The 144179-nt window shown below is 42.5% G+C and overlaps 2 protein-coding genes and 1 long non-coding RNA gene across 3 annotated transcripts; 2 read left to right on the forward strand and 1 right to left on the reverse strand.

The window, feature by feature from the left end:
* Positions 1-6461: 6461 nt before the first annotated feature.
* SGPL1 (sphingosine-1-phosphate lyase 1) lies at positions 6462-71113 on the forward strand. Its single transcript, XM_032232095.1, has 14 exons — positions 6462-6634; positions 24652-24817; positions 32305-32372; positions 36124-36271; positions 37718-37797; positions 40213-40341; positions 49944-50032; positions 54119-54224; positions 54419-54517; positions 60145-60294; positions 61144-61382; positions 65276-65422; positions 68094-68214; positions 70067-71113. The coding sequence occupies exons 1-14, from the start codon at positions 6632-6634 to the stop codon at positions 70211-70213; spliced, it is 1692 nt and encodes a 563-aa protein (XP_032087986.1). The 5' UTR covers positions 6462-6631; the 3' UTR covers positions 70214-71113.
* A 2761-nt stretch (positions 71114-73874) lies between these two features.
* PCBD1 (pterin-4 alpha-carbinolamine dehydratase 1) lies at positions 73875-86128 on the reverse strand. The gene is made up of 4 exons (XM_032231929.1): positions 85870-86128; positions 78462-78593; positions 75779-75859; positions 73875-74309 (listed from the first exon to the last, which is right to left on the reverse strand). Exons 1-4 carry the CDS (start codon positions 85870-85872, stop codon positions 74211-74213), a joined length of 315 nt encoding a protein of 104 aa, XP_032087820.1. The 5' UTR covers positions 85873-86128; the 3' UTR covers positions 73875-74210.
* Positions 82638-109006, forward strand: LOC116518491. Its single transcript, XR_004256561.1, has 3 exons — positions 82638-83618; positions 108133-108287; positions 108783-109006. It is a non-coding gene; the product is annotated as an uncharacterized LOC116518491 (long non-coding RNA).
* Positions 109007-144179: the final 35173 nt, after the last annotated feature.

Consider the following 144179-nt stretch of genomic DNA (forward strand, 5'->3'; position numbering starts at 1 on the left):
ATGTGTATGTATCACCATTCATTCATCATGTATACATGCACACATATATATGCATGCATATACACAAACACACTGTATGCACACCCACACCCAACCTACATATTAAACATGAGACTCAGATAAACTGCTGAATAGATAGAAGGAATGAAAGAAAATAAGAAAAGGGCTTATGGTGGTTTAATAACTTTTGTGTGCTTTTTAACAAGTTCAAAAACTGTTTTGCCTGCTGCTGCTTTATAATCAAACGCTTTCCACCTGTAGTTTTAGAAAATGTTTAAACCAGGAGATGCAAGTTCTAATTCTGCCTTAGGCACAAAAGCCAGCTGGGTGATTTTGGGCGAGTCACTCCCTCAGCCCAATCCATCTCTCAAAGTTTTATGGAAAATAGGAGGAGACAGGAATGTTTAGGCATGGTTGCTGCCTTGAGGTATTTATAAAATAATAAAGGGTGGGATAAAAATCTAATAATTCAATTATAATCTAAATGAAAAAAGGGAAGAAATTATTGTGTTTGATATTTTTAATGCCACAATCATTAGCCACAAAAAATGCATGTCATGGTGGAGGTTGATTACTTGTATACATCAGCTTTGCATAAGTCGATTTTGTTGTATTATGTACAACAAAAATTATGTCTAGCATTTCCCTTATTAAAATAATGCAATTATCTTATGACACACTCAGCAAAATTTGTGTCTTCTACCCATGAAGAGTTGAAACTCCGGCTTTGTTTTAGCATAATATGTGTGTGTCTGTGTCTGTGTGTGTGTCTGTCTGTCTGTCTGTCTGTCTGTCTGTCTATCTGTCTATCTATCTATCTATCTATCTATCTATCTATCTATCTATCTATCTATCTATCATCTATCTATTTAGTGTCACAACCCCTGGTATGCCCCAATTATGGGAGGAAGATAATTGCTTCCATTATCTGTCAATCAGCTCGTCACAAGAGTCCATCACGACAGAAACCCAATATTTTTACTGTTGCCTTTGTTATATTTGTGTGGTATTTGTGCTGATAAATAAATAAAGGGAGACTAGTATAGATCTATTTAGCTTAGCTTAATGGCTAAGACGTCTGCCTAAGATGTAATATAGCCCAGGTTCGAATCCCAGGAAGGGTATGATGGCTAGCTGATGAGAGCTAAATAGCTTGAAATAGATCTATACTAGTCTCCCTTTATTTATCAGCACAAATACCATATATATATATATATATATATATATATATATATATATATATATATGTATGTATGTATGTATGTATGTATGTAAGTATGTATATATGTATATATATATATATACATACATATATACATATACATACATACACACACACACACACACATACCTTTATTTATCAGCACAAATACAACACACACACACACACACACACACACACACACACACATATAGTCTCTGCCATGCATACATGGGGGCATGGGGGAGCACAGGGGGATGCAGTGCCCACCCACCGTTTTTGGTCTCAGGAGGCTTCAAGGAGGCCTGCTAGGCCCAAAAAGAGGCACAGGGGGTTTGCCCGCAAGTGCGGGGGGAACACAAGGGTTGCACACATGCATAGAGGTAGGGGGAGAGTGGGGGGGGGGTCATGCGCGCATGTGCAGGGTGCATTGCATTATGGGTGTGGGCACCCACATGCATGCAATCACGCAGATGTGCACAATTTCAGCATGTGAGGACAAAAAGGTTAGCCACTGTTGCTCTATAGCAGTGTCCTGAGGGGAAGAGTTGATTATCTCCAGGATGTGAAGGGTTTGTAGATATTTTCTCAGCCCTCTTTCTGGTTTGTGCAGTACACCGATCTTCAACGGAAGACAGCTGATTGTTTCAACTATCCGTTGAAGTTTGTACCTGTTCTGTTTAGACGCTGTGCCAAACCAGAGTTACTGAGGTACAAATAACAGACTCAATCATTCCTCTGTAGAACTGCATCAGCAGATCCGTGGGCAATCTGAGCTTTCTGAGCTGACGCAAGGAGAACATTCTTCGTTGCGTCTTTTTAAAGATGGTTCTAATGTTAGGTGTCCATTTCAAGATCTTGGAGATAATGGAACCTAGAAACCTGAAGATCCTGTGTGTTGCTTAATAATGTAAGAGGTGGTAGAATAGGAGAGCTTCTTCTAAAATCTACTATCCTAAAACTATATGCACTTTAAAACATTTAACATTTCAACCAGAATATATTAAAGCCATGCTGAGGTGCACCTCACAATAAAGTTTCACATTAATAAAAAAAGATAATAAAACAAAACAATAGCAGAGTTGGAAGGGACCTTGGAGGTCTTCTAGTCCAACCCTCTGCCTAGGCAGGAAACCCTACACCGTTTCAGACAAATGGCTATCCAACATCTTCTTAAAGACTTCCAGTGTTGGGGCATTCACAACTTCTGGAGGCAACTTCTGTTCCACTGATTAATTGTTCTAATTTCTCCTCAGTTCTAAGTTGCTTCTCTCCTGGATTAGTTTCCACCCATTGCTTCTTGTTCTACCCTCAAGTGCCTTGGAGTAAATAGGAATAAAATAATAAAAAAAGATAAGATTTTAAAAAAACCACTCACTTCCCTGTGATCCATTTCATTCTCTATCACAATTTTTTAACTCAGATTTCAGGATGTTTATTCTAAGGTTCCATAAATAAACCTTTTGGATGGATCCAGTTTTTTCCCAACGGACATTGTTTTTGTCTTAATACATTGTGTACTCTGTGACTGTTGAATAAATATTAGTGATTCTTCTCATCTTTTCATATCTTAAGGCCTCTTTAGACAGTCTATGTGCTGTTACTAAAAAAGGTAAAGGTAAAGGTTACGCTCGCACAGATGCACTAGTTGTTCCCGGCTCTAGGGGGAGGTGCTCATCTCCGTTTGATGAACATTTGTGTTGCTGCAGAGAGTCTTCCCCTTTGGGGTCTTTCTGTTGGAGGGGGGAGAAATTCCGACTTGGGGTCTCCTTCAGCCTCCTGGTGCTGGACTCTGGGGAAGGTTGGAGGGAAGTGCTGTTGGTGGCGAACAGCTGGAGGGCCTTGTTCCAGTGGGACTGCAACATGGCCTGGAGCTGGCTGACCAACTCAGCCCGCTGAGCCTCCAGGAGCTGGTACCTGGCCTTGCCCTCCTGCAGGTCTTCCCTCTGCTTGGAAAGCCTATGCTTGTAGCCCTCAGTGAGGTGCTTCTGCTGAGCCTCCTTCTCAGTCAGATTCGATTTGAATTGAGTCAGCTGTTTTGCCAACTCTTTCTCTTGATGGCTGCTTAGCTCCAACAACTGCTTCCTGTTGGGACCCTAAGGAGTTTGGGCGGGCAGGCAAAGAGTAGCTGGGAGGGGAAGGGCAAGTAGAGGTTGGCGAGGCGCCCCTTGACATGAGTGACATCAAATTGGCCATGCCCACTCAGTCTTGTGACCAGCTAGCCACGCCCACCCAGCCAGTCATTAGGCAGATCATATTAGTGGTCCATGGGATTTAAAATTATGAATTTAGTGGTCCCTGAGGTCTGAAAGGTTGCTGACTTAATGGTCTATTAGAAGACCATTAAGGACAGATGTCATGAGGAAATTCATCCCTATGGTTACTAAGAATCAGCCATGCCTTGATGGCACATAATCCATGCATCTTATTTACTAAATTTATATGCCCATGTAAATCCACCCATCAATGTAATCCATCCACCCATCTGTAATTATACCTACCATTTAAGTAGGCTGCAGTCAAGCTAAAAGTGATGCAAATCAGCCAGGTAAAAACAGGAAGTGTGGGATTTTTTTTCAAAAGCCAGGAGTTCAAGTGACCATCCCAAGAGAAACAGTGGCCTCAGCCATTGAAACTTGGGTGGGTGGGTGGGTGGGAATCATGATCTTGCGAAATCCAGCTTTCTGTTTGCAGGACTGGGCAGTTCTACTTCCAGATCAGGCAGGAGGACAATGCTTGTCATTCATCCCAGGATACACAGCTAGCCAACTTTTATGCAAGGCTTCAAAGGCTTCACTGAAATTGCAGTGACTTATCTAGATTATTTCTTAGCCTCCTGGTATTAGCGGTAGTTCTCAATTTACAACTGCAACTGAGCCCAAGATTTCTGTTGTTAAGTGAGACATTTGTAAAGAGAGCTTTGGCCCATTTTACAACCTTTCTTGCTACAGTTGTTAAGTGAATCACCGCAGTGGATCCGTTAGTAACCCAATTGTTAAATGAATCCGGCTTCCCCAGTGACTTTGCTTGTTCAGAAGGTCACAAAACATGACCTTGGGACACAGCAACGGTCATAAATATGAGTCAGTTGCCAAGCATTCCAGTTTTGATCTGGTGATCATGGGGCTGCTGCAGAGGTCGCAATTGCAAAAAGCGATCGCAAGTCCCTTTCCCCAGTGTCATGGTAACTTTGAATGGTCACTTCAATGAACTGTTGTAAATTGAGGACTATCTGTATTGGAAAGAGGGGGGCAGGGAATTAACCTGAAAAAGAAAAAGCAGTATCAATTACTTACACATTGGCAAAAAAAATCAGAACACAAAATATAAGCTGGCCGGATACGACCTCGTAGATGATCCTTACTCTGTCAGGGACCTTGTGGCAATGTTCCTTCTAAGCTGCGCGCCTGTGCGGCCGTGCACATAACAATAAAACACCGCGCAGAAGTTTCAAACTTTCTCTTTTCCTTTCCTTCTTTCCCATTTCCTTTCCTTTCCTTCCCCTTCCTTCCTTCCTGGAGGTCTGAGGGAGAGGGAGGGGACCCTTTTCCTCCTTGCCCCCCTCCCCAACATCTGCTCTGATGGCAATTATGGCTTTAAAAAAATTCAGGTGCTCAAGCATGAAAATGTGTTGCTCAAACACTATACTTTTCCGCACACACTGAAAAAAAATTAGAGGGAACATTGCCTCAGAGTACTCATCTCAAACAATCTAAGCCCCAGAGCTGACTGTAACAACATTGCCAAAAGGCATTAAGTCTTATTAACCTAATCATGCGAAGCTTCTTCTCTTGTAACACTGTACTACTAACCAGAGCATACAAAACCTTTGCCAGACCAATTCTCGAATATAGCTCGCCTGCCTGGAATCCACACTGTATATCTGACATTAATACAATTGAATGGATCCAGAGGTATTTCACGAGAAGAGTCCTCCACTCTTCTACTCCCAATAAAATCCCTTATGCCACCAGACTTGAAATATTGGTCTTAGACAATTTAGAATTACGCCACCTTCTACCTGACCTAAATGTAGTACATAAAATAATCTGCTACAATGTCCTACCTGTCAATGACTACTTCAGCTTCAACCACAACAATACACAAGCACACAATAGATACAAACTTAAGGCAAACTGCTCCAAACTCGATTGCAGAAAATACGACTTTAGCAACAGAGCGGTCAATGCCTGGAATGCGTTACCTGATTCAGTGGTTTCTTCCCCAAACCCCCAAAACTTTAACCTTAGACCAGTGGCTCCCAACTTGGGGCTCACGCCCCATAGGGGAGCAATTTGATTTTTAATGGGGGCAATTTGAACCTTGTTTAAACCAAGTTAATGGCTTTATAGGTGTCCTCCGCATGAGTAGAGTTCGTGTTTTTGAGTAAAGTAAGAATTATATGTTACCCGGGTGGGGGGTGAATATCAAGATTTTAGAGATGCTTAGGTGGGGCATGGCCAAAAAAGGTTGGGAACCACTGCCTTAGACTGTCTACTGTGGACCTCATCTCGTTCCTAAGAGGTCTGTAAGGGATGTGCATAAGCGCACCAGTGTGCCTACCGTCCCTGTCCTACTGTCCCCACTTATTCGTATCCATTTCATGCATTCATAATCATGTTTATACTTATATCTGTTATCTTATACATGCTTGACAAAACAAATCAATGAAACAAAATAATACAGAGATCCAGGCTAGACTGCATTCGGAGAGATAGAGAAAAAAAAGAAAAGGAGACCACGGGGTGATTTCACCCCACGCTTCACACTCCTATGAGGGCAGGACGACCTAACCGTGACTCCTGCTCTTCTGCAAACGGGGACTCCCGGGAGGCTTCTCCCGTTCGCCCCAGAGTCTCTCGGGAGCGCAGAAATCCTCTCCGGAGTCTAGCAGAGCCTCGGTCCTCTCCCACCGAACGGCTGACCAAGCAGCCTCGAATGCAGACCGCGAGGTCTGCACTAGGGGGCGCTGCCAGTCCCCAACCTCGGCGCGCGTGTGAGGGAAGGGGGAGGAGGAGGAGGAGAGGCGCATGCGCCTGCCCCGCAGCCGGCGGCCGCAATCGTCAATCACTGCATGGCTGAGGGGAAGGGCTTTTCGCTCGGGGCCCGCCCCCTATGCACCCCTTCCATGTACCCCTTATGTACCCCTTAAAGCGCGCGCGCGGCTTTAAGAGGGGCGGAGCCGTCCGCGGGAGACTTTTTTTCTCTCTCCCCTTCTAGCCCCGCCCCCCAACACCACTCCACTCCGCCCCCCCCCCGCCCCCCCGCCCTACTCAGGGACCAGACTCTCGCAGCGAGGGAGAGGGAAGAAGCCGGGCAGGCCGGGACGACGAGTCAGACGAGGCTGAGCCGCCATCGACCGTCGACCCCGCTCGGGCCACGCCACGGAAGGAGGAGGAGAAGAAGGACGGGTGGGAAATCTGGGGCGCCATGGTGAGTCCTTACCCCCCCCCCCAAATCCCAGACTTTGATCTCGAGTTTGCAGCTTCTTGTGCCCGCCCGGATGGGATTTGCAAGCCACCCGCGCCCCTTTTTCGCAACTTCCCCGAGAGAGTTCCGCAGCCTCCCGGCCGGCTCCTCTCAATCGGTGTCTCGGTCTCGTCTCGTCTCGTCTCCGTCCGATGCTGGCCGTCCATCCGCCAGCGGCGATACGGAGCCGGGTTTTTTTGCACTGCGTGGGGTTTGCGCGGAGCTTGCACTCCGGCACGCGAGGATGAATGGTGGGGTTTGATGAACCCAACGCCTAATCGGTTCCCAGATCTCTGTGGTCCCCCCCCCCCCAAGCAAAAAAATAAAGGATGCAAAGCAAAAGAGTCGCTCTTCCTGGGTCAAAATAGCGACCGGGTGTGGAAGGAATCCTGTTGCTTTTCCTAAAGAACAGAATAGAAGAATAAGAACATAAGAATAAGAGTAGAATGAAGAAGAATAAGAAGAAAATAAGAATAGAATAGAGAAGAAGAAAATAAGAAAATGTGAATTAGAATAGAATAGAATTCTTTATTGGCCAAGTGTGATTGGACACACATGAAATTTGTCTTTGGTACATATGCTCTCTGTACATAAAGAAAAATAAAATACCTTCATCAAGAATCATAAGATACAACACAGTGATAGTCACGAATAAGCAATTAAATTATACTAGGAAACAAAACAATATAAATTGTGAAGATACAAGCAACATGGTTATAGCCATAAGTGGGAGGAGATAGGTAGTAGGAGAGCGATAGGTACTAGGAAGAAGAGAAAAATAATAGTAATACAGTCAGTAGGTAATATGACAGTGTTGTGGGTATTAGTTGTTAAGCAGAGTGATGGCGTTTGGGAAAAAACTGTTTATGTCCAGGATGTGAGGGGTCTGTAGATATTTTCACAGCCCTCTTTTTGTCTAGTTCAGTATACCGCAATGGAAGTCAGGTTGGTAGCAATTGTTTTTTAAAATGTGGATATTAAGCACAATCCTTTTGGCTTTGGTTGATGGTTCAGGATGCAGCTCAGGATTTCTCTTCTATCATAAATGTTTTCCCTCTTTGCCTTACTTTCTGCAGTTTAATTCAAGGCGGTTCATTGAGAGGCTGTTCAAATAACAAGGTCACTAAAAAAGTGACTTTGTGGACAGTTTTTCACACTTTAGACGACCATGAACAGCATCCCCAATGAATGTGTGATTAAAATTTGGATGCTGGGCAACTGGTTTGTATTTAGAATAGAATTCTTTATTATCCAAGTGTGATTGGACACACAATGAATGTGTCTTTGGTGCATAAGCTCTCAGTGTACATAAAAAAATAGAATACATTCATCAAGAATAATAAAATACAACCCTTAGTGATAGTCATAGGTTACTAATAAGCAATCAAATTATACTAGGAAAAAATCAATATAAACAAAGGATACAAGCAACAAAGTTACAGTCATACAGTCATAAGTGGGAGGAGACGGGTGACAGGAACGATGAGAAGATTGATAGTAATGCAGCCTTAGTGAATAGTTTGACAGAGGTGAGGGTTATTTCTTTTGCAGTGTGATGGCATTTGGGAAAAAACTATTCTTGTGTCTAGTTGTCTTGGTGTACAGTGCTTGATAGCGACGTTTTGAGGGTAGGAGTTGAAACCATTTATTCCAGGATGTGAGGGGTCTGTAAATACTTTCACTATCCTCTTTTTGACTTGTGCAGTATACAGGTCCTCAATGGACAGTTGCATATATCCTGGAGTCATGTGATCACTTTTTGTGATTTTTTGTTTTTGTTTTTGGACAAGAAAAGTCAACGGGAAAGCCAGATTCACTTAACAGCCCTGTTACTAATTTAACAACAACTGCAGTGATTTACTTAACAACTATGGCAAGAACGGTCATAAATTGGGGCAAAATTCACTAAACAACTGTCTCGCTTAGCAACAGAATTTTGGCGTCAATGTTGGTTGTCAAAGTCAAAGACTGTATTTTTTCCCCTTTATAATTATGTCATTAAACACTATATGTTTTCAAAGCCAGATTTCCCCAAGGGAAATTCACTAATAATCTTTAGTAACATTGAAAGGCGAACAGACTTAGGGAAAGCTCCATTGTTTCTGGCTCCGGATGCCATTAGATATGTTGTTACTCCTGCCAGGTATCTTGGCCAGTTGGAGTCGGCAAATCATTGGAAAGCATTTTCCCTCGCATGGTGTCATGCGCTTCCATCGGCCGTCCTATACGGCAAATATAAAAAGATACCACTGAGTGAAAGACTCTGTTCCTGTGGCTTAGGAGAGGTGGAATCGTTGGTCACATACTCCTTCGATGTTCCTTTTACAGAGAGATTCGGGAAAAAACATATTCTGCCAATAACTGCTAGGTATTCTGGCTGTTCCAATGCTACTTATCTCCAGTGGCTGTTTAAGAATGCACAGTCCATAACTACAGCACAGGTGGCTAGATTCTGCGCAGCAGCACTGGGGATTCGTCACAAACACGTGTCTAATCCACCATAGCTATTTTATACAGCAAATGTGGCAAATCCTTTGCACTGCTTATACCTTTCCCTTTCAGTATTAAACTGACTATGGGCCACACAGTTTATGGATTGTAATTTTACCCTGTTTCCCCCAAAATAAGATCTCCCCAGATAATAATCCCAATCGGGCTTTTGAATACATGCGCTAAAATAAGCCCTCCCTGAAAATATTGCAACACAGCAGCAACCTCCTGCACCTCAAAAATAATAAGATCTCCCCAAAAATAAGGCCAAGCGCTTATTTCGGGGGTCAAAAGAAAATAAGACCCTCTCTTATTTTCGGGGAAACACGGTAATATAGTAGACTGAGTAATTGACGGACTGGATTTTATGATGGATTTTATCTGTTCTTTATTATTTTATTCCAGAATTTTTAAATGTATATTTTTTTGTTTTTATTTGCTCTGGTCTATGACTGTTATAAACTGAATTGAATTGAATCCCACTAATAATCTAAAATCTCAATATTGGAAAGTTGTCCAGATTCATTTCTGTGTTTAAAAATATTGGACTTACACAAGTGCTCCTCCTCCAGCCTGAGATAATGCAGCTTTTGCTGTGCCTGAGGAGCAACCTGGTGTTTCCTGTTTTGTGTTTCACTTTTTGTGAAACAAGAAACAGAGGGCTTTCACTAACCACTAAATGAGAGATTGAGAAAAATCCTTGAAATACACTCATTTCTGTTAAAAGTTGTGGTGAATGTGATGTCAGCAAAGAATTGCAGTACTGTAATTGAGATTCCTCCCTCTAGAAGTTTAGTTATAAAGTTGAGAAGATCATCACGGGGAGATTCCAAGCCGATGGGGTGGAACATTTTTTCAGTGCAGAAGACTTCCGAGTTCAGAAGTTCTTTCGTAACTAATGGATGCTAATTACAAATACATTATTGTGCACCTTTGGCAGTTTTGTCTAATGGTATTGAGATGCATATTTTTCCTGTGCATACTGAATAATACCTACATCCTTAGATTAATTTGCCTGGGAAAAAATACGAGTTTATATGAAAGTGCTCTTTACACGGTTAGAAAACTGTTCTGACTAGCTTAATAATTGTGGATCTATCTTTTGGTATATTTCTTTTTCTATAGTGATGTGAAAAATATAGAAACTGGCCTCATACAGGTGTCTTATTTCTTCCTTTATTCTTAGATTTACTCCCCATATTATAGTTCAGTGTTGGTGAACCTTTTCACCAACGAGGCGAGGTGGCGCAGTGGTTAAATGCAGCACTGCAGGCTACTGCTAGATCAGCAGTTCAGCGGTTCAAATCTCACCGGCTCAGGGTTGACTCAGCCTTCCATCCTTCTGAGGTGGGTAAAATGAGGACCCGGATTGTTGGGGGCAATATGCTGACTCTCTGTAAACCACTTAGAGAGGGCTGAAAGCCCTATGAAGCGGTATATAAGTCTACTGCTATATTGCTATATTCAGCTCCAAGTGCTGAAACAGGAGAGTGTGCACGCGCCAGAAACCAGAAGGGCATCTGCCCGGTGCGCATGCACATGCCAGGAAGATGATCTTCCGGTTTCCTGCGCGCTCATGTGCACTGGCCACCTAGTTTTCATGCACACATGCATGCCATAAACCAGAAGACCAAGTGGTTGGTGCACATGCATGTGCTGGAAACCGGAAGATTATCTTCCTGACTTGTGCATGCACACAAGGTGGCTGCTTTTCTGATTTCTGATGCTCCCACGTGCATGAAGACCAGCTGGCCGGCATGCCGGAACCTGGAAGAGCAACGAGCGACAACTCTCGTGCCCAGAGAGATGGCTTTGTGTGCCACTTCCGGCACGCATGGCATAGGTTCACCATCACGATTATAGATATTCAAGTTAGAACCATTCCTTTTGTGACCATTTGAAGTTACAATGGCATTGAAAAAAATGACTTTTTCACACTTAGCACTGTTGCAGTATCCCCATGGTCACATGATCAAAATATGGACACTGGGCAACTGGTTCATATTTACAATGGTTCTAGTGTCCTGAGGTTACGTGATCGCCTTTTGTGTCCCTTTGACAAGCAAAGTCAATGGGGAAACCAGATTCACTTAACCATCGTGTTATTAACTTAACAATTGGAGTTAAGAACTCTGGCAAGAAAGGTCGCAAAATGTGGCAAAGCTCACTTAACTGTCTCATTTAGCAACAGAAATGTTGGCCTCAATTGTGGTTCTTACGTTGAAGACTACCTGTATCCGCTTTTTGAAATCCCAGTGAAAAGTACTTTAATACAGGTGTTTTATGCCACACCGCTGTTTCTCCAAGCGAGTAATAAGCCTTGTAAATGCTTAATGTTGATAGAATACAGAGAGCACAGTTGAACCTGAGTTCCTGGAGAGAAGCTGATACATTAGGGGAGGTATTTAATACAGATTTGGGTTAAGGTTTTGGTTCTTGTTAATGCTTCTGTGGGGAACTATCAGGAAATCATGTATAACTTCCTCGAGATCCATGATGAATAGGTTAGATATAGGTGGATCAAAGTACATGTTTTGAGATGTGCGCTTGGTCTGTTGCACTTTCCCACCAAATTGGCATGTGCATTCAGGTTTAGCTTGGTGATTAAAGAGGTGCAGATAGTCCTCAACTTAGGAATGTAATAGAGCCTGCCCATTCCATTTGTAACCTGAGGATTTGTGGGCGTGAATCCCGTACCTTGAACGGGATCACTCCCTCCTTTCTACCACGCATTCGCTAATTGAATGTGAGGTTTGTTAAATGCACATGAGCTATTTCAGGGTATGGAAGGCCATTGGGGGGGGTAGTGATGGAACAGGCCACCTGCCTAAGACGGCCCAAAGCCTCCCCGCCCCACTGAAATACCTCATGCTCCCCACAATTGCTTCTCCCCCTTTAACCTGCCACGCCGGGTCAGTGCTAGTCGTAACTTATAAAGCCCTTCATGGTATTGGACCTGGGTACTTGAGAGACTGCCTGCTGCCAATTACCTCCCGAAGACCCGTTAGATCTCACAGGGTCGGCCTCCTCCGGGTTCCGTCTGCCAGCCAATGCCATTTGGCTACTACCCGGGGGAGGGCCTTCTCTGTAGCAGCTCCGGCCCTTTGGAATGAACTCCCCGCGGAGATCCGGACCCTCACCTCTCTCCAGGCCTTCCGGAAAGCCGTCAAAACCTGGCTGTGCCAGCAGGCCTGGGGTTGATGAGTCCCCCTCCCCTCTCGACTGGTATGGCTGTGTGATTTTCGTGTATTTTAATTATGTGTATTGTGTTTATGTCCCCCTCCCCCCCTGAGTTGTTCGCCGCCCTGAGTCCCTCCTGGAGAAGGGTGGCATACAAATAAACCAAATACAATACAATACAATACTTAACTTGTGAAGATCTAGCAAGCAGTCTCCTCTCCAGTCTCTCATCCGCCTGCACTCTTACAGTCTGTTTGGGCCTCCACAGGCCTCGCCTGGCATGTTGCTGGCTGAAATGGAGCTTCTGAGGAGTCGATTTGCCCCTCAGAACTTCCATTCAGGCTTCCAGAGGCCTCGCCCGGCATGTTGCCCAAATGGATCCGCCCCTCAGAAGCTCTATTTTGGCCAGCAGCATGCAGGACGAATGTTGCAGAGCCTCTGCGGTTGTTCAGGTGCTCCAAGGTTTGTTGTTGTGGGACTTCTTTGTAAACTTTAGGGGGTGCTTATTACATCACTTTGAATGTTTGCCAAGGGAACGCTTGAAGCCGGAGATTACCCGTATAACAATTAATAGATTGTATTGTAAACTGCCCAAAGTTGCCTCGCAGCAAGATGGGTGGCAAATCAAATAAATAAATAAACAAATGCCCTGTTTTCCCCAAAATAAGACCTCCCCAGATAATAAGCCCAATTGGGTTTTTGAGTTCATGCGCTAATATAAGCCCTCCCCCAAAAATAAGCCCTCCTCAAAATTATTGCAACACAGCAGCAGCCATGAGGTGACCATGCTCGCCGTCTCCTGCACCTCAAAAATAATAAGACCTCCCTGAAAATAAGGCCAAGTGCTTATTTCGGGGGGGGGGGTCAAAAGAAAATAAGACCCTGTCTTATTTTCAGGGAAACACGGTAACAAATAACACTTGATGGTAGACAAAACCATTGATAAATTCTCCATAGCACTCTTATAGGGAAGTGGCCATCACTGCAACTGCAGAACAGTTCTCAGAAATAGGCTGAAGAAAGTGAATCGATTGCACTGTTGAAGGTTCAGATTCTTTCAGTCTGTTGCGCAGAAAAACATAAGTGTTGCCCAATCCTGTTGTGTTCCTGATACTTGTTGAACATCTTCGGCAGTAAAGCTGCCCTAAGCGATTTAGAGGGGACACAGGCTGAATAAGGCTGCTCCCAAGAAAATGTGATATACTTTGCTAATTAGCTATGTACCGTATATACTCGAGTATAGGCCGACCCGAATATAAGCCGAGGCACCCAATTTTACCACAAAAAACTGGAAAAGTTATTGACTCGAGTATAAGCCTAGGGTGGGAAATGCAGCAGCTACCGGTAAATTTCAAAAATAAAAATAGATACCAATAATGTTTTTGAATATTTATTTCAAAGAAAAACAGTAAACTAGCGGTGTATTCAATGAAATACTTCACTCAGCTCATGATGCTGATGTCCCGCTGTGATGATGATGTCCCGTGCAGCCGCGGGAGCGATGTCCCGCCTCCTATGACACACGGCACAGTGATTCCTATCATTGGATCACTGTACCAGAGGAGGTGGGACATCGCTATGTGGCTGCTTGCCATAACAAGGAGGAGGTGGGACATCGTTGCAGAGCGGCAGGAGGGGGAGGAAGGGGAATCGTAAGAAGCCCTGCATTACATTAGAACGTGAGGAGGGGGGATGGTGCGGTGCGCGCTGCGCAGCAAACTGACACAGAGGGAGGGGAAACTCACAGGGGCACTGGGCCATTCACGAGTGTCACCCAGCGGCATGGCCCCGCCCCTTTTTCTCCTCCATTTCGGGCAAATTTTTCACTGACTCGAGAGTAAGCCGAGGCGGCTTTTTTCAGCCCAAAAAGTGGGCTGAAAAGCTAGGCTTATACTCGAGTATATACAGTAAACATTGCCTTTCAGTTGCACAATTATGCTTCTCATCATAATTTTTTTCTAAAAGTGCTGAAAAATGAAATGATATGGGACAGTTTTTTGTTAAGGTCTGCGTGACTGGCCATCATATGAATCTGATTTTATTTTTTTAAAAAAACAGCTTAAACTGTTAGCGCAAGGATAATTAAACCTTTCAAAATATTTTGGGGTAGTGAAATGAAGCATGCATGAGCATCAGGATATAAACCAAAGATGTACTTTTTTTTTTCATTTTTTATTTATGAGTTTTTTTTAATTAGTAAAAGAAAAATACAACAGCCAATAGATTGCAAAAGACAATACAACATCCGCCACTGTTTTGCTTTACAGTTGACTACTTTTCGAGGCATTTCCATAATAACAAAATCGTTATAGACATCAAAATTTAGGCATCTTCTTCCCTCCCTCCCTCTTTCCTTCCCTCGTTTCTTCTCTGCCATTCCCCTTCCTTCCCTCCCTCCTTCTCTCCTTCCCTCCTTCCTTCCCTCCTTTCTTTTCTCCTTTTCTCCTTCCCTTCCCCCTCCCTTTCCTCTCTCCTTCCCCCTTCTTTCTCTCATACATTCCCTCCTTCCTTCCCTCCTTCCCTCCTTCCTTTCTTTCTTTTCTCTTAGATTCCCTCCTTTCTTCCCTCCTTCCTTCCTTCCTTTCTTCTCTCCTTCTCTCCTTCCTTCCCTCCCTCCTTCCCTCCTTGCTTCCCTCCCTCCTTGCCTCCCTCCCTCCTTCCTACTTTTTTGATTAATTGTTAATTGTTTACTTTTTTATATAAAATGAGAAAAGAAATAAAAAGAAAAATATAGAAAAATGTGTTGTCCCTCTGTAATAATAGTCTTACATCCATTTTAATGTCTCATTTTACAGTCAAAGTCACTTTAACACTGAAGTTCCTTTATGCATCAATAGGAAATTGAATTTATAATCTAGTGTATGCAGTCCAGATTTCTAAAAAAATCTGCAGTGATATACTTATGTGAATGATAATTGGAATACATGTTATTCATAGCATTAACTGAGGACAATAGAAATCCTTCTACAGTGTAGTATCGGTATTCTACATCATAAAAGCATGTAGGTCCCAACTTCTTCCCAATTGTACATTCTTCAAAAGAGCATGAGTAACATTTCTGAGTCTACTCTCTAATTAGTGTTTTTTGCAGAGTTTATCCGTGCATACAATTGATACTTAGGATTTTTTTAAAAAAAAATGGGAATATCTTTTGCTCAAGCGCTCTCTTTCACTAGAGTTTGTTGTAAATGTGTAGACAGAGATTATTCAGGCAGTGGGGTGGGGAATCATGGCCCTTGTATGATTTTGTGGACTTCAACTCCCAGAATTCCATGCTGGCTCAGGAATTCTGGGAGTTGAAGTCCACAAGTCATAAAGAGGGCCATGGTTCCGCATCTCTGCTTTAGACCAAGAATTTTACAAAATTCACAGAACTGTCTAGCTTTAATTTGTTTGACTGACTATGCACAGTAAGGTTTGTTTCTTGGAATGACAGATTTTTGACATTCTCTTTCTGCAGACTTGACCAATCTTGTGAATCTGGAGGGATTAGTTCAATAATGCAGCAAGACTTTTGAAATGTATGTTGTAAGGAAGCAAACTAAAATAGGACTTCATTTACATTTAGCAGTTTCTCACTGTGAGGATAAACTGTCAGTCACGTGGTGTACAGAGACTTTTATCTCTACATAAAAAATAATATTCTGGAAAACATTGCAAACCACAGTGATGTTAAAATAATCACATCTACGAAACAAACAAAATATTAAAAAGTTATGATATTTGTGTACTTACTTAACAAGAACATGTAACACTCACATTTGTGAACCGGTAGGGAAAGTAAGTAAATGATGATGATGCTACCCACCTTTAACATGAATTTTCTCTTATGTTTCTTAATCATCAACCATCATTGTTATTTGTAAAGAAGATACACTCCCAAATTTGGTATTTGGATGTTGGCACAAAAGAATATTTCATTTGTACCGAATTTTGGAATTTCTGCTACTTTTCGGACTTTCTACCAGTGATTATTCAGCAGTCAGTGAATATTAGCCCCATTTCCCAGGTGAAGCATAGAATCTTATTAATGGTCATAAACATGTTTTTTACACCTTTTGTGGCCTGCCAGCAGCCAGCAGAGCTGGCAGCAGATTCAGACAGTGAGGAGGTTGGGGAGGAACATGAGCCAGTTCTGGAGTCTGGGGAAGGCTCTGATGAGGGTTCTGTTCCGGAGGCAGAGATGGGGCCAAGGCCATCTGACAGTTATCAGTTGCCTTCAAAGTGACGCATCGATGAGACAGACAGCAGCTGAAACCTGTTCCCTTGCCCTTGCACAGAGTTGCTGGATGAAGGGAACAGCTAAGGAACAAAGGTTGACTTGGGAGTAAGGCCACAGGTGGATGGTGAATGGCCCCTCCCATGGGGAATAAAAGAGGAGAGAAAGGGGAGGGGTGTTTGCAGGAGACAATTACTTCATTCCTGCATTCTTGCAGCATCTGAAAGATATCGGCCTGGCCATCTTCAAGCCTGATAAATTGTGAGCTATCTTGAAAGACCGTGGGAGAGGAAAGACTTTGCTGGAGAGGAATTCGTGTAAATTAAATAAAAGGAGTTTATCGGGACGAGGACTCGGCTTTGTGCTGCTGGGGAAGCCTAGGTCAGAATAACAACATTAAACCCAATCTTTCAACTGTAGCATGTTGGGTCTAATGTTTTGGGTCACAAGAAGACAAGAATAGGTAGGTAGGTAGATAAATACACAGGTAGATAGATAGACAGACAGACAGAATTATGATGTCCTCTGAGTCAGGCCAAAGGGACTCATCCAAGAAGTAGTCTGTTTCAGATCCAGCAGGCAATCAACTAGTATGAACCAAGAAGACACAAGCAGACGCTGTGCACTGAGATTCAAATAATGAGAGTTCAGATGTTCTCAGCACACCACAGGGTTGCACTAGCAACTTTGAAGGCTATAGCTATCTACTTAGCTGCTTGTCTCATGGGATCACACCCTGGATTTAGGTGGAAGGCTGTCAAAACCTTGTTTCCAGTGGAAAGACTCTCCCGTGTTAGATCTGTGTTCTTGTATGGTTCCTCTGCCCTTGGACTCAAAACGGCTTGTAAAATTTTCCCCTGTTTGAATAGTAATGTGGCACAAGACACACTAGTTTTCTTCCGTTGTTTTGTTCTATTTTCCTAGCCCTGTGCCATTGGCTATCCATCTTCTAGCTCCACCTCTTTTAGTTCCACCTCTTGTTTAGATTGTGTGGACCATTGGTTCTCTGAACTCTTTATGCTGTATTCTGGGCTGCCTAGGCAAAATCTCACCATCCATGTATTTCTCCCGAAGCTTGTAGGCTTGATTGAGTATTGTACCTGTCTTCCCAGTTGTTTGAATCACATTCCTATGATTAAACCAGTTACAACTTATTAACTTTCTGATGGCTCAGCCTAGACCGGGATGGACAACATAGCTTGGTGTGTTGCATGTGAGTCAAGCTTATTAAGTCTATAGCAGAGATGGGAGCTTGAAGCTGCATTTCTGTTCTGACCTAGGCTTCCCCAAAAAGCATGAAGCAGAGTCCTGGTCCCAACAAAACCCCTTTTATTCAACGACTGTGAATTCCTCGCATTCACATTCAGCAAGGCCTGGCAAACAGTCTTTCAAAGAAATATTTATGATGACAGACCTTATCTATATTGGAAAGCTGCCATGTAAATATTTCCCAAATGAGGTACTGTGCAAGGAAAGATCGGGCACAGAGTCTCTGAGATTCACAGACAGATCTTCACACTCCTGAAATGAATCTAACAACCGAATGAACAAATTGTTTCCTGCAAAAGCCAATTTCCCTTTCAATCCTCTTTTATTTTCTATACGAAGGGCCAATCACTTTCCACCTGTTACTTTACTCCCAAGTCTACCCTCATTTCTGAGTTCTTCTTCTCTTCTGGCAGCTCTGCACATGCACACACTGGAAACATGCTCTAGCTGTTCCTCTGCCTCACTGCTGTCTAGTTCCAAAGGCGGCCCTCCTCCTAGCCTTCCCCAGCCTCCAGGACTGGTCCATGCTCCTCTCCAACCTCCTCACTGTCCGACTCTGCTGTCAGCTCTGCTGGCAGGCCACAACTATTTCTTAAAGCCATTGTATAGCTCAGTTCTTTACATGTTGAGACAAACTGATTCTCCAAGGTGCACTAATGAATAAAACATATTCTTTCGGTGAAGAGTAAATAAGATCTATCGGGTAGAATCCAGTTCAACCTGACTATAGTCGTTATTAGAATGATTGCTTGTTAAAATGTGCAAGAAGACAGATTAGAAGGTTAAATCAGGGCAGATGGAATCCTTGCCTTTTTGTATCTGTTCTATATTGTGCAAAATTGCTGTACAAAGATTTGGCAATATAATATACGCGGGGCTAATTATGGAGCCATAGTGCAAGTCAGAGATTTGCTATCTTAGGTAATCTGGTTGAAGGTATGACCTTAGCATGATTTACTGATTAGATCTGTGTAAACAGCCTAATAAGCAGCAGATGGGACATTGAACCTCTCTAAAAGAAAAAAAAAAAAGCTTTTTTAGATAAAAGGTGCCTGGGCAGAAAACAGACAGATTTACCAGTTGGCTTTCTTGGGAATTCTGTTGAAATGTTCTTTTAAGGAACATCATAGATGTACAGTTTGTTTACTGCTGCAGACGAAGCAGATTGGTCCACAGGTGTTGCTAGAAAAAAACATAGAAATGTGGAAGAAATATAAATGTACTCAAGCCAAATTTGGAAGGCAAGAAAATGAATGGCTTGGGGACAAACCAAGGGATGCACGGTGGGTTGTAGAAGTTCCAGATAGCCCTAGGAATGTTATTGCTTTTAGATCGTTTCGATACAGGTAGTCCTCAACATACAACCATTAATTCAGTGACCATTTAAAGTTAACAATGGCACTGATAATAAGTGCCATGACCATTTTCACCCTTATGAACATTGCAGCATCCCTATTGTCATGTGATCAAAATTTGGATGATTGACAACCGACTCATTTGGATGATTGACAACCGACTCATTTATTACAGTTGCAGTGTCCCGGGGCCATGTGATCCGTTTTGAGACCTTCTGACTAGCAAAGTCAATAGGGAAGCGAGATTCACTTAACAAATATATTAATAACTTAAGAACTGCAGTGATTCACTTAACAAAAGTGGTAAGAAAAGTGCTAAAATGGAGTGCAATTCACTTAACAACTACCTTGCTTAGCAACATTGGCCTCAATTGTGGTTGTAAGTCAAAGACTTTCTGCACTGTGCCTTTTTCCTTAAGTAATTTGGACCACAGTCTTAATAGAACAAGCAAATATCAAGTCAATCTGTCTAATTTAGTCTTGTCCACTGATTGGATTGACCATGTCAGTGTAGGGTTTTGATTGACTGATGATTCTGCTTTTAAGGTGGCACAGACCAAGTCTTTAGTCTTCTTGCTCTCTCTTCCTAATTGTCTTGATTCATCAAGGTAAAAGAGTTTTAAATTATATTTTTCATAGCTTTAAAATAAGCAATAAAAATCTAGAAACTCGTGAGACTATGGGAAAAGCAATGTGTATTAATGAATTAAATAAATAGAATGAATAAAGAGGGCTATAAACCTCAAGGTGACTTTAAATTCAACTAAACAAATTGCTAAATGGGATTTCAGAGGAGTTGAGAGTCAGACGGTGTACAAGTTTAAATTAGAATTATTATATGATGAGCAACACTACATCAGTAAAACAAAATTGAATGAAGCCTCATTAATGTAAATATAAATACCAACATCAATAGCCCTTTCCCTAATGAGAAATATTTGTCCACTGTCTCATCAAATTTAATTGCTAGCTGATGAATTCTGGGAGTTGAAGTGCACAAATCTTAAAATTGCCAAGGTTGGACACTCCTAGTCTACAGGTTTAAATTTTAATAATTGACATGGAATATCCATAATACAGGGATTAAGCTTGAAGCTGCATTGAGTAGAACTCTGGACACCATCCTACTTTTGATTCCTTCTAGATCAGGGGTGTCAAACTCAATTCCATTGAGGGCCACCTCAGAGTTGTGTTTGACTTTGGGGGGGGGGAGTTTGATGTCACTTGTGTCGGGGGGCCCTGTGGTGGCCCAAGCGCTCTGCCAGCGAAAACAGAGCCAAGGTAGCACAGTGGTTAAATGCAGCACTGCAAGCTACTTCAGCTGACTGCAGTTCAGCAGTTCAGCTGTTCAAATCCCACCAGGCTCAAGGTTGACTCAGCCTTCCATCCTTCCGAGGTGGGTAAAATGAGGACCCGGATTGTTGTTGGGGGCAATATGCTGACTCTGTAAACTGCTTAGAGAGGGCTGAAAGCCCTATGAAGCGGTATATAAGTCTAACTATTGCTATTGCTATTAGTTCTTAACTGTTTTCCCTGTGGGCCAAATTTAAGCACCCCGTGGGCCGGATCCATCCCGCAGGTCTTGAGTTTGACACCCCTGTTGTAGATGCCTTGTATTACAGTTCCTATCATTTTCAATTGCCGGCCATGTTGTGTGGAAATGATGCAAATCCTCGTTCAACATATTTGAAGAGCATGCATTTGGAAAAAGGTTGTTTATGCATTTCCTTGTGCAGATTCCAATTAAAGCAAAATACCACACCTTGGTAAGACCTGCTTTAAAATGAGCATAAGTCAGCTGGAAGTTGAAGAACAGGTTTGAAGAGTGGAAAGCGCCAACACTAATGTATGTTTCTGGAGCAAAGCTTTCCCGAGAGCCGGATAAAATAGACTTCATTGACAAAGCTTGGGGAATCCTGTGTAATCATAAAAGGTCATAGAAATAGAAAATTATGGATCTGCTTTTATTGCAGCTCATGATGTTCTTAAAATGATTTTTAAAATAATTTTCTTTTAGCACAGGTCTTGCAGCAGAGTTTCATTTTGCTTTTAGGGTATAATGAAAGTAAGTCAGAAACTAAATTGCTGTGTTTGATCTCAAGGTCATCACGGAAAACATCTTGAATTGCATAATGATGTTATCTAGATTGAAGTCATTTGTAAAGCATTTATGAAAACTGCAGGCATATTTCCACGGGGAAAGTTCACTTCTTTTTTTAAACAATGTTTTATTTATTTTATTTATATTACTTTTCATCTCCATCAAACTGTGTGAACTGGGTACAATTATTTGAAAGTTCATAGTCCACATATTTGTTGTTATATTGATTACAATATCATTGATAATATAACTATATCAAGATAATTGCAATAATACATAATATCATCATAAATTTCTCTCCAAAGTAACATTTTGAGGTGGCGCAGTGGTTAAATGCAGCACTGCAGGCTACTTCAGCTGACTGCAGTTCTGCAGTTTGGCGGTTCAAATCTCACCGGCTCAAGGTTGACTCAGCCTTCCATCCTTCCGAGGTGGGTAAAATGAGGACCCAGATTGTTGTTGGGGGCAATATGCTGACTCTGTAAACCGCTTAGAGAGGGCTGAAAGCCCTATGAAGCGGTATATAAGTCTAACTGCTATTGCTATTGCTATTTTCTCTTCTTGTTTTTCCTCCTTCCTAACTTCTGTTTCTATTCTCTAGCCATTGATAAAACCTCCCACGTCAGAAAATATTCAGCTTCTTCTCTGTCCTTGATAATAAGCATTCATCTGTCCATTTCTGCACATTCCATTATTTTCTGAATCACCCTCTCATCTCTCATCTGACGGGGTCTCCTCACTCTTCCACTGTTGCGCAAATATAATCCTAGCCGCAGTCGATACATGTAAAATCAAATATCTTTTTGTTATATTTTTCCAGTAGGATGTCCAACAAAAATGTCTCTGTCTCAGTTCAATATGCTTCTTTGTCATTTTTTCCAACCAGATATGTATTTTCGACCAATATTTTTTAGTTTTGGGACATGTCTACCACTTATGGTAATACGAACCTGGTGTTTGGTTACAACACTGAGAAAGTCCATTCTTATACAGCTTTAAATATATAAAAAATTGAAGGGCTGATGCAGCCACTTTCTGCTAAGAACATTAAGGCTGTTTAGTTTAGATTAATGCTCATTTTGGTGACCAACTACACTTTTTGATAGCCTGCTTATATTGTCACACAAAAAAAGTATTTCTAGCTGTCTCCAACTATCTGCCTTCCACGTGTATTGAGGCTCCATGCTTATCATTTTCACTTAAATAGGCTTGTACGTCTATATGTCTGGAAAGTACCCAGTTAAGGAAAGTTGTAGCGTGTTTAATATTTTCCAGAGGCTTGTGCCAGGTGGCACTTAAATCCGGAACATAATAAAATTGATGACTTAATGCCCTCCGATGCTTTTCAAAGCTTGTTTGCGGGTAGGATGAATTATTCAAGGGTTTGAAATCCTCAAACCAGCTTTTCAAGGAGAACTGATGCAGCAAATTGCTTTGTAGTGAATGTGCCTCTGCTTGACAATCATAATTGGAAACCTTTGCAAATCTTTCGTATCTAAAGAGGGTAGGTTGATGGGTACACAAGGCACCTTTTAAGTAGCAACAGCCCAATTGAAGTCCTTTCCAAGAGAGCTGATGCAATCTCCCCGTTCGTTTCAACTCTAATCCAAGACTGTTTGGTTCCCTCAATACATCCTACACAAAGACATGTTAAAACCACTTCCATATTCTCAAGAAAATTACATGGATGGATATATAGTATCCTTGAAGTTATCAGAAAGTAACTTAAACTTGAAGAAGACACTTTTAAGTTTATCTTTAGCTGAATGGTACAACTTTTGCTTATCTCTATCATGATAGTTTTATTGCCTTGATAAATACATTTATTTTCCGATGCTTCAATGAGCTGCTTTTGATTTTATATGCCTACTTATGAAGGCAGTGTTTCTCAACCTAAGCAACTTTAAGATCTGTAGACTTCAATTCCCATAATTCCTATCTCTAAGGTAGGAGTGCCAAACTTGCATCATCATGGTATCGTCACATGATGTATCGTGACTTTTCCCCCGTTTGCTAATCCGGGCGTGGCAGTGGCCAGTGCTATTCCCACCTTCTTCCATTCTCCGTGCTCAGGGATCAGGAGGGGGCGGTCCTTGCTCATCACCTGAGAGAGCAAAGCAGCCTCTGGCTGTGTCCAGTCCAGCAAAGCAAGAATGGGAGAATGGGTCCAGGAACCAAGGAACAAACAATGAGTGCACAAAGTAAGGAATAAGGTATTGAGTCCACGAAGTCAGGAAGAAGCCAGCAGTCCTGCACACTCCAAATGTCTGTACCGACACACCAGACTTTACCAATTCAGCGTTTGTTCCCAACAAACGCCCCTCCTCACAGCATCTCCTTAAATATCAGTCCCTAAATGTGCCTTGTGAAGAGGAGCGGGGCACTCTCCTCCCGAGTTGTTGTGTTAGCTGCGCTATTCCTGCCTTCTCTGCACTCTCCCTGCTCGGGGATCAGGAAGGAGAAGTCCTTGCTCATCACCTGAGCTCCATTGTTCTCATGTCCACTGTTTACTTTTCTTGGCCATCCTTCCCGCCCCCCCCCCCCCCGTTCCTCCCTGCTAACAAGCTGTCTCAATCCTGAGGGAGTCCTGGGCTGCCTCAGCTGCTCCTCCCCACATTCTTCTGAAGCCAGTGAAGCCGCCCCCTCCATCTCCATTGGCCCCAGCTGTGGCTCGTCGTCATCCTCAGATTCAGGCTCCGACAGAGGCATGACATTAATGCTAACCACAGTACTGTAATGCCTAAGCCAGACCTGCAAACCTGCTTTGAGTCCTGGCTTGGTGACACTAGAAACCTTTGACAAAGTCAAGTGGGATTCTTATTAATATCATTACAAGACTGAATGAGAGAAAATTAGGTTAAAAGAGGGGAAGTAGAAGGAGTGCGCACTCAAAGTTGGGGTTTGAACAATAAATTGTATTTCTGAGACCAGAAGACTGAACTTATTTTGTCATGTTAAGTTTAACTTGAGGGCCTTGCTTTATAAGGGCAAAAGCAAGCATATATCCCATTATGAAAATTCTTTTAAAGGGATGTGATACCAAGATTCTTAAAGCTTTGCAGGCTTTTGCTGCAATTCCAACTCCACACAAATTTTAGTTAATAGTTTGGAACCAAAGTATTTAAGGTATTTTAGTTCCTCAGAAGTTCCCCAGTATAACCACTATGTCAGCTTCATTTGTTTGAAGTGTCTTTTGTCTGGGACATATTGTTACTCTCACCAGATCACCTTCTGTTTTTGTGCAGTCTTTTTTTTTTTTAAACTTCTCTAGGGAAGTCAGATAAAAATATTGTAAAAAAAAAAAGTAAGTTTATTCATTGATGTTTGGTTTCATTCTTTTTTGTGGTTTGTCTTCTCTCTTCTCCAGGAGACTGTTACTCTCTACCATAATATCTTCCTGCAATACTTAAACCAAACAAGAATTGTGGTGAATGAAAAATGCTCTGGGATGGAACCATGGCAAGTCATCGCATCAACAGCCGCTGCTACCTTGCTGATTGTGAAGCTATACATGTTTCTTTTCCAGGCAGAAAGTAAGGGTCACATATTCTTCATGTGAGGAATCTAACAATTGGCAATGTTTTGGAGTATCGTAGTAGTGTACTGTTTTTAATCTTCATGCACGGTTTCTGCACCCCAATAATTCCTTGATTGCAATCCAATCCCAGAATTAAAAGATATGAAATAGCAAGAGAGGAACACCTGGATATATGTTTACACACATATACATGCCATATTTTATTGAAGTGTGATCAGATCAGTTTCAAATAATACATTTGCTAGCCCTTGTTATAAATAAGATACCGTATTTTTCGGAGTATAAGACACACTCCCCCCCTAAAAGTAGGTGAAAATGTGTGTCTTATACACCAAATGTAGCCCTGCCAATTGGATCGACCTCCCAGCAATCAGCTGTTTCAGGCTGCAGGGATTGCCTATTGCAGCCTCCACTTGCCCCATTTTCAGCCTCTTCACCCATTTTTGGGTTCTGTGCTCTCTGTTTTCAGCCTCCCTGTACCCCATTTTCCACCATTCTGATCCCCACCGCCTGGAACGGGCAGAAAATGGGCCACACAGAGGTGGCAATATGCTATGGCAATCCCTGCAGTCTGAAACAGCTGATGGTTGGGAGGCCCGACAATCAGTTGCTTGTGCTAATCAGACTGTGCTGAAACTGAAACGGGCTGTTTGTTGCAAGGAGGCAAATTGCTGGCAGGCAGATTTTTTTCCCCTTGTACTAATCAGGCTGTGCTAAAATTGAAACTGAAACAGGCTGCTTGCTATTTGTTGCAAGGAGGCAAATTGCTGGGAGGCAGAGGCAGATTTTTTTTCTTGTTTTCCTCCCCAAAAGCTAAGTGCATCTTATATTTTGGAGCATCTTATACTCAAAAAAATACAATAATTAGAGAGCATTGTTGCAGATAAATTAAGTTGTAGAAAAAAAAAGACTTAAATTTCCATCAGACATTTTTAAATGATTAATTTAATTAATTTAATTTACTTATTATTAGTCTTTGACCATAAGGTGAAGCACAGAACAAGTGAAGGCTAGCTTTGGGCTCCCTACAGCCTCTTTTTCAATTAATAGCAGTTTTGATGTACTGCAACCTTATAATGCGGCCAGTTTGAATTATAGTTTGTAAAAATAACCACCTTTATAAATAACATCTGACTTATTTCCACTAGTGTGCCCTCCCTCCCTCCCTCCCTTCCTATTAATTTATATGGACATCCATCTCACCAAGGGAACTCTGGGTACTATATACAATAGGTGGTTGGTGTGTATGTGTGTGTGTGTAATGGTTGCTCTTTGTCTATTTGTTATCTTTTCTCCTTTCACACTACAGATGATTTTTCAGTGACTATTTGGAGATACTTTGGGGCTCAAATGTTTTCAGGTTGTGTGCCTTTCATTTATGTTTTTTAATTAACAGCAGTTTTCATCTGCTGCAAACCTTATAACATGTAATTTGAACTCTGGCTAGAGAAAATAATCCATGTTTATAAATAACATCTTGAGCCTCAGTGGCGCAGTGGTTAGAGTGCAGTATTGCAGGTTACTTCTGCTATCGGCTGCCTGCAATTTGGCAGTTCAAATTCCACCAGGCTCAAGATTGACTCAGCCTTCCATCTTTCCGAGATGGGTAAAATGAGGACCCAGATTGTTGGGGGCAATAGGCTAACTCTGTAAACTGCTTACAGGGGGCTGGAAAGGACTGTGAAGCGGTATATAAGTGCTATTGCTAATGAAATTGACTTATGTCCATTGATTATAGCTTTTCTTTGCAATTACTCTGGAGGAAAAAAAAAGCCATGAACCAAACATTCAAATCAGTCTTTGTATTGGGTATCTTCAACTGTTGATGTAAATTTTAAAATTTTATATTACTGCATTGTACTGAATAAATATACTTACTTTAACATCAACAGTGTACATAAGGACAGAATACATTGTATATCATTCATTGAGAGAAATTAGCAGCGTTCATTCCCATTTATATATGACATAACTTTAAATATTAATTATTTGTACTGTCTTTTTTGTTGTATTAAAATGGAATTCTTTCATAATGCTTCTACAGCCCTCTCTAAGTGGTTTACAGAGTCAGCCTATTGCCCCCAACAATCTGTGTCCTCATTTTACCTATCTCGGAATGATGGAAGGCTGAGTCAACCTTGAGCTAGTGAGATTTGATCTGCCAAACTGCAAATAGCTGAAGTAGCCTGCAGTACTGCACTCTAACCACTGTGCCACCTTGGCCCTATAGAAAGTGGTGAACTGTTGAATGAACTTAAAAGAAATGGTTAAGGATGAATTTTGAAAGACACTGCCAAAGATGAGAAACAGAAGAAAGGAAACTGGATGTCACTCCAAACTATGAAGATTGTCAAGGAGAGAAAAGTAACTAAAACCCAGAAAGTCAACATTCTTCAGAAGGAACTTAACAAAGAGCTTCGGAGAGCTATTGAAAAAGACAAGAAGCTGTATTACAACAACATCTGTAAAGACAATGAGGATAGAAACAGACAAAATTAAGGAAGGTCTTTAAAAAAATAAATCTTTGATCTTAGGGAGTTGCAACCTCAAATTGGCATTCTAAAGGTCAACTTGTTCCAACCTAGGCTCCCCCAAAAGCATGAAGCAGATTTCTGGTCCCGAAAAACGGATTTTGAATTCCTCTCATTCACATTCAGCAAGGCCTGACAAACAGTCTTTCAAAGAAATAATTATGACTACAGGCCTTATCTATTGTGGAAAGCTGCCATGTAAATATTTCCCAAATGAGGTGCTTTGCAAGGAAAGGCTGGGCATAGTGTCTCTGAGATTCACGGACAGATCTTCACACTCCTCAAATGAATCTAATGACTGAACGAATGAATTGTTTCCTGCAAAAGCCCACTCCCTTTTCGCTCCTCTTTTATTTCCTATGGAGGGGTCAATCACCTTCCACCTGTGACTTGCTCACAAGTCTACCCTGATTTTTGAGTTGTTCTTCTGGCAGCTCTGCAAATGCACACACTGGGAACAGGCTCTAACTGTTCCTCTGCCTCGTTGCTGTCTAGCTCTGTAGGTACCTGATCACTGCCAGATGGCCTCGGCCCCGTCTCTGCCTGCAGAGCCCTCGTCCAAGCCTTCCCCAGCCTCCAGGACTGGCCCATGTTCTTCCCAACCTCCTCACTGTCCGACTCTGCTGCCAGCTCTGCCGGCTGCTGGTGGGTCACAACAAAAATATGCACAGACAGTAACTGACTCAAAGATCATGGAATCAGTCAAGGTTCTCTAACCAAGCTGTGCCAACAAATATATGGAATGATACAGGGGACAACAGATTGGAAAACTTTAATATCAAAAATAATTTACTACATGCTTCAAATGGGTCAGTCATGTCAAGCCGCAAAACGTACTTAGAAAAGTGGGAATCCAAGTTCATCTCATTGTCCTCATGAGACAGACATATTCATAAAAAGAGTGAGACTACTATATACTATCCCCTTACTTATTCAACTTGCAAAGACTTATGGGGGTCCCTTGGACTGCAAGACGGTCCAGCCGGTCAGTCCTAGAGGAGATAAACCCTGACTGCTCTTTAGAAGGTCAGATCCTGAAGATGAAACTCATTACTTTGGTAATGAGAAGGAAGGACTCACTGGAGAAGAGTCTAATGCTGGGAAAGATTGGGAGGAAAAGAAGAAGAGGATGACAGAGAATGAGGTGACTGGATGGAGTCACCGAAGCAGTAAGTGTGAACTTAAATGGACTCCAAAGGATGGTAGAAGACAGGATTGCCTGGAGGAATGTTGTCCATGGAGTTGGACATGACCTCACAGCTAACAACTTATTCAACCTATATGTTGAATATATATTAAGGAAAACTGGATTGGAAGAAGAGGAAATGTGGTTTTGAAATTAGAAGAATAAAGGTCAATAATCTTTGCTATGTTAATGACCGAAGTCTTATAGCTGAAAATGCAATGCATCTGCAACATCCAGTAATAAAAGTTAAAGAACATAGTGAAAAAATGAAATGATGAAAATATATTGGACTATTTTGTCAGTCGGTTTTCCTTTATAACAATCAACCTTAATTGATAATAGCAATAGCACTTAGACATATATACTGCTTCATAGAGCTTTACAGACCCATTGTCAGAATTCCAAGTAACACCTCCAACGAAAGATGACTCCGAGGCTTGAAGTTCCTCAAAGTTCCATTTTATTAGAGATGTCATATTGGCACATATGGGAAAACCCGAATCTGAAAGCTTCCAGGTTTTCCCCATCCAAATGAAAGTCCAAGCCCCTGCCCAGCTCCCACACGTCCCACACAAAGGAAGTGGAAGTTTGAAGAAGCCACATAGGAAGAATATTGGCCTTTTTGAACTTTGCTATTGGAGAAGACTTCTGAGAATACTGTGGAGAGTCAAAAAAATGATCATTGAACAAATCAATCCAGAGTTCTCACTGAGGGCACAAATGAGGAGACTCAAGTTACCTTATCTTGGGCACATTTTGTGCTGGACTACCTCTCCGGAGAAGGCTTTAAATGCTGGGAAAGGTGGAAAGAAAAAGAGGATGACTAACAAGAGGGTGGATGGACTCCGTGTCAGTGACCACACCATCAGAAGATCTGGAATATCAGGTTAGGTACAGAACCTCACAGAGAAAATCCATCTATGTGATTGCTAAAGAATTGACACTGGCTTGATGGTGCTCAATAAACATTGGTCAAGAGAGAACAGTGAGCATAAAAGCATAGCAATTAAGGTACTGAAGCGGGCAAGAGATGATTTCTTTTATGTTGTTCTGATTTGCTTCTCCTTTCTCTTTTCTTTTGTCTTTTTTTATAAGTAGGTGACATGATTAGAAATTAGAAAGGAAAGAAAGGAAAAAGTCTTTTAATAAAGGGTGATGAGATTAAAAAATAGAATAGGTGATAAAAATAAGAGAAGGGTATATCAATGAATACATTTTTATATAATAAAATGAAAGAATAACGAGAAAACGTGGAACAACTGGACAATGATAGAGTGCAACCTAAGATAAATGTGTATTTACTAGAAATATACGTGGCACGACAAAACCACGCTCCACTAAAGCGCGCCCGATTAAACTGCGTAGCTGACGTCATCAGCAGGGCGACAACAGCGAGCGCGGAGAAAAAAGGGCGCTTTAAATAGCGCTTTGAAAGCAAGCCGATTCAAGTTAAGGTAAGGGTTAGGTTTAGGGTTAGGTTTAGGGTTAGGTTAAGGGTTAGGATTAGGTTTAGCGTTAGGTTAAGGGTTAGGTTAAGGGTTAGGTTTAGGGTTAGGTTTAGGGTTAGGTTTAGGGGGGTTAGGTTTAGGTTTAGAGGTTAATTTTAGCTTTAGCGTTTACAGCGTGCTTTTCTCTCCGCGCTGTTGTCACGCTGTGATGACGTCAGCTACGTGGTTTCGTCAAGCGCGCTTTAGTCGAATGCGGTTTTGTGATGGAACCGAAATATATAAGTTGATTGAATGTAATAATTATGGTTAACTTTGGTGGTTTTTATTTGTATTAGAATGTATGACACCCAGGTGTCACACTGTTCACGCATTGATTTGGTTTATTTATAAAAAATAAAAAACTTGAAAAAGAGAGAGAGAGAACAGTGAGCTTGTTGCTTAAAAAAATTAAATCATGGACTTATTTGCAGTACTTCGGGAGCATTTATCAAACAAACCTATTCTTTTAGAATCTGGATGGATGTATATTGGTTTTGCTGAAAATATTTTCTAGAAAATAATTTTGCCATACCTGCTCTGGTTCATTATTTTTATGGCTAATGTTCAGCTGTTGTTGTTTTTTTAAATGTTAAATTGGGTTAATTGTTCCATTGCTGCTGTTGTTTGTTTCTGCTAATTGGAATTTGAAAGCCTGCAAAGAATCCCTTTGGTAAATAGAGTTTTGCAGGGTAGATAATGTAAATGCAAAAGTACATGTGTCAGCCTCTATCTCGTTTGCTTGCTATCGGCTGCCATGGTAACGGGGAGGGAGAAGGCGCATGGTATTTGGGAGGGGAAGCATGCTGGTGGAGACATCTCAAAAAAGGGAACGTTGTTCTCACCATCTTCTGCACATGCTGAAGGTCCTGCATACCAGCTGAATGAGGCTACCTGAAGATGAGCCCCACGTGATACTTTTGAGGGTTGGTGGTTGGACATTGGGCTGGGGTAATTGAGGGGAGGGAGTTGGGTAACTTTTGATATGTACAAGTTTGCGCCTTTTTGCCTCAGATCTTGCTTCACTTTTGCTGTTTTCACTTCATATCCAATAAAATACCTTTTCTCTAACTAATCGGAGTTAAGGGTTTCCTTTCTTGGATCTTGAATGAGGCAGGCCTGACAACGTGTGTGAGCACATGGAAGTCTTTGGTTAATTTCCCTCTTCTCCAAGAGGTTGTGATGGAGCTACATATTAAAAAGAGTCAGAAAGTAGCCCCAATCTGATTGTTTTAAGTTAAAAAGAAGTTTTGCACTTAGCAACATAGTTCTTTGGCATAAATGGCAGATTCCATTAATTGCCTTCAGCTCCCTTGACATCATCTTAAAGCTCTTTCAATCTCATGGCTGAGCCACGGAAATTTGGAGACTCCTAAACTCGTATCATTTTCTTGGAGAATCTTTTTTTTTTTTTTTAAAGCTTTTTATTTTGAAAAACGATAGAAGGGTTTGTAGGCTTACAGGATGTACCAAAGGCAGTCCTCAACCTACAACCATAATTGGGACTAGAATTTCCGTTGCTAAATAAGGTGGCTTGCTAAGTATGTCCCATATGATTTAACAACCTTGTTTTCCATTGTTAACTGGATCACGGCAGTTGTTAAATGAATCATGTCATTAAGTGAATCTGGCTTCCCTATAGACTTTGCTTATCGGAAGCCAGCTGGAAAGGTCACACATAGCGACCTCGGAGGTGCTGTAATGGACGAAAATAAATGCCATTTTCCAAATTTTGACCCATGACTGGGGAGGCTGCAAGTGCAAGGACTGGTCATGAGTCAGTTTTTTCAATAACTTTGGTTGCTAAGCAAATGGTTATAAGTAGAGGACTACCTATATATCAGTTTACAAGATTATCCCAAAGGTGTTTTTTCAAGAGGCAACTAAACTTTCTTGTTTTTCTTCGAAGACTTAGTCAGAACTGAAGAAGCTTCTTGGATGAGAAGTGAAATGTCTTTAAGCAAAAACAAGAAAGCCCAGTTGCCTCTTGAAAAAGCACCTTTGGGACAACCATGACTGGATGACTAAGAATCTCTACAGACATTAATACAATAGTGGAATATTCTTGTCTGCTCTTACCAATCTGATAGTATCCACTATTTAATAGTATCCACAAAAGATTTAAAATGTAAGCCTGATTTGTAGATACCTACAAATCTGACTTTCTACCTTTTCTGTGAAAGTTTTACATATTTTGTAAATGTGTGTGTTGTGTGTCTCTGAGTTGGTTTTAGATAATTTTTCCTTTAAAAAAAATCTTCTTGTTTTTCTTTTCCCTTAGGTTTAACATCACGATTTAAAAAATGGTTCTTCAGATTTATACGCAAGCTGCCCATCATTGGTCCCATCGTAAGTTTTAAGCTGCTTAATAAATTTAAGATATTTTGAGAATGGCTTGGACATGAGTTGATTTATCAATGCTGAATGAAGTAAAATAACAATATTGAAAACATAATATATGAATGCTTAGCTCAAATGCGATAGCATTCCACTTCAAGACCAAATTTGTGGCCTGTTGAAAACCAAGCAAAATTCAATTCACCATTGATTCTTTTCTTTCTCCTTAATAGCCTTACTAAAAAATGGATTATTTAGCAAGTGTCTGTATCTTCATATGCTTTGTTTCATTGGTAAATGATTCAGAGGGATCCTTGAAGATCCCAGAACATTTAATACAGAAGATGGGAAAAGAAGGAACACATATTTGCTTATTGGATTGAGTGTTGAATTTATACCATATTGAATATTGAAAAACACTGAACTTCATCAATGTCAATTACATCAGATAAAACAAGAGAACATTACTTAATTGCAGTGAAAAACATATGGAGAACTCCAAAATATCTATTCTATATTAATCTTAATGCAATTTTCGAAGAAGGAATACTTGCCCTATAACATAGAGTATGTCTTTAAAATCACACCTGGGAAGGTGATTTCTACCATTCCATTAAGGTACCCAAGACACAAGCCATAAAGGAATCTATGCATTAAATCAATTTAAATTTGGCCTTCAAAACTTGTGAAGCCAGTGGAGCTGAGCCAGAACAAGTATCACAAGGATACACCCATCAGAAACCTGACCGCAGCATTCTGGACCCATTGCAATGCTCTGGTTTCCCCCAGTGACATCTTCACAGAAAGTGGACTACAACAATCTTTTTTTAGAAAGCAATTGTAGTATGAATTGTGGAGGGCAAAGCACTCCGAACCAGGAAAGGGGAATACAATTCAGCTAAAAGAAGATGTCGCTCATCCTTAGGAACCACGTGAACTTTCAGAGATAATGCATAATTGAGAAAGACTCCCAAGAGGTGAATCTGCTTTTTCAGAGGGGTGGGGGGGCGATCCTATCTAGAGCTGGTAACTCTCCTTTCCAATTGGATAAAATTATCTTCAATCAAAGTGCTCTGACCTGCCTGAATTCAGCTTGAAACTATTATACCTCAGCCTGACCACAATCAAGCCAAGCAGAAGCTGACTATGAAGGCTGACCCACAGAAAGAAGATAGGGAAAAAACTCCAAAATACCTGTGTATCATTCATGTAAAGTTGGAACTGGTTCTTTCTCCATAGTGAGGGGGGGAGGAGTATCCAGAATGGGTTGACCTTATCCTCTTGTGATTGGATTGAGTCAGATAAGAACGGTGCCTCCCACACCCACCTCCCGCAACCATCGCAGAAGGATACCATGGTTGATGGTATCGAAGGCCTCTGAGAGGTCAAGAAGCACAAGGATAGAGGAGTGACCCCTATCCCTGGCTCGCCAGAGATCATCGATCAGCGCGACCAAAGCAGTTTCCGTGCTGTAACCAGGCCTGAAACCGGACTGAAAGGAATCCAGATAATCGGTTTCATCCAAGGACCGTCAGAGTTGAAAGGCCACCACTTTCTCAACAACCTTCCCAACAAAGGGGAGGTTGGAGACTGGACGATAGTTACTCAAAATGGCTGGATCCAGAGAAGATTTCTTCAGGAGGGGTCTCACCACCGCATCCTTTAGGAGGTGCAGGAAGGACCCCTCCCGGAGAGAGGTGTTAACTATCGTCTGGATCCAGCCACGTGTCACCTCCCTGCTGGTCGAGACCAGCCACTCCTGAAACCCCTGGTCACTCATGCTCTTGTCACCTCTAGGCTTGATTACTGTAATGCGCTTTACTTGGGGCTTCCCCTGAAGAGTGCTCGGAGACTACAATTGGTCCAGAATGCAGCTGCGCAAGTGATATTGGGTGTACCTAGGTATACCCATGTTACACCTATCCTCCGCGAGCTGCACTGGCTTCTCATCAGTCTCCGAATGCGCTTCAAGGTGCTGGTCGTTACCTTTAAAGCTCTACATGGCTTAGGACCTGGATACCTATGGGACCGCCGACCGGGCAATGCCGATTGGCGACTACTCGAGGGAGGTCTTTCTCTGTAGCTACTCCGGCCCTGTGGAATGATCTTGCCGCAGAGATCTGAACCCTTCCCATTCTCTCGGCCTTCCGTAAGGCCACTAAAACCTGGCAGCAGGTTCCAGCAGGCCTGGGGCTGTTGACCCCAAAATATGGTTCAGCCCCACTTGGAATGGAGTGCATGGTGTGTTTTTTAAAAATCTATCTTTTCTTTCCTCTTATTCCCTTTTGATTTATTTGTATTGTTAGCCGCCCGGAGTCCTACGGGATTGGGCAGCATACAAATGCTTTGAAACTTTGAAACTCAATTGAATTTTCTTTGTTTTTTCTTTGAAGATGCTTAGCTTCTCATACAGGAAACTTCATTCAGAACTGAATACGTTTCTTTCTTTCTTTCTTTCTTTCTTTCTTTCTTTCTTTCTTTCTTTCTATCTATCTATCTATCTATCTATCTATCTATCTATCTATCTATCATCTATCTATCTTATCTATATCTATATCTATATCATCTATCTATCATCTATCTATCTATCTGTCTGTCTGTCTGTCTGTCTGTCTATCTATCTATCTATCTATCTATCTATCTATCTATCTATCTATCTATCTATCTATCTATCTATCTATCTATCTATCTATCTATCTTTAGAGTCACAACCCCTGGTAAGCCCCAATTATGGGAGGAAGCTAACTGCTTCCATCATCTGTCAATCGACTCATCACAAGAGTCCATCACGACAGAAACCCAATATTTTTACTGTTGCCTTTGTTATATTTGTGTTTTTTATTTGTGCTGATAAATAAATAAAGGGAGAAATAGTATAGATCTATTTCAAGCTATTTATCTCTCATCAGCTAGTTTGAATCCCAGTAAGGGTATGGCTAGCTGATGAGAGCTAAATAGCTTGAAATAGATCTATACTAGTCTCCCTTTATTTATTTATCAGCACAAATAAAAACCACACACATATATACACACACACACACTTGTGACTTATATATTTGACTTGTAGGCCACTGATCGGCTAATAGAGCAAATACCGTATTTTTGGAGTATAAGACGCACCTTTTTCCCTCAAAAAAGAGGCTGAAAATCTGGGTGCGTCTTATGCACTGAATACAGCATTTTTTACCTCCTGAAACCCCTCTCCTTCACTAAAATGGCCATGCAGAGCTTGTAGGAGGCTTTCAGAGAACTCCTGGGGGCTGGGGAGGGCAGAAATTAGCAAAAAATGGGCCTTTTTTTGCCCAATTTTGACCCCCCCAGCCCCCAGGAGCACTCTATAAGCTTCCTAATGCCCTTTTTTGATGAAAATGGGCCCATTTTTGCGAAAAACAATTTTTTGTCCCCCCCCCCCCCCCAAACACTCTACAAGCTGGCTAAGAGCTATTTTGGGGGAAAAAAACGGGAGGTTTTCGGGAGGTTTGCAGAGTGCAAAGACTTTTAAAAAAAAATTTGCCTCTTCAAAAACTTGGTGCGTCTTATACTCCGGTGCGTCTTATACTTTGTTTGTCTGTAAGCCGCCCAGAGTCTCCTGGGAGTGGGTGGCATACAAATACCAAGAAACTGAAACTGAAACTGAAATTCCGAAAAATTTGGTAACCTTGGGATTGTTGTTTTTAACAAAAGATCTGCAGCTAAAGGGTATCTTTAATTTAAAAAGATCCACTTTATTAATAGTTTTACATGTGCTCTTTGTCATTTATAGATCCAGCAACAGATAGACAAGACTTTGGATGAGATGTCTGCCAAATTGCCCTTTTTGCAAGACAAGAAAAATTATATCAGGAGCCTGCCAGCAATAGGTCTCAGCAAGCCAGAATTATTGAAGAAGATGAAGGAATACAGCACTATGGGTATGACTTTGAGGATCTACTGGGATGTGAAGAAAAAATCTGTTCCTTAGCCAATTCTAAGACTATAGATCTGAATATGAGGAAAGATATGGTCTTTGCTATCTAATAACTGATATAGAGGTCTTTAAAGAGGTAAAAAAAATTAAGATCTGATCTGCTGCCATTGTGCCGCTGACTACCATCTCTGATTCTCCCAACTTATAGGAAATCTCCTTGGTTGGATAAACCTTTAGTTGTGTCTGATACCTTCTTTTAAAATGATCTATCATTGTTTTAAGGGCTCCAGAATGTAAAAATGGATTCCCTTTCCTTGCCTTTCCCCAATGCCACTTGCAAAAATTAACCCTATTAGTTGCATGATGAAGATGTACGTAGCTGTTAGGTGTGTCTTGCAGAAATTTGCTCCCAAAGTTATGAATTCCATCTTCCAGCTCTAAACACGGCTGGGCATTCTGTGCTTAACTCCACTACCACAATTGAACCCAAGATTTCTGTTGTTAAGTGAGACATATGTTAAGTGAGCTTTTCCCCATTTTACTACATTACTTAACCACCATTGTTAAGTGAATTCGGCTTCCCCATTGACTTCGCTTGCCAGAAGGTTGCAAAAGGGGATCTTATGACTGCAGAACACTGTGACTGCTGTAAGTATGACCCAGTTGCCAAGCATCTGAATTTTGATCACCTGACCATTGGGGATGCTGTCAAGGTCGTAACTGTGAAAAACGGTCAAAAGTCACTTTTTCAGTGCTGTTGTAACTTTGAACAGTCACTAAATGAATTGTTGTAATTCGACTACCTGTAATTAGTTAACTAACTAACTAACTAACTAACTAACTAACTAATCTAATTAATTAGAATATATGGTGTCAACTCGTAAAAGCATTTCTAGTCTGCTCTCGAGTTGCCATGGGCAGAAAAAGGGGAGCACATTCCATGCATATCTTCTTCCAGGGTCGGATCTCAGTTTACCAAAGCCAGCTTGTGAGGTGTGGACTTCTACAGCCCATGGGAGTGCCTCGTTGGAGAATGTGATTTATGACACAGACTGTGAGGAGGGGGGAAACAGGGTCAAAGTTTAGCCATAAACTACATGTGACAAGAGTTGAGCTCACTCGACCTACTAAATAACTGGTTTCCTTTTGAAACTTGGCTCGATACTCATGAATTAATTAGGACATCTGTCGGAACCTTGACATATGGAAGACCAGCCTAATGTTTCAACCAGTAATTGGCAACACTTTCCGAAATGCATATGTGTTAAATTGGTTCATCTAGGATTAAGCTGCTTCATTTGCAAATATAGGAAGCATCAGCATGACAAACTGACTGGCAGTGACAAACTAAGATAATGTGAACCAGAAACAAAGTATGGCTTTGGTTTCCAAAAGAGCTTTCATGTAATGAGTCAACATTCCCCCCCCCCCTCCCGCTTTGTATTCTTAGGTAACGTAAATTGGAAAGACCGCAAAGTATCTGGCACAGTGTACAGTGGGGAGGAGAAACTCGTTAATCTGCTTGTTAAGGTAATATAGCATGAAACTCTTAGAGAATTGCCTTTTGTAATGTGTGTGTATAATTAAAAACTGTACCAGTGCATTCCAGGTGAGATTGGTTGATTGCAATTACCGTGTTTCCCTGAAAATAAGACAGGGTCTTATTTTCTTTTGACCCCCTAAATAAGCGCTTGGCCTTATTTTCGGGGAGGTCTTATTTTTGAGGTGCAGGAGGTGGCGAGCGTGGTCATCTCATGGCTGCTGCTGTGTTGCAATTTGGGGGGGGCTTATTTTCGGAGGAGGGCTTATTTTAGCATATGCACACTTATTATCCGGAGAGGTCTTATTTTCAGGAAACAGGGTATATTCCATTGCAATCCAATAACTCTCAATGGCTTTTTTGGTACCTAAAGTAGAAAAATAGTAACACTTCCACGGTATGGCTAAAAATGCTGACAAAATAACAGTCATAAAACTCCAAGCCAGGAGGTACAAAATAACTGAAAGGAAACACCAGAAAAGTAAAAGAAAATAGAAATCATAGTGTATAGAGTTTCTAGTGTTAGTTCCTTTCTAAGATTTGTTCAAAGACTTAGTTTATTTTCATTAAAGCCAACAATAGATGTAAATACAGTAATAGTGCTGAATATTTAAATACCTTATATATTTAGTGACATGAGTATAAACTGTATTCTCTTATTTGAAGTAGGATTAGGATACCAAAAAAATCCACATTCCCTTATCCTGAAAAGCCGTATGATAACAAGAAAGGGACCTTCATATATTTTTGTGCCGTTTACATTTTTTAAATTAATCTTTCATATCCTCAGGTTGCTTAAAATAATGATACTTGCATAAAATCGAGGGTTAGGGATGATGAACTGCAGCCCTCCAGATGCTGTTGGACTCCATCAACCCTATCAGATGAGTGTTATTGTCTAACAATCATTCAAGGACTGCAGTTTTCCCTCATCCTAAAATGCTTAAGTAATAATGTATTACATAACGTGTTGGCTCAGTGGCTAAGACGCTGAGCCTGTCGATCAGAAAGGTCGGCAGTTCAAATCCCTAGCACCACATAACGGAGTGAGCTCCCGTTACTTGTCCCAGCTTCTGCCAACCTAGTAGTTCAAAAGCATGTAAAAATGCAAGTAGAAAAATAGGAACAAACTTTGGTGGGAAGGTAACAGCATTCTGTGCACCTTCGGCGTTTAGTCATGCCGGCCACATGACCATGGAGATGTCTTCGGACAATGCTGGCTCTTCGGCTTTGAAACCAAGATGAGCACCGCTCCCTAGAGTCGGGAATAACTAGCACATATGTGCAAGGGGAACCTTTATCTTTGCCTTAATAGTGTATTATTTCAGCTTTGTAAAAGCAGGTAGAATCTGAGAAAGGAAGTTTACATCACAGTTGTGATGTAAAGATCCAGATAATAATAAATGACCATTTTATTAAGATTCAGGTTCATGTCAACAAAATGTTGGTGGATTTTAAAAATTTCAGGAGGAAGACATTGGGAACTGGTTGGGAACTGGTTCTTTAAGTGGTGAAGGGTCAAGAAAAGGGTCAGTTTTTCTGCTAGTACAGGGGTGTCAAACTCGATTTCATTGAGGGTCACATCAGGGTTGTGTTTGATCTGGTGGGCTGGAGTGGGCATGGCAAGGGTGGGCGTGGCCAGCTCGATGTCACTTGTCTCGGGGGCGTCTGTGGTGGCCCGAGTGCTCTGCCAGCGAAAACAGGCTTCTGAGTTCCGTTTTCAGCTGCGACTGCCTCCTGCAGCCCTCTGCCAGCAAAAACGGAGCTCACGGCCCTACCAAGCTCCATTTTCGCTGACAGAGGCACTGCGGGCCAGTCCTTCTCTGTTTCCAGGGCGGCCACACTGGCCATATCTAAGCACCATATGGGCCGGATCTGGCCGCTAGGCCTTGAGTTTGACATCCCTGTCTGTGGTAGTTGATTCAAGGTCCTCTTAAAATACTTCTTCCCTGAGAGTGCTTGGGACATGCTAGCAAGGGCAGCATCCCCATGGACATGCGATCAAAATTTGGATACTTGGCAACTGGCTTATTTATGACAGCTGCAGTGTCCTGGAGTCATGTGATCACCTTTCGTGAAATTCTGACAGGCAAAGCCAATGGGGAAGTCAACAACCATGTTACTAACTTAACAACTGCAATGATTCACTTAACTGTGGAACTAAAGGTTGCAGAATGAGACAAAACTCATTAAACAACTGTCTTGCTTAGCAGCAGAAATGTTCGGCTGCATTGTGGTTGCAAGATGAGGACTACCTGCTAATTCTTTGTGAACTAAAAATAGAAAGAGGTGGCTGCATTCTATATATGTGGACAATAACAGCTTTATGAAGGAAAAGGAGTTACAGAAGGAAAGAACATAGGTGGAAGCATAGTTTCAAGGGAGTATTTTTCTTTTCCTTCAAGGTTTATGAGGAATTTGCATGGACTAATCCACTTCATCCAGATGTATTCCCAGGTGTGAGGAAGATGGAAGCAGAGGTTGTGAGAATGGCTTGCACACTTTTTCATGGTGGACCTAAATCATGTGGAACAGTAAGTAAGAGGACAAATGTTACCTTGGTAGCCTTGTCCACTTATCTTTAAGGCAGCTACAGCTTTTATTTACATTTACATGTTAAACAATCCATAGACATTTGCATTGTTTCCAGGATTTGTTTTCAAAGTATCCTGAAAAAATTCCGGCTTTTGTATCCTGAGTTGGTTTAGCTACATGGTGCTCTGACCCAGGCTTCCCGAGAGCATGAAGCAGACTCCTTGACAAAAATCCCTTTTATTAATTTACCATGAATTCTGCTCATTCACATACAGCAAAGTCTTTCAAGGGAGGATTTACAGTCACAGACCTTATCTGGCTTGGAGAGCTGACAGGCCGATATCTGCAAAAGAACCAATTAAGCAAACTAACTCCTGCAAACTCCACTCTCCTTTCGCTCCTCTTTTATTCCCTCTGGGAGAGGCCTTTTGTCGTCCACCTGTGGCCGTACTCCCAAATTGACCTCTGTTCTTTAGCTGTTCCCTTCCTCTGGCAACTCTGTGCATGCGTACACAGGGAACAGGCTCCAGCTGTTCATCTGCCTCACTGATGTCTGACTCTGAAGGCAGCTGATAACTGGCATATGGCTCTGCCCCCCTCTTTGTCTCTGACACAGAGCCCTCATCAGAGACTTCCCCAGAATCTGTTAGAGACTTGCTAGTCATTACAGAAACCTGCTTTTGGAAACATTCTCTAACAAACTGGTTGTGCACCATATTTCTGTGGAGTCTCTATTCCTGCAACTAAAGAACTGGCAAAAAGAATGCCAAAACATAAAGGTAACTTGATTCCTGTGGATACGCAGGAATGTTATTTGTTGTCTCTTCTGAGCTGCAAAATGCTGACCTAGTTAGTGTCCTTTTTTCAGGAATGTGTGTGCTTTCTAGACAGAATTGGCAGCTGAAGTTTCTTTGCTGGTGTTTTCAGAAATGGTTTGTCCTTGACTTCTTCCTACGGCTGAGAGAAAGTGTCCGCCCAAGGTCAATCAACTGAATTTTGACTAAAGCAGGACTAGAATTAGAACTGAGTGGTGGCTCAGTGGCTAAGATGCTGAGTTTGTCGATCAGAAAGTTCAGTGGTTCGAATCCCTAGTGCCACATAATGGAGTGAGCTCCCATTACTTGTCCCAGCTTCTGCCAACCTAGCAGTTCGAAAGCATGTAAAAATGCAAGTAGAAAAATAGGAACCACCTTTGGTGGGAAGGTAACAGTGTTCCATCACATGATCACGGAGACGACATTGGACAGCGCTGGCTCTTCGGCTTTGAAATGGAGATGTGCACTGCCCCCTAGAGTCAGGAACAACTAGCACATATGTGTATGGGAAACCTTTAGAATTCACAGTTGCCTGGTTTTTAGACAGTTTCCTGGTCTTTGCCTTAACCACGATAACAAATAATATAATTTAAAATGTAATGCTCAAAATGAGTATGATATTCTTTCATTGAAATTCCCATTGATGCATTGATTCTGCATCTATTTAATCATGCACTCATTGACTTGTTCGGATTCTTCATTTGAAGTTTATAAATCTTACCTAACAAATGATCTTTATTGCATGTTAAAGGGTTTTCAAATTTGGTCAAATGTCTCAGTACAGTATTTCTTTATGTTTTGTAATCTTTTATTGCTGCATTGGTTATCTCAAGATTCTGAAACCAATTAAATCTAAAAGAGAACTATGTAGTAAGGGACCCAAGAGATGTTATCTTTGTCCTGTTATTAATAACATCTTGCAATCAAATAACATTATCTTTCACTGATCAAATTTCCTTGTTCTTTCATGTTCATAAATGAGCTCAGATTGAGCAGGCAAAGATTAAGAACATTCATTCCCAGCAGAACTCTCATTCAAATTCTCATCCCACAGATATATAGTTTCAATGTAAAATATCTTGGAGTAAGCAAAATAGTGAGTTAAAAAATAAAAGCTTACCGGTGCCAAAAGGCACACCTTTCCCCTCCAAAAGAGGGTGAAAATTTGAGTGCATCTTATACATCGAATGTCGCCCCACCCACTCCCACCAGAGCCCAAAACGGCGAGGCATGGAGGCAGCGATGGGCTGTGGCAATCCCTGCAGCCTGGAATAACTGATTGGGGGTATTCCGCTCATCCACCCGCCAATCAGCTGTGCTCAATCAGGCTGCAATAAGTGCTGAAGCTGACCTGGCAGCAATCAGATTCAGAAAGCACACACAAGTAAGCAGGACTCGAAATAATAATAATATCCAATGCAATACCAAAAGCAGGTTTTCCAAGGTAGCAGTAAATACAAGCAAAACACAAGCAGTTTCACTTTCAGTTCTCAGCTAAGGCAGGCTCCTTCCTGTCTCCTTGTTGCTCACATAGCAAATACTGTTTCAGAGTTCAAATAGCCCTCATTGGCTGACTTAGTTTCTATGCCTATTCATTGGCTAACCTTGTTACCACATGTCAGCTGAATACCATGGATACTGCTAGTCAGAAGCAGAATTTTTCTTCTTATTTTCCTCTGAAAAAACTAAGGTGCGTCTTATACTCCGCAACGTCTTATACACCGAAAAATATGGTATATGCTATTGAACTTGCCTGTCTCAATAACTGGACAGCTCACAACTATTAAACAAAGCAATTGCAATAAAATCAATAGATCATAGAGATAAACACGTAAGGCTTCAGGAGACTTATTTGCTTATGCTGCAGTTATCTGATTTCAAACAATATTAGCTTTCATAAGTGCAAGAACAGCTGCTTACAATTTTTTACTTATAGAAGAGAAGAAGCCATTCTGTGTATCTGAGAGCAGATCTAACTCATGGCAGAGGGGAAAGGGTAGGACATGTTTCTCCACTCTAGACACATCTGCTTTCTAGTTTATCATTTCTTCCTGTTCTCAGGAAGTATACATGTTCTTGATTTCCAAAAGATGTTAATTTTTTACAGTGGTAAATAACATCGTGGTTCCTTATAGCCCAAATCTTGTTGCCCAAACTTTTGTTGGTCAAGATCAACACCATTTGCCTTGCTCCTTGTAGATCTTCCCATATGAACACTCATCTTTTGCTTTTCACTGTCTCCCCTTGCCCTATAGTTGCAGTTTGAACATTCTATTTTTCTGTACTTGCTTCTTCCCAAATTGTTTTCCAGAGGAATTTTGCAGGATTAGCCAGGATTGGGTATTATTATGTCCCAATCCTGGCTAATCCTGCAAAACCTTCTAAAACAACAGTTCAGATAAGACCGTCATTTTCCACCAAAGTGAGTTAAAAAGCTGGTCCATCAACTTCTGTTCTTTTCATTGTCTTTTCCTCTCATTGCTCAATTTTCCATTAACTTATCTTCCTAGCTGGGTTGGAGTGGAGAGGAGAGGAGAGGAAAGGAGAAGATAATTCTTTATTGGACACAATAAATTAAATGTGATTGGACACACAAGGAATTTGTCTTTGGTGCATATGCTCGGTATACATAAGGAGAATAAATATATTCATCAAGAAGAAAAAGATACAACGCTTAGTGATAGTGATAGGTTACTAATAAGTTATTAAATCATGCTAGGAAACAAAAACAATATAAATTTTAAAGATACAAGCAACATGGCTATAGTCATAAGTGGGAAGAGAAAGATACTAGGAAGAAAGAGAAAAATAGTAATACAGTCTTAGTAGGTAATATGACAGTGTTGTGGGAAATAGTTGTTAAGCAGAGTGAATGGCATTCAGGAAAAAACTGTCCTTGTGTCTAGTTGTTCTGGTGTGCAGTGCCCTGTAGTGTTGTTTTGAGGGCAGAAGTTGAAACAATTTATATCCAGAATGTGAGGAGTCTGTAGATATTTTCACAGCCCTCTTTTTGACTCGTGCATTGTACAGGTCCTCAATGGAAGGCAGATTGGTAGCAACTATTTTTTTCTGCAATTCTGATTATCTTCTGAAGTCTGTGTCTGTCTTGTTGGGTTGCAGAGCCAAATCAGACAGTTATGGAGGTACAGATGATGGACTCAATAATTCCTCTGTAGAACTGAATCAGCAGCTCTTTGGGCAGTTTGAGTTTTCTGAGTTAGCGCAGAAAGAACATTCTTTGTTGTGCTTTTTTGATGACGTTTTTGATGTTAGGTGTCTATTTTCAGTCTTGAGATATGATAGAACCTAGAAGGTCTTCACTGTTGATACTGCTGATACTTTAAAAAAGATGCTAAAAAGGAAGAGTTCAAAATAATCTGACCAAGAATAATGCCGAGGAACGAAATGAAAAAGATGCAGTATTTTTCCTCCTGCCAGTGGTTCTTGGACTTACCTTTTCCCTATGTTCAATTCTATCTTTATACAAGAACTTGTCTTGGGTAATGGCTCAAGATAACTGGAGCTGTGGTCTAAAACCACAGCTTACTCTTTTGTGACAAATTTCCTCTAACAAGAGTTCTGCTCCAACAAAAGTTAAGTTCTGTCATCTTCAGTCATCAGTTATGTCCAGCGGGAACGATGGGAACGATAGTACCAATCATCTGAGGCTGGTATAGAGATTACAGATCAAGTTGTTTTCTTAAACCCAACAAAGCAACAAAACAGAATTCCATTGTACATAAAATGATAACTACGCTGTAGGAGGGAAATGCCTTGCATTTTTTTTCTCCTTTCAAAGAAAGACTGCCTTTATCTTTTAACAAGCACGCAATACTGTAATGATCCAACATTTTACTCCATTGTTAGGAGAAGAATGTGAGCATTGGGTTGATGAGATGCTGACTTTAGCAACATATTGTTTTCTGTCAGTATTTTCACAATGGTTGGAATTCTTCTGCTAACAGTGAGTTAGGTAACATCAAAACATAGTTGTGTAAGATGATAACTTCTTAAGACTGGGAATGACATGTTATTGTCTTATTTCAACCACGCCAAAAAAGAAAAGAAAGAGAGTCAGAAAAGAAGGGGAACAAAATAGTGTGATTTTCATCTGAGTTTCATGGGAAATAAAGCTTCCTAAAATTATTTATATATGGAAATGGATCAATATAATTTTATTCTTTTGTGCTTACTGAATAATATTTGCAGAACTTAACTCATAACGCCTGAAATCCAAAATTCATAAGAATTTTGTAATATAAGTGACCATTCTTGGTTATGTTTTGCTTATATACTGTATACAGCTGTGATGGCAAATCTATGACGCGCAGAGCCATTTCTCTGGGCACGCGAACTGTCGCCCATTGCTCTGATGCACCAACTAGCTGGTCTTCACGTGCGTGGGAGTGCCGGAAACCAGAAGAGCAGCAGCCCAGTGCACATGCGCACACCGGGAAGATGATCTTCTGATTTCCGGCATGCACATGCACGCCGGCCAGCTGGTCTTCTGGTTTCTGACATGTATGTGCACCGGCCAGCTGATCTTCGTTCACGCATGTATGTCGGAAACCAGAAGATCGTCTTCCTGGCGCGCGCATGCACACCGGGCAGCTGCTCTTCTGGTTTCCAGCAGGTGCCCGAAAAGGTTCACCAACACTGGTATATAGTATAATTATGTAGCTGCTCCCCATAAAAGTTAGGTGAGTTTTTGGTTTATATATATATAATATATTCAATTTAAATCTTTATATCAATAAGTAACTAGCATAAAATACAAGCAAGAAAAATAACACCCTTTTCAATAACACCACTGAAACTTACCAGAGGTAAATGATAACTAAAAGCTAGGGTTACTGACACAATATTATAAAATGTTTAAATTTTAAAATATATCTGTTTTAGATATACTGTAAATCTAAAGGTCCTTCTCAGAGCCAAGCATAATGTTCTGACATTTTTAATGGCAGATTTACCAAAGTTCTCAAGTATACTGTGTGAGAGCTTTTAGATTAAAATATATATATTTTTTAATATTTATACTAAGAATACTAAGAAACTGAAGCCACAAAGAAGGATGTAAAAATGGGAGATGCTTGTCCATAGTCCCAAAGAGCTGCCACCTGAAGCTACATATGGAGCAAAACCTCTTCTTGTAGGCAAACTTTTCAATAAGGTATCTTAGGACCAAAACATAGTCCTAGCGATGGGGACAAAAACTGTCCTGATCATTGTAGTTACCAAGATTTCCCCTATTGTTTTTTTTTTAATATGGGCATTATAAAAGTAAACAACAACATGCAACTTGGGGCTCCCTTTATGTTTTTGTCTGGAAGCTGCAAGGAAGTGGCCAAGTTGCAGAGTATGGTGTATGTAGCCATGATTGTGTCGCATTTTGTTGGAATAGCTGCCACTTGAAACTCACAAGTGAGTTTCAAGCTTCTAGTTTTGTTCATACAGTGGAACCTTGGGTCACAAATGTTTCTGACCACAACCAAATCAGGTGCCAACCAAAAAATCCGCTAAATGTTTCACTCTGTTCACGGACACATCCTCGGATGACGATCACAGCTGCAACGGTTTTCCCTGCCGCAGCAATTTCCCCTTCTGCGTCTTTTATTTTTGTGCTTGCCTGCGCAGTCAGTGTTACTTTCGGTCACGACCAAATTGGGTGCCGACCGAAGTCCTGGAATGAATTACGGTTGTGACCAGAGATTCCACTGTATCAGGGATTCAAATTTGATTTCTCCCAGGTGTCTCCTTCCCTCCAGCACTCCTGTCCAATTGCAGGCCTACTGCTGGCCTCAGGATTTTTCCTCTCCGAGGACCAAAAGTCAGCCCTTCCCCAAAAGAGAATCCAGAATTGTTTCAAAACACAATGCTTCACCTTGAAGTTCCTCATGATTTCCAATTGAGCATTCAGACTGAACTTCTCCTGATCTCCAAGCCATGTGTCTGCCACCAGCATCAACAACAATTGGTCCTTTCCCAAAAGAGAATCAGGAACCATTTCTGAACATAAAATTCCACCCTGAACATCCTGCCTTCCCCTTTTTTTTTTGCAGGCAGAAGGAGCTCTCACTTTCCCCTCATGTTCCAAATATATAAATAAGTGCTGAATAATGTTTAGAATCAAGTGGTTTGACAGCCAAGAGAGTTACAAAACTCTGAGAAAGTTTCATGATTTCTTCCGGATAGATAGTAGTTGTATTGTTGCTGTTAGGTCCGAAGTCGTGTCCAACCCATCGCGACCCCATGGACAACGTTCCTCCAGGCCTTCCTGTCCTCTATCATCCCCCGGAGTCCATTTAAGCTCACACCTACTGCTTTGGTGACTCCATCCAGCCACCTCATTTTCTGTCGCCCCCTTCGTCTTTTGCCCTCAGTCTTTCCCAGCATTAGGCTCTTCTCCAGTGAGTCCTTCCTTCTCATCATCTCATGGTGGCCAAAGTATTTGAGTTTCATCTTCAGGATCTGTCCTTCTAAAAGTCAGGGTTGATCTCTAGGACTGACCGGTTTGATCGCCTTGCATTTCAAGGGACGTGCATGAGCCTTTTCCAGCACCATAATTCAAAGGCCTCAATTCTTTGGCGCTCAGCCTTTCTTAGGATCCAACTTTCACAGCCATACATTGCAACTGGGAAAACCATAGCAATAGCAATAGCAATAGTTAGGCTTATATACCGCTTCATAGGGCTTTCAGCCCTCTCTAAGCGGTTTACAGAGTCAGCATATTGCCCCCAACAACAATCTGGGTCCTCATTTTACCCACCTCGGAAGGATGGAAGGCTGAGTCAACCTTGAGCCTGGTGGGATTTGAACAGCCAAACTGCTGAACTGCAATGCTGCATTTAACCACTGCGCCACCTCGGCTCATAGCCTTGACTATATGCACTTTTGTTGGCAGGGTGTAGTTGTATTAGTAGCAGAATAATTAATATGATGTCGCAGTGCCTCAAGAATTGGAAATTTGTACCACCAGTGGGAAAAAGAAAAAAGTAAGGTTCATGGATTTTGTGTATGATGTCGAATGTAACTCAACCAGAGAAAGAGAGAGAAAAGAGACAAAAGGGAGTTTTGTTCTCTATGCCTGTTTATTCCTCTTTTTAAGGATATATGGTACCATTTCCTTTATTCAGTTTTAAGACAGACCTACTACGTATCACTTCTCTCTTTAGGTTTCTCACTGGTTTTTGATGTGCTGTGTTAAAACAACTTCCCTTGTCTGTCTTTTTCGCTTATACGATGGATTTTCCTTTTAATCTGGGTATTAGTTGAAAGAATCAGACATCTGCTTTTGAAAAAAAAAAAACCTGTAAGCTACTCATGAGTCAACCGGCGTTGGCTGGATGCCCGTGTCCTGCAATAATCAGCAAAAAAAAAGTCTTGTGAGAATGATTTATGTGCTTCCAAGTAGGTGACAAGTCATTTGGAAAACAAAAGGCTTTTAGCAGGCGTTAGAAAGAGTCTTAACTCTTGTTTTATATGGAGCCTTAATTTCCTTGGCGTAATAATGTGCCTATCTTGATGCCCAGCAAAGGAGGTGGTTTAAGAAAAAAAAATCAGATGCTTTAATAAAGTAACTAATGGACTTTTCTTTCCTGCTTCAGTAATGACTCAAGATGAATATTCTGAGCTTTAAAATACTAAAACTTGCCCTTTGCCCATTTATAGGATTTATGCCTAAACCAGATAGCTGCAATATTGTCTTGATTATGATACATACCCATCCATCCATTTCTTCAGGAATTCAGGGAAAAATAAGAACGCTTTCTGTTCTTGTTTTTCCTCCAAATCAACAGCCGTGTGAGGCAGAATGGCCGAGGGTCTTGTTAAAACGGAGCCTCTTGAATGCTAGCCCAATTCCTTTATTATTATAATTCACTGGCTGTCAGTATTTGTCTATTGTATCAATCCAGCAACAAGAACAAAACATTGCTTAAAATGTTTGCTATTCAGTATTTATATGCATTTAAATGTAGAGGTGGCTCAGTGGCTAAGATGCTGAGCTTGTCGATCAGAAAGGTCAGCAGTTCAGCGGTTCGAATCCCTAGTGCCGCGTAACAGAGGGAGCTCTGTTACTTGTCCCAGCTTCGGCCATGTAAAAATGCAAGTAGAAAAATAGGAACCACGTTTGGTGGGAAGGTAACAATGTTCTCTGTGCCTTCGGCGTTTAGTCATGCTGGCCACATGACCACAGAGACGTCTTCAGACAGTGCTGGCTCTTCAGGTTTGAAATGGAGATGAGCACCGCCCCCTAGAGTTGGAAATGACTAGCGCATATGTGTGAGGGGTACCTTTACCTATCTAAATGCATCTTCAGTTTGAATTAGAAGAGATCTTAGACACAAAGTGGTCATTTGTTGAGATTTATTAAGATTGCTAATGTAAAGATCCAAGATTTCCATAGATATACTCTACAATGGTGCTAACTACTTAGTTAGAAGTGTTTGACAACTTTAAGGGGTGTGGACTTCCAGTTCTCAGAATTCCCTAGCCAACATGCTGGGAGTTGAAGTCCATACCTTTTAAAGTTGCCAAGTGTGAAAAGCACTGGTGAGAAGGTTTTATGAATGAAAGGAAGTATATGCATCCCAGGGTAATATTGCTGGATTCAATCTGTGTCAGTCAGTTTGATTTTTTTAAGTTTAAAAAATGTTTTTTTTATTTTTCAACAATTTTAAATTTTAAAAGTTTTTTTAAAATAGAGACTAGCTAAGTGTACATTCTATTAGGGCTTTCCCATGATCATTTGGTTATCTGATGTGTTTTTATTTCTTTTGTGATAGATGACATCTGGAGGAACAGAGAGCATCCTGATGGCCTGTAAAGCCTACAGAGATTTGGCTTATGAAAAAGGAATAAAACATCCAGAAATGTATGTACCTCTTGTCTCTCTGGCTGTCACAGTGGGTTTATTATTATGGGAACCAGGGGTGTTATTCACTTACCTTCCCTACCTGTTTGGAAATGTGAGCGAGCATGCGTGCATGTGCTCTTCACTCGCACACATCACATCCGCACATGCACTCCGCCTTTCGTGCATGCACTTTGCCTTAAAAAAGGGCCTAAATGAGATGCCATAGAACGGGGCAAGTGGGTGGGGCCACCTGCGATTTCCGCTACTGGTCCAGGCAAACCGATCAGAACAAGCAAAATACCACCTCCAATGGGAACTAGTTTTGGTTTTTTTTAATTGAAAATTTTGAAAAAAAAAACCTTTTACAAATATTTACCTCCCTCCCCCTACTCTCCCCCCTCAACCTCCTCCCCCCAGCTTCCCAGAACCCATACAGGGTATAAATCTTTAACAAAGATATTCTAAGATAAACTTAAAAAAAAGTTAGTATCATCTTTCATTTGAGCTTTAACTCCTCTTTGCTAGGCTAGCTCTAAACAGATTATATCATTCCTTGTTTCTTCAGTCATAAACTATCTGGAATTTCTTAGTCCCATATTTATTTTGAGTATAGTCAATCCATCTTCTCCACTCCAGTTTATATCTCTCATTTGAATGGTCCTTGAGATATGCTGATATTTTAGCCATCTCTGCTAGGTTTGTTACTTTTAATGTCCATTCTTGAATAGTAGGCAAATCTTCCTTCTGCCAGTATTGCGCCACCAACAGTCTTGCTGCGGTTATTAAATGCAAAATTAGGTTAGTCTCTATAACTGTACAATCAGTAATTATACCTAACAAAAATAACGGAGGGGTAAACTTTATCCTTTTTTAAAGAACATTTTGCATAATCCACCATATTTTTATTCAAAATGCTTTAACCTTTTTACAAGTCCACCATATATGATAGTATGTAGCATCAGTGCAATCACATCTCCAGCATTTAGGTTATAAATTCGGATACATAGAGGCCAGTTTTTTAGGATCTAAATGCCATCTATAAAACATCTTATAAAAGTTTTCTCTCAAATTTTGGGCTTGTGTAAATTTTACATTTCTTACCCAAATCTTTTCCCATGTATCCAATATTATTGGTTCTTCAAAATTTTGTGCCTACTTTATCATACAGTCTTTAACTAATTCTGTTTTCGAATCTCTATATCTATATAGTCTCTCTATATGCATTGGACTTTGATCCCTAATTTGTTTTAGTAAATTATCCTCGTTTTGCGTAAAACCGATTTTTTGATCTTTTTTCCATCTGGCCTGTAACTGCCCATACTGAAACCATGTTTGAATTGCCTTTTCCTCTTTTAATACATTCAAGGGTTTTAATTGTAATACACCTCTTTCTAAGGTGAGAAGCTGTCTGTATGTAATTACATCCTGTTTTTGTACTATATTTATGTTTTCTATTGCGTGTCTAGGAATTGCCCACATGGGTATCTTATATAGTTTGTATTGATATTTTTTCCAGACCCGCAGTAGAGCATTCCTTAAAATACATTAACATTCTTATATACCTTTTTGTCATATAGCAGGTAAGCATGCCAGCCATATACCAAATCATGCCCTTCGATATTAAGTATTCTGTCATCTGTTAAATTAATCCAGTCACTGATTACCGATAAAACTATTGCTTCATAATATAGTTTTAAATTTGGTAATTTCAAACCGCCTAGAACTAGTTTTGTTTTTAAGTAACACATTCCCTTGCTCTTTTTTCTGGCTTGACCTCAAAAAGACAGAAACAAGAACAAATTATTATAACCAAGAGTTTAAAAGAAGCCAATTAGTAGAAGGCATAGATTATGAGGCTGATTCGCCTGAAACTATCATTACAGCAATTTAAGGTTGGAAAGTACCCTGAGCTATAGAGAAGTGAAAGCAATCCTGTCTTCTTGCAGTAATGCCATGCAAGAAGAGGGAAGTGAGCAGTTCACAAACCTTAAGCAGATACTAAATCTTTTTCCATTTTTTTTCCATCACCGTGAATCTGGCTCTTAAAATTGCATTAGTTTAAAAGTAATTTCAGATGGGCAAAGTCTCTTTGAGGCAGTTACTATAAATCTATAAAGAACTGCCCTGTGTGCCTTTGAATAGGAGATCATTTTGCTATAAAGTATTGCGGGCTGCTTTGGAAACATTTTTGATTTTCAAAGTTGGTTTCTAATTCTCTGAAGACTATTCTCTTGAGAATCTCAATGCAGTGAACTACCGTGTTTCCTCGAAAATAAGACCGGGTCTTATATTATTTTTTGCTCCAAAAGATGCATTAGAGCTTATTTTCTGGTTAGGTCTTATTTTGGGAGAAATATGGTACTAATTGCGTCCATCTGGCTGATGATCTTAGGGTAAAGGTAAGGTTCCCATAGCACATATGTACTAGTCATACCCCACTCTAGGGGGTTAGCCAAAGAGTCAGCACTGTCCAAAGACTTCTCCTTGGTCATATGGCTGGCATGACTAAATGTCGAAGGTGCACGGAATGCTGTTAACGCTGATGATCTTAACTGGGGCTTATTTGGGGGGTAGGGCTTATATTACGAGCATCCTAAAATCATGCTAGGGTTTATTTTCCGATTGGGTCTTATTTTCAGGAAAACAGAGCAGTTATGAAGTTCTTTGGATCCAATGTCTTTTCTGGGAAAAATAAAAAATAAAATGAAGAATAGCAAAAAAAAAACCAAAACAAAAACAGTAAGAAAAAGAAAATGACCTCGCCCTTCACTATAACAATTTAAACAATTTTAGAAACTGATTGCCTTCTCTTAAATAATCTCCCCCCCCCTCCATATCTCATCTGTCAAGGATCCAAATAATACATCCCCTTCAATGAGAACTCAGAGGCAGCCATATTCCCCAAAGAACATTTTTTGGGGACATATCAAATTGGCACAGACTTGGTGGAAAACTGGCTCTAGGTTACCACCAGTTTTACACTCAATTAAAAGTAAAACTTTGTCTCCCCCCCTCCCCCCCCCCCGGCTCCAATCGCATAGTCCTATCTGCATGTAGTCAGGTTTCTCAGTGACCTCAGTCTCCACCTTTCAAACACCTGCCTGAACGTCCTTGATTCCCACTGGAAAGAACTTTATTTGGGCTATAACACCCCAGCTATCTCTACACCCCCCTCCCTGGCCCCTTAGCTCCAGGCTGTGTCAGCCCTGAAGCAATGGGAAGAGAAATCTCCTTAGAGAAAAGCTACCAAAAGAAAATAGTCAGAGTTAGGCCAGCTTCGGGGTTGACACCATCTCTTATTTATAAACAAAGTCTTAATATGCTGGTTTCTCTTCAGATCGTATAATAAAACAAAGTCTTAAGGCCTCATTGTTTCAATCCTGATCAGCAAAAGTCCATTAAGGGTTACCTCGATCAAATAAACCAGCTTTATATTCCTTGCTTTTACTTTTAACAATCTTGATCTGATTTCAAATTTCTCTAGCATATTGTGGCTAGTAGCTAGTTCTCAACCTCTTGTCAGTTTCAATTTACATTCTAGAAGGAAGATCATTTGTGGAATGCACTTATTTTTTTGTTATTTTATATTTTATATGATTTACTGACACAGGATAATTTCTTTTTATGCCAAAATGGAAAAGCAATGTCATGAAAATACAATAATATTTCTGGCCACACCATCTGCTACCTATCTTAAGATTTACAAGCTACTGTATCTACAATTTTTGGTCCTCAACACATGTCTCAAAGTGAGGCCAACTGTTTGAGTGGTTCTGTTTGTTTTTATTCCTGTCCCTGTTTTTCAATTTGCTACAACAATAATAATCATTATAGGTGGGCAAATATTACAAGCCACAGTCCGAAGCTTTCTCTGGATTCACCCAAACATTTTAGCTTTGTCCAGGAGTTCTGTTTGTTATCTCACTTTGGTGTCTTCCTTAACGTTGGTAAACCTAATAAACGTAGTTTACAATTAGCAAACTCTTGGAGATTCCCTACCAGTCTTATTTTTGTCCAGAAAAGAAAGGAAAGAAGTTTTGGTCTGGCATGCTGCCATTTTTCCCTCTGAAGTGTATTATTTTTGATGTTGGTTTTGTCGTTTAGGTTGGTGCCAATAAGTGCCCATGCAGCATTTGACAAGGCTGCCCATTATTTCAGGATTAAGATTGTGCGTATTCCATTGACAGAACTGATGCAGGTGGATGTGAAGGTAATATCCCACTGGCATTTCCAGATGTTTCCAATACATTTTCAGTTGAATGGAGTGATGGAACCTTTGAGAGAGGCGGGTGGATGGAAGGAAGGAAATTAATACAAGGAGTTCTTCAGAAGATTCACTTTTAATCCCTTGATTTGTACACGGGGTTTTATGGATTCCTAATGACTTTCTCCTAATTTTTTTAGGCAATGAAAAAAGCCATTACCAAGAATACAGCCATGTTGGTCTGTTCAAGCCCACAATTTCCTCATGGAAGTATTGACCCCATTGAGGAAGTAGCGAAGGTAATATTTTTGCATTGATAACAAAGATACTGCAGTTCCGACCACAGTTGAGCCCAAAAGTTCCGTCGCTAAGCACAACAGTTGTCAAGTGAGTATTACAACCTTTTCTTTTGCCACAATTGTTCAGTAAATCACTACAATTGTTATGTGAATCACGCAGCTGTTAACCGAATCTGGCTTCTCCCATTGACTTTGTTTGTCAGAAACCAGCTTGGAAGGTAATAAGTGGTAATGACATGATCCCAGGACAATAGCAATAGCACTTAGGCTTATATACCGCTTCACAGTACTTTGCAGCCCCCTCTAAGCGGTTTAGAGAGTCAGCATATTGCCCCCAACAGTCTGGGCCCTCATTTCACTCACCTCGGAAGGATGGAAGGCAAGTAAACCTTGAGCCTGGTGAAGCTCGAACTCCTTTCTGTGGATGGAATTATCCTGCAATACTGCATTCTAACAACTGGAAAGAAAGGAAGGAAGAGCACTAGCAATAGCACTTAGACTTATATACCGCTTCACAATGCTTTACAGCCCTCTAAGCGGTTTACAGAGTCTGCAGACATAAACCTTGTCTGTCTCTTTCTCTAAAAGCCTTATCAGCATCGCTAAGATACCAGGAACCCGTTTATCAGGTGATCTCAGTAAAAGGGCAGTGGCTGGAGGTTTATTGTGCTGCTGAATGTAGCATCCATTAACTACGATGAAAGTGAGGTTTTAAGAAAAACATGCAAGGAATTCTTTGGGGAAACTCCCAGAATATTTTCTAGTACACCATAGAACAGATCAATAAAAGATTCCATAGAGGCCTTCTTCAAGAATTATGAATTTTAGCTTCTTCACTAGAATTATGCATGTGCACTAGCCTAAATCAAGCAGTCTGCATATGTTCCAAATGCTTACAGCAATAGCACTTAAGACTTATTTTTCAGAGTATAAGACACACTTCCCCCCCCCCCAAAGAGGGTGAAAAATTGGGTGTGTCTTATACACCGAATGTAGCCCTGCCCACCCACTGGCCCCCACCCTTTGGCCTCTGCCTCCCAGCAATTTGCCTACTTACAGTGAACAGCCTGTTTCAGTATCACTTTCAGCACAGCCTGATTAGCACAAGCAGCTGATTGTCGGTTCCTCCTGACCATCAGCTGTTTCAGGCTGCAGGGATTACCATTGCCTACTGCTGCCTCGGCGTGCCCCATTTTGGCCTCCACATCCCATTTTTGGCTTCTGTGTGCCCCGTTTTCGGCCTCCGCATACCCCATTTTCTGCCCATTCCGATCCTCACTGGAAAAAGGGGCGTGTGGAGGCTGAAAACGGCATGTGGAAGCCAAAAATGGGGCGCTCAGAGGCGGCAATAGTCTATGGCAATCCCTGCAGCCTGAAAGCTGATGAGCAGAAGGCCCGACAATCAGCTGCTTGTGCTAATCAGGCTGTGCTGAAACTAAAACGGGATGTTTGCTGCAAGGAGGCAAATTGCTGGGAGGCAGAAGCAGATTTTTTTTCTTGTCCCCCCCTCCCCCCCAGCTAGGTGAGTTTTATACTTTGGAGCATCGTATACTCCAAAAAACTACGGTACATACTGCTTCACAGTGTCTAAGCGGTTTACAAAGTCAGCCTATTGCCCCAAATAATCTTGGTCCTCATTTTACCGACCTTGGAAGGATGGAATGCTGAGTTAACCTTGAGTCTGGTGAGATTTGAAATGCCAAGTTTCAGGCAGCCGGCAATCAATAGAAGTAGCCTGTAGTACTGCATTCTAACCACTGCACCACTGCAGCTCACATGCAGCTGTCATAAATACCTGCCAGTTGCCAAAGGCCCAAATTTTGATCATGTAACCATAGGCATGCTGCAACAGTCTCAACTCTGAAAACTGGTCATAACTCATTTTTTCCAGTGCCATTGTAAATTCAGACGGTCACTAAACAAGCGGCTGAGAGTCAAGAACTGCCTGTAGGTATTTGAACTGCTTGCTGGGTACTCGGGCATCACTGTTTCGTGGCTTTTGTGCCCAGCCATGTTAATTGTGCTGTGACTTGGGGTTTTACTGTGGAAAGAGGGGGACATAACTAAGGCAGAATATCAGCAAATAGCCCGAGCCTGTAAAGATGAAGTAAGGAAAGCTAAGGCTCACAATGAAGAACAATTGGTCCATTGCTGGCAGGAAGACAGTGGCAGGAAGGTGACAAGCAACAGGGAGAAAGCAGAACTATTTAACTCATTTTTTGCATCTGTCTTTACACAAAGGGATAAAATAGTCCAACCTATCAAAAACAGCACCACAAAAATCAGATTAGGAACACAAATTGAAATAGGGAAGAAAACGGTAAGTGAGCACCTGTCTACCCTAGACGAGTTCAAATCACCCGGACCGGACGGATTACACCCCACGGTTCTGAAGGATCTGGCAGACGAGATCTCAGAACCACTGAACTATATCTTTCAGAGATCCTGGAGCACTGGGGAACTGCCAGAGGACTGGAAAAGAGCTGAAAGAGCTACTCTTCAACATCTTCATCAATGATTTGGATGAGGGAATAAATGTGGAACTCATCAAATTTGCAGATGACACCAAGCTGGCAGGAATAGCCAACACTCCAGAAGACAGGCTTAAGATACAGAAGGATCTTGACAAACTTGAACACTGGACACTATCTAACAAAATGAAATTCAGTGGTGAAAAGAGTAAGGTTCTACATTTAGGCAAGAAAAACAAAATGCACAGGTACAGTATAGGTGGTACCTTGCTCAACAGTAGTAACTGTGAAAGGGATCTTGGAGTCCTAGTGGACAACCATTTAAATATGAGCCAGCACTGTGCAGCAGCTGCCAACAGAGGGATAGAATCAAGATCACGCGAAGTGTTAATACCACTTTATAATGCCTTGGTAAGGCCACACTTGGAATACTGCATTCAGTTTTGGTCGCCACGATGTAGAAAAGATGTGGAGACTCTAGAAAGAGTGCAGAGAAGAGCAACAAAGATGGTTAGGGGACTGGAGACTAAAACATATGAAGAACGGTTGCAAGAACTGGGTATGTCTAGTTTGATGAAAAGAAGGCCAAGGGAAGACATGATAGCAGTGTTCCAATATCTCAGGGGTTGCCACAAAGAAGAGGGAGTCAAGCTATTCTCCAAAGCACCTGAGGGTAAAACAAGAAGCAATGGGTGGAAACTAATCAAGGAGAGAAGCAACTTAGAACTGAGGAGAAATTTCCTGACAGTTAGAACAATTAATCAGTAGAACAGAAGTTGCCTCCAGAGGTTGTGAATGCCCCAACACTGGAAGTCTTTAAGAAGATGTTGGATAGCCATTTGTCTGAAATGGTATAGAGTTTCCTGTCTAGGCAGGGGGTTGGACTAGAAGATCTCTAAGGTCCCTTCTAACTCTGCTATTGTATTGTATTTCCAAAAATGTCCCCCAGCAATAGGGCAGCAATCTAAATCACTGAATGGATACTTGTCTGTGCTGACTTGAAGAGATAAAGTATCAATTCTGGTTGTCTTTGCATCACTATAATTGTATATGAGAAAGCATACTTCTAAAAAGAAGATTTGGATGTACACGTTTGTGTGTCAAATGCCTTTTTCCCCCCTTATTTGTCATTTGGATTTATGATGTGTTAATGAAAGAGACTCCATCAATTATTTGAGCTTGGATTCCAGACATATCCAGGAATTGGGAATCAGACTGAACTTTTGAAGAAAGATCATAACTTTGTGATAACTACGTCCCATGTACACAATTCCAGTTGAAAGTTTTGCTAGTTCAGGACAGGTTTTTCGAAAGATCCATGGTAGCTACTGCCAAGGGTCTAGATCAGCTTCACACTGAATCCTGTATTCCATATATTTGATATGGTTAAGTAGCTAATCAACACAGTTCTAGTATAATATATTTCATATGGTGGATGTTGAGTTGAAGTAGCAATAATCAAAATTTTGCCTCCGAAAATAATAAAAATTAGGTATGAGAAAAGTGGTTTTTTTCTTCTTTTCCCCAAATTTAAAATAATGGTCTGTTAATGCTGATCTGCTGGTAAATGACTTTCTTCAATGAAAGAATATTTCACTTTGGTAATTACCAGCAGGAAGAGCTATTCGCCATGGCCAAAAGTTCCAGCCATGATAATTCAAAATTTAAAGTGAAGCATTGAACAGTTTTTCTAGAGAATACCCAAATTTTCCTAATTACAGGTAATCGTTTGACTTAAGGATTCACTTAGTGACCATTCGACTGAACAAAATGACCTGTGGCCGTTTTTCACACTTACGAATGTCACAGCATCCTCTTGGTCATGTGATCAAAATTTCTGAATTTGGCAACTGGCATGTTAAGGCTGCAGTGTCCCAGGATCATGTGATCCTGTTTTGCAACATTTAGACAAGCAAAGACAATGGGGAAGCCAGGCCATGTCAGCCCTGAAACCATATTTGGGGAGCATCTTCAGGGCTGCCTCAGCGAAGCCGGGTAGACCTGTGGGAATGTGAGCGGGGGGGAGGTAGAGATAGTAGGGGGATGTGTAGCCAAAATAATAATCTTTCGTGGGAGCCAAGGATGCTCTATCAGGTGTTTAGATTTAATTAATTTAGATTTGATTAATTTATAGGCCGCCCAATCCCGAAGGACTCTGGGCGGCTTACAACAAATACATTGAAAAATAGAAAAGTTAAAACAAAGAGGCATAGATTAAAAAACCCACAACATACACCCAGTCTAATTTGGGCTGGACCTCAAGCATGAGGTCAACAGCCCGGGGCCTGCCGGAATAGCCAGGTCTTAATAGCCTTAATAGGTGTTGGAAGAACGTGGGCCAAAGCCAGCCGGAGTTGGGACTACGTCCTGATTGGACCATGCGATAGACATGTGACCTGGAGGGCAAGAACTTTGGGGTTATTACTTGGAACCCTGACACTAACACGACTTAACAGCCGTGTTGCTAACTTAACAACTGCCGTGATTCACTTAACAACTGGGGCAAGAAAAGTTGCTAAATGGGGCAAAAGTCACTGAATTGTCTCACTTGGCAGCATAAATTTTGGGCTCAGTTGTGGTCGAATGCCATGGACTCTCTGCAAGGAATATGTTTATCAAGCTCCAAGCTCTACAACAGTGATGGTTAACCTTTTTGTCGCCGCATGCGCGTTCATGCGTGCCCAAAAGTGTGTTTGCGCGCCTGCACCCATAATGCAATGCATGCATTACACCCCCGTGTGCCCCACCCCTTGTGCATGCATGTGTGACACCACTGCATGTACCCCGCCTCCTTGCCCCCCCCATTTGGGGCCCGGAACCTCTCCTGCACCAATGTGAAAGTCAAAATCGAGCGGTTGAGGCCCCAAAATGCAATGCTAGTCCCTCCTGCGCATATTCCCCGCTCCCCATACATGTATGTTTGTGTCCCCCACATGCGCCCCCCCCTGCATGCACAGCAGAGCCCCGAAGACCAGCTGGATGGCTGGGGGCGCGTGCACATGCACGTTGAAGCTTGGCTGGGGCAATGGCTGGCGTGCCCGCAGAGAGGGCTCTGTGTGCCACCTGTGCCATAGGTTCGCCATCAAGGCTCTACTAGTTGTTCACTTCTGTGACCCAAGAAGAAAATGACTAAATTTTTCTCCTGTTTTGATGCAGCTTGCCCTGAAATACGATATTCCCTTGCATGTGGATGCCTGCCTGGGAGGCTTCCTCATTGTCTTCATGGAGAAGGCCGGCTTTCCTTTACCGCAGCGTTTTGATTTCCGAGTGAAAGGTATCACCAGCATTTCTGCAGATACGCATAAGGTGAGCCAAGGTAGATTTGAATGAGTTTCTGATAGGAGTTGTTTTGAAACTGCGCTAAGCTGGATCATGCATATTTCCTCTAAATTGTTTCCAAATCAGCATCATTAAAAAAATTGCTACTTAGTTAGTTTACTTTATTGTCACTGCACCTCGTACAACAGAATTAAATGCCATATTCATTGTACAGAGAATGTTTTAACTTCGTAAATCTTGTAATTCCTCCCCCCCCAATTTTTATTGATTTTTTTATTAATTACATTTCTTAGCACTTAATAAATATCGTGTTGTCTGGTGTATCTAATTTGCTTAACAGTTCTGATTATATTCCTAATCTCCACCCTTTTTTTCCAACCACTAGTAAAATAGATTCACTTTTTGATAGCATTCTGTCTCTTCTTTCTGCTTAATTTTCAATGTCAATCTACCATGTTTCCCCCCAAAATAAGACAGGGTCTTATTTTCTTTTGAACCCCGAAATAAACAGCCTTATTTTCGGGGAGGTCATTATTATTTTTGAGGTGCAGGAGACAGCGAGCGTGGTCACCTCATGGCTGCTGCGGTGTTGCAATTTTTTCGGGAAGGGCTTATTTTCGGGGGAGGGCTTATTTTAGCACATGCACTCAAATGCCCGATTGGGCTTATTATCCAGGGAAGTCTTATTTTCAAACAGGGTTATCCATTGCTGCACAGTCTAGTATCTTCTTAATTATCTCTTCATCTCATGGCGTTTCTTCATTTTTCCAATATTGTGCGAATATAATATCATTCAAGACAAAGGCCTTGAACCTGCCAACAGTGATTTTGGAGGGGGATTATTTTGCAACCTGAATATTGGCCCTTTCTTTGCAGTACGGCTACGCGCCAAAGGGCTCCTCAGTGATAATGTACAGCGATATGAAATATCGGCATCACCAGTTCTTCATTGCCCCTGATTGGCAAGGAGGAATTTACCCTTCGCCCACGATTGCTGGTTCCAGACCTGGATGCCTTATTGCAGCTTGCTGGGCAACCATGGTGCACCTAGGAGAACAAGGTTATGTGGAAGCCACCAAGAAGATCATCTCAACTACAAGGTTCATCGTATCTGAGTACGTACACGATTTCCATTGATTCTCTGTATTTTGTGCTTCCCTTCCTTCTCCCTAGGTGCCCATTTCAACCACTCTTTGGCTGCTCTACAGCTTGTACTATTTGCAAGCATTAAATAGGAGTGCGTTCTTAGCTATTAGCTTATTAGGATGATACGCATTATTAAAAATTATGCAGGGAAAACGGTAACATTAAGCTACGGACTTCATTGGGGGGAGGGAGAGGGAACATTAGTGAAAAACCAGTCCTTTTTTGAGCACAGAGAACGATGACTCTTAGTTGGACACGGTGGCTCAGTGGCTAAGACGCTGAGCTTGTCGATCAGAAAGTTCAGCAGTTTGGCGGTTCAAATCCCTAGTGCCATGTAATGGAGTGAGCTCCCATTACTTGTCCCAGCTTCTGCCAACCTAGCAGTTCGAAAGCATGTAAAAATGCATGTGGAAAAAATAGGGATCACCGTTGGTGGGAAGGTAACAGGGTTCCCTGAGCCTTCGGTATTTAGTCATGCCGGCCATAGGACCACGGAGACGTCTTTAGACAGTGCTGGCTCTTTGGCTTTGAAATGGAGATGAGCACCGCCCCCTAGAGTCGGGAATGATTAGCACATAGTCCAAGGGGAACCTTTACCTTTAAAGATGACTCTCTGTTGGTGATTGGCAGAAAGAAGAGGCCGTATTGACTGAAATAGTAGAAATTAGAAATGGGCAGTTCAGAAGACTTTCATGCTTCTTTCTTCTATCTCCTTTTTTCAAGACATCTTTCTTATTCTGATGAGATTTGGAATATCTCTCCACATAGTTCCATGAAATAATATTGTAATTAAACATGGAATTTTGTTTTAGCCAAATGTCAACTAACAATGCCTGCTAAGGATTATATGGTACATTTGGACAGGACCGTGCAGCCTGATGGCTCAGCGCTTAAGACGCTGGGCTTGTTGGTTGGAAAGCTGACAGACGAGGTTTGAAACCCAAGTTCTGCAAGATGGGGTGAGCTCCTTCTCTTGCTTCAACCTAGCAATTTGAAAGCAGGCAAATGCGAGTATATAAATAGGTACCACTTTGGTGGGAAGGTAATAGCATTCCATGACATCATGCTGGCCACATGACCACGGAAACATCTTTGAACAGCACTGGCTCAATGGCGTTGAAACGGAGATGAGCATTGCCCCCTCTGGTTGGCAATGACTATAGGAGTAAATGTTGTAGCCCGTCAGCAAGCAGCAGAACTGGCTGCAGATTCGGATGTTGAGGAGATTGGGGAAGAACATGGGCAAGACTTGGAGTTTTGAGAAGGCTATGATAAGGGCTCTGTATCAGAGGCAGAGGCTGTATGCCAGTTATCAGTTGCCTTCAGAATCGGAGATCAGTGAGGCAGGCCAGATGAAGGGAGCAGCTAAAGAACTGGGATTGACTTGGGAGTAAGGTCACAGGTGGACAATGAATGGCCCCTCCCAGAGGAAATAAAAGAGCAGTTTAAGGGGAGTGGAGTTCGCTTAATTCGTTTGTGACACTCCAAGACTTTTTGCCAAGTTTTGCAGATATCGACCTGGCAGCTCTCCAAGCCAGGTAAGGTCTGTGACTGTAAATCCTCCCTTAAAAGACTTTGCTGGATGTGAATAAGCAGAATTCACAGTAAATTAATAAAAGGGGGTTTTATTGGGACAAGGAGTTTGTTTCAGGTTTTCGGGAAGCCTCGGTCAGAACAGTAAAATCCGCAGAGACTCCATTCCCTTTACCTTGGATAGAACTACACACTCTGTGAGACTTGATATTGTGGCATTCACTTTTGGTTGATCACACCATTCTGTTGGGTGATCAGATAACTCTATCTTAACAGACAAGAGGCAAAATTTTAGGGGAGGGTCGCTCCCATCCCCCAAATTGGCATCACTACAAATGTCACATAAAGCAATATTAGGTGAATCCCTTAATAATCTTTCTTTAGAGGTTCATCTTGTTTTGGAAATAAAATTTTCTTCATCCTTAGATGTCACTGTTATTTCAAAAAGTGCAAATATCTATTGAGATTTCGTCTGGTCATATTTTTTTATGAGGGAGATTTGAGGGAACTCTGTGGCTTTCCAGATTCTATTGAATTAAAATTTCCAATTCCCAGCAGTCCCAGTTAGCATAGCCAGTAAGGAAGGATGTTCGGTGTTTGTCGTCCAGGAAACATCAGAAGGGTCATGCTGGGTGTCCTTTGTGTAGACAACTTTCAAATTGTGTTTTAAACAAAGAATGCATAACCTCTTGTGTTTCTTGGGATTCTAAGCACTTCGAAATACCATTAAACCTTGCTGTTCCTCAGGGCGTATTTGGATAAGATTAAGAAATACTGCTTTGTGATGCTTGTTGTTCTTTCTTTGTAGTATACTCCAGAACACGTAGCTAAAAAATTTTCTGGTTTGCAATGGGGTGGGGATTCTTATGTTCTATCTTTTTTTCTCCCTGCTAGTTTAACATAGCTTGATCAGGATCCAATTTGGGTGGGCCACCGGGACCAGAGGTTTTGTCTTTCGAGCTTTCAGACTCGTGCTGGAGCCCATCTTCAGGGAACTTCTGTCTAGCAGAGTGTGTACTTTGGGCTGATCTGTATGTGTGGTATTTATGGTACCTGTTGTATGTAGCTTTTTAAATGTTGATTGGGGTATTGATGACTGGTTATTAAATCATTGGCTGTTGTTTACTTGTGCTGGCAAGCCCTGACTGAGCCTGTACTTAAGCTGGTGGTAAATCAACACTCCTGTTGACTGACCAGTTTCCCAGGCTTCAATCACTTCCACAGCTGTTTTTGTTCCTGCCCATCCAACAATCTTAATAGCTGCAAAATTGAGTGTATGCCCTTGTTCATTGCATTGTGAGGCTACCAATGAGTTGGGATCTCGTCGTCTGACCGCTCACTTGCACCTCCCGATCTGTCCTACATAGTCACAGGGGCAATCCATGCAGGTAGATTACATTGTGTTAGGATCAATTATTCACATGCCGACTGCTCGCTTTTTAATATATAATGAAAATGGGTTTAAGAAGCACTTTTCCACATGCATGTTAGGCCAAAAGAAGGTGGGAGGAACCTTCTGAACTACCTAAAGCCATGATTTGAAGTAGGAAATTTGTGACTTGGGGGACACTATTTGCCTTGAATAAAATTATGAGATCACATTCTGTGTTTCGATGTGGCCACTGCGCTTAACTGTGGCCTCTTGTTGTAAACTCTTCATTTAAAGTCAAGTTGTTTTATAAAGTAATATTTCATGTTGCTTTGGGTGATGTTTTGTTTTCCTAGTCTGTGGATACAGAGACAGAACACAGGTCCAGTCACAAATTTTGTAAAGAAAGAAAATAATAATAATAAAGCAACCACCCCACCCTCATTCCCCCCAATTTTCTCTGTTAAGAATAACTGATTCCTGGGTCAAAAAGGGACAGCAGCTAAAATTACAACGTTTTGATAGTGGCCTTTCAATAGCATAAATTACAGCATTGAATGTAACATAGATTAGAGCTGTGGTGATGAACCTATGGTGGACCCCTCTCTGCGGGCACACGAGCTGTCACCCCAGCTCAGTTCCACCGCGCATTTGTGGGTGTCTCCCGCCGGCCAGCTGATTTTTGGGAGTCTGCCATGCATGCGGGAGCCCCCCCCCCCTTGTAGCCCATTTTTGGTCCCATGAGTCTTCAGGGAAGCCTGCTAGGTCCAAAACGGGTCACAGGGAGTGGTAGTGATGTTCGCACATGCATGTTCAAGGGGCCGGGGCATGCGGGGTGTGTGTGTCACACATGCATTGCATTATGTGTGTGGTCATGCATTCTCTTTCGGCACATGAGGACAAAAAGGTTAGCATCACTGTACTAGAGGGGATGTATTTTTAATATGTTTCTCTTTTAAGGTTGCAGAAAATGGATCACATCTGTATCATTGGCAAACCAGAGGTTTCTGTCTTTGCTTTCAAGTCTGATTCATTTGACATTTACCTATTGTCAAACCTGTTAATAGCCAGAGGATGGAATCTTAATATTTTACAATTCCCTCGAAGGTGAGTTTCTGGGGTGTTTTTTTTTTCCTCTCCACCACTTTCAGGTGGGGGAGGCAAAACGCTGGTCAAGCATCTAAAATTTTTGGATGGAGCAGACTCATGGCAAGTTCTGGACCACTTGTCCCCCACAGTGACCAGTCAGAAATCTATGGAAACCCACAAGGAGGACTTCAAGACAAAACTTCCATACTTTGTTGCATCTCAATAGCTGGAATTCAGACGTCAATTGTTTCTGATCTTGGGCTGGTTCACAACTGTCCAGCATACGTAGTGTCAGGGTTCTAAATAGTAGAATAATAGAAAGTGTGGCAGGTCAAATATCCAAAAGAAAGATGGCTGCAGACCTGACTACTATTTTTTGGAGTATAAGATGCACCTTTTTCCATAAAAAAAAGGTTGAAAATCTAGGTGCATCCTATCCACTGAAATATCCACATTTTTGCCTCCCCAAACCCCACCCCTTTCACCAAAATGGCCATGCAGAGCCTGTAGGAAGCTTTTGGAGAGCTCCTGGGGGCTGGGAAGGGCAGAAATGAGTGAAAAACGGACCATTTTTTTGCTCAATTCCCCCCCCCCCCACCACCCAGGAGCATTCTGCAAGCCCCCAAAGGCTATTCATGCCTTTTTTTTGGGGGGGGGATGGCCCATTTTTGTGAAAAACAGGCAATTTTTGGGAGGTTTGCAGAGTGCAAAAACTTTTTTTTAATTTGTCTCTTCGAAACCTTGGTGCATCTTATACTTTGGTGCATCTTATACTTCGAAAAATACAATAGTTTTGAGAGCCTTAATTCTCCATGATATTATCTTATTTATTTTTTTACAATTAAGTTGGTGGGCTTTCATTAGATATGGATGGGGCTTCCATAATTATTAGAAAGGGAGGAAAAAGAAAGGATTTCTGTCTATTTTCTCCATACCAGGAAATGCCTTTCCCACATCTATCCTGCAGGATATATACCAAAATTATCAGTTTTTGAAAAATAATGCTAGAGAAAGAGATATATTCTCCCTTTAGCTTTAGCTATTTTCTACGGTTTCTCATTCAAGAAAAATTCTTTCAAGAGATTATATTTATTCCAAGATATTTGGAATATGTTTTATATAAAATTTGGGATTCCACTCTTTGGGATTTCAGTTGTAGCCCAATTTTTTTTCTGCCGCTCAAATGGAGCACGTGATGAAGTGCATGCGTGCATATGTGCTCACTGGCTGTTTACACGCCTTAGTTGCAAACCCCTTACAGCCCACCAAAGGGCCGCAACCCACAGGTGGGGGATGCCTGTCTTAAGCAACTTGTCATAATTTGAGGACTACCTATATTGAACTTGGTCAGATTTCAGTTTAAATTTAGTCAGTTCAATTTAAAACATATTGGAAGAGAATTGGCTTCAGAAATTATATCAAGTGAGAATATTATTATTAAGAAGTTCTGATGAAGGGCATTTGGTATTATGTTGAGAATACCCAAGAGATATTTATGAATGGCCTGTGCAGGGGTCGGATTCAGCAGATTCGGACTGGTTCAGGCAAACTGCATGTTAATTTTAATCTTGTTTGCTGAACTGGTAGTTACAAGGACTGGCTGACCCCGGCCACACCTCCCCTCCCAAGAATCCCCACAGCCCATTCATCATGCCAGGTAAGTTCAGGGCCTGCATGGAGGCTCTGGGAGGGTGAAAAATGGGCCTACCGGACGTTCAGAAATCGGCCCATTTCCGGCTTCTGGAGGGACTCCGAATCCTGCGGGAAGCCATTTTCACCCTCCCGGTGACTAACGAAAGCCTAAGGAGCATGGGGAGGGCGAAAAATGAGCGTACCAGAAGTCCGGAAACGGGTCCGTTTCTGGCTTTTTTTACCCTCCCTGGGGCTTGAGGAAAGCCTCCAGAGCCTGGGGAGGGTGAAAATGCCCCCCCCCCATGGTGCAGGAAGCTGACAAGGCCACGCTCACCGAGCAACCGGGCAGAGAACCGGTTGTTAAAAATTTTCAATCCCACCCCTTGGGCCTGTGGTTCATTGTACAGTCATCTCTCTAGCAGTCTGCAGCTTCTCTCTGATTTCCTCTAATTCAGTTAACCACTCAACAGAAGATACCAAGAATTTGGGTATTGTCCTTTTTTTTTTAAGCAACAGTGCTGTTAGTTTACCACTAAGAGAGAGAATCTTGCCCTTAAGAAATTATTGACAAGAAATTGTATCTCTCCTCCCACTTTGCTTATACATTTGTTGGAGAATTATGAAATTTCCTTTGTGCCCAACCTTGGCTAAGACTTTAAGATGACATGAAGTGAAACAGGCTTTCCAGAAAGCTGAAATTATAGTATAATAATATAATAGGCAGATTATGTTATTATTCAAAATCTACCCAGGGTCTCCTGTGTGTAATTTTTATAATAAATGCAGGAACAAAATAGCCCCTCCCTACGGAAAGTACGCACTTCATTATAATACAGGAAAGAAACATGGTAAGCAATAACTTAATTGTGTGTTCAGATGTTGCAAAAATAGGAACCGGCACATTGAGTCTATTTGTAATACGGATGTGAAATGTAGCTAGTGAACCAACATGATTTTTCATGCATTTTCCAGCTCTGGATAGAGTATGATCAAGAAAGAAAAGGTTCTGATTGTGATGAAAAGTTCACATTTTACCTTTCTCCCCTCTCTTTCCAAGTATTCATTTTTGCATAACGCTGCTACAAACAGAACCTGGGGTGGCTGAAGAACTGCTGAAGGACATCAGAGAGTGTGTCTCTGAGGTCATGAAGAATCCAAAGGAAAAAACCACTGGCATGGTAAAGGAAATTTTGCATTTTTCTTTTTGTCATTTGCTATTATGGAAACAGAGAGAGACACCACAGTGGCACTTACAGTTGGCAGAAAGCGAATAGGACTTAAACCCTAGATGTAGCCTGAAAAATCAGATTGGAACTTTGGGGACATTGCTAAGTTTACACTCAAGATCCTGTAATCCTGCGATGTCAAAGTGAAGACCCTGGGGCCGGATCCAGCCCCCGGGGTACTTAGATCTGGCCCATGGGACCACCCTAGAAATGGCAAAGCACTGGCCCGCAGTGCCCTCTGCCAGGAAAAACGGAACTCAGTTGAGCTCCGTTTTCACTGGCAGAGATTACAGGCCTTTGCAACCGAAAACGGAGCTTGGGAATCCGTTCTTGCTGGCAGAGCACTTGGGCTGCCACAGGCGTCCCTGACATGAATGACATCGAGCTGGCCATGCCCACCCTGACCACGCCCATCTTGGCCCCCCAAAGTCAAACACAATCCTGAGGCGGCCCTCAATGAAATGGAGTTTGACACCCCTGCTGTAATACCTATATTTCAGCCGTTGGCCCAGTATTTTTATTTAGTTGAGGCTGGCGAGCCTGCTAAGAGTCATTCAAAGAGATGTCAGGTCAGAATGTAAATTCACACATTCCTTAATTACATCTGAATTAGTTGACTAATTAATTGCACGACATTTACTTTAGCTTATTGTTGAATATGTCCAGTGAGTCCTAGGCTATTGACCAAGGCTAGTTAGGACCCAGAATATTTCTTTGTTTAGCATAGTTACTTGGGCTACCCTTCCCTTCCAGGTGTGAATCATGGAATTGATTAAAGAAATACATTATTTGAATATAAACTAGTTGGGGCAACTTCCTTCTCGAGCATTCGTTTACATTAGCATGGATTAGTTACGTTACGTTCAGAGAGGTCTTATCTAGGTGCACTATCGTCTGGCGTGCACCGGATGGAAATTCAATAAAGGGCTTTTTTTCAGATTCTCTCTGTGTATAAGCATTTCACTTGATATTTCCTGTTATATCTTTATGTTTCAGCTTTCTTTAGAATTTCTGTAGGTCAGGGGTGTCAAACTCTTATTTCATTGAGGGCTGCATCAGGGTTGTGTTTGACCTCGGGGGGGGGGGGGGCAGAGTGTATGTGGCCAGTTTGACATCACCCGTGTCGGGGGCGCCTGTGGTGGCCTGAGTGCTATGCCAGTGAAAATGAGTTCCCAAGCTCCATTTTGGGCTACGGTGGCCTCCTGCAACCTTCTGCCAGACAAAACAGAGCTTGGGAGTACCACACCCAGCCCTTCTGAGCTCTGTTTTCGCTGGCAGAGGCACTGCAGACCGGTCCTTCGCTGTTTCCAGGGCGGTCCCGCGGGCCAAATCTAAGCGCCCCGCAGGCCAGATCCATCCTCCCTGCTCCCGGAACTTGAGTTTGACACCCTTGCTGTAGGTGATCTGCCCTTACTACACAACCCCTTTATATCTAGGCGTTTGATAACTAAGGCAATCTGCTCTATTTCAATGTTTTAAAATGTCCTTTCATGTTAATATGCTCCTGATTTTTATATGGCTTATGGTTTAGATTTAGATTTATTAACATTTGTATGCCTCCCACTCCCATTGGACTCTGGGCGGCTCACAGACAAGACAAAAAGAAACATATTAAAAAATTTAAAATAAGGATACAAGTATTAAAATTTCACACCATGCATATTGTTTCATAAGCACTGGATTTTATTGTTAGCTCCTTTGGGCATTATTTATGTAAATACAAGTAACACCTTTCAGAAGTCATGTGGCGTGGAATAAGCCTTAGCTGATCGTTGTGTTCTGTTTTTTTCTTTTCAATTTATAGAGTGCAATCTATGGTCTGGCGCAAACCATTCCTGACAGAAACCTTGTTTCAGAAATTGTTGGCGGTTATTTGGACAGCCTCTACAGCACAGGTGTAGAGTCCCCCTTGACTGATACGCACATGAATGGTTCTCCAAGCCCCCATTGATTTTTAATCATGTATCACAATTGTTGGATGAAGACACACTAAACAATTCAAAGGAAAGGTAATATCACTTGGGAGTGTTTCTTCTGCAGATGCAGCGATCTGTTGGCATAACATTCCCTTTTAGGTTAAACACAGGTTCAACTCCCCCCTAGCTTTAGATTGGCTGTTCAGATCTGTGAAACGTCAGGAATTCTCTCTCTCTCTCTCTCTTAACTTCTGATAATTATTTGTATATCTTAATGACGACTCAACTGCTGCTTCTAGTCGTCCCAAGACACGGCAAGCTTAAGGGCAATGCAAGTCAGGTCCATCATTGTTCATGCTCAGGTGTTTGGAATTACTTCAGTGGACGGATACAGATATCTTGGCTGACGTTCGCACCGAGCAGTGGATTCAACAACAGGTTGCGCCTCCTTCACAGATGATAGGATAAAGTGTTTGGTTCACTCTGTGGGAATTTGCTCTGATTGAGAGGAAGTGGATCAAAGGGGAAAAAGGGACACTTCCTTCTTTCCTTGTATCTTCGGGGTGCTTTTCTCTTTTCCCTAATTTTTTTTGTTATTGTGACATATCTCTCCCCCCCTCCCCAAGTCTTTGAGCCATGGAGATCCACGAAGGTACTAAGGATAAAATGGTTCTTCCACATCTACTTTCTGTGTTAACTACAGTAGGAGAAAGCAAATTGCATTTCTTCAGTGTCACTGAGAAGTCGAGATGTTCGGCTCCTTCAACTGCTCCCGTGCATAGCTCTGCCATTGTGTTAAACGCCTTTATGGACTCAAAAGAGAACCGGGGACTCAGAATGTAATTATTTGTAGGACCTCCCCAGGCCAGTGCTCCCTTTCAGGCGTTGCACTGATTTATCAGACCCATTCTCAAGAGAGCACACACAGATTTGCCTTAAATGCGGAGAGCATCTCTTAACTCAAGGAGCCAAGCAGATGATCCAGTCAATAGATGATCACCTCCGTTATGGTACTACGCTGAAAATAACCTCAACCTCAGGTATCATATAGTCCTCCTCTTCAGTGTTTCATGATGTCTCAGTTCAGTCCACCTGTATGGTAGCACTTTGCCACTGCGATTGGGATACCTGGCCATGGTGGGCGTGGCCTAGTTGGGTTCCTGCACCATGGCGGGGGGAAGGTTTGCCCTCCCCAGCTCCGGAGGCTTTCCTTGAGCCTCAGAGAGGGCGAAAACAACCTCCCCGGGCTCCAAAGGCCCTCTGAAGGCCGGAAATGGGCCCGAACTTCCGGTAGGTCCGTTTTTCACCCTCCCCAAGCCTCTGCTCATGCCGTGCACTTACCTGCATCCAAAACAGGCCGCGTGGGGACTCCTGGAAGAGGAGGGGTGGGTGGGGCCAACCAGGAGTGGGATTTGGGGGTTCTGCAAACTGCACAGAGGTTCTAGAGGTTCTCCCGAATCCCTGTGAACCCCTAGCAGCCCACCCTGAGAACAAGGGTCTCCAACCTTGGCAACTTTAAGACTTGTGGACTTAAACTCCCAGACTTCATCAATCAGCTGGCTCAGGAACTCTGGGAGTTGAAGTCCACAAGTTTTAAAATTGCCAAGGTTGGAGACCCCTGATCTAGAAGGTTGACCTCTAATGGTTTAGAGATACGTCTTCTATCCCATTGTTTAGTTTGCTTCTAGAAATAGCTGTGGCTCCAGTGGGCCATTCAGTGGGCCAAACGGCAGGCACATTAACTTTTAATTCTAAAGCTTGAGGTTTAAAGCTAGGTTCACCAACCTAGTTTTTCAGAGAATGGAGAACAGTTCCATTCCATCTTCCTCTATAGATAAGTAGGTACTTTGCTAGATCAGTTAAGGTCTCATTACATTCAGTCAGCAGTAGTTCTCTGTAGACTCATGTTCCTTTCAGTTATTATTGTACAATCCTTTGTGACTTCATGAGTTCAGGGTCTATATTATGTGAATCTTTGGATTAATCATGTATCTCTTCATAGCTATCTTTCTATTTCTATTTTGAACAGAGTGAATACAAAATAATTTGAAGGTTAATTGCCTAAGACATGGTATGTGTATCAACTAGTTTGAACAGGTACACAGATATGGTTTCCAAATTACATTGAAAACGGAAAACTCAATTGCATCCCTTGTACCTATATAATTTAAGGAACTGTTTTCATTCATGTTCTAGAACAGAATGTTAATTTTGTAAGATCTTAATTTCAGTTTAATCATGATACGTGTTCAAAACTGCTTTGTTTCAATACTTAACCCATGTATACTTTGTCATGCATCTTGTATATGTTTTCGGGTTTAAAATAAATGTTATTTTCTTCCTCAACTTCCAAGTTTAAAATATTGGAAGGTAGCCTTTTCCTGTCTTAAAGAGTTTGTTTATTGGAAAGTCGACATCACCGATCAAATTTGCCTTATCACCAAGATGATTAGGACCCCCATCTCTGAAATTTCGGGCACTGAGATGGTTGAAAAAAAAATCAAGGTGGCAATAAAAGAACTTATCAAAGTTTTATTTTATTCTGGCAATTTTACTTCCCTTTACTTACAACTCTCAAGAAACTTTGGAGTAATTTCAATTATAACTGAAATCCATTATTGTACAAGGATAATGAATGTAAAAAGGTGGCATGGCAGAGACACAGCTGCCATCTTGAAATTTTTGAGCTCACCACACCCATTGGATGACCTTATCACATGCTATTGGGTATGTCAACAAATGAAAACCTAGCTTTCTTTAAAATATGTTGATAGACAAAAAGGTGCGAGTGATTTTAATTTCCTATCTCCTGCTGTACTAGCCTACATTAAACTGGGTGTGATGATGGGTAAAGCTTTCCTAAGGAAGAAAAATCGCCGTGATTTTCAATCTATAGAGTATAGGCTTCTACATCACTATGTTGTCACCCGCCAGCAGGGCTGGCAGCAGATTCGGACAGTGAGGAGGTTGGGGAGGAACATGGGCCAGTCCTAGAGTCTGGGGAAGGCTCTGATAAGGGGTCTATGTCAGAGGCAGAGAGAGGGCCAGAGCCGTATGCCAGTTATCAGCTGCCTTCAGAGTCAGGCATCAGTGAAGCAGACGAACAGTGGAGTCTGTTCCCAAGGTGCGCATGCGCAGAGTTGCTACATGAAGGGAACAAATAAGGAACAAGGGTCAACTTGAGAGTGAGGCCACAGGTGGACGATGAATGGCCCCTCCCAGAGGGAATAAAAGAGGAGCAAAAGAGGAATGGAGTTTGCAGGAGACAATTAGTTCATTGGTTCCTGACTCTCTGAGACTCCTTGCCAAGTTTTGCAGAGGAAAGGAGTTTGCAGGAGACAATTAGTTCATTTTAATTGGTTCCTGACTCTCTCAGGCTCCTTGCCAAGTTTTGCAGATATCGGCCTGGCAGTTATCCAAGCAAGATAAGGTCTGTGACTGTAAATCCTCCCTTGAAAGACTTTGCTGGATATGAATGAGCAGAATTCACAGTCAATTAATAAAAGGGCTTTGTGTCGGCTGCAGTCAGTTTGCTTCAGGCTCTTGGGAAACCTCCGTCAGAGCACAACAATCCTAAGTTCTGCCTACCTTGGTTTAAAAGAAAATTAAGCAATTCCAGCATTTCCCTATCTGCCCCTTCCATGAAGCCAGGCAATACAAGAAACAGTGCGGAAGAGAAATGCACGAGGAAACAAATTTCCAATAGATTGTGTAAGAACAGGCTTTATTAAAACTGACAACCACAGGCAACTTCCCCTGCACCTACTTAATACTGCTAAACAGGATTACAGACTAAAGAACCCGAGAGACAGATAATGACACATGACCGATTTATAATGAATTTGCAATACTGGTGCCTATTTCAAGGTATGACCTTACAGTAAACAAATATGAAGCGTCCACAAAAAGATGGGTTTTCCCATATTAATTGGATACGGAGGGCAGGTTACGTTGGTCATGATACTTTCTGGCAGGTTAAGATGCAGGAGCTACCTTTACAATCTGTAGTACATAGTATATGGGGTGAGCCCTTTAGGCTAGCGTGTTTGCAACTTGCTCTATGAAACTGGCCAAGTTGATGTCCCGTTCAGATAAACCAGCACACTCGTGTGTACTTAAGGTTATGTGAACCTGAAAAAAATAAATAAATGCCCAATTAATACAGTAGTTATGAGAACGCATAGCAGCATGTTCTTGAAAGAGCTAAAAGATCATTTTTAAAGTTCCAAATGATATTAAAAAAATAGTAACTTCATTCGTTGCTGGCCTCAGTGCTTATCAATGAAATTTAAAACACTCTGTCCCCATCAGGATTAAGGAAGTCAGTCACTGGTATAGAAGAGGGGCTTTTTTTAAAAAAAGAGTAACATTGCAATTGGTAGATTGAGGCACTACTACAAACTCCTTCCATATCAACTGGAAGCCAATTCACTCCCCTCTCGTTGCATTATAAGACTGTTGTTGTTATTTGTGAAGTTGTGTCCGACCCATTGCGACCCCATGGACAACGTTCCTCCAAGCCTTCTTGTCCTCCACCATTCTCTGGAATCCATTTAAGCTTACACCTACTGCTTCGGTGACTCCATCCAGCCACCTCATTCTCTGTCGGCCCCTTCTTTTGCCCTCAGTCGTTCCCAGCATTAGATTCTTCTCCAGTGAGTCCTTCCTTCTCATTAGGTGGCCAAAGTATTTCAGTTTCCTCTTCAGGATCTGGCCTTCTAAAGAGCGGCCAGGGTTGATCTCTCCTCTAGGACTGACCGGTTGGATGGCCTTGCAGCCCAAGGGACTCGCAGGAGTCTTCTCCAGCACCATCGTTCAAAGGCCTCCATTCTTTGGCACTCAGCCTTCCTTATGGTCCAACTTTCGCAATCATACATTGCCACTGGGAACACCATAGCCTTGACTAGAGGCACTTTTGTTGGCAGGGTGTAGCATTATAAGACTAGTAGTTGCTTAATCATACTTATATCAGAATATGATATAATACTTCCGATAAGGTTTAAATACCCACTCCACGCACATCCCACTTCTTTGCACAAATATAATCTCTTGTACAGGTTTGGGCACCTAGAAAGGTGCAAGACACTGTTTAATGGCCTTATGCTACAATTGGCTTATATAATTAAAATAACTTTATCTAAGCTTGAACAGGAAGCCAGTTTCAGGTTGTGATAAAACATCTGACTAGAAGTTGGGGGCACTAGAACCAGGTTTAGTGACCTGGAGCTGGTCATTCTCTTTCAGACCTAGGAAGAAGGCAATGGGAAACGTCCAAACAATCCTCATCATCTCCATTTAACGTCCCCATAAACCCTTGTGGGTGGAGTCCGGGCAACTGAATGGAGCTAGCAGAGTATTTTAATGGCCGGATGCCCTTGCTGTTGCCAATATGGAGTTTTGTACAGCAGATATATTCTCAGTGTGCCAAGAGAGAGAAATAACTGCCTCTACCTAGGATTGAACTCGCAACCCACTGAGGCGAGAGCTCCACCTCTAGGCCACCGCATCACTCTACTTCCAAACAATATCACCCAAGAAAACTGCCAGAATCACTCAAAGCCCCCCCACCAAAAAGTGCTTGAACAGCTCTCATCTCTTACTTTGTTGTAAACATTAAACCATTCAGGATGATGATCCAGTTTTTCTGCTTGTAGAGCTACTCTGGTCATAAATCCAAAGGCCTGTTCAAAAGATTAAAGGATTTTAGAAAAAGACAAACAAAGAAGGGAAATTCCACACAGGTTCCATACTAATAAGACATATAAGCTACTTGTTAATATTGCCACAGCTGAAAGATAGCACTCCATAAATCACACAATTAAGGGTCTATTGGTATACCTCTACACTCTACAAGGCAGGCAGGCAGCATTTAGTTTCTCATGTTTGTGCAAAAATGCAGACTGAGACAAGACTTAATCTAAGTAAAGCCCACAGCTTACATGGCCATTGATGTGGGCGGCTGGGAGTTGTAGTTCAGTAATATCTACAGTTCTGCGAGAGTGCTGCTTCTTAAGATCAGAGTTGGTATGGAGAGGAATTCAATCCTTGTCTCCAAAGGAAAATTCATGCTATGCAATTATTACTTCCATGCTTGTCAGGAAAAGGCCTCTAATGGGTGCAAACAAGTAAGTTGGGGGGAAAAACACAATTTCACTGAGGGCCGCATCAGGATTGTGTTTGACCCAGGGGGGATTGTGGCCATAGTGGGCATGGCCAGCTTGACATCACTCATGTTGGGAGTGCCTGTGGTGGCCCGAATGGTGCAAGTGAAAGTGGGTTCCTGAGTTCCATTTTCTGCTAGGACAGCCTCCTGCAACTCTGCCAGCAAAAACTGAGCATATGGCTCTCCTGAGCTCCATTTTTGCTAGCAGAGGCACCGCGGGCTGGTCCTTTGCTGTTTGCCCCCCGGGCCAGATCTAAGCACCCTGCAGGCGGATCCAGCCCCCGGCCTTGAGTTTGACACTCCTGAAGTAAGTGATGGGACTGCCAGACACAAACAGATGTTTTGAGTTCGTCTTTTCCTCACCAGCATGGCAGAGAAAAAGGAAAATCTCCATGCACCTTTCTTGATTCTAAGCATTGGTATCCTCTCCAACCTTTTGGGATGGAGTGAAAAAATAATTAGGGCTGGACCTGAGGCTATTCGCATTTGCATGCAAGGATCATTCAGACAGCAAATGCAGTTGGATTTCAGAGTCACTCTTTGCAGCTCCTGACTCTACAAAGCTATTGTAGCACCAGCAGGCAAGAACTATGCTCCTTTTGCTCTACCACATGAGGATCGAAGCAATCTTGGCATCCTACGTAAAGAATATTTATGCAGATTCTCAATCATCCCAGGTCATGGTTGCCCCAAAAGTGTTCTGAAGATGTTTCTTGGATGATCAGGCACATACTACTATATGTGGTGGCCGTGCCAAAAAACAAAAGAATATTGGAAAATTCAAAGGTGGCTGATACAGGAAATAGAATTCAAACCAGAACTATTTATTCTGGGAATCCTAAACGATCAACATAACAAAGGGGGGGGGGGGGGGAGAGGTAATCTACTGGTATTGGACCTGGGTACTTGAGAGACCGCCTCCTGCCAATTACCTCCAATAGACCAATTAGATCCCACAGATTAGGCCTCCTCCGAATTCCATCCACTGGCCAATGCCGTCTGGCGACCACTTGGAGGAAGGCCTTCTCTGTGGCTGCTCCTACCTTTTGGAACGAACTCCCCGTGGAGATTCGAACCCTCACCACCCTCCAGGCCTTCCGCAAAGCCCTTAAAACCTGGCTATTCCGACAGGCCTGGGGCTAATGAGCTTTGTCCCCTCTTGAATGATATGGTTGTTGTGTGTTTTTAAATTGTGGCATTGTTTTTGTTCGTTTTCTTTTTTTCCCTTATTTGTAACCCCCCCCCCCTTTGACTTGAGTTGTGAGCCGCCCTGAGTCCCCTTTGGGGAAAAGGACGGCATGAAAATATAATAAATTCAATTCAATTCAATTTACTCAATAATGCATATTATTACAGTAGCAAGAATGCCCTTTGCCCAAAACTGGAAAAACAGGAAGAGGAAATAATTAGGAAAATTTGATTTGTGCTGAAATGGATAAATTGATATGGGAATTGAAGAAAGACGAATCAGAATAGTATAAGATCTGGGATGAATTTTATCGATGGTTGGGACAAAAAAGGAAAGACCCAAAATAAGCAATGACTAAGATTTATAGCATGGAGATTAGAATTCTGTATGAAATCATAACAGTGAAAATATACTAGAAAAGAACAAAGCAACATGGAAATATGATCCCCTTATATTTGTACAAACTGAGTTAGACCAATTGTAAATAAGCATGGTGGTTTATAATATTTAACTTTATATTCTAGTATGTATGGCAAAGACATTGCCAGGATGGTTACACTGTGTCCAGTGTTTTAATGTGTGTTTAATAAAAACTTTTGAATAAAAACAATGTTTCTTAGATGAGAAGCAAAACCTTTTCAAACAATAAAACTAAGGAAGTCCAGTTGCCTTTTGAAAAAAGCACCTTTGGAACTACATAAACTGAAGCACTGGCAAGTATTAAACCACAGACCCTCTTACACATGTCAAGAGTTGCGACACTGCGGGGTTAGGAAATGAGCATATTTGCAGCTTGTTGTGTCCTGGGATTTGCATCTTAACTGAGCCTGCTGTTAAATCAGTGTATAGAGCTGCGCATTTGGTCATTGTTCCCAACCCCTGCATAAGCCTGATTTTCTCGAAATAAAATATAGAAAAGTGCTTTTTGTACCCGATTAAAATCCTTGAAATGGAACTCCTTGTAGATAGCATCTCTGCCTTCCACTTCATTCCATCCTACTGCTCTGAGATTTGGCAGGAGCTGTTCTCTTTCTTCTCCGCTCAGTCGGTGAGCTTTTCCTGCCTAGGAGAAAATGGAGAAAGCCTCTGCAACAAACACCGAGATAAACTTATCTCTAAGCACAAACAATACGTCTACGAAGAAGCTATTTTCAGACGGATCTAGAGCAGGGATGTCAAATTCGATTTCACTGAGGGCTGCATCAGGGTTGTGTTTGATCTCAGGGTGGGTATGGCTGGGCTGGGCCTGGCCCTCTGCCAGTGAAAAGGAAGCTTGGGGGCTACGCACAGCCTGTCTGGGCCCTGTTTTTGGCCATGATGGCCTCCTGCAGCCCTCTGCTAGCAAAAACAGAGCCCACGATGGCCTCCTGCAGCCCTCTGCCAGCAAAAATGGAGCTCAGGTAGGCCGTATACAACCCTGCGGGCCCTGTTCTTGGCTGGGACCGACTCTTGTAGCCCTTGCACCCTCTCCCCCGGCTCTGTTTTTGCCGGCAGGAGGCTGTCGCAGCCAAAAACAGAGCCTGGGAGGGCTGCACATGGTCTTTCCTTGATCCGTTTTTGTTGGCAGAGGCACCACGGGCCGGTCCTTTGCTGTTTCCAGGGCAACCCTGTGGGCCATATCTAAACACCACGCAGGCCGGATCCGGCCTACAGGCCTTGAGTTTGACACCCCTGATCGAGAGCATCAGATCTAGAGGGTTTTTTAAAAAAATTCTTCAGAAATCAATCTTGTAAACAGCTACTTAGAGAAATATAGAGCACTCCAAGACGTTCCATGACTGACTTGGGAAGATGATGGGAGATGTGGTCCAGCACACAGAGAAGGCACAAGTTGGGGAAAAGCTATCCTGCACTGGCTGCACACACTGCCATTAATTTGACACCAAATATGTCATTCAATACAGGTTTCGACTTGCTACCACAATTGCAACCAGAATTTCAGCTGCTAAGCACGGTGGTTGTTAAAGAGAATCACATCCAATTTTACTACCTTTTTGCTGTTAAGTGAATCATGCAGACAATAGTGAATCCAGCTTCCCCCACTGACTTTACTTGCCAGAAGCCAGCTGGGGAGGTCTCAAGCTGTAATCGCATGACCACAGGATGCTACAGCCATTGTCTGAAGTGGTATAGGGTTTCCTGCCTGAGCAGGGGTTGGACTAGAAGACTTCTAAGGTCCCTTCCAACTCTGTCATTCTATTCTATTTCTGTTCTGTTCTGTTCTGTCCCGTCCTATCCCTATCCCTATCCCTATTCCTATTCTATTCATGCTGGTTGTCAACCACCCAAATTTTCTTCATATGATTGCGGAGATGCTCCCAACAGTCACAAGGGCAAGGTTATGAGTCAATCTTTTCCAGTGCTGTTGTAACTTTGAATAGCTGCTTAACAAATGGTTGTAAGTCGAGAACTACCATGTAGAATGTGTAAAGTTGCCATGCAGCAGAAAAAAACCCGACTAATTTTCATTGTTCTTCTACCAACAGAGATAATCTTTATGGCCATGCTAAATTCTTAACTCAGAAACCCATGATTAATAGCTATGATAATTTACACTGATAATGTTACATAGTTTGGGAGTTGGCTGCAATGGACTTGGATCTTAAATAAAATGCTTTTTAAAAGCAGAGCGCTTCTCTCAGAGAAATGGCTAACTAGAAGACAACCCACATTTACATAAAAGGCAGAAACCAAACCTTAATAAAGCAGCTTTCTTCTTAGTTAATGGTTAAAGGCTGTTGCATCATTAATCCCTGTCCTTTAAAATTCAGTGGATATTGGGAGGAGCACATGGTGACAAATAGGAGCATGCCAGCAGTTCTTACTGGTTTCCATATTGTCAGTTGGAAGGACAATTGTGCAATAGGTTTGGACACTCTTTGATGAATGCTAATGCAAAGCAAAGCAAACGAGATTGAAGGGAGAATAATTCGGTCTGGATCTGGCACAACATTTTTTAACTTTCTTCCCTGAGGTTTCCCTCTCACACAATAGTTCCCGACTCTAGGATGTGGTAGTCATCTCCGTTTCAAAGCCGAAGAGCCAGGGCTGTCCGAAGACGTCTCCGTGGTCATGTGGCCGGCATGATTAAACGTCGAAGGCACACGGAACGCTGTTACCTTCCCACCAAAGGTGGTTTCTATTTTTCTACTTGCATTTTTACATGCTTTCGAACTGCTAGGCTGGCAGAAGCTGGGACAAGTAATGGGAGCTCACTCTGTTACGTGGCGCTAGGGATCCGAACCGCGGAACTGCCGACTTTTCTGATCGACAAGCTCAGCTGAGCCACCGCATCCTTTCTTCTGTTCTATTTTGTCCTTCAAAATATTCTGAGAGTTCCCCAAATAATTCTTTGCATGTTTTTCCTTAAAACCTCACTTTCGATATGCTTAATGGATGCTACATTCAGCAGCACTTCAGCAAATTGAAGGCGTTCTGGATAAACACTGTGCAGCGCAATAAACCTCCAGCCACTGCCCTTTTACTGAGATCACCTGATAAGCGGGTTCCTGGTATCTTAGCGACACTGATAAGGCTTTTAGAGAAAGAGACAGACAAGGTTTATGTCCGCCTGTGATCTCACCCACGCTTTTATTACTGGGTAACTAAAAGTGAGGCAATGGGGGAAAATAACAGGGAGTTAATATTATAAGAATGGATTTCCGACCATCGTGCTCAGAATAAGATTGAAGTCAGTGCATTCTGGACATCACATAACCACAGAGCCTGGCTGTCTATCTTTGCACTTATTAAATGCTGCAGCTTTTTCTTGAGTTAGCTTTGGTTAAATCGGTCTTATTAGTTTTAAAGCAATTTAATACAGGTAGCCCTTGCCTTAAAGGTAAAGGTTCCCCTCGCACATATGTGCTAGTCGTTCCCAACTCTAGGGGGCGGTGCTCATCTTCATTTCTAAGCCGAAGAGCCAGCGCCATCCGAAGACGTCTCTGTGGTCATGTAGCCGGCATGACTAAAGGCCGAAGGCACACGGAATGCTGTTACCTTCCCACCAAAGGTGGCCCCTATTTTTCTACTTGCATTTTTACATGCTTTTTAACTGCTAGGTTGGCAGAAGCTGGGACAAGTAACGGGAGCTCACTCCATTACTCAGTGCTAGGGATTCGAACCGCCGAACTGCTGGCCTTTCTGATCGAGAAGCTCAGAGTCTTAGCCACTGAGCTACCTCGTCCCTTTCTTGAGTTACCTTTGGTTAAATCTGTTTTATTAGTTTTTAAAACAATTTAATACGGGTAGTGTCAGCCTTAGAACCGTTCATGTAGCAGGCTTCTGAAGTTACGGCATTGACAAAAATTATTATTAAAAAAAAAAAGTTATCATGACCATTGCAACATGGGCATCCCCACTTCCTTGTGGTCAAAATTTTGCCACTTGGCAACTGGCTTGTTTTGGCGATGGTTCTCGCATCTTTTTGGGGTCACGTGATCACCATCTGTGACCTCCCCAGCTGGCTTCTGACAAGCGAAGTCCAAGAGAGAAGCCACATTCACCGAACAACCTATCTGATTCACTTAGCAACCGCATGATTCATTTAGCAATTGTTGAAAAAAGATCCTAAGATAAGAGCCACCTAACAACTGCTTTACAATGGAAGTTCTGTCCCAATTGGGGCTTGTGAGTCAAGGGCTACATTTTAATCTTTGTAGTAAGCTTCCCAGTTTAAGTCCAGCCGTGAAATTGCATCACAGTTTTTCAAGACCATAGGCTGGTCCATGATCAAGATCAGGGGTATCAAAGTCGCGACTCATGGGCGGAATGCGTCATGCACTGCCCACATCCATCCCCGGTTTAGCAAAGGGGGGAAAAGTTGTGATATGTCACGTGACGACGGGAGTTTGACACCCCTGATCAAGATGGATAAATTAGGAATGAAAATAAAAACAGACCTTCATTTAAGAGTTTTCTTTTGAGATGAACTAGCTTTCCATACAATACAAAGAATCTATACATGTAAAAATGGCTGTATGTGTGTGTGTGTATGTATGTTCCAGCATAACTCTGGAATGCCTCGAGCAATTTCAACCAAACTTGGTACACAGATGACTTACTCTCTGGAGACAAATACTGTGGGGATAAGACACCCCTAACACCCCTTGGGGTGTGTGTTCTGTTACGATACAGCCTGTTGTGCTTTCAAGTGGCTTCTACTGTACTGCCATTTGCTGCTTGCACAAATGAGGATGCGTATGCTTGCTTGCACGCTTGCCTGCTGTTTCTGCGGCCCGGTTGCAAACCCCTCATAGCACACTAGTGGGTTGGGAACCCTTGGTCTAAGATACCTAAAAGGCACCCCCAAGTCTGAATATAAACTTGGGCTAGGAACGGAAACCATGCACCCTCAATGGGTGAAGCTCCCATTCTGGGCTGCTAAGCCAACTGGTGTGATCAGATTTCCACAACCCTCAATTCAGCAAAGAACAGTATAGGGTCTCCTACTTGAGCAGGGGGTTGGACTAGAAAATCTCCAAGGTCCTTTCTGAGTCTGTTATTCTGCTATTTCACCCAAGGCTGTCCCACATTTCTCCATACATTACTAATAAGGACTGAAATTCCATTTATCTTCTTTTGTCTTTTCTTCTGGGATGTGTAGGGTTTTCTGACTGGTATAGCTTGCTTGCCTTGCCCACCATCCTTTGGCACCAGGTTGACAATCCCTGATCCCAGAAATGTAGTCAACAGGCATTTAATTTGTGTGAGTATTTTCCTTTTGTTTGCAGACTCAAAGTTCATCTCAAAACTGCTTTACACCCCCTGCTAATAGCCACATGCCCTTGTTTTCTCCCCACCAATCCAAACCAGCCACATTTCCCTGGGTAAGATTTCGATTTGCATTTTTTTGAAAATTTCACCATATGTGCCTTTGATGACAACACATGCCACTCACAAATTGCACAGAGGTTTGAAAGAACACATGCAACCAATTACAGTAAGCTGCGGAAAAAGAGTCAAGCAGGGAGGGGACCAATTCAAGACTGGGCAGAGTCTTGTAGGTGCCAGACCCACGAGAAAAGCAACAGAGGCCGAGAACATCTGCTCTTGCATCCAGGAGAAAACAGCTGGAAATTTACCCAAGGTATAGCAACTCCTTTCTGGCTGCAAAGGGAGCAGCATTAATGTTACCCTTAAACTCTTTAGGTCTGAACATATCTCTGACACCCCTCCCCCATCCTAGAAAACAGCTGGTTAGAATAGAATAACAGAGTTGGAAGGAACCTTGGAGGTCTTCTAGCCCAATCCAGGCAGGAAACCCTACGCCACTTCAGACAAATGGTTGTCCAACATTTATTTTATTTACTTATTTATTTTGTCAAGCATGTTTTAGAAAACATATATAGTATAAACATGATTTTGGATACATGAAATGGATACGAATGAAAAACATTAGGACGTGGATGGTAGGCATGTTGGTGCGCTTATGCACTCCCCTTACAAACCTCTTCTTCTTAAAAACATCCAGTTTTGGAGCATTTACAACTTCTGGAGGCAAGTTGTTCACTGATTAATTGTTCTGTCAGGAAATGTCTCCTTAGTTCTAGGTTGCTTCTCTCCTTGATTAATTTCTACCTCCGGTAGAGCTTTTTGCTCTACCCTCAGGTGCCTTGGAGAATAGTTTGACTCCCTCTTCTTTGTGGCAGCCCCTGAGATATCAGAACACTGCTATCATGTCTCCCTTGGTCCTTCTTTTCATTAAACTAGACATACTCAAACGTATGTTCTTCATGTTTTAACCTCCAGTCCCCTCATCCTCTTGGTTGCTCTTCTCTGCACTCTTTCTAGAGTCTCCACATCTTTTTTACATTGTGGTGACCAAAACTGGATGCAGCATCCCAAGTGTGGCCTTACCAAGGGATTATAAAGTGGCATTAACACTTCACATGAAGTTCTTCCTGGAAGTTTTGCCATAAAAATCCCAAAGGTGCTTTTTTCTTTTTTCAAGAGGCAACTGGACTTTCGGTTTTATTTTCTTTGAAGACATTTTACCTTTCATCCAAGAAGCTTCTTCATCTCTGACCAGATGGCGGGGGAATGGAAGGATTTATACTCCTTGCAGACAGCTGGTCATTCACGCTCTTTTAGTGAGTCGTTGAGGTTTATTTGTGTCCTCAGGGTCACCTGAGTAGTTCAAATGGGTTTGGAGTCTTCTTGGAACTGTTGAGAGGATTGTGTTGTAGACGGGAGATAGATGATTTTGTATCCCTCTCCTTCTGCTGAGAGAGGCCTGTTCAATGTTGACCCCTCTATCAAACCAGCTGTCCTCTCTGTCCAAAGTGTGGACTTTGCTGTCTTGGAAAGTGTGGCCTTTGTCTTTTAAATGCAGTCCCTCTGCAAATGGTCTGCAAAGAGTATCTAAATCCTTCCATTCCCCACCATCCAGTTAGAGCTGAAGAAGCTTCTTGAAAAGCCAAATATCTTCAAAAGAAAAACCCAGAAAGTCCAATAGTCTCTTTGGGGAGGGTGGGGGGAGCACCTTTGGGATAACCATGACCTGGATGACTGAGAATCCCCATAGATATTTTTCAATTAAAAAATAAATAAAACATGTGTCGTTTTATTCTATTTTACATATTTATGTATTAAATTATATTGTATCTTCTCCTATAGATATTTTTCAATTAAAAAACCATAAAACGTGTGTCGTTTTATTCTATTTTACATATTTGTGTAATAAATTATATTTTATCTTCTCCTATAACTAATTAAAAAAAAAACGCCAACAACAACTAGATCTGCCTGCCAAATGAATTAATCTCCTTGGCTGCGATTTGATAGGACGCCTCCCGGTGCGTTTTCCCCACTTTGCAGGTCCGCCCCACCGTCCCTCCTGCCTTCCCGGAGTAAAGTCGTAGTTGGGAAGATGCGCCGCTCTTGTAAGAGATCTCAGGAAGCTTAGGCGGTGAGAGATACATACATACATACATACATACATACATACATACATACATACAGCCAGCCAGCCAGCCAGCCAGCCAGCCAGCCAGCCAGCCAGCCAGCCATAATAGAAAATAAGAGACGGGTAGAGATAGACGGAGAGGCGCAGGCGACCAGCGCAAACTCTATCTCAGCCACTTGTATAGGGTTTCCTGCCTGAGCAGAGGGTTGGACTAGATGACCTCCAACGTCCCTTCCAACTCTTGTTATACTGTGCCTTCTACACGTTCCCTTTCGCCGGGCTGAGTTCGGATTAAGAATTAACCAAGAGCTTCCAAGATTCCTCCCACCACCACCATCTCAGCCCTAATGCTTCTCCCGGGGGGGTGCGGCTTGCAACTTTCTCTCCCCCCCCCCCCGCCCCTCAGCACCGCCAAAAGCTCTTCGGAACTCACCATGGCTGGCAAATCGCGGAGCGCAAAAGCCAGGAAAGCGCCGGTGATTTCCAGGGCAGCTCGGGAAGGCGGAGGAAAGGCTCGGACCAATGCGCTGCAGGCGGAGGTGGGGCGGGTCGGAGGGCTCAGTTCCCTCCGTGGAAGAGAGGCCAAACGCAGGCGTGCTGTAATGAGAAGGCTGCCCAGCAGCCTTTGGTCTCGGGATTGGGGGAAGCTCCCGGACGTCTGGCCGCTTGAGGCTCCTACTCGCTCCTGTCTGGGGATGAAGGGATCCTGCAATCCCCAAGGATCTCGGGAAGATCAAAGCGATCCGAGTTTTCCTCCCTCAGTGCGAGACCTGCTCGGCCTTATTTTATTTTATTTTATTATTTTATTTTATTTTATTATTTTATTTTATTATTTTATTTTATTTTATTTTATTTTATTTTATTTTATTATTATTTTATTATTATTTTATTATTATTTTATTATTATTTTTTTATTATTTTATTATTTTATTATTTTATTATTTTATTATTTTATTATTTTATTATTTTATTATTTTATTTTATTATTTTATTATTTTATTATTTTATTTTATTATTTTATTTTATTATTTTATTATATTATTTTATTTTATTATTTTATTTTATTTTATTATTTTATTTTTATTATTTTATTTTTATTATTTTATTATTTTATTTTATTTTATTATTTTATTATTTTATTTTATTATTTTATTTTATTATTTTATTTTATTATTTTATTTTATTATTTTATTTTTATTTTATTTTATCAACATGTACAAGGAAACAGGTATTAGTACAGGCATGGACAAGATTGCATGAGATTGGTTCAAATAGATGGATATAAATGTGTAACATGTCCATGAGCACAGGAAATGGGTACGAATCAATGGGGACAGTAGGACAGGGATGGTAGGCACGCGGGTGCACTTATGCATGCCCCTTAGGGACCCCTTAGGAAACGTGTGAGGTTTGTTGGCCATAAACAAATACCTATAAACTGAGCCAATTGCGATTTACTCCGTTAAAAGAACACAAAAGATGAAAGTAGCAAATTCAACAATTCTGCCATTCCTAGCAACAATTCTGAAGGGACTTGTTTCGTCCTCGTTTTCTTCCAAGCTTGAAGAAGGAGTCCACTAGTTAAGTGGTCAGGCAAGGAACTGTCTTCTATTTCTTCTATACATATTAATCTTTCTTTTCTTTTTTTAAAAAGTATCAATACATTTTTACTCTTTAATTATATTAATCATTTCCCTGGAAGCTTCATTAGTCAAATAGGAAGAGGGTGAAAGTAAAATATAATGCAAAAATTACAGTAGACAAGGAACGTATAACACTTTTATGTTCAACATCAAGGTGTCTATGGACCAATTAAATCATTAACAAGGTTTTTCATTGAGGGGGGGTGCTCAATGAGAACTTTGGAACGTGGCACTTTGAGAGCAACTTTTAGGCAATATTAGAAAACAGATGTGACCATGGGACTGGTCATGGTATCTGAAGGCAAGTGAGGCCCTGAACTATGCTGGATCTCTGTGGAGCCCAAAGGCACTGTTGGAAATACAGATAATGCATGATGCTGGTGTTTTGTGGCATGTTAGATTGCCATTTATTATGCTTGACTAAAAGAATCGTTGAATTCAAGTGGGGTGAATTGCCTAATGAGCACCAAGGAGCATATTACATTGTTGCTCTTGAGTTTCTTTGAGATTTCAGGTTTTACTGACATAAATGGAATTTTTAAACATCTGCTTTATTTTGAATTACTGGTAGCGGTGCCCCTTTTGTAATCATAAAGCAGCTGCTTCTTTTCCTAGGCTTTATGATTAATATAGTAATTTGTTTCACACACATGTACATGTACAACTCTTGAATCTCAAAAAGCATACGAGCTCCATGAGCTTTGAAAAGGATTTAGCTGATTAGAAGAGAGGAGCTTTGCACACACACCCCTCCATGTACACTAAACACCTCTTTGAAAAGATTTGCACAACTATGCTTAGTAACAACCCTTTCTATCAATATGTATCCTTTCTATACATAATACTCTCTTAATGTACTTATTTCTATACAATGCATCTTATATCATTCTATGCACATATATTCCTCTTATAACTATCATTCTGTACTATTTTATATGCAATCTATCTTACATTTTCCCCATCTTATTAATTATGCAGTTTTATAATTGTTTTCTCATTCCTTAATCTTTTTTTCCCTTTAATGCTTTTTTTTATTCTTCGCAACTTTCCTCCAGCCATTTGTACCATAAACTCCATACTAAGTATTACTCAGATTCTTCTTTGTCTTTTATTTCTTTTGTAAGTCTGTCCATTTCAGCGCATTCTAATACTTTTTTAAAATCACATTTTTTTTCTGTTGGTATATTTTTGTTCTTCCAGTTTTGTGTGTATGTGATTCTTGCTGCAGTTATTATATGCAATGCACATTTAAAGAACAGGCAGAATTTCAGTGATGTGCTTGCAGTCACTCTCTTGCCTCTTTTTTGGGGAGGACAAGCCCCTGGCTGATGCTACAGAGGGATCCAAGGAGCTTCTTCAATTGGTCCAGGGAAGCAATATTTGTTGGGAGAGAGAATTCTGATATTCCCAAAGATGAATGGGGTGTGGAGAATAATTCAGGGCTGCTGTGTAGGGATCTCTTGTGCAAAGCATGTGCAAATGTGCTACCTGGACCTTGTGACCTTGATCGGCCTAAGCATCAAAGTTCTATGGAGCCAGAATTTCCCAACAGAATTTGGCAAAGCATGAAAACAGTGAGGTCCAGCCTTGTAGGAATTTTATCTTAGGTTGGAATTCAGCACATTGGAAAATGCTGTGTGGTGCTTTGCTGGTTGCCACTGGAAAGTATGCAAAGGTTCTGACTGAGGCTTCCCAAGAACATGAAACAAACTCCTGGTCCCGACAAAAAACCCCTTTTATTAATTGACTGTGAATTCTGCTCATTCACATCCAGCAAAGTCTTTCAAGGGAGTATTTACAGTCACAGACCTTATCTGGCTTGGAGAGCTGCCAGGCTGATATCTGTAAAACTTGCCAAGGAGTCTAGTAGAGTCATAAACCAATTAAGCGAACTGATGTCTCCTGCAAACTCCCCTCCCCTTTTGCTCCTCTTTTATTTCCTCTGGGATGGGCCATTCATTGTCCACCTGTGGCCTTACTCCCAAGTCGACCTCTGTTCTTCACTGTTACCTTCATCTGGCAACTCTGCGCATGCACACACCAGGAACAGGCTCCAGCTGTTCGTCTGCCTCACTGATGTCTGCCTCTGAAGGCAGCTGATAACTGGCATATGGCTCTGGCCCCCTCTCTGGCTCCAACACAGACCACTTGCCATAGCCTTCCCAAACCCCAGACTCCAGGATTGACCCATGTTCCTCCCCAACCTCCTCACTGTCCAAAGCTCCGCTGGCCACTGGTGGGCCACAACAGCAACGAGTATGTTTTCACTTGCAAGGGGTACCGGAACTGGAAGACATTTGATTCAGACTATGAAGAGTGCATGGTGCCTTGGGAGAATTAAAAACAGGCAAAGGAAGTTCAGTTTTTGTTAGTCTTGTGAGGTAGTCCAGATAAGAAGCCCAACCAGGAGTACTAGCTCTTATCTTCATTGTAAGAGAATTTGCAAGACTAAAAGCATTTTCCCCTTCCTTTCCTGGAAACAAGGAAGGATCCCCTCCTTCCTTTTATGAGATGTGAGGCCTTTACACCAGGTGACCAGTGTGCAGCTCTTCCTTCTGTGTCTCCCGAGGTCCTTCCCAAGGCCCTTCCCACATACCATAACAGTTTTAACACTTAGCTGTTGTGACTCAGCAGCAGTCTTCTGTGAGTCTTTTCGGAATGCAAGATTAACGATGCAGCTGGGGCTCGTTAGTGGGGTTTTGGGGATAAAAGGACGGATGGTGCCATGCCCTAGTTGCAGGAGTCAACGTTCCTTGGTTCGTTCAACATTGATTGATCATCAGTCGTGGTTTATGTAAGATACACTTGGAAAAGTGCTTTGTTTTCTGTAACCCTGATTCAAGAAGATACACTTGGAGAAGTGCTTTGATTTCTGTAACCCTGATTCGTAGATACTTTGGAAGAAGTGCTTTGCTTTTGTTTTGTTCAACTTGTGTTGCCGTAAGAGAGATTTGTTTTGTATTCTGTTATCTGGTCAGAGACTGTATTTATGTTATTTTTGGGCTTGAAGCCAGTCTGAGCCGAGAACTGATAAAGAAAGTTCCTTTTAAGTTTGTTTGCCTGTCCTCTGTTTAACGAACGGAGAAGGGGGGACAGAACACTTAGCATTAGACTTATATACCGCTTCACCGTGCTTTATGGCCCTCTCTAAGTGGTTTACAGAGGCAGCCTATTTCCCCCAACAATCTGGGTCCTCATTTTACCCACCTCAGAAGGATGGAAGGCTGAGTCAGCCTTGAGCCTGGTGAGATTCGAACTGCTAAATTGCAGGCAGCTGGCCGTCAGCAGAAGTAGCCTGCAGTACTGCACTCTAACCACTGCGCCACCTCTGCTCTAAAGGTGGACTCTTAGGATTCTTAGTCCAATTAAGTGTTGTTCCTAAAGAAATTGAGAAAGAAAAATCACATTAAATGTCTGCTCCGGTTCACCTTTGAACAAAGCACAACAAAATGACTCCATATGGACACTTGGAAAGTGATCAGATGAAACACAACGGAGGAAACCTTTCTGAACTCTTGCTGCTGATTGGAAACCATGTCCCCAGAATTTAGTCTACAATAGTTAAGCTTGTGAGGTGTGATGGCTCAGGGGTTAAAGATGCTGAGCTTGTTGGCTGGAAAGCCAACAGCCCCGGGTTCAAGACCCAAGCGATGTGTGATGGGATGAGCTGTTACTTGCCCTGGCTCCTGCTCGCCTGGCAGCTTGAAAGCATGCAAGTGCTAGTATAGCTCCATTTCAAGCTATTTAGCTCTCATCAGCTAGCCATACCCTTCTGGGATTCAAACCTGGGCTACTTGCATATTAGGTAGTAGATTGTTCTGACCCAGGCTTCCTTAGAAAGCAAGAAGGAAAGTTTTGGTCCCGACAAAACCTCTTTTATTTACACGACTGTGAATTCCTTTCATTCATACATGATTTCATTGTTGCATGATTTATATATTGCCAACCCAACCGTTAGAATTATATTCCTTGCTTTGATAAACCAAGGCTTTATCAAACAGTCTTTAAAAGGAATGTTTATCCACACACACCTTATCTCATTTGGAGCGCTGCAAAATAACGAGATTCCAAACACAGAGCAAAGCAAAACTTGACACAGAGTCTCTTATAATTACAAACAGAACTTTCCACTCTTGACACCACCAAATGAAGGAATTGTTTCCTGCAAAAGCCCACTCCCCATTCGTTCCTCATTTGTTTCCTATGGGAGGAGCCACTCACCTCCAAGGTGTGGCTTTACTCTTAAGTTGACCCTAACTTTCTTAGTTGTTCTTGTCTTCCGGCAGCTCTGCACATGCACACACTAGGAACAGGCTCCATCTGTTCTTCTGCCTCTCTGCCTCCGACACAAGCCTTCATCTGAGCTTTCCTCAACTCCCAGGACTGGCCCATGTTCCTCCCCAACCTCCTCACTGTCCAACTCTACTGCCAGCTCTGGGCCACAACATAGATGTATTAACCTCTAAGCTTGAATCCCATCAGGGCATGGCTAGCTGATGAGAACTAGATAGCTTGAAAAAGAACTATGCTAGTCTCCCTTTATTTCTTTGTTGTTAAACATCAATTCAACACAAAAATAGTTTGTCGCAAAAGCAACTGCCTGCAACTGGATTGGGGCTGAAAGGCAAAAGCTGAAGCAGTATGCGCCATCCCATAATTGCGTAGACCAGGTTGCCCCGATAGACTGGTCTCGCTGGAAAAACACTTAAAGGAAATCATTCAATGAAAAGTGAAGTAGATGTTTTCAGCCAAAAGATTTTAGAGTTGATTTCCCAGGAAGAAAGACAAAAGTTTTTGCCTTAATTGTTGATGAAGCCAAGGAATTGTCTGTGCAGGAAGAAATATCAATTCTTCTCCATTGTTGCTACAGTGCGAATATGTTGGACCAATTTGTCCCTGGATACTGTTTAATTTATGAGTTTTATAAAGAACACCTTAGCCTATTGTGGCACAGAAACAAAAACTTGCCTAGTGCAAACCAGGGATGGTGACAACACAATGAGCCCAACCCTAAGTGGCATAGTACTGCAAGCAAAATGGTGAGACAAATTCTTGGTACTCATTATTACCAACAAGGATTGAATGTGACAAATTGATAGTTGTAAAAAAAAATACCATATTTTTCAGAGTATAAAACACATCTTTTTTCCTCAAAAAAGAGGCTGAAAATCTGGGTGTGTCTTATACACTAAATACAGCATTTTTGCCTCCTAAAACCCCACCCCCTTCACCAAAATGACCATGCATAGCTTTCCAGAGGCTTTCATAGTGCTCCTAGGGGCTGGGGAAGGCAGAAATGAGCAAATAAGCCAGTTTTTTGCTTGTTTTTGCCCCCCCCCCCCAGGAGCACTCTATAAGCCTCCTAAAGACTATTCATGCCCCTTTTTTGGGGGGGGGAAACGGGCCCATTTTCACAAAAAACAGGCCGTTTTGGGAGGTTTGCAGAGTGCAAAAACTTTTCTTAAAATTTGCCTCTTCAAAACCTTGGTGCATTTTATACTCTGGTATGTCTTATACTCCGAAAAATACGATAGATCTCTTTAACAAGTATGTGTTTTTGTCAAGTTCCTTTGCGTATTTATGTTTCACTGAATTGTAAGAAGAAAATGGGAACACAATTATTGAAAAATGTGTCAGACACCCACTGGGTATGTCAGACGGCATTATGTTTAGCTGTTGAAGTCAACACCTTGTGTAGTTTTACAATCCCTGAATATAATCAACGACTCTTGAGACTCTGTTTTGTTTTAGAGAAGTGCTTCTTGAATTTAAAATAGTATCAGATTGTGGTGTGACTCAAGTTCGTTTTCTTATTGACTCTTTGACAAATTGCCAGATTTGAGAGGGTCCACGAGAAGAATTTTAACAGAATTATAACTGAGGATAAGGCTGTTGCAGAAGAACTTTCTATCAACCTGCACAGAAAGAGAATTTGCTATATATTTTCCAAATTTCCAAACTATGCTATGATTGAACTCAATACAGTTGAAAGTATCGTATTTTTCGAAGTATAAGACGCACTGGAGTATAAGATGCACCAAGATTTTGAAGAGACAAATTAAAAAAAAGTTTTTGCACTCTGCAGACCTCCCAAAAATGACCCGATTTTCACAAAAACGGGCCCGTTTTTTTCAAAAAGGCATGAATAGCTTTTAGGAGGCTTATAGAGTGCTCCTGGGTATTCTATTTTATTTTTCTTTATGTACACTGAGAGCATATTCACCAAAGACAAATTCCTTGTGTGTTTAGGAGTTTAGCTTCTCTCTCTTGAAAATGTAAGCTACCATAAGGCATTATAATGCAGGCTAGCCTTAGCTTTCAAACAGTTCATTTAGTGACCAAAGTTGCAATGGCATTGAAAAAAGGGACTGATGACCATTTTTCACACTTAGCGACCGTTGCAGCATCCTCATGGTCACGTGATCAAAATTTTGATGTTTGGCAACAGTTACGATTTATATTTGTAAATTGTAGTTATGTTGAAATAAAAAATATTACAATACTATTTTTGCGTTGTATGAAATTTTTTGTTGCCTCCCCCCCCCCCCAGTCAAAGGTGTCCCTCTTTACCAATCTGAAAATCTGGTGACCTTATCCTGGGGGCTGGGAGGGGGCAAAATTGAGCAAAAATGACCCATTTTTCACTTATTTCTGCCCTCCCCAGTCCCCGGAGCACTCTGAAAGCCTCCTAAAGGCTACGCATGGCCATTTTGGTGAAGGGGACGGGGCTTCAGGAGGCCAAAAATGCTGTATTCAGTGTATAAGACGCACCCAGATTTTCAGCCTCTTTTTTGAGGGAAAATACTCTGAAAAATACAGTATGTTTCAAAAAACTTTTAAAAGTCAAAGTTCTATTTGTGATTCAGTAAACACTCAACATTCAGTAAACTTAAATGATGATTTGCAGACACTGCTAGCATTTTCATGCCCACACTAAATGAAGAATATTTGAGGAAAATGTATTTTCAGACTTTGAAATCATTGCAATGTAAAGACTGGCCAATGGAATTCTATTTAGTCAAGTCTTCATTTGTTGTTGAAAAATTGTGCTGTTCCACCTGTTTAAACCTATACGGTTGTCTGTTGTATTTTACTTAGTTATGCTTATTTTAGAGTTTTTCCTCCTACTTTTTTCCTTTGTTATACTAAAGCAATAAAATTAAAAAAGAGTTGCTTGAGGAATGTGTGAGTTTTGAATACTTAAGACACATTGCCACAATGGCAATAGAAAAGAATGTCTTCAAACTTCTTATCCTAAAGCAGTGATTAAACGTCTTGAAAAATTGCATAAGAACTGGCATATCTCTGCCTACTTCTGTCTGTCTTTCAGTCAGTCAGTTTGTCTGTCTCTCTGTCGCTTTCTGTGTGTTTCTACATCTACATCTCCATCCATCCATCCATCCATCCATCCATCCATCCATCCATCCATCCATCCATCCATCCATCCATCTATCTATCTATCTATCTATCTATCTATCTATCTATCATCTTTTATTCATCATCTTTCTGTCTGCCTGTCCATCCACTCACCTACCCACCCACCTATCCACCCACCTATCTTTATCAGTCTGTCTGTCTGTCTGTCTATCTATCTATAATTTATCCATCATCTGTCTGTCTGTCTATCCACCCAACCTATCCACCCACCCACCCACCCACCCACCCACCCACCCATCCATCCATCCATCCATCCATCCATCCATCCATCTATCTATCTATCTATCTATCTATCTATCTATCTATCTATCTATCATCTCTCTCTCCCTCCCTCCCTCTCTCTATCCATCGTTCCATCCATCCATCCATCCATCCATCCATCCATCCATCCATCATCAATCATCAATCATCAATCTATCATCCGTCCGTCCATCCATCTTTCATCTCTCTCTCCCTCCCTCCCTCTCCCTCCCTCTCTTCTATCTATTGTTTATCTATCTTCTGATATAATTTGCATAAGAACCTAAGAAAATATTTACACATGATTTTCTTTGGCCTTTTTTCTACTCCCTCTCTCTAACTTCCCATCTCATCCATTCCATTAGCTACACATTTGGATAAAAACGAGCATATCTTAGCTTTCTAACCTGGGTAATAAGGTTAGAGGTAATGTCTTGTCTCATTTTTATCTTTTTCCTCTGATAATCAGGTACCGGATTCCTGGTTGCATCTGCACTAAGATAAACTCAGAGGGAAGCATCTGTATTTTTAGAGGAAAAAAACCTTCATAGTGTATTTTGTTCAGTGTAATTTGTACATAAAATATTTATCTTGTTAGAAAACATTTTTTTGGAGTTGTTTTCATGTCATAATGTAGAATTGGGTTGCTTTATGTTTGCACGCATAAGAGATTCAATCTGATTCCTTAACTCTGGGAGCACTTTGCTCTCTTTCCGCCTGCCTGTGGGTGTGCTCATTAAAATAAATTAATATATTAAAAACCTCTGCCTTAATATCTTTGTTTCATTGGGGAAAAGAGGAAGGTGTGAATGAAAACAACGCACAACCTCTCTGTTGATTCAACAGAGTGATTTTAAGGAGAAATGCTCCAGGAGAAATGCTGATTTGAGAGAAGCTATATCAGTGATGACTAACTTTTTGTTGTTGAGTGCCAAAAGCATGCACACGAACCGTTGTGCATGCCTGCACCCAGAATGCTATGTGTGTGACAGTCCCCAGTCCCACGCCCCCGTGCATGCACCCCCCCTGCAAGAACCAATACGAGATGCAGGACAGCATGGTACCCTTTCCATTCCAGTGCAGGAAGTCACTGGGATAGTTGTTAGATCTTAATGTAACATTGAATCAATGAGCTGAATCAGAAGAGTCCAGCCCCCTGCTCAAGCAGGAGATCCTATACTCATTTCAGACAAGTGGCTGTCCAGTCTCTTCTTAAAAACCTCCAGTGATGAAGCACCCACAACTTCTGGAGGCAAGCTGTTCCACTGGTTAATTGTCCTCAGGAAGTTTCTCCTTAATTCCAGGTTGCTTCTCTCCTTGATTAGTTTCCATCCGTTGTTTCTTATACTGCCCTCTTTTGCTTTGGAAAATAAATTGACCCCCTCCTCTTTGTGGAAGCCTCTCAAATACTGGAATACTGCTATCATGTCCCTCCTAGTTCTGCTTTTCTCTAGACTAGTTAAACTCAAATCCTGCAACTGTCCTTCATATGTTTTAGTCTCCAGGCCTTTAATCAACTTAATTACTCTTCTTTGCACTCCCCCACCCAAAAGTCTCAACATCGTTTTTGTAACGTGGTGTCTAAAACTTAATGCAGTATTCCAGGTGTGGTCTTATCAAGGCTTTATAAAGTGGTGCTAATACTTCATGTGATATTGACTCTATGCCTCTGTTTATACAGTCAAGGATTTTATTAGCCTTTTTGGCTACTGTCGCACACTGCTGACTGCTGAACTTAAGTGATTGTCCACTAAGACTCCAGGGTCCCTCTCACAGTTACTGTTTTTGAGCCAGGTTTTGCCTAATCTGTACTTGTACCTTTGTTTTTTTCTTCCCAGGTGTGAAACCTTGCTTTCTTCCACATTAAATGTCATTTTTCATATCTATCTATCATCTATCTATCTATCTATCTATCTATCTATCTATCTATCTATCTATCATCATCATCTATCTATAGCCATCTATCCATCATCTCTCTCTCTCCATTATCAATCCTATCTATTATCTATCTATCTATCTATCTATCTATCTATCTATCTATCTATCATCTATCTATCATCTATATCTATCTATGTATCCATCTATCATTAATCTACTGCCTGCCTGCCTGCCTGCCTGCCTGCCTGCCTGCCTGCGTCTGTCTGTCTGTCTATCTATCCATCCATCCATCCATCCATCTCTCATCTATCTCTCATCTATTAATCTACTGTCTGTCTATCTATCTATCTATATCATCCATCCATCCATCCATCCATCCATCCATCCATCCATCCATCCATCCATCTATCTATCTATCTATCTATCTATCTATTATTTTACAGAAGAACAGAATGGAAGGGACCTTGGAGGTCTTCGTCCACACTTGGAATACTGCATCCAATTTTGGTCAACTGCCGATTCCTGCATTCTCCTCTCTCCCAGGAGGAATGTTGAACTTGGATCAGCTCACTTAAAATTAGAATACATTTCAGCCTTTGGTGCTTCTACCTGTATGTTTCCTTCTAAGCTTCCCCTCTTTGCCCGGGGTCTCAAAGGCAGAATGGGCTCCTGTTAAGGGTCCCAGAGCCAGAAGGGGTCTCCTGAAGACCCACAGGCTTGAAATTCCACCAATGGCATTATGTGTTTTGCAACCACAGAATACAGAATAAAAGAGTTGGAGGTTTTCTAGTCCAACCCCCTGCTCAGGCAGGAAACCCTATAGCCTCCCAGTCAAATGATTGTCCAATCTCCAATTTAGTTTGTCAAACATGTACAAGATAGCAGGTATAAGTATGTGAGGGTTTGAGGCTGTAATAGTGGAAACAGGTAGAGCATTCCAGGCATTGATCACTCTGTTGCTGATGTCGTATTTTCTGCAATCAAGTTTGGAGTGATTAACCTTGAGTTTGTATCTATTTTGTGCGCATGTATTACTGTGGTTGAAGCTGAAGTAGTTGTTTACAAGTAGGACATTGTAGTGGACAATTTTGTGTACTATGCTTAGGTCAGACTGTAGATGGCGTAGTTCAAGGTTGTCTAAGTCCAAAATTTTGAGCTTGTTGGCATAAGAGATTCTATTGTGAGCAGAGGAGTGGAGGACTCTTCTCATGAAAGCAAGAAGAGTTCTTTTGACTCACTCAATTGTATTAATGTCCATTATACAGTGTGGATTCCAGGCAGACGAGCTGTATTCAAGAATTGGTCTAGCAAAGGTTTTGTATGCCCTAGTTTGCTGTACAATGTTACCGGAGGAGAAGCTTCGCAAAATTAGGTTAACAACTCTTCATTTTGTTGGATAGGGCCCATTGTTCAAGTCTGTCAAGAACTTTTCGGCTCCTGAACTTATCCCCCAAGGTGTTGGCTATTCCTGCCAGCTTAGTGTCATCTGCAGATTTGTTGAGTTCCCCGATAGAAAAGCATCTGTCACCATCCCAGAGGGAAATGAAGGAAGAGGGAGTATTAAACTCATTTAGCCAAAATACACCACTTCCATTCCCTGCTATTCTATTTCATACTCAGTGATTTATATGAAATTGAGTGGAGTCAGGCATTAATTATCTCCTTCACATACATTGTTGTACTTGTCTTGGTAGTTCCCGGGCAAAACTAACTGAAAATTCAAGAGGGGCTCAAGAAAAGCAAAGAAATGGGATTAGGAAGGAGTGGGGCTGCCTTTTCAGGACAAAGTGCAACTCACTAGAGTTTATATACTGTATCAGTGGTGAGATTCAACCGGTTCGTCTGAACTGGTAGCTAACTTTTTGTGCAATGCGACAAATCGGCTGAATAGCATGCTTCACCTCTCCCCTCCCAGGCCTTTGCTGATGGCTTCATGGCACTTTGATGACAGAGAATGAGGTGGCTGGATGGAGTCACCGAAGCAGTCGACGTGAGCTTAAATGGACTCCAGAGGAGGGTAGAGAACAGGAAGGCCCTGTCCATGGGGTCACAATGGGTTGGACATGACTTTGCAATGAACAACAGCAACTGACTATTTCATTTATATGTCAGCCCTCTCAGACAAAGCAGGCAACAGACCAGATTCGCGAATTCTACTTTATTGTAGGGCTAACATTAACAGAACCGTGAAAGTCGGATTGTACAAATCTCTTGCCTCTCTTTTTACAACTCGGTAATTTAGGGAGGTTCCTTTCTGAGTTTCTTCCTCCACCCATTATGCAGCTGTGGGCTCCCCTACATCTTATCTGACTACTTATCTGACTAGAGCCGAGGTGGCGCAGTGGTTAGGGTGCAGTACTGCAGGCCACTTCAGCTGACTGTGATCTGCAGTTCAGCAGTTCAAATCTCACCGGCTCAAGGTCGACTCAGCCTTCCATCCTTCCGAGGTGGGTGAAATGAGGACCCAGACTGTGGGGGCAAGTTGCTGACTCAATTTGCTAAAAAAAAAATCTGTAAACCGCTTAGAGAGGGCTGATAGCCCTATGAAGCGGTATATAAGTCAAATAAATAAATAAATAAATAAATAAATAAATAAATAAATAAATAAATAAATAAATAAATAAATAAATAAATAAATAAATAAATAAATACTTATCATGGGAGGGCCTTCTCTGTAGCTGCACCGGCCTTGTGGAACGAGCTACCTGCTGAGATCTGGACCCTCACCACTCTCCCAGCCTTCCGCAAAGCGACCAAGACCTGGCTGTTCCGGCAGGCCTGGGGCTGTTGATTATTTCCAGCCCCACTCGATGGAATGGATGTTGCATAGTTTTTAATTCTATATTTTTAAATATTTTTAAATGCTTTATTTTTTATTTGTTGTGAGCCGCCCAGAGTCCCTATGGAGTGGGCGGCATACAAGTCAAATAAATAAATAAATAAATAAATAAATAAATAAATAAATAAATAAATAAATAAATAAATAAATAAATATTCCTGAAGCAGCATCCCTTCCTCCTGTCTCCCAAGGTCATAACCCCACACCATTACAATCTCTGTCTTTTCATAAATAAATCCTAAAGACAATGCTGCATAGAAAAAAAAAAGGGCTATTGTTTCTGTCTGATGCAATGTGGCTGACCACAAGATGGCAGCAAAAGGATATTAAAAAGAACTTCATTCAATTTGCTGCCATCTTTTGATAGTATAGAATTTTGCAGCCCTGATTAGAGGTGGGTTCCTACCGGTTCCGACTGGTTCGGCCAAGTTGGTAGTAACTTGGCCGGACCCCCCCCCCCCCAAACCCGGTTCTATAGGCAGCACCGTAGGCACCACCATCTTGTTTTGGGTTCTACGCATGCACAAAAGCTTTTTTGTATTACTGCACATGAGCAAGTAGTGCGCATCAAATGTGCATGCACTCACAGCGTGCCCCTGAGCGAACTGGGAGTAATAGAAGCCGGAAATCAGCCCCTGGCCCAGATGTGTCAGCCTTAAAAAAAAAAAATCTCCACATGACAACTACCAGTGTAGTATAGCACTGAATCTGTTTTCTATCCCTTGTTTTCAGTCCTATCTTGTAAAACAGCACCAGACAACTCTGCTATAACTTCAGTGCAACAGCTTTTCAGCCATTATAGGTAGTCCTTGACTTACAACAGTTCATTTAGTAACCATTCAAAGTTACAACGGCATTGAAGAATGTGACTTATGACCGTTTTCCACACTTACAACCTTTGTGGTCATAAGTGATCAAAATTCAGATGCTTGAAAACTGGTTCATATCTATGACCATTCATAAGTATGAATTGATTCATATTTATGACCGCTGTTGTATCCCAAGGTCATGTGATCAGTTTTTGCGACTGTCTCACAAGTAAACTCAATGGGAATCCAGATTCACTTAGCAATTAGGTTAATAACTTACCGTAGTGATTCCCTTAACAACTGTGGCAAGAAAGTGAGGCATAAAATGGGGCAGAAACCACTTAACACATGTCTCACTTAACAACACAAAATTTGGGCTCAATTGTGGTCGTAAGTTAAGGACTACCTGTATTATGTCTCCCCTTGACCTTTTCTTTTCTAGATGAAATGATTATACCTTTTCACCTATATTTCAGGATTGCTCTTCCGTTATACCTCGATTTGTCAGTACCTTTAAAATATGACTTTTATCATTGAATATCATATCCATAGATAACCTGTGTCAGGCAGAATGGAACAGAATTTTTATTGCTGTTCGCTTTCTGTTAAAACAATCTGAGATTCCATCAATGCAATTTATTGTACTCTTTCGGCTGGTGCTTCACACAGCTGGCTTTTTTTTCACCCTACAACCCTACTTGCAAGTGAAATGTTATTACATACTTTCCCCCTTCAGGAGAACTTCTACATTGTACTGGGTGGGCGTGGCCATGGTGGGCATGGCCTACTCGACCTCCTGTACCACAGTGTGTGTGTGTGTGTGTGTGTGTGTGTTCGTGTGTGTGTGTGTGTGTTCGTGTGTGTGTGTGTTTCACCTTCCCCAGGCTCTGGAGATTTTCCTTGAGCCTCTGGGAGGGCGAAAACTGCCTTCCCTGGGCTCTGGAGGCCTTCCGAGAGGCTTGTTTTTCGCCCTCTCTGAGCCTCCGCACGGGCCCTGCACTTACCTTCCATCCAAAATGGCCCATGTGGAGTCTCTTACGAGGGTGGGAGGGGCGGGACAGGGTGGGTGGGACCAGCCTGGGGTGGGATTTGGAGATTCTCCGAACTGGCCATAATGTTAGCTACGGGTTGTCCTGAAGTTGGGCGAACCTGTTGCAGCCCACCCCTGTATCATACTATCTGAAACAGGGCCTGGTGGAAAGGAAACCAAAAATAGATTTGGGCAGGAAAGAAGAAACTACTACACACCAGCTACTAGTCTTCTTCTGATTTATCTTCCTACCATCCAAGACTAGTACACTGTGTACACTAGTACACTGTCTCTTCAACAAACTACAATTAGTATACCACAGTCTCTTAAATGAATGATGAAAACAAGGTATCTTCTCCTGGCCAACAGGCCAAATTTATTCCTCTAGTCTCCAAAAACGTTGACATTGAAGGTGCTTCCTAGGACAGTAATGGTGAACCTTTTCGGCCCCAAGGGCCCCAAGCAGAACATGCGTGCATGGGTGTGCACCAGAAACCCAAGACCAGCTGGCCAATGCACGCATACCTGTCTTTTGGCCATTTTCCCCGCTGTTTTGGGGCCATTTGGGGGTGGTTTGGGGGGTGTTTTCATGCTGGTTTTGGCCTGAAAAATGGCCCCAAAATGTCCGTCCTATAGCCAGAAAAGAGCCCAAGAAAATGGCCATTTTCCAGCGCTCCAGTGCCCGCGAAGACCAGTGCACACCGGAAACCGGAAGAGCGGTTGGCAATGGCTTGCATGCCCACAGAAAGGGCTCAAGTGCCACTTCTGGCACACATGCCATGTCATGGTCTTAGAAGGTGAACTTGATTGCAACAATACTAGAGGAGCAATGTTTAGGATCTGTCCAAACTGGTTTTTTTTTTTTTAAAGAGGAAGAACATTATTTTAAATCATTTTTTTTTTTTTTTTTTTTTAATTTCTTCCTTTTCTTTCATCTTTTTCTTCTTTCTTTGTATGGGATATGTATGAGATATGTGTGAGATGAATGAATGGCCCACTTTTATAACCATATTGTTGTAAAATTTTGTGTTTTTTAACTTTCACGTGGGGACTGCTTGGAAGAGTGTATGAGTACGCATGATTCGGAGGACCTGCCGGGAGATGCGGGGGCCACGGGGGTGGTTGAGGGGACTAGAGACACGGGAGAGGGTCGGGGTATTACGGTCGTAACAGGGAGAGGCAGATACGGCGGGGACTTTAGGGCAGGCCATTACCGGGGAAGGAGGGTTCGCTACATTACAGAGATCCCTCCTTCCGGCCCTAGGAGTCCCACTCCGAGACCAGATGGCGTAAGCAGTCAGGACCCTGGTCTCAGGCTGTTGTCGCTAAATGCCAGGTCTGTTGTACATAAAGCTCCTCTCGTCCGGGACTTAATTTTAGATGAGAGGGCAGACCTGGCATGTATTACTGAAACCTGGCTGGGCCCAGAGGGAGGAGTCCCCCTTGTAGAACTGTGCCCAGAAGGATTTCAGGTGCTACATCAGCCGAGAGCCCAGGGAAGGGGTGGGGGTGTGGCCGCTGTTATCCGAGAGTCGTTAGTTCCTCGTAGGGTCCCTGCTCCGGAGATTGTCGGGTGTGAGTCTTTGCTGTTAAAGTTGGACCTCAAGGGTCAAGTGGGTCTGCTGTTAACGTACCTGCCTCCCAACAGCGTTGCAGCAGCCCTCCCCTCGCTCCTCGAGTCGGTAGCCGAGCTGGCAGTTGAGTTCCCTAGGCTGATGGTCCTGGGGGACTTTAATTTGCCGTCGCTCGGTGAAAACTCGGAGGGGGCGCAGGAGTTCATGGCTTCCATGACAGCCATGGGCTTGACCCAAGTAATTCGAGGCCCAACCCATTCGGCGGGACACATGCTTGACCTTGTATTTCTCTCGGAGCAGTGGATTTGTGATCTTGGTCTGAGGGGGAACGACATCATACCCCTGTCGTGGTCAGACCACTGCCTACTGAGGCTCGACTTTCGGAGACCAAACCCCCACTGTAGGGAGGAGGAACCGACCAGGTGGTTCCGCCCCAGGCGTCTTATGGAACCGTCAAGGTTCCAGACAGAGCTTGGGGCTATTCCTGACACTTTCGCCCACAGTCCGGTGGAGACTCTGGTTGCTGCGTGGCACTCGGCAGCATCGGAGACCCTCGACCGGATTGCGCCACTGCGGCCCCTCCGAGGCGGCGGATCCCGGAGACCTCCTTGGTTCACCGAGGAACTCCGGGAGATGAAGCGCCGGAGGAGATGCCTAGAGCACCGTTGGAGGTCCGATAAGTCCGAAGCGAACCGAGCAATGGTAACCACCTGCACCAAGGAATACACCAGGGCACTTAGGGCTGCAAAAAGATCCCATATAGCCACCTTGGTTGCGTCCGCTGAGTCCCGCCCGGCCGCCCTGTTTAGGATAACCCGCTCCCTACTGAACAAAAGGGAAGCGGGGGAACCCTTGCAGGGCAGAGCCGAAGAGTATGCCCAATTCTTAGCGGACAAAATTGCTCGGTTTCGGTCGGACTTGGACTCCACCCTTGCAGCTCCAGCCGAGGCACAGGAGGATCAATTTGAACAACTCTGGGTTGAGTTTCAAGACGTTACCCCCGGGGATGTGGACAAGGCCATGAGGGCTGTAAGTACCTCCACCTGTGTACTGGATCCGTGTCCCTCATGGTTAGTTACTAACTGCAGTGAGGTGACACGAGGCTGGATCCAGGCGGTTGTCACCGCCTCACTTCGGGAGGGGAACTTCCCCGCCGCACTGAAAGCGGCGGTGGTGAGACCCCTCCTGAAGAAGCCATCTTTGGATCCAGCTATCCTTAATAATTATCGTCCAGTCTCCAACCTCCCCTTTCTGGGGAAGGTTGTTGAGAAGGTGGTGGCCTTCCAGCTCCAGCGGTCCTTGGAGGAAGCAAACTATCTAGACCCCTTCCAGTCAGGCTTCAGACCCGGTTACAGCACAGAAACCGCTTTGGTCGCATTGACCGATGATCTCTGGAGGGCCAGAGATGGAGGACATTCCTCCATCCTGGTTCTCCTCGACCTCTCAGCGGCTTTCGATACCATCGACCATGGTATCCTTCTGCGACGACTGCGGGAGGTGGGAGTGGGAGGCGCCGTGTTGCGGTGGTTCTCCTCCTACCTCTCGGACAGGTCGCAGTCGGTGTTAGTGGGGGGGCAGAGATCGTCCCCTAGGCCCCTAACTTATGGGGTGCCTCAGGGCTCGGTCTTATCCCCCCTACTATTCAACATCTACATGAAACCGCTGGGTGAGATCATTCGCAGGCACGGGATTAGATACCATCAATATGCGGACGATACTCAACTGTATCTGTCCGCCCCGTGCCAACTCAATGAAGCGGCAGACGTGATGAACCGCGGCCTCGAAGCTGTTATGGACTGGATGAGGGTTAACAAGCTCGTGCTCAACCCAGAAAAGACCGAGTGGCTGTTGTGTTTCCCTCCCAGAGATTCGACCAATATTCCATCACTCAGGCTGGGGGGTCAAATTCTACACCCCTCAGAGAGGGTTCGCAACTTGGGAGTCCTCCTGGACTCACAGCTATCGTTTGACCACCATTTAATGGCTGTGACCAGGGGGGCATTCGCCCAGGTTCGCCTGGTGCGCCAGTTGCGACCCTACCTGAATCGGGAGGCTCTCACAACAGTCACCCGGGCCCTTGTGACCTCTAGGCTGGAATACTGCAACGTGCTCTACATGGGGCTGCCCTTGAAGAGCATCCGGCGACTTCAGCTAGTACAGAATGCGGCCCGCGCGAGTGATTGTGGGTGCACCTCGGTTCACCCGCATAACACCTATCCTCCGCGAGCTGCGCTGGCTACCTGTCGATCTCCGGATGCGCTTCAAGGTGCTATTAGTCACCCATAAAGCCCTACATGGCAGTGGATCTGGATACTTGAGAGACCGCCTTCTGCCAATTACATCCCTGCGACCAATAAGATCACATAGATTAGGCCTCCTCCGTATACCATCGGCCAGCCAGTGTCGGCTGGCAACTACAAGGAGGAGGGCCTTCTCAGTAGTAGCCCCGACCCTTTGGAACGAGCTCCCCGTAGAGATTCGCACCCTCGCCACCGTCCAGGCCTTCCGCACAGCCTTGAAGAACTGGCTCGCCCGTCAGGCCTGGGGACAAGGATAATTCCCCTCCCGAATGATGAATGTATGTTGTTTATTATTTTATTATATGTCTTATCTTAATGTCTGTATCTCCCCTTCCCCTATTTTATGTGAGCCGCCCTGAGTCCCCTCAGGGAAAAGGGCGGCCTACAAATATTAATAAATCTCTCTAAATCTCTAAGAGAAAGGTTAGAATAGGAACATTTCTTCATCAAGAGGACAGGAATGGCGAGCCTTTAGCCCTCTAGTTTGTGCTTAGTTGCAACATCAAGGAGGATCTTTACCGACTCTTGTGACGAGCCGATTGACAGATGATGGAAGCAGTTAGCTTCCTCCCATAATTGGGGCTTACCAGGGGTTGTGACACTAAATATATATATATATATGTGTGTGTGTGTGTGTGTGTGTGTGTGTGTATAAAATAGAAACTGGATGTAAATTTTAAACAGTGATTTGGAAAGGAGGATTAGAAAACTTTGTTAAATATTATGGATGTTTAGCTAGAATAGGATATAAGGATTTAGTGTTAGTGGAGGATTTTAGAAATAGTAATTGAAAGGCCAGTATGTGGTTATGTATTAAACTTTGGTATATTTTATGATGAAGGACACTTAAACAATTATAGTCAAATGAAAATGGAGATATGATGATGGTGACATGTTTAAATATTTGAGTTAAAATGCTTGAGTTAATATGAATTATGTTTGTTGACTGTGGAAGAGACGCATGAAATATTTTTATAACCAACTGATACACTTTCTACAGCATGTAAAGAAGGATTGTGTTTGTTTTAAATTTAAAAAATATATTAAAAAAAGAACCTGTTAGACTGCAAGACAGTTGATGGGATGGTGCTTGGCTTGATGGATCATAAGAGTTGTACTGCGGAATGTGTTGCAACACTATTTTTTTGCCACAAGGGGTCAGTCCAAAGCTAGAGAAGTTTGTTATAGTTTGTTAAGTTTGTACATAAAAAGAGAAGGAGAAGGAAGGGACGAAGCGGTGAATATTAGCAATTCAGTGGTCATTTCAAACTGGAATCCAAAGCAAAATTATTATTATTATTATTAATATGATTGTTGCTAAGCAATTCTGTTTTACAGTTCAAACCTTCTGTGAGTGTATTAAAATTTATCTTTTAGGGATAGGGGGAGGGACATGATATATTATCTAAAGTTCTCATCAGCACTTTGGGGAAGCAATAAACTTTAGCAACCGAAAAGGTCCTGATTACTTTCCCTGATAAATACCTTGCCAATCTGATTCCTGCATATTTTTGCTTTGAAGCCAAATGGGAAGACAGAAACTGAGGTTTATTATAAGATCAAATAAAAATATTTTTTTGGGGGGGAAAGACAAACATATTTCTGGTAAGGCAAGTCCTTGGAACAAATACCCCTTCTCCTTGCAAGCACATTTTTAATAAAGCAATATTGATACGAGGACTCACAGATACTTTACTTGAGAAAACATAGAACATTTTGAGAGTCAGAAGGGGAGAATATACCATGTGATCGGTGGTGGCATTCAGCCAGTCCTATCTGGTTCGGGTGAACCAGTAGTGGTGGCAGTAGGAGGCTCTGCCCACCCGCACGTAATCACATCCCGTTTTTGACCCTCTGTGCATGCACGGAAGATCCTGTGCATGCCCAGAGGTGGCAAAGCAAGCATGTGCGCATGAGCGCTCACGCTTGTGAACCGGTAGCGAAGGTAAGTGATAGCAGGTTCAGTGTAAGTGACACCTGGGTAATCTTACAGCCCAACATCTGGACCAGGGGTGTCAAACTCAAGGCCTGGGGGCCAGATCCTGCTAAGGGGTGCTTAGATCTGGCCCACAGAGCCATCCTAGAAACAGCAAGACAACCCTCTGCCAGCAAAAACAACCCTCATTGGCAGAGGGTTGCAGGAGACCGTCGCAGCCAAAAACAGATCTTGGGAGTCTGTTTTTGCTGGCAGAGCCAATGGTGAGTTCCTACCGGTTCGGCCGAACCAGTCATGGTTTGGCAGCCTGGATTGCTGGAAGCGGCAGTGACCCAGGCCTGCCACGCCCCTGAACCGGTACTCCTACAGCAGCGCCATCTTGATCTTAGGTTCTGCGCATGCGCAGAACAATTTTCATTGGAACACCCCCCCCCCCATTTTTTTAAACATTTTGCATATGCACAGACCTATTTATGTGCAGTTCTATTATTGCTTGCACCGAACCGGCAGTAATGCCGGGAGCAAGCCACTCCTGGGCAGAGCACCACAGGCAACCTCGACACAAGTGACATTGAGCTGGCCGCGCCCACCTTGGCCATGCCTTCCCCCCTCCAAATTCTGACCCAACTCTGATGCAGCCCTCAATGAAATTGAGTTTGACACATCTTATCTGGACTGTGTGTGATTCAAGTTTTTCCTTCTCCATAACTTTGGTTGGAACTGATGGGAGAATTTGAATCTCTGTCATCAACGGCATAATTGTAACACAGTTGTCTCAGATAAACATTGCTCAGATAATGTAGGCAAAGTGCTCTGCATCCTTGAAAGTTTTTCCCCCCCAAATGCTTAATGATCTCATCATCTCCCTGAAGCAGACAGCGCATGACAATACACACTCAGTGAGTCATTATAAGACGTCAAGCAATGAAGCTTCACAGTGAGCATTCGGGTGGTTAATAAATACAATATAACGCATTCAAATGCTAACAGCAACCTTAACTTTATACCAGCTTTCAAATGCAAATATCGAATAGAATTATTCGGCATGGGATTCGTGCTGGCCAGCATTCAAGCCCAATGGAGATTTGCATTTCTCCTATATTTTCCTATATTGATACTGATGGAGATGGAGAAGAACATAAGTTTGTGGAGGACAATGGAGCAGGTGTGTGAAATCCAAGTTACATCTTTTTACTTCCAAAATAGTCAGAGACTACTCTGCTTTGGGGCTTTCTTATCAACGTTAGACCTGGAAGCAATCTTTTACCTTTCGTACTTCAGGCCTGCCACATTTTCTACTGTGGGAAAATGGGAGGGGAGATTAGACAGAGCATGGGTGATATATAGTCAAAATAACATTCTTTTCTCAGGGAGTCAAGGACATCTTGCCCTGCAGCTGTAATGATGTAACCGGGAGGCATCTCCAATTTTGTATGGTGTCTGATTGGACCATGTGATGGACATGTGGGGGCTGGGCAGGGACTTGAACTTGGGTGAGGAAAACCTGGAAACTTTCAGATTTGGGTTTTCCCAGATGTCCCAATATGACATCTCTAATAAAGTGGAACTTTGAGGAAACTCAAGCCTCAGAACCTTCTTTCATTGGGGGTATTACTTGGAATCCTGACATTAACCTGAATCTCTTTTAAAACTCTACCAGCTCCTCTGAAATCTGGGGTCCAGAGCCCCAAGCGTTGACCTGAACCCAGATGGCGCAAAGACTCAGGGAAGATGACAATCACTAGTGGGAGAACCATCATGACAGAGCCCTCTTGAAGTCTGATTGAAACCTGCTCATGTATCAAATTGTTTTAATTTTCCCATTAATGCTTCAACTCCCTTAGAGTAGGGGCGCCAAACTCAATTTCATTGAAGTATGCATCAGGGTGGTGTTTGACCTGGGGGGGGGGGAATGGGGGACGTGGCCACAGGGGCATGGCCAGCTTGACATCACTCATCGAGGCTCAATTTTCAGCTGCTACGGCCTCCTGCAACCCTCTGCCAGTGAAAACAGAGTCTAGGCAGGCCATGTGGGGCCTCCCCAAGCTCCATTTTTGCTGGCAGAGCTTGCAAGAGACCATCGAGGGTGAAAACAAAGCTCCATATTCACTGGCCGAGGCGCCAAGGCACTGCTGTTTCCAGGATGGGCCCACAGATCAGATCTAAGCACCTCACAGGCCACAGCCATCCTGCAAACCTTGAGTTTGAAACCCCTGCCTTAGAGGTTTAGAACCCAGCACCAAGTCACCAGCAAAACCCTTGTTATAAGAATCTTTTTAAATCTTTACTTCCACAATCCTCTTGATTTATATCTCTATTCAGTATTTTAAGAACCAAAACACAGCAGAAAACTGTGCATATCCTTCTCTTGTTCTTTTTGGTATCTCACTGGATTTTTTTAGATCTCCATTAACCATTAATTTTCTAAAAATTTTAATTTAATTTTCTTTATTGTCATTGTACGTGTATACACAGTATACCCATACAACGAAATTCACATAACACCCAGAGGTCAGGCCCAACACACATGACAAACCCCCACCCACCCAAAATTCCCCGCTCCTAAACCACCCAAGCATCCACACAACAGATCAAATAATGCTGTCCAACAGCTCACTGATGGTGGCCCTTTAGTTCAGTGTTGAGTGCAATTGTAGCTCTTGGATAAAAACTATTCAGAAGAGTTTTAATTGTTCTGTATCTTCTGCCAGAAGGCAATAGTCCAAAAAAGATTGTAAGAAGGATGGGAAGAGCCTCTGAGAATGTTGTGCAACTTCTTCAAACAGCGGGATGCGAAGATGTCATCCAGGGCTTATTTGTGCTTTCTATAAAGTATCTTACCCATAAATTTCTCTCCAAAGTTTGTGTCTTCCAAAACCCTGAACAAGGAAGCCCAGTTTAAATTATCAAATTCTGCATGTAAGAAAATCAATGTGGTTTTTTTTTATTGTATTGCTCCAAATATTCCGGAATGTCTAACACATTTCTAATGATGTCCTTTAACTGTCTTTTAGGTTGGTTGGTTGGTTGGTTAGTTAGTTAGTTAGTTAGTTTACTTTATGAATTAGCCATTGGGCCATCTCAAAGTGCAGAGCTCCAGAAACAAATTATTGCTAAAATCTGATAAAAACAATTTAAAATGAAATTGGAATAAAATAAGATTTAAAATGAAATTGGAATAAAATAAGATTTAAAATGAAATTGGAATAAAATACAATAATTTAATATATAGATAAATAACATGTGATAAAATTATATCTCTTTTAGGTAAAAAGCCACATCGATCCTCGTGGAAGATTCTTTTTTCAATCTCTCAGCTAGAATTGTTGCGAACAACTTGTAGTCTGCATTGAACAATAGCAATAGCAATAGCACTTAGACACATACAGCTTCATAGTGCTTTTACAGCCCACTCTGTGCGATTTACAAAGTAAGCATCTTGTTCCCAACAATCTGGGGGCCTCATTTTACCCACCTTGGAAGGATGGAAAGCTGAGTCAACCTTGAGCCTGGTGAGATTTGAACTGCCGAATTGTAGCTAGCATTTGTCTGCAGGCTACTTCAGCAATTGTCAGCTGAAGTAGCCTGCAGTACTGCACTCTAACCCCTGCACCACCTTGGCTCTATTGGTCAGTAGTTTCACATTCAAGTCAAATCTTATCTTTCTTTGGGTATTCATGATATATTTCTCTTCCCAACTTTCTAGCAAATTTCCTCCCTACAAGATTGAACTCATGATTTGTAAAGGTTGTAAAAGTTCACCCTCAAAACATTTATGATAAAAACCTGATGATCCATCTGGTCCAGGCACCGTCTCTGGTTGAATCCTGCTCCTTGCTGTCCCTTCTCCATCAGGGAGTCCAGTTCTCCACAAATTCTCACTGGGAGCTGTGTTTGGCATAGTTTATTAAGGAGAAAGATATCATTAGTACCCAAGAGCAAATCCCCAGCAATTGTTCTGAAACCTGTGCAGATGAAATCTTGGCATAACATCTGATAGATTTTTCAAGTAACAGATTTCCTTCAACTATTGGCTTTTAAAGGACATCTCTGATAGAAATGGAGTGAGCTCCCCTGAGTAATCAGAGAAATACAGAATAAAATCTGAAATCCATATGGATGTATTGAAAGGTTTTTCCTGCTGCTGGACTGATGACTTTTCAAATGCAGGTGAAGCATCACATTAAAAAAAACCTATTTTTAAGGTGAGAGTGAGATGGTACATTGGTTCCAATATTTGAGGGGCTGCTACAGAGAGGAGGGGGTTAAGCTATTTTCCAAAGCACCCAAGGCCAGACAAGGAATAATGGATGGAAACTGACCAAGGAGAGATTCAACCTAGAAATAAGGAGGAACTTTCTGACCATGAGAACAATCAACCAATGCCTTTGGAAGTTGTGGGAGCTTCATCATTTGAGACTTTCAAGAAGAGATTGGACTGCCATTTGTCAGAAATGGTTTGAGCGGGGGGGGGGGGTTTGGACTAGATGACCTATAAGGTCCCTTCCAATTCTGTTAATCTGTTAAAACTTGACTTTTGTCTTGGCAGTCTTTGATTATCATGGTTCAAGTGCTGATCTAAAAAGCAGGGGACTGTGAACTCTAGTTTTGCCTTAGGCATGAAGGTCGGCTGGGTGACTTTGGGCCAGCTACTTCCTCCCTCTCTCTCTCTCTCTCTCTCTCATCCAAATCCACTTCACAGGGCTATCTATCATTGTGTGGAAAAAGAGGAGGAGGAAAGAGTGTCGTTTGTTGCCTTTATTAATTCTAAAGTAATAAAGACACTCCGTTCCTCCTACTTTAGAAGTAATAAAGGCAGAATAAAAATTTAATAAATAAACAAACAAAACCTTGTTAGTACTCAGGGGTGGGATTCTACCGCTTTGGCCTGGTTCGGGTAGCTCCACCAGAAGCTCTGATGATCAGTTGAGAGAGAACGATTCACTCCAATCTTCAGGTGGGCCCACCTGCACACCCCTGGGCTATATTCACCTATATTTCCTTGTTTTTGTTTTGCCCAGTAGAAATTATGAATTAACCTTCCTCCAGAAATTATGATTTTCTGTTACAGATATTATTAAGGAATACTGTATTTTTCGGACTATAAGACGCTATGGACTATAAAGATGCACCTAGCTTTTTGGGAAAAAAACAAGGGGAAAAAAAATCTGCCTCTGCCTCCCAGCATCCATCCGGTATTCATCTGGCCTGTTTGGTGTGGCCCATTTGCCGCGGTCCGTTCACCACAGCCTGTTCACCACGTCCCACTCGCTACCACTACCCATTCACTTCCACCTGTTTGCTGCCTCCCATTTGCTGCCGCCCATTCGCCGTCGCTGCCTGTCACTACTGTTGACTCAGAGCCTCATTGGCTTGTATACAGCAAGGATTTTGTGCATCACTTCACACTTGCATTTGCCATTCTAATGAGCCTTTGCTTGCTTTGGGAAAGATCCTTCCTTCCTTCCTTCCTTCCTTCCTTCTTTCCTTCCTTCTTTCCTCCCTCCCTCCCCTTGCATGATTCTCCTAGCTCTTTTGCTCAAGTGCCCAACCATATGGCTAAACTTAATTTCAGGGAAGACAGCAATTTGTTTTGGCTGTTGTCCCTCTGCAGAGCATCTGGTGGTGATGAGGGCATTTGCTGCCATTGTGGCTGGTGATGAAGGTGAGTTGCAAAGTTGCCCTCTTCTATCAGCATCTTTTCTCATAGGTTACCTGACTTGATTGCAACTCTATTATTAGAAGCCGAGAAGACATTAGAGTGCTTTCCCTTTGCCTCCTTCACTAATTAATCTACTTTTCTAGTGACAGGGCTTGACCATTAAATAATTTTCATTAGCACCAAGAGGTCAGCAGTAAGGATGCCTTCATCTGTCTTCATTAACTCTCTGAGTCCAGAACCAAAGAGGGGTTGAATGATGGCTGTGGGGCCAGATGATTCCCGAAGCCATCTCCCATTTTTGTTCAACTGCCAATGAATGACTTTTCCCCCCAAAAAATGTCACTTTCAAATGATCGGTATCATACAACACATATGTTCCCCTATTTAACCTGTTTTGTCTAAAGGCCCAGAGGAATGAAATTAGAGCTTTCTCAGCAGGTGAGGAACAGAGGTGGTATTCAGCAGGTTCTGACCAGTTCTGGAGAACCAGTAGCAGAACTTTTGAGTAGTTCCAAGAACTGGTAAATATGACCTCTGACTGACCCCACCCCCATCCATTCTCTGCCTCCTGACTCTGAGGTGATTGGAAGGAAATGGGGATTTTGCAGCAACCTTTCCCTGGAGTGGGGAGGGAATGAGGATGTTACAGTATCCTTCCCCTGGAGTGGGAAGGAAATGGAGATTTTGCAGTATGCTTCCCCAGGAGTGGGGAGGGAATGGAGATTTTGCAGTATCCTTCCCCAGGAGTGGGGAGGGAATGGAGATTTTGCAGTATCCTTCCCCAGGAGTGGGGAGGGAATGGAGATTTTACAGTATCCTTCCCCAGGAGTGGGGAGGGAATGGAGATTTTGCAGTATCCTTCCCCAGGAGTGGGGAGGGAATGGAGATTTTGCAGTATCCTTCCCCAGGAGTGGGGAGGGAATGGAGATTTTACAGTATCCTTCCCCAGGAGTGGGGAGGGAATGGAGATTTTGCAGTATCCTTCCCCAGGAGTGGGGAGGGAATGGAGATTTTACAGTATCCTTCCCCAGGAGTGGGGAGGGAATTGAGATTTTGCAGTATCCTTCCCCAGGAGTGGGGAGGGAATGGAGATTTTACAGTATCCTTCCCCAGGAGTGGGGAGGGAATTGAGATTTTGCAGTATCCTTCCCCAGGAGTGGGAAGGAAATGGAGATTTTGCAGTATCCTTCCCCTGCCATGCCCACCAAGCCATGCCCATAGAACTGGTAGTAATTTTTTTTGAATCCCACCACTGGTGAGGAAGTGTTACCAACAGTGGTGGGTTTGTACCTGTTTTACTAGCGGTTTGCTTATGTGTGCACACACACACTCTCTCTCTCTCTCTTGTGTGCAACGCTTCTTCGCATGCACAGAAGGGTCCGGGTGGGTGGGCGGAGCCTCTCGCCACCAGCACTACCTGTTCAGGCGGATTGGGCTGAACCAGGAGCAATCCACCTCTGGTTACCAGGGATGGGATTCAGCTGGTTCGGACTGGTTCGGGCGAACTGGTAGTTCCAAACATCAGCTGAGAGTGAACCGGTTCGCTCTGACAATCAGGTGGAGCTGCCCACCCACCCATGCACTATATTGACCTATATTCCCTTTGTTTGAAGCCCAGATGATAGGCACGGCAGAGCGGATTGCTGCGCTTCAGCAGTTTTACTCACCAGGGCTGTAGTAGAAGGTAAGTTTTTGAGCTGTTTTCAAATGCACTGCTTGAGTGCAAAGCGCTCGTTCAGTGAACCAGTTGCCACACTGATTGAATCCCACTACTGAGTGTTACCCAAAGGTTAAATTTGGGTACAAATTGGAAACAAGGTGGGCTGCCTGGAAATACTCTTACTGGCAAAGCTGCTATTTATCCAGGTGGCCTGATATGATCTGGATTTTAATCACAAAACAAGATTGGTTGGACCAAACACCCCAGTAAATTCATTAGGATAAGACTAACCTGCATTGTCATCAGAGGTGGGATTCAGACGGTTCAGACCAGTTTGGCAGAACCAGTAATTCTGGTGAGCATTTGCCTCCCTCCCGCCCCTCTGCTTTACTACGTTTCCCTGTTTTTTTAGCTCAGCTGATTCACACGGCACAGTGGTTTGCTGTGCATCAGCTATTTTACTCACAGGCGCTGACATAGAAGGCAAGTATTGAAGCTTAAAAAGTTCATTTTTTAAAATGCTGCACGCATGCATGAAGCGAAGCATGCACTCACTGAACTGGTTGTTAAACAGGATGCATCCCACCACTGATTGTCATGCTATGCTGGTCAAAATGTACCCAGCCTGATTGTTGTACCATTACAGGAAATGCTGCAGGGATAGGTATGATCAAGGTAGGTAGACTAGTTTACACCTTCTCTATAGTATTAAGAATGATTATAGGGAAGCCTTAATTGATCACATTGACGACAAGTGGCAGAGGTCTGTATCTATGGGCCCATCTGGAGCCTACCAATTACCTCCACTAGGCCAATAAGATCCCATAGATTAGGCCTCCTCCGAATTCCATCAGCCGGTCAATGTCGACTGGCAACTACGCGGAGGAGAGCCTTCTCCGTGGCTGCTCCGACCCTATGGAACGAACTCCCCGTGGAGATTCGTACCCTCACCACCCTCCAGACCTTCCGCATAGCCTTAAAAACCTGGCTGTCCCGACAGGCCTGGGGCTAAAGATTTCAACCCCCACCCGAATAGTATGACTGTTGTGCTTTTTAATGATGTATTGTCTTTATGTGTGTATCTTGTTTTGTTTTTCCCCTCCCCCTGGATTGTGAGCCGCCCTGAGTCCCCTCAGGGAAAAGGGCGGCATATAAATAAAGTTAAAATCTAAATCTAAATCTAAATCTACTATGACATATGATGATTTTGACTTCTAATGTAAGGGGATTAAATGGTAAAGAGCATGAGTAAAGAGCAAAGAAAAATAAACATGTTTTGTGTCAGTCAAAGTAAGAGAAAATGAAAAGATGTAATTGATCTGGATGGACATGGTATTAGTTCAGGGGTTTGGTGAATACATATAGGGAAGTGAAGCCTTAGATTTAATTATGAATCAAAGCACTAAAATGATGAAAGTATGTATTTGTTGGTGGTGGTGCATCTGAAAGTAGGAATCCATAAATTAATGATTGTTGCATCTTATGCTGCAGGGATAATGGAAAAACCGCAGATTAGTGGAGGAATATACATCTTGAAAGCACAGTTAATTTGATTGTTTCTAAAAGGTTGAAAGAATCAATTAAGAGCGAAAGGGTGGCCGGCTCTGAACATGATATAGATGGTTTTTTTTTTGGGTGGTGTCAAGAGTGAATCATGAGAAAAAATAGACGTGGGAAAAAAGGTGAAAGAAATTACAATAAGAAGAAACTGCATGAAGATAATGTAGGAGGCCAATTTAACCTACTCGAATGGTTGACCTGACAGAGCTTGGATGGTTGGCTAGGCAGAACTTTAATAACTGGGTTTCGTGGTTTGTACAATACAACTGACCAAGAGAAGGTAGCTTAATTCACAGTCACCCTGATACAGCTTTGAGTTACAACTGCTTCCCCAAAGCTCCAATATTAGTAAGGTTCAGAGTTCACAAAATATGCTGCACCCTGAAATAACCTGCTTAAGCTACAACTAGCAGATGTGGGCTTCAAAAATGTGGATGATGCACTTGATGGCAGTGTAAAACCTTTAACTGGTCAGACTGGTGGTGGTGGTTGTCGTCGTCTTCTTCTCCTTCCCCATCTCCTCCTCCTCCTCCTCTTCCTCCTCCTCCTCTTCCCCCTCCTCCTAAAAAATCACTTGTTACCTTTTCAAAAGAAAACCCCCAACTTAGATACAACAATGACCTGCATGACTGAGAATCTTTAACTGGTCTTCTAGATTTTTTGCCGCAAAATGATGGCCTCAACTGAAGATATGGTGTGAACCACAGCAAAATGTGAACAAAAAGTATGTCATAATATGCAGAGGAAACTCTCAGGGTTATGGTTAGGCTCCACTGATATGAGGATGTAGTCCTACCTCAGGGTGGCAACTATGGCCCATGCTGAATTGGAGATGACAGCTTATTAAAAAAGGCTTGCTGGTTTCATTCATTCATTCATTCATTCATTCATTCATTCATTCATTCATTCATTCATCTTATTTATTTATAATTTGGGTTGGGTGGGGCGAGCGAGCCAGAGAGTGAGATATATAGGACGGGATAGCACTGGGGTGGGCAGGCAGGCTCAGTCGGTCTGAACTGGCAGAAGCCCACCTCTGGGTATAGGAGCTCCTTAGAGTGGAAGAGATATTCTTATCGAGGTGAAGGCTGAATCACTGTCTCTTTCTACGTGCATACACTGTAATGGTCCTTTGTAGAGTAACAATCTCTCATTTCCAAGTTGGCTAGGAGAGGTGTAGTTATTGCAGATTATCTCTCTTTAGTGGCCATTAACACCAGCCGTTCAGGCAAAAAAACATCTGTTGGATTTTTGCTAGCTATGCAATTGCTGAAGGCAGAGGCTTAACAGGCAAGTCAGTCGAGCATTTTGTGCAGATAACTGAATGGAAGTTAAGATGCGGTAGAGACTACATTTTGGGGAAAGAAGATATATAATGCTGGCTAGGGAATTCTGGGAATAATTAGAAGTTCTGGGTATTGTAAAGTTGCCAAGTTTGAAAAACACTGTCTTAAGCTACTCTCTCTTCTACGTTCTTAATTCTGCAGTCCCAACAAAGGATTGTGAACTATTGTGGGAAGTACACCCCAAAAGGACAGCGCCAGGAACCACTAAACCAGTGCAAAACTAAAAACAGTGCTTCCCCTTTAAGAGAGAAAGAGAGAACTGCCTTTAACCCAAAGCAGTGGTGGCTTGCTAACCAGTTTACTATGGTTCGCTCATGCTCACATGCGTGCTCACACACAATGCTTCTGTGCATGCACAGAAGCGTTTGGGCGGGTGGGCGGAGCCTCCCACCACCACCACTACTGGTTCAGCCAAACTGGGCTGAACTGGGAGCAATCCACTTCGGCCCCAAGGCAAACTTGAAAGCAAGCGCTCAGGCTGAATTGAAAGTCTGGGCTGCTGCCAAAAGCTATTATCAACTATTACTAGAAATAACAAAACCAAGCCACAAAATAGCCTGGAAAACACTTAAGGCCAGGCTAAAAATAACTCACCTCAATAATTGACCTCTAGGATAGGAAAAACAAAGGTCCTGGGACCAGGATTAACCCATTAAAGGAGTAGGCCAAAAAACCAGGGCCATCGCGCAGGCGCCCTACGCTCAGTGCGCCGAAGCCCCCAAAATCTCAAATACAGGTCAGGAGTTCAGGTGGGTGGACAGGCCCTCCCGAGCACCGTACTGGAATGGTTCCTGGTATTCCCAGCAGGCACCGGTATGCCCGTATTGGGGCTTACCGGTTGTAACCCACCACTGGTCTGCTTCCTGCCTAAAAAAAACATGTTTTGCCTTTTCTCATCCAGGGAAACATAATATTCTGCCTTTTAAATATTTCCTAGAATATTTCATCCTTCTAGGAGAGGTATGGGTGCTAACTTCCTACAATAGGATAACCAAAGCCTCTGAGTTCTGGATGAAATTTGCCCTTCAGAGTAAACCAATCATGCCCAGCTTTGGTGTTCTTCAGTCTTAAATCCCAATGAATTGCAGGAGATCAGCTTTGAAAGTCTGGAGTAGATAATTTTAGGCAGTGGTGGGCTTCAAAAATTTTTGGAACCTCTTCTGTAGGTGTGGCCTGCTTTCCGAGTCCACTGGTAGAACCTCTTCTAACCGGTTCGGTAGATTTGACGAACTGGTTCTACCGAATAGATGCGAACTGGTAGGAACCCACCTCTGATTCTAGGCTAAATGAAGAAATACTGTACCTCTAGCTGAATCCTACATGGATATAGTTTCTAATTAATGATGCACTTGTAGAAGGATGATAATTGAATTGAATTGAATTGAATTGATTTTATTTGTAGGCCGCCCTTTTCCCTGATGAGTGGTCTTCCTCTCTACAGGAGCCGAGGTGGTGCAGTGGTTAGGGTGCAGTACTGCAGGCCACTTCAGCTGACTGTTATCTGCAGTTCAGCGGTTCAAATCTCACCAGCTCAAGGTTGACTCAGCCTTCCATCCTTCCGAGGTGGGTGAAATGAGGACCCAGTCTGTGGGGGCAAGTTGCTGACTCAATTTGCTAAAAATCTGTAAACCGCTTAGAGAGGGCTGAAAGCTCTATGAAGCAGTATATAAGTCTAATAAATAAATAAATAAATACAGCATCCCTCTGTTTCTTAGCTCTAATTAATATTTCTCTCCCAATTATTTTCAAAGGAAATGGGTGCAAAACAAGTTGCTCTAAACAGAACCGGTAGGAACTCACCACTGGCCTATTGCTTCAGTGACTCCATCCAGCCACCTCATTCTCTGTCAGCCCCTTCTTCTTTTGCCCTCAATCTTTCCCAGCATGAGGCTCTTCTCCAGGGAGTCCTTCCTTCTCATTAGGTGGCTAAAGTATTTGAGTTTCCTCTTCAGGATCTGGCCTTCTAAAGAGCAGTCAGGGTTGATCTCCTCTAGGACTGATCGCCTTGCAGTCCAAGGGACTCGCAGGAGTCTTCTCCGGCACCAGAGTTCAAAGACCTCAATTCTTTGGTGCTCAGCCTTTCTTATGGTCCAACTTTCACAGCCATCCATTGCAACTGGGAAAACCATAGCCTTGACTATACACACTTTTGTTGGCAGGGTGATGTCTCTGCTTTTTAGTACGCTGTCTAGATTTGTCATAGCTTTCCTCCCCAGAAACAAACGTCTTTTAATTTCTTGGCTGCAGTCCCCATCTGCGGGGATCTTGGAGCCCAGGAAAATAAAATCTGTCACTCCCTTCATTTCTTCCCCATCTATTTGCCAGGAATTGAGAGGGCCAGATGCCATGATTTTAGTTTTCTTAATGTTTCAAGCCAACTTTTGCACTCTCCTTCTTCACTTGCATCAAGAGGCTCTTTAGTTCCTCTTCACTTTCTGCCATTAGAGTTTTAAAGTTCAAGAGTTAGTAACCGGAAGGTTCCAAAGGTATATCTGTCCATGGCACGACATAACCGCGAACGTCAAAAGCGTGCTGACAACACCGCGGCGCTAAAACCGCGATGTCAAAAGGGCCCGACACGCAGGCTACTTCAGCTGACTGCAGTTCAGCAGTTCGGCTGTTCAAATCCCACCAGGCTCAAGGTTGACTCAGCCTTCCATCCTTCCGAGGTGGGTAAAATGAGGACCCAGACTGTGGGGGCGATATGCTGACTCTGTAAACCGCTTAGAGAGGGCTGAAAGCCCTATGAAGCGGTATATAAGTCTAACTATTAAAAAAAAAATGAAATGTTTTCATGGTTCCTTATTGTGTCATAGTAGATGTGATACTTGGTCATTTTTGGGAGGGAAGAGAAGTCTTCATTAACAAGGAAGTTCAAAGAGGTTTTAATTCCCCCTCCTCCCCAAGAGAGGGTGATGTCAGGCCTGCAGCCATCTTTTCTTTTGGACCTTTGGCCTGCCACGCTTTCTATTATTCTATCACACATTTTCTATTGTGGGAAAATGGGAGGGGGGATTATACAGAGTTGGATGATATGTAGCCATAACAAAATTCTTTCTAGAATGCCAAGGTCATCCTTTGTCTTCGCATCTGGCCGGAATTTGTTGGGTGGAACTGCAAGCGTGGCAGTGGAAGATTGGACCATGTGATAGACTTGTGGGTCTGGGGGAAAGATCTTGACCTTTCGACTGGGTGGGGAAACCAGGAAGCTTTCAGATTCGGGTTTTCCCAGATGTGCCAACATGGCTCTCTTAATAAATGGGAACTTTGAGGAATCCTTTGCCTCGGACTCTGATATACTTTTGGATCCTATTTGGAACACTGCCATTAACACGGATCTCACTAAAATACTTCACCAGCTACCCTGAACTTCGGGGTGCTGTCTGGGGTCCTGAGCCCCAACGTCAACCCAAACCCAGGTGGCGCAAAGACTTAGGGAAGATGACAGGTGATTTATTTCCAGGATTGTTCTCATCCCTGCTGGGTCACAAGAGTGGCTATTGAATAGTCAAGGACTGCAAAAATGGCAAGTTGCTTTAGAAAGTTTGTGATTGTCACCAAAATGTTTGAAAATAGGATTGGAAGAAAAGGAGGAATCGCAGGACAGAGCAAGTTTTCGTTACTAGTGTTTTGAAATTTCAATAAAAGGGACACCCAGGAAAGAAATGCAATTATTTGTTTCACAAATGTATTTGCTGCCCGTCTTGTGTCAAAGTGACTCTAGTAAACCAAATGCCATGTCAGAACTGTTGGAAGAAATGTCCTTCAGTTCCAAGTGGGGAGAAAGACGCTGGAAACATGATGGCCGTTTGGAAAGATGGTTTAATGATGAATAGGATCACATGGTTTGAGATCCTGGGCAAAAAATGGGAAGAGATGCTGGCTGAGAGTGCCTGAGTTTTATGCCCTCTCTGGGCTTTTGAATTTGAGTTTGATTCTGATTGGTTGTCAGACTCCCATGGAGCCATGCAGGGGTAACTTTGTAGCTTGTGTTTGTGTCCCAGGCTTGGTTGAGCCTTGCTGGGTAGTGATGTAATGAAGGGGCTTTGGGCAAGTCCTCCTATGGCTCTGCCTGAAGGAGGTAGAATAGACTGTCTCATGCCTTAATGGCCCATTGACAAAGGTGGGGGTGAGTTTCTGCCTCCCTTTGAGGGGAAATATTCTGTCCTTTTAATATTTCATAAAATATCTTATTTTTCTAGAGAGAGGGTTGGGTGCTACCATATTTTTTGGAGTATAAGACGCACCTTTCCCCCTTTAAAAGATGGTGAAAATTTGGGTGCATCTTATACACTGAATGTAGCCCCACTCACTCACCAGCTCCCACCCTTTGGTCTCTGCCTCCCAGCAATTTACCTCCTTGTAGTAAACAGGGAAAATGGGGCTTGTGGAGACTGAAATAGGCTATAGCAATCCCTGCAGCCTGAAACAGCTGGTGATTGGGAGGCCCATGCTGAATTGAAAGTGAAACTTGCTGTTTGCTCCATGAGGCAAATTGCTAGGAGGTAGAGGCAGATTTTTTTTTCTTGTGCTAATCAGGCTGTTTGCTGCAAGGAGGCAAGTCAATAACTGTAAATGCCTATAGAATGTTCAAATTATTAGACATTTTTTAAAGACTGCTTTATTATTGTTCTAGACAATTTAACAAAATGAAGAAGCTTTTTAAAAGAAATGCTTGATCTGAAGAGGCCCAGTGCTATTGTATCTTCTTTTAAGTAGCAAAGAATAACTATACTTCCAGGAAGCCATATCAATTTTAATAGCATCTGTAGATTTAGATTTAGATTTAGATTTATTTATTTATAGGCCGCCCTTTTCCCTGAGGGGACTCAGGGCGGCTTACAATCAAAAAAGGAAGGGGGGTGTAGGACAATACCAAAAAGAAATGTGCACAAAGTAAATTCGACAGTAAAACTCAACATTCACTCAACATTCGGGAGGGGCAAAAATAAGATTATCCCCAGGCCTGACGGGCTAGCCAGTTCTTGAGGGCTGTGCGGAAGGCCTGGACGGTGGTGAGGGTACGAATCTCCACGGGGAGATTGTTCCATAGTGTCGGAGCCGCAACAGAGAAGGCTCTCCTCCGAGTAGTCGCCAGTCGGCACTGACTGGCGGATGGAATACGGAGGAGGCCAACTCTATGCGATCTGATGGGACGCAGGGAGGTGATTGGCAGAAGGCGGTCTCTCAAATAGCCAGATCCACTACCATGGAGCGCTTTATAGGTGGTGAGTAGGACCTTGAAGTGCACCCGGAGATCAACAGGTAGCCAGTGCAGCTCACGGAGGATCGGTGTTATGTGGGCGAACCGTGGTGCGCCCACGATCACTCGCGCGGCCGCATTCTGGACTAGCTGAAGTCTTCGGATGCTCTTCAAGGGCAGCCCCATGTAGAGCACATTACAGTATTCCAGCCTGGAGATCACAAGGGCTCGAGTGACTGTTGTGAGGGCCTCCCGATTCAGGTAGGGCCGCAACTGGCGCACCAGGCGAACCTGGGCAAATGCCCCCCTGGTCACAGCTGAGAGATGGTGGTCAAAAGTTAGCTGTGAATCCAGGAGGACTCCCAAGTTGCGGGCCCTTTCTGAGGGGTGTAAATTTTGTCCCCCCAGCCTGAGTGATGGTATGTTGGTCAAATTTTTGGGAGGGAAACACAACAGCCACTCGGTCTTGTCTGGGTTGAGTATCAGCTTGTTTGCTCTCATCCAGTCTTTAACGGCTTCCAGACCCCGGTTCATCACGTCCACCGCTTCATTGAGTTGGCACGGGGCGGACAGATACAACTGTGTATCGTCCGCATATTGGTGGTATTTTATCCCGTGCCTTCGGATGATCTCGCCCAGCGGTTTCATGTAAATGTTAAATAGTAGGGGGGATAAGACCGACCCCTGCGGCACCCCATAAGTTAGGGGCCTCAGGGACGATCTCTGCCCCCCCACCAACACCGACTGCGACCTGTCCGAGAGATAGGAGGAGAACCACTGCAAGACAGTGCCGCCCACCCCTATCTCCCGCAGTCGTCGCAGAAGGATACCATGGTCGATGGTATCGAAAGCCGCTGAGAGGTCCAGGAGAACTAGGATGGAAGCATGGCCTCCATCCCTAGCTCTCCAGAGGTCATCAGTCAATGCGACCAAAGCGGTTTCTGTGCTGTAACCGGGTCTGAAGCCAGACTGGAAGGGGTCAAGATAGTTAGCTTCCTCCAAGGTACGCTGAAGCTGGAGAGCCACCACCTTCTCAACAACCTTCCCTACAAAGGGGAGGTTGGAGACTGGACGATAGTTATTAAGAACAGCTGGATCCAGAGACGGCTTCTTCAGGAGGGGTCTTACCACCGCTGTCTTAAGCGCGGTGGGAAAGTACCCCTTCCGAAGAGAAGCGGTAACAACCGCCTGGATCCAGCCTCGTGTCACCTCACTGCTGTTGGCAACCAGCCAGGAGGGACACGGGTCCAGTATGCAGGTGGAGGCACTCACAGCTCGCATAGCCTTGTCCACATCTATGTACAAGTATAGTCTGAAATGTAACACTACAAACAGTGTATATTGTCTGTACTGTTTGCTGTTTGGTGCAAGGAGGCAAATTGCTGGGAGGCAGAGGCAGATATTTTCCCCTTGTTTTCCTCCCCAAAAGTTAGGTGCGTCTTATACTTCGGAGCGTCTTATACTCCAAAAAATACGGTAACTTCCTACAGAATGAAGAACTGACAAATAATTCCCTTAGATAAGAAGAAGATTTGAGATAGCCCATAGGTGGTCCTTACATTTGCTCCTAAGGAAGACACTGCAAGATAGAGACCTGCAGTGGATTTAGAGCTTGGGAGACCAAGGAAAGCAATCGTCTTCACTCCAAGCATAGTTGTGTCAGGATTCCAAGTAATACACCCATAGCCTCAGAAGGGCCAGTTTCAGGGTTAACAGGTCGACAGTTTGAAAGACACAGGATTCACATACTTCCTTTTCTAATCTCTCTTGCAAATTGCTTTTTAACTATTTTTCAATTCTTAGGAACCTTTGGGTTAGCAAGTTTCGCTAACTGGAGGAATTTCCTTAAAACATTTGGAGAAAGAAGTTTTAAATGCAAGTTTAAGAATGTAAAAAAATCTAAGTTTTGGAATAAACAATCAGAAGGTGATTGGAACTTTGGATTTGTAAAGTTACAAATGCACTCAAAGTCCAGATGGATTAAAAGTAAGATTTTGGAATTAATTATGAGATTCCTAAATGGTTTTGCTTTGAATTCTCATAAAAACATGATAAAATGAGACTTTGAAAATTGGATGTGGGAGGAACTAGAAGGAACTAGAGATTAAATTAAATAATAACTTTTAAATATGATTTAACTAGCTGATAACATGGCATTGCCTGGAACCAATCCCACTTACCAGAGGGAGCCCCCCTTGTGGAGTACTGTGAAACTGTTAACATGGCAACTCCACTGTGCTGTACAGTAGAAGCCACTTTAAGGCACAACAGGCTGTATCTTAACAGAACTTGAATCCAAAATGCACACTATCACTGTCAAAAGTACTGTGATTTGACACTACAGATATAATCCATTCTTTTTCATTTCAGTGGCCCAGGCGTTCCGGAGTTATGCTGGAACACACACACACACATGCACCTCACCCGAGGGGTGCTAGGGGTGTTTTACCCCCACAGTATTTGTTTCCATAGAGTAAGTCATCTGTGTACCAAGTTTGGTTGAAATTGCTCAACGCATTCCAGAGTTATGCTGGAACACACACACACACACACACACAAAACACATATACACACTGTTATATATATATATATATATATATATATATATATATATATATATATATATATATATATATATATATATATATATTGCAGAATGAGGTAAAATATTTTATCATTGGACATATATTGAAGGATACAATTGAACAAGTTAATTTTAAGAGTGTAGATCGTTATAGACAGGACTGCATTTAAAAGAGATTATGAAAGTGGAAGACGTTTTGACAGACAGGATTGAGATTGATCTGAAAGTGTATTTTAAAAGGACAGGCCTAATATGGAACATGGTGTTACATTAGAATACAAAACAAACTGTCTGATGTCATAAATAATGAAAAGCAATTCACAAATAATAAACCAAGAGAACAACATGGATAATTTTCCTTTATCGGATTTACAAAAGAGGCTTGTTAAAGCTTTGAAGAATTTTGTAACAAGGGATGAAGAAGAAAAAAGGAAGAAAGAAGAAAAATGAAAAGAAATAAAGTTCTAAGACATTCTTTGAAAGGACTAAAAATTATTTAATAGTAAATGGTGGGAAATACAAAGTTAGCTTATGTTGGCATCTCTGGTAACCTTTAATGGAATTTTTTTTGATGATCAGGACTGAAATTATCAGGACTGTATTGCTATTATACTTCTCATCCTTCCTAATATTTATCTCTTCCCACTTATGACTATAACCATATTGGTTGAATCTTTACAATTTATATTGTTTTATTTCCTAGTACGTTTTGATTGCTTATTAGTATCCTATGGCTATTACTAAGTGTTGTATCTTATGATTCTTGATGAATGTATTTCATTTTTCTTTATGTACACTGAGAGCAAATGCACCAAAGACAAATTCCTTGTGTGTCCAACCACGCTTGGCCAATAAAGAATTCTATTCTGTTCTGTTCTGTTCTGTTCTATTCTGTTCTGTTCTTTTCTTTTCTTTTCTTTTGTTTTCTGTTCCATTCTATTCTATTCTATTCTATTCTATTAAGATGAGGTTTTAAGGATTTATTTATAGACACAAGAAGGGATATGAGAGGAAGAGTTTGTTTGTTGTATTTTAAGAGAATGTGATAAATTCCTAAAATTTGTTATACACGATACAACAGGAAATAATTTCTCTATGTGTTAATTTTATTTTTCTTTAATATATTCTTTTTTTCCTTTATTTTCTATTTTTATTTTTCTTCTCTGCACTTTCTATTTTTTCTTTGCCATTCTTTTCGTTTTTTAGTTTGCATTATTTTTATATAGTTATAATTTTTAACAAAATTACAATTAAAAAAAGAAGTTTCAATAAAAGGGACCACACCTAGTATACAGTACAGAATGCAATATTTCCAGAAAATGTGCCAGTCATAATTCATCTTCATTTTATTTTTTTCATTTCCTCATAATAGAAGACTATCATTCCTGCATCTCTTTAGCCTTATTACAGAATATATGGCATTTGGATATGGTAAATCACTGCATGGAATTCTATGTTCACAAAATAATTTATGTACTCATATATCAACATTTCAACATGCAAACATAGGCATCAACATTTTATTTTAATTAAACTTCCGCATTTCCATGAAGCTAAATTGTTTCAGTCCTTTTGGTTAGATCAGGGTATATATAAATCATCTGTCTCTTAAAAACTTAGAAGATATTTTTTCCAGTGCTTTTGTTCTACTTTGGCGTTTTCTGAACAATTGTATTGTTTTGGGATATAACTGTCCAAGAATTGCCAATTCTCTCTGTGTGTATATATTTTTTACTATTTCTATAACTTGGCCCAATTTTGTAATCCAGGTTATCTGAAATCTTTTGCTGCATAGTGTATAAGCTGTAGGAGGAGGTCTGGCAGGGGGAGGAGTGAAAAGAGGAATCAGCCTAGAATCCCTAAACAGCTACAAGTGAACTAAGTCCAATCCAGTGGTGGGTTCATACCGGTTTGGACTGGTTTGGCTGAACCCGTAGTGGTTTGTTGGCCTGGGTTGCTGGAACTGGAAGCGGTCCAGGCTTGCCATGCCCCTGAAGTGATTTTCTTTTTGTTGTTCATCTTGTTTTTGCTTCTGCGCATGCATAGAACAATTTTTTATTGTACTGCGCATGCACGCATACTCACATCAAGTGCGTGTGTGTGCTGCATGCCCACGAGCAAACCGGCAGTAGTGGCTGCTGGAACCCAACCCTGGTCCAATCCATCTTGAATGCTGTTCATGCTTATCTGGTTCTAATGAAATGCTGACCATTAGTTGAGAAGAGTTCTGTTCATGGGCTTTTAGCAATAAATCAGTTAATTTGAATCTTCCCATCTCTACCTAGCTTGTCGCACCTGACATAAGTTGAAAAACTCTCTTATTAACACCCAAGTCAGAGAACAGCACATGTACATTTTGCTGTCAAGTGCTGGGAAAATCAAGAGTTTCAGGTAGTTCAGATGAGTATAAAGATTTATTGCAAACTTAAGTCCTCTACAAGAATGCAACTACTAACAGTCAAGGATAATGGGTGGGAATTAAGAAGGCATTCAAGATTTCAAGATTGCTGCACTTAGATCTCTTGTGGGCATGCAGGTACTCATGACTGATGCGTTTGACCCCTCCCTCACGCTCAGCCTGGTCATCTGCTACAGATACCTTTTGCTAAGAATATAAGTAAAAATAAATTAAATTAAACTAAATGTCAGCACTCCTTCATTGGATAATCAGGAAAGAAAACCACAAGACTCCATTGATAGAAATCAATGGCCTATGTTGAGACCAGCCTGTAGCTAAATTTTATTGGTTCCCTAGCATTCTGATTTTCTATCATTTTCTAAGTAATTTATTGGCTACAATCATCTATGCAAATTGCCCTCACTCTGAACTGAGCTTCATTTCTGTTATTATATTATATTACAAAATCTGGCTAGAGAAGTTCATGAGCTGATTCATGTTGCGACCATTGGCTGCATGGTGGGATTCCAAATCTTTTCCTGCCGGTTCTATGAGGGCCTGCTTCGCGCTTACACGCATGCTTTGCACACATGCATGGCACTCAAAGACCACCCTCGTTGTCAGCGCTGGTGAGCTGAGCTGGTTTTTAGCTCAGCTGAGGCATGGCAATCTGTTCTGCCGCGCGAAACAGCTGCGCTAAAAACCAAGTTAATATAGGACAGGGAATGATGGGGATTGGAGGGTGTGGCCAGCCAGAGATGATATATTCTGTAAGCCATCTTGAGTCGCCATGGGCAAATAGGCAGCAATATAATAACAGAATAACAACAACAACAACAACAACAATAATTTGCCGGTTCTCTGAACTACTCAAAATTCCTGCTACCAGTATACCAGAACTTCTGATCGGCTGGCTAAGATGACAGACTTAACTGAATCTGAAAAAGAGCCAGCATTGTCAATGCAAAGGGGAAAGAAAGTTTTACTGAGCCGAGGTGGCGCAGTGGTTAAATGCAGCACTGCAGGCTACTTCAGCTGACTGCAGTTCAGCAGTTCGGCTGTTCAAATCTCACCAGCTCAGGGTTGACTCAGCCTTCCATCCTTCCGAGGTGGGTAAAATGAGGACCCAGATTGTTGTTGGGGGCAATATGCTGACTCTGTAAACCGCTTAGAGAGGGCTGAAAGCCCTATGAAGCGGTATATAAGTCTAACTGCTATTGCTATCTATTGCTATTAAAGGCAATAACAGATAAGTAAAAAATGACATCAAACTCCCGATCTAAAAAGAAAAGGAAAATAAAAGACTTTCCCCCAAGATCTCTTCTTTTTCTGACTCTAAAACCCAGTTTTCAACCCAGAATTGGGAAAGGTGGATGCTCAATGCTGTCCAAGATTGATTATGATAATATTGTTGCAGTTATAAATTGTACTTCAATCTGTTTTTCCCCATGATGGTAACTATGGGTGGTGAGCTGCCTTGAGTACATTTAGTTTGATTGACTGACAGACAGTAATTTGTACTCTTTCAGTTTATGAGACATAAACTTTGTATTCAAAGGTGACTTTAGATTTGGTAAAGCAGACACTTCCACAAAAGGTCCATTTTTATTCATGCTGGAGCATTCAGAAGACCACATCAGGTTTCATTATCCTCACAAGCTTCATTTTTGCTTCTTTTTTTCCAGCTGGGCCAACTTGTGTCACATGTGTGAGAAAGACTATGAAACTTCCTAAGTCGTCCTCATATCGCCACATTATGGGATCTGTTTTAGTACATTTTAAGGTGGGAGAGACTTCACAGAAAAGAAGATGGCGGTTTTCTGTGGTGACCTCAAAGTTCAGCAGGGCATCCCCTTGAGTCATCTGGAAGACAGATGTGCTCAGCACCAGAATGAGGGGAGAAAAAAAGATGGACTGGCATATAAGTTTCCTTTGGGCTGAAAAGGACAAGCAGGACGTTTCTAATTCCTGACATTCAAGATTAAGTTCATTAGATGCCTTTGGGAGTTTGGAAGAGGAGACATGGGAGCCTTTGAATGACAGTGACTCCACCAACAGACAAGGACACAGAAATAGACTGTCAGTGAAAGCATCTCACGATTGCTGAAAGTTTCAGAGATCGCGTTGCAGAACATGGACCCTCATTAGTGGTATTATTTCCTGGCTATATTTATGGATAGATCTTCAGGGAAGAGAAATGGAAATTTTGCTGGAGTCCAGTCTCTGAATCCATAAGAAAGGCTGAGCACCAAATAATTGAGGCCTTTGAACTATGGTGCTGAAGAAGACTTCTGTGAGTCCCTTGGACTGCAAGGTCATCAAACCGGTCAGTCCTAGAGGAGATCAACCTTGACTACTCTTTAGAAGGCCAGATCCTGAAGAAGAAACTCAAATACTTTGGCCACATAATGAGAAGGAAGGACTCCCTGGAGAAGAGCCTAATGCTGGGAAAGATTGAGGGCAAAAGAAAAAGGGGACGGCAGAGAATGCGGTGGCTGGATGGAGTCACTGAAGCAGTCGGCGTGAGTTTAAATGGACTCTAGATTGGTAGAGGACAGGAAGGCCTGGAGGAACGTTGTCCATGGGATCGCGATGGGTCAGACATGGCTTCACAACAACAAGTCCCTGAATATGTCATCTAGTGCAGAGGTGGGTTCCTACCAGTTCGCACCTATTCGGTAGAACTGGTTCATCAAATCTATCGAACCGGTTAGAAGAGGTTCCACCAGTGGACCCGGAAAACAGGCCACACCTACAGAAAAGGTTCCAAAATTTTTTGAAACCCACCATTGGTCCTTGGATATGATTATTCTACACTATCATGCTCATATTTATAAAACTCAGTACCTCTGTGAAAGGTAAGGATGACTACTGCGTTTGTGGTACAATCAGAACATTGCATGTGTTGAAGTTGTTTTAACGCAAACCAAAGATGCCTTTTAAAAAACAAGTTTACATCATATTCTTATGCATGCCAGTGCTGTGTGTGAGGTAATTTAAGGTGGTTCTGACAAGTGTCATTGGCATCTTCATATCTGGTCACATGGGTGGCAAGCCACTCCCACAAAGGAGGCCACACCCACAGAGTAGGTTCGAACAATTTTTGAAACCCACCACTGATCTAGTGGGACAGTCCATAAAAAGAACTGGAAATTTCAATCTGTTTATAAGGGTCGGAGCACAGCTGGTCCAATGTATTTCTTAGGAAAAGGAAAGAATGGTGCTCACCCCATGATGAAAAGAATCCAAAGGGACCTAGAGTTGAATCATACTTCAATGCTTACAATGGTGGTTGAAGGCAGGAGAGAAACTTACAAGGTGCAGGGCAAATCAATGGCTCAGAAAGCGCTCTCTAGTGTAGGATTGGCAGCTGGGGATTTTTACTCTTCCCATTCGCCTGGTCTTTGAGACATGTGCCCCTGGTTCTATCCCCAGAGTAGAGGATTGGATTATTAAGTTGATGGAGCTTGCCTAAATGGAAACGCTTTGGTCAGGAAAACAAAGGATAAAAACTTTTTTTTAAGTTCGGCAGTTCAAAAACCTAGCGCCACATAATGGAGTGAGCTCCTGTTACTTGTCCCAGCTTCTGCCAATCCAGCAGTTCGAAAGCATGTAAAAATGCAAGTAAAGAAACAAGGACCACCTTTGGTGGGAAGGTAACAGTGTTCTGTGTACCTTTTGCATTTAGTCATGCCGGCCACATGACCGTAGATGTCTTCGGACAGTGCTGGCTCTTTGGCTTTGAAACAGAGATGAGAGTCGGGAATGATTAGCACATATGTGCGAGGGGAACTTTTACCTTTACCTTTAACAATCTGAACCCCAACTCACCAAACAGCTATGCAGTTGTGCTTCAAGAAGATTTTTTTATTGAACAGACTAGCTCAGTGATGGCTAACCTTTTTGCCATTGCATGCCAAAAGCAGGAGGAGTGCAAGGGGGTCGTGCATGAGCATGCTCATATCCATAATTCTATGTGTGCAATCCCCCTGCGTGCATGTTTGTGTGACCTCTGCCTTTTCTTTGCTTTTGGCGCACAATGGACCCGTTTTTCACCCTCCCCAGGGCTCCAGAGGCTTTCTAGGAGCCTAGGGAGGATGAAAATGCCCCCCCGGCCCCCGTGAGGCCCTCTGGAAGCTTCAGGGTAGCCTCCGGAGGGCAAAAAACAGTCAAAAATGAAGGCTGGAGTCAACGGGCCAGCATGCGCATGAGCACTGGAGCTGACAGAGCAATGCTTCGTATGCCCTAACAAATGGCTCCACATGCTACCTGTGGCATGCGTGCCATAGGTTCGCCATCACAGGACTAGCTGATAACCTGCCGTTGTCCAGGTATTTATTTATAGGGGGGAAATGTCCAGATCACACGTAATTTCTAATGTTGGATTTTTCCCCTTACCAGAGTAGCCCCCTTGGGGAGTACTGTGAAGTCATTACCATGGGAACTCCACTGTACAGTAGAAGCCATTTTAAGGCACAACAGGCTGTATCTTAACAGAGCACACACACCAAGGGGTGTTAGGAGTCTCTTACCCCCACAGTATTTTTCTCCAGAGAGTGAGTCGTCTGTGTACCAGGTTTGGTTGATATTGCTTGAGGCATTTCAGATTTATGCTGGATCTCTCTCTCTCTCTCTCTCTCTCCCTCTCTCTCTCTCTCTCCCTCTCTCTCTCTCTCTCTCTCTCTCCCTCCCTCCCTCCCTCCCTCCCTCCCTCCCTCTCTCTCTCGCACAAGCACACACATAGCCATTTTATATACAGAGATAAAACTGGGTTTAAAAGAAATGAACTTGATTTAATGAATCTGTAGAGTTGGCAGTCAGGCACGAAGGTTTACTTAACAACCCTGACTCTCTGGAGCTATCATGCCAGTAAAAAAGCACTACATCTCTCTTATAACTCTTAACTGAAGATCAGTTGCTCCAAAATTTTCATTTTCTCTTTCTGGTCTCCTTGCCTTCCATTTAGACCTCAGTGTGCTCAGGGTCTAAGAGAACTAGGAAATATGGATTCTAACTTCCAGTAGCCACAGCGTGAGGAAAGCACCAAGAAAGTAGGAATGGAGATACAATACAATCTGGAAGGGCGCTGGTGTCCCACTTCAATTTTAAAAAATCCCACAGAGGCAGTATTTTGGGTTCTCTCACAAGGCAGCCATCTGGGGTCTAGAGATGCTTAAGTAGGATAGTCACTACTCTTTTAAATTGTTACGTTTTTCTTCTGTATTATCTTGTATTTGTGTAGGAAAAAAGCAGCCTCTCTCTGTCTCTGTCTCTCTCTCTTTCTCTCTCTCACACACACACACAAATTCAGCAGTGAAAACTTCTTTTAACAATTATCCAACTTGGACAGACAATTGTCACTGGAATTGTGGAACAGGAAGAAAATGTATTTCCCCCCTTAAACCTCCATAAAGAGTCCCAACTCAAGTCACCCCTATTTTTGAAAATAACACCCACAAGACCAAATAATTGCATTTAACAAAGAGTGTTGCATGACCCTTAATAACAAGAGGATTACTCGGAAATTACCCCCAGTTCCTCCCTTTGGAGCCATACCAGGAAAGATCACTTTGCTTAACTTAATAATGCATTTTTCCCCACATTGATTGAAAATGACCCTCTCCCTGGATAGCATGAGATCCATCCAAAGGGCACTCAACTCTTTTCAGTTTACAAATGTAATCATTCCTAAGGCATTTTTTTAATACACTGAAGCTTGCCTATAAAAATAGGCTTAACTTTCTTTTTCCTCTTATGCAATTTGAGATTAGAAAGAAGATGAGGACAAATTCAAATGATTGTAGAGTCTGAATTGCTCTTTGGGTAAAATAAATAAACCCTAGAGGTGCCAATTGTATTTTAATAAGCTCACTTTACATATTCTTCTGAAACGTTCAGAGTTATCCAGTTTTGGGGAATGAGAATAATTTGCTCAAAGTTCTGCACCAAAGTTAGCAGAAGAACAGTTTTTGGTCTGGAATGCTGTGGTTCTCCAGGGAGCCTTTTAAAGTTAGAATGTTCTTCAAGATGACGTTTAGTTTTAGATTATCTTTTTGACATCCAAATCCAGATTTAAAGTCTCAACTGGGAAGGTGATGCTGAGAGAAGGAGGGCAGTGCAGGGATGTGGATGAATGAGGGAGATGACTTTAAGGGAAATAGGAAAGAGGGATGAAGTTTCTTTGAGTCTTGGAAAACAAGATGGTATTCAGAAGAAACTAAGCAGGCTCCTCCCTGATTCAATGGTGTATAGGAGAGAGTGGAGATAAAGCACAGTCTAGCTTGCAATATTCTCAGAGGTGGTATTCAGCCGGTTTGGACCGGTTCGCCCAAACTGGTAGCAGAAATCATGGGTGGGCCTGCCACCAGCCCTGGCTCTATGCCGTCCTATTTTGGCACTTTTTTGAGGCCGGGCACATGTGTGGAAGGCGCGTGAGTAAGCAAAGCGCATGCACGGAAGGGGTGTGTGCACTCGCAAAGTGAGTAGGTGTGTGCAGGACAAATTGGTGGTAACAAAATGTGAAACCCACCACTGGATACCCTGTTATGATAGCCCATCTCAATAAAATATAGCCCTAGTCTTTTCATAGAGTTGATTTCCTAGTCTTCCCTACCTTTAAGGGCTGACGTTAGTCTTGCAAGCCTGACTGACTCTGCTTTATCTCCCCCTTCTTCTTATATCCCAGTGAATCATGGAGGAACCTACCCAGAATACCACTTTGTTTCCCAAGACTTAGGGAATGTTTTAGCCCTCTTTGCTAATGCAATGGTCCTTATCTGTTTCCTTCAAGGTCATTTCCCTACTCTACAGTGCTAATACATACATTACTCCTGTAGAGCAAAATCAATGGGCTAACAAAATAACACTGACTTACAGAATAATAGAGTTGGAAGGGACCTTGGAGGTCTTCTAGTCCAACCTCCTGATAAAGTAGGAGACCCTATACCATTCTGGACAAAGAGCTCTCTAATCTCTTCTTGAAATTCTCCAGTGATGGAGCACCCACAACACCTACAGGCAAGAACTTCCACTAGGTAATTGTTCTCAGTCAGGAAATTTCTCCTTAGTTCTAGGTTGGTTCTTTCTTTGGTAAGTTTCCATCTGTTCCTTCTTGTCCTGCCCTCAGGTGCTTTGGAAATCAACTAAAATGTAAAATTTTAAGAGGTTTTTAAATAATGTGTGAGAGTGTGAGAAAAGGGGAGAAGAACAAGTTTCTTTTCTCCATTCTGAACTCATTGGATTGACTTGGAAGGTCCTCTTTAATCTTGAAGATTTTGCAGCCCTCCAGATGTTGCTGAATGGCAGTGCTTAACATCTTTCACTACTGGGTATCCTTGGAGACCCATAAATTCTCGGCTCTGTTTTTTTGAGACCTTCCTAATGACAGATATCAAAAAGAGAGGAGACAAAGAGGGAGAGGGATGGATATATATATACTCTCTGTTTGTGTGTGTGTGTGTGCGCGCGTGCATGTATGTATGTATGTATGTATGTATGTATGTATGTATTCGTAGATTTTCATGGGTGTAGGTATGCTGGTCTTGTTATATTAGGGTCTTTTCCCATGTAAGATTGAGATTGTCTTGGCAACGTTACACCATCTTCAGGCTGGTTGATTTTGGCTTAAAGCGACAGCAGCTCCTCACATAGATTTCCCCTCTTGGGCCCTACTTACCGGTAAGTCTTTTAGAGATGGATCATTTTACTCTTTGGATGTGTATAAAATTGTATTTAAGCCATGATAAATGCAATAAGATAACTCGTGCAAAGTTGAGCTGTGCGCGCCCACACACTCAAATCAGCATGTGTGCACATACTTGAACCAGCCACTTGTGTGGCCCAATTCCAAATAGGCCACAGTCTGGTAGTGGGCCAGAGACCAGGAGTTGGGAACCCCTTGTCAGCCTCTATATCGCTTTGCTTGCTATCGGCTGCCATAGTAATGGGAAGGGAGGGGGGTTCAGTATTTGGGAGGGGAATCGTGTTGGAGGAGATATTTTGGAATGAAGAGGGAGTTTTGTTCTCACCAACTTCTGCGCATATTGAATGGTCCTGTTTAAGTCTGGTCAAGGTCAACCATCTCGGCATATCAGATGGATGAGGCCACCTGAAGATGCACCCCACATGACACCCTTGGGGGCTGGGGATTGGACATTTGCCTTGGGATTGTTGGGGGGAAGGGATTTGGGTAAACTTTTGATATGTACCATTTTGTGCCTTTTAGCCTCAGATCTTGCTTTACTTTCGATGCTTTCACTTCATATTTGGTAAAAGTACCTTTTCTCTAAAACAATGGAGTTGGGGGTTTCCTTTCTTGAATTTTGAAGGAGGCACGTTTGACACCCCTGTTGTAAGCCACTCAATATCACCTCAAAGCTGCGAGACGTGCAGCACATAAATTTGATACATAAACTGATAAATAATAAATCCTGCGAGATCACACAACACTGCCTGCATTTTACGTGCTTCCCCGTCTACAGCTGACGCTTCCTGCACTGCAGCCACTGAAGCTATTCACCTGGAGGCCACAGTTAATCACCAGTGGATTGTCAGCCAGACAAGTCAATTTGTCAGTTGAGGGTAAAATATTCTTAACAGTTTGTAGACACAAGGATTTGTGTTTTTTTAAGTTTTGGGAAAGCCTAAGGCAGAAGATGTCCCAACTTGCTTCTCACGACATCCAAAGTCAATCTATTTTTTCCTCCCATTGTTTTCTCTTGAAGTTAATAGGTCATTAAAAATCTTTGTGTAGAGAAACTCTAAATACAGAAAGGAGTCGTTGAATCATATTTCAAATGATTAGTGATATTCCCGGCACAAATTAATGGAAAGTATTGATACCTCTGATTATTTGTTCTGTGGCTTGGATTCAGGCCAACCGGGGTCACTGAAAAGTTAAAGCATTTAGTTAAAGCAATTTCTCACCCTCGGAAACTTGTGAACAATTGCTGTGACAACTCATTAGTGACACAGCTAAGTAGAAGGGTCCTTGCAAGCACACATCGTTTACTTTAATATCCAGCCAACCATCCATCCTGTTGTGCTTTCCACTGAGAAATAGTTAATTTGGAAACGAAAGATATTGTTAGAAGCTGTACTGTGGTTTTGGTATCAACTGACGACAATGAAATGAAATTTGATGATGCTTGTAAGATGCAGAGATGGAAAATGTTGCTTAATAAGGCCTTGGTTCATTGAATCTTAATAAAGCATTGCCTAAAATTTTGGGGCAGTGGTGGTGGGAAATTCTGGGGCTGCTGAGTTACTTCTTTTCTCCCCATTGACATTTCTCTAAAGTAAGACAAGCTTGGGAACTTGTGAACTTCAACTCTTTGAATTCCTCAATCAGTCATGCTGGGTAGGGAATAGTTGAAGTCTATAAGGCTTAAAGTTGCCAAGGCTGGACACCGTTGCTCTCAGGTTTAACAGAGTTGAAAGGGACCTTGTAGGTCATCTAGTCCAACCCCACGCCCAAGCAGGAGACCATATACCTTTTTTTTTGACAGATGGCAGTTCAGTCTCTTGAAAGCATCCAGTGATGAAGCTCCCACAACATCCGAAGGCAAGCTGTTCCATTGGTTAATTGTTCTCACTGTCAGAAAATTTCTCCTTATTTCTAGGTTGAATCTCTCCTTGATCAGTTTCCATCCATTATTCCTTGTCTGGCCTTCAGGTGCCTTGGAAAATAGCTTGAACCCCTCCTCTCTGTGGTAGTCCCTCAAATATTGGAAGACTGCTATCATGTCTCTCCCCTGGTCCTTCTCTTCACTAGACTAGCCATGCCCAATTCATGTCAATGTTCTACATATATTTTAGTCTCCAGTCCCCTAATCATCCTAGTTGCTCTTCTGTGCACTTTTTCTAGAATCTCAACATCTTTTAGGGGTTTTAGGGATCTATATCAGATTTGCTAATATTGGTTTGGATTGCAGGTTCTCTGTTTCAAATGAAGTCTCTTCGCTATTTTAACACAGATTTCTACAATCTGTACCACAGATGGTTTGGGATGATCAGGAATTATTCTGGGAGTTTGAAATGGTGAGTGGACACAATATTAAACATGAACATGATTCCGTGATGTTAGTAATAGAATTTCACAGCTTGATAGCCAATTATAAACCATGGTTATTGAAGAGGTAATGTTGCAGCAGGGCCCTCCAACATTGGCAACTTTGCAAGACTTGTGGACTTCAACTCCCAAAATTCCTCAGCAAGTTATCTTGGCTGAGGAATTCTGGGAGGTGAACTCCACAAGTCTTACAAAGTTGTCAAGGTTTTACAGGATAGTAGTGTATTATAACACGAAAAAACATACTGTACGATGCAAAATCACCCAAATTATTTTAATAGACGGGTGGGAACATCCCATGAATATGTTGCCATAATCCTGTCAAAAACATTGCAACTACTAACAAGTTCATGTTGTGAAATTACTCGGTTGCCATAGACAGCGGTCTCATTTTGTTTAAAAATACACTATATTGCCAAAAGTATTCGCTCACCTGCAGGGGTGGGTTTCAACCGGTTCGCAGCGGTCCCTGCGAACCGGTTGGTCGGCGAACCCGGAAGTAAGTATATTGCACTCAATACTATTTATTATTTTTTTAAAAATCATATTAGTGGACCACGGGATTTAAAATTATGAATTTAGTGGTCCCTGAGGTCTGAAAGGTTGGTGACCCCTGCTCCAAAGCAGACAAAGGCAGACAAAAAGCAATGTATGGAAACTACTGTACTTATACTTATACTTTTCAGAGTATAAGACGCATCAGAGTGTAAGACGCACCAAGGTTTTGTGGAGGCAAATAAAAAAAAAATGTTTTTGCACTCTGCAAACCTCCCCAAAACAGCCTGTTTTTTGTGAAAACGGGCCCATTTCTTTCTTTCTTTTTTAAAAAAAGGCATGAATAGCCTTTAGAAGGCTTGTAGAGTGCTCCTGGGGGCTGGAGGGGCAAAATTGAGCTAAAATCGGCCTGTTTTTCCACTCATTTCTGCCCTCCCCAGCCTCCAGGAGCACTCTGAAAGCTTCCTAGAGATTCTGCACGGCCATTTTGGTGAAGGGGCGTGGTTTCGGGGGGCAAAAAATGCTGTATTCAGTTTATAAGATGCACCCAGATTTTCAGCCTCCTTTTTTTTAATGAAAAAAATATATACTCCAAAAATACCAAAAAGTAATCAAGGAGAGAAGCAACCTAGAACTAAGGAGAAAATTCCTTGGATGTTAGAACAATTAATCAGTGGAATGACTTGCTTCCAGAAATTGTAGGTGTTCCAACATTGAAGGGTACTAAGAAGAGATTGGAAGACCATTTGTCTGGAATTGTATAGGTCTCCTGGTTGAGCAGGGGGTTGGGCTAGAAGACCTCCCAATGTCCCTTCCAATTCTGTTATTTGTGTCCCCATTCCTAGCCTAACTCTGTTGCTTCTGTTCATAGTCACTGCATTTCCTTGACTTCTCTTTAAGGTGATAACATTTAATATCTTTTAGACACCTTGGGTTTGCCCTTCGACACTTTCTAAAATAAAAGGAAAATCACAGCTTCAACAGCAGTACAGTTTAGGATGATTTAAACACATCTCATTCACAGGCTGGGGAAGAGACGAAGACAATATCATGGAACTCCTGAAGATCGGAAAGGCAGAATTTGGGGAATTAAAGCAGCTAGTGTGGAACACAAATTGTTGTCATATGCTGAGAAAATGGTATGCATTATTGATAATTATCTTCTCTTTGTTGAATTATGGATCTTGGTAAAAGTGTTTTGATGAGGTTATTGAATACATTTATTATATTTCCTGGAGGATATTATGCATTCAGAGATATTTGTAATGCTTTGGTCTTAAAGGTAGCGTGAATTCCTTTAAATAACAATTATTTCAAGGATGATCTGTGTATTTGTAGAGGTAGACATTTTACCTGGGGTTAATTTTGATGATGAAATAAAACAATACCTATAAGTCTTTGGGGAGAAATAAATATTGCTAATATGAATCCTGCACCTACATCTGTCTGTCTGTCTGTCTGTCTGTCTGTCTGTCTGTCTGTCTGCCGGCTCACCCATCCATGTTTGGCTACCCTGTTTCCCTGAAAATAAGACCTCCCCAGATAATAAGCCCAATCGGGCTTTTGAGCGCATGCACTTAAATAAGCCCTCCCCTGAAAATAAGCCCTCCCTGAAAATATTGCAACACAGCTGCAGCCATGAGGTGACCACGCTTACTGCCTCCTGCACCTCAAAAATAATAAGACCTCCCCGAAAATAAGACCAAGTGCTTATTTCGGGGGTCAAAAGAAAGTAAGGCCCTATCTTATTTTCGGGGAAACACGGTAGCTTTGGTTTTACTAAAAAGAAACCATTGACTTCCCTGCATTAAAATTTACAAGATATATAAGGACATCAGGAAGGAACCTTAAATCTGATCTTTTTCCCTCAAGAAAACTGGAACTATGGGATGACCATGTTCCATTCCAAAATTATATGACTGACATGGAGCATTGTTCAAAGTAAAAACAATGCTGGTTACTTTTTCTTCTTCTTGTGCCATATCCGTCATTGGATGTTGGCAATCCTATTTTTTTCAGCAGCCACACAAAAAGAGCTGTTGAGTTTTGTCCAAACCAGTTCCTTAGATTTTGAAGCCATGATGTTCTTCTTCTGCCTGGACTTCATTTGCCTTTAAGCTTTCGTTGGAGGATTAAGTGAAGTATGCCGTATTTTTCTGGGTGTCACATCACATGTCCAAAGGGAAAACTATTACACTATATATTTCCCAGGAAAATCATGATAATGGCAACCAGTTATGTTGTGGTCCGTCAGTGGCCAGTGGAACTGGCAGTAGATTTGGCCAGTGAGGAGTTTTGGGTGGAACATGGGCCAGTCCTGGAGTCTGGGGAAGGTTGTGATGAGGGCTCTGTGTTGGAGGCAGAGAGGGGGCCAGAGCCCTCTACTAGTTATCAGCTGCCTTCAGAGCAGGGGTGGGTTTCAACCGGTTCGCGGCGGTCCCTGCGAACCGGTTGGTCGGCGAACCCGGAAGTAAGTAACTTCCGGGAACGGCGAAGGGCCCACCCGCCCGCCCACGCTCCTTACCTGGTTTTGACAAATTCTGCGCTTCCACGCATGCGCAGGACGCATACAGCACCTGTGCGATCCTCCAGGAGCAGCTGGAGCATCGCACAGATGCTAGTACGCATGCGTGCGCCGTGCGCGTGCATGAGGATGCCGCCGGCCCCGTTCCAACCGGACCGGTTGGAACGGGGTGAGAAACCCACCCCTGCTTCAGAGTCAGACATCAGTGAGGCAGATGAACAGCTGGAGCCTGTTCCCAGTGTGTGCATGCGCAGAGTTGCCAGATGAAGGGAACAGCTAAAGAACAGGGGTCGACTTGGGAGTAAGGCCACAGATGGATGATGAATGGCCCCTCCCAGAGGGAATAAAAGAGGAGTGAAAGAGGAGTGGAGTTTGCAGCAGACAGTTAGTTCACTGAATCAGTTCATGACTCTCTAAGACTCCTTGCCAGGTTTTGCAGATATCGGCCTGTCAGCTCTCCAAGCCAGATAAGGATTGTGACTGTAAATCCTCCTTTGAAAGACTTTGCTGGATGTGAATGAGCCGAATTCACAGTAAATTAACAAAAGGGTTTTTTTTGTCGGGAAAAGGAGTTTGCTTCATGCTCTTGGGAAGCCTCGGTCATTAGCTGCAAATCCTGAGGAAATGAGGACCTCTAAAATGAGTTGGACTGCAACTCCCATCCCATGTCCCTCCCCCTCAGGTTGGGTAGCAACAGTTGATAGGAGCCAACCCTGGTTTTAAAGGAGAATGCTATGGACCCTTCCCTTTGCTTCCTGCCTTTTCAACCCTACCAGAGTAGGAAGGCTAGGAAAAGGGACGTTGGTAGATACATCTCTCTGATTGTCCCTGTCATCGTGGCGGGCCCATTCGCTGCAGGGGCTCTGTTGCAGCTTCACTATTCTATAATTGGCTTTAAAAAACTGGGTCAGGAGGGAAATACAGAAGCCAGTTTGCTGAATTATTTCCAGGGAGCTGTGAAAATCTCGCCTTCTAATTCCGATGCAGAACAGAGCGGGTCAACTAGTGTTCAATGAATACATTATTGGATGAGCGATGCTGAGATTTGTCAAATAATTCATTTGAGGGGGAGAGGAAGAAAGCGTTCACAGCATCCCAGCAGCTTGTAAAACAGTGCAAACTTTATTCATACAGCATGTCCCTTGAGGGGGAAGGAAAAAAAAAAGATGACAACTCTTTATTGAATCATTTATGTGCCTCTCCCTCCCCCAACAGAGATCTAGAAGACAGAATGAGACCTGTGCCTAAAAACAGAGTCTCTAAAATGCAAAGTATGGGGAGGATTAGTGGTGTCGAGAATACAGAACCATCTCTAATGTGGCATCTCCCCCAAACCATCAGCCTTGAAGTTATAAATATTTCCATTCATGGCATGCTTATTTGAGGATTGTTCCAGGGGTGAAATGCGACCGATTCAGACCGGTTTGCTCAAACTGGTAGCAAAAAAATGCTACTGTTTTGGGTGAACCAGTATTGCCGCGATCAGCTGTGATGCACAATTTGTATTAGCTAGAAAGCAGGATTTCCTGCTTTCTAGATAATATAAATCGTGTGGCACAGCAGATTCCCCCCCCCGCTGTTCTACTTACCTTTGCAGGCACGCTTGGTAGCAGGCTCTGTCCACCTGCCCGGATGTCATCACATCCGTTTTTAATGCTCTGCACATGTGTAGAAGGTCCTGCGCATGCACGGAGGTGGTGTGTGCGAGCGGAGCGCACGCACGTTCACATTTGCAAACTGGTAGTGAAGGTAAGTAGATTTCATCCCTGGATTGTTCGTTCCCTTTTCCTTCCTTTTCCATGGTTGCTCTCCAGTATGGGAAATAATCTACAGTTGTCAGAATACTCAATGTTGGAATTTGTCGGGAGTCTAGACCAGGGGTGTCAAACTGGTGCAGTGCAGGCTGGAAGCATCACTTGCAGTCCACATCCACCCCAGTTTCGCAAAGGGAAAAAATGCTATGATATGTCACATGATGGCAAAGTGACACATCGAGTTTGACACCCATGGTCTAGACTAGGGGTATCAAAATCGCATCATCATGGCGGTGTCATGTGATGTATCATGACTTTCCACCTTTCGCTAAACATGGATATGGCCAGTGCGTGATGCATCCAGCCTGACATTCCTGGTCTAGACCAATGTATCTCAAGGCCAACAACTTTAATAGCAATAGCAACAGCAGTTAGACTTATATACCGCTTCATAGGGCTTTCAGCCCTCTCTAAGCGGTTTACAGAGTCAGCATATCGCCCACACTGTCTGGGTCCTCATTTCACCCACCTCGGAAGGATGGAAGGCTGAGTCAACCTTGAGCCGGTGAGATTAGAACCGCTGAACCTCAGATAACAGTCAGCTGAAGTGGCCTGCAGTACTGCACCCTAACCACTGCACCACCTCGGCTCCATCTTAAGATGTGTGGACTTCAACTCCCAAGATTCCTAGCCAGCATGCAAGCTGGGGATTCTTGGGAGTTGAAGTCGATAGATTTTAAAGCTGTTGATCTTGGGGAATACTGGCCTAGACAATATAAGTAGTCCTTGACTTATGACCACAATTGAGCCCAAAATATTAGTTGATAAGCAAGACAGTTTTTAAATGAGTTTTGTCCCATTTTATGACTTTTATGACTTTTCTTGCTACAGTTGAATCATGGCAATCATAAAGTTAGTAACATGGTGTTAAGTGAACCTTGCTTCCCTTTGACGTTGCTTGCCTGAAGATCGCAAAAGGTGATCATATGACTATGGGATGTTGCAACCGTCATAAATATGAGTCAATGGCCAAGGGTCTGGATTTTGATCATGTGACCATGGGGATGCTGCAGTAGTCATAAGTGTAAAAAGTGGTCATGTCACTTTTTTCAGTGGTATTATAACTTCAAAGGATCACTAAATGAATCATTATAAGCAGAGGTGGGCTTCACCAAAAATGTGTGGGTGTGCCTTCTGTGCATGTGCTTTTTCTTGTGCATGTGGCTTGCATGCATGCACGCAGCTTAGAAAATGTGGCCAAATAGGAAGGCATAGAGCCGGGGTAGGTGGGCCACACACAGGTTGATCCAAACCAGTCCAAATCGGCTGAATACCACCACTGGTTATAAGTCGAATACCACCACTGGTTATATACTATCAACAGACTACAGTGCTGTATAGGTAACTTCTGCTTTACAATGCCAACTTCAAGTACCACAATCCATCTCCTCTCCCCTTTCCCCATACAATGGGGGAGTCCAAAACCTCATTCAATGTTTAAGGGGACAGAGAACAACATATTGGTTTTCAACCACGGCATAATATAGCTTTACTTCATGCCGAGTTCATCTCATCTCGGTAATATTCAATTTGTTCTGTTCATTGAAACAGTTCTTTTTTTCTGCAAGCATTTCCTCTAGATGGCAGCAAGCATCAAATCAATGTCATTTTCGGTCTTCGAATCTGAAAAAAAAAATGCAGCTTTTTTCCAATATAGTAAGGAAGATCTGCCTGCAGTTTTCTGATCCGAAAAAGGCCTGCAGTGGATGCATTAGCTGCCATGTGCAATGAAGTAAATTATT

The sequence above is a fragment of the Thamnophis elegans genome, chromosome 15, assembly GCF_009769535.1.
Source record: "Thamnophis elegans isolate rThaEle1 chromosome 15, rThaEle1.pri, whole genome shotgun sequence".
Lineage (NCBI taxonomy): Eukaryota > Metazoa > Chordata > Lepidosauria > Squamata > Colubridae > Thamnophis > Thamnophis elegans.

Bases quoted from the DNA above. Each gene is read 5' to 3' on its own strand.
- SGPL1 (XM_032232095.1), top strand. The intron at 50,033-54,118 runs GTATGTACCTCT...TTTGTCGTTTAG, and splicing joins GGAATAAAACATCCAGAAAT to GTTGGTGCCAATAAGTGCCC. The intron at 65,423-68,093 runs GTGAGTTTCTGG...TCTCTTTCCAAG, and splicing joins ATTTTACAATTCCCTCGAAG to TATTCATTTTTGCATAACGC.
- PCBD1 (XM_032231929.1), bottom strand. The intron at 75,860-78,461 runs GTACAAAAAGCA...TCTTTTGAACAG, and splicing joins ATTTCAAGGATTTTAATCGG to GCCTTTGGATTTATGACCAG. The intron at 74,310-75,778 runs GTAAGAGATGAG...TATTTTTTTCAG, and splicing joins GGTTTAATGTTTACAACAAA to GTTCACATAACCTTAAGTAC.